Here is a 113,909-nt window from a genome sequence, read left to right on the forward strand (position 1 = left end):
AGAAGGGCAGAGAGAGAAGCAGGCTCCCTGCTGAGCAGGGAGCCTGACCTGAGCCAAAGGCAGATGCTTAACCGACTGAGCCACCCTGGCACCCCTAAAATTAAGTTATAAAAATTCCCACATCAGAAATAAAGCATAGGGCATCTCTATATTCATATAATTTTGATTAAAATAATGTATTTAAAGCATTCTCAGTCAAAATGGCAGGGTCACAATATCTTGTGACAGTAGTCAGATAGACTATGAAGTGAGCATAATCACAGAGAATGCATTGGAAATGTGATCATAATTACAAATATTCTGGTCATAAACATTATACAAATAACTTAAGGTACAACTACTTAATTTCTTAAAATGTAGTGGTCCTTGAGGAGGAGGACTTGGAATAATGTACAACACATGAATTTATCACAGTCAGCTTTGCAGTATAGCTATACAGAAAAACCCTTATTGTCCTTATTAGAATACATGGTTTCCTTAAGGAAAAGGCTGTTGCCTTGCTTCTGACTTTTCACATAAAACTAGCATGGTGCACTTGTACATATTATTACTCAGTAAATATTTGCTGAGCTAAATTAAACTGCTTGACTTTATAATAGGACTCAGGATACGATCCCTCTCAAATTTGATGCCAGTTGAAACTATGCCCATATAACTATAGCCAAGAAATAACTTTAAAGACCTACGATGAAAGAATTTGGATTCTGGACTCTGTCAGACCTATATTTAAATCTCAGTTTGGGGGAGCCTGGGTGGTTCAGTCGGTTAAGTGGCTGCCTTCGGCTCAGGTCATAATCCCAGGGTCCTGGGATTGAGCCCCATATTGGGCTCCCTGTTCAGTGGGGAGCCTGCTTCTCCCTCTGCCCCTCCCTCCTGCTTGTGCGCTCTCTCTCTCTCTTTCTCAAATAAATTAACAAAATCTTAAAAAAAAATAAATCTAAGTTTGGTCCCCTACTGACCAAGTATATCAATTTTGGTGAATTACCTAGCCTGTTTGAATTTTTCCTCTTTAGAGGCAAGTTTCCTCATTTGTAAAAGGGATGGTGATAATTTCCAGGGCATAGCATGTAAGGATGGTGATGATAAAAGCAGCAGCTAACACTTAATTGGGTACTTACACTTGCCCAGCATTCTGCATGGGCAAAATATGAAGAATATTCTCATCTAATCTTTTCACCAGTCCATCTATGTTACTGCTATTCTTTTTCCCCCCCAGGTTATTGCTACTCTTAATTTACAAATGAGAAAACCGACGATTAGAAATTTGTCCAAGGTCATGTGTGTGTAGCTGATGAGTAGGCCATGATGTGAAAAAGAGCCTGTGGTCTAACAACCATAGAACTTGACACATAATAAAGGTTCAATAAATGGAAGCTATTATAATTATTTTTCAACTACTAGATTGATCTAAATTATGAGTAGGAGAGAGGGACATCCATCATAGAGCTATTTTCTATTTGAAAAAAAGTAAAAGGAAAGAGAAATACACTCAAAATAGAAGTAGCAGTTAAGCAAAGAGAAATCTTCTGATTGGGAAATAGAGGTAAAACATGGTTAAAAGAAAAAAGACAGTATTTCATGATCAACCACCACATGGCCAGAGAGGCAGGAAAAGTGAGAACAGGAGCAGAAGTAAATCCAACAGCTTAGTTCATGGCTTGAGATGCAGAAAGGTATCTAGTGGGAATTTTTATTAAGCCCAAGGAGATTTTGGATATATATCTCTCCAAGGAAAACTTTGTCTTTGAAGCATTTAAAATCATCTGAAAAAATTTACTTTTAAAACTAAGAGAAAGGAAATATGGATTAAATTAAGCAGTGATTAATAATAGTTAAGTTTGGAAAAGTTGCCATTTTATTCCCTGGTGCTTTTAATTTGAAAAATCTGTCACTAATTACATATTTATAAATGTAGCTAATAATTTTAGTTTCTTCTCATGCTTGGTTGTTTTAAGGTTTTTTTGTTTTTTTTTTAAAATGATTTAGTTATGTTCTTAATTATCCTTATAAGAAATCTGGCTTTCTGGACCACAAAGCTATTTATGAAGTACTGCATTCCATCTGATAATGGCAGGAGGAAATAAACAACTTCCTGATTTCTGACTGTTCAATGATCACCTTATATAAGAACAAAACCACCAAGCATGAAAAAAAGCGTGTTGAATGATAACAGATTGGAAATGAAAAGAAGGGGCTGAAGACTGTTCAAGGGACATAGTCTACACTTGATAAATGTTTGCTGGCAGGGGGAGGGAGGAAGATAGGGTCGGAAGAGGAAGAGGGGAAAATAGGGGATTCCAAAAAGAGATATACAAAGTAATCCTGAGATGAGAAGGAGAAGCTAAGGAGCTTGGTGGGAGTGCAGATTTTATGCAAGTAGGGCAATACCTGCCAAGAGAAGTGTGGTCAAACTCTTACCTCAACCCATTGTGAAACAACCTCTTGTAGTCAACATTTATTCTACTGATATTTTCTTTTGTAAGACGTTCAATGGAAAATAACCGGCCCACTTGCTGAAAACCAGGAGCTGCGTTTCTGACATACTGCCTATCGAAATTTGGCAACCAAAAAATCTGTAAGGTGAAAAAGGAAGTCTTTCAGTGGATAATCAGCTCTCCAGGTACAAAGAGCCCCAGGTAGAATAAACGGAGCCTCATTCCAGCATTGGTAACAGTCTATAGGTAGTGGAGAGAGGTTCTAGTTCGTGGTGAAAGTGAACTTGGCTTAATACCGTCTAATGAACTCTTATAATGGGGCCATTCAGCAAGGTTGTTCTGGAGCTGAGATTTCTCAGAGTTAACATGCTGAGTCAAAGGCCCATTGTGTTCAGATAGCCTCACACTAGCCAAAGTGGATGAGGAGTTGGTAGGTGTGGATGAAAGGTGGGAATCATATTTCTTCTGGTTGATGACACTAAAAATCATCTTTGAAAGGGGTCATTTCCTGTCAATGGGGAATACTTTAATGATTCATCTGTGGAAGTAGTTCCGTTTGCAAGAAAACACATATTTGTTTCACTGAGCACTCTACCACATTCTGAGAACTTAAGAGATTTGAAATGATAGCTCAAGTGCAGAGAATTGCTTCTGAAAAACATGAACAAATCTCTGCTCAAATAAGAACCAGCTGTTTCTTCTGTATCATTAATTAAAGCCAAATCCTCAAAGCTTCAGTGTTGCCCAAGCCCCTTCTAATAGTTCTATGCTAGTGATGGTGCAGGTCACATCACATAATCATTACACTCATGCCTTTTTAACAGAGTGCTGTTACTTCATTTGGTTTGGAGTAGCAAACAGCTGCCATGTTTTCCCCCACTGGGGAAAATTTAACTGGGTCATTCTTAGATTGCCATATGTAGCTATCTAAGTAATAACCTCCATTTCTACAGATAGTAAAATTATTTGGGCATCTCAGGGAAGATCTACAGGGTAGGTCAAGGTCAACTGCTGTGCTCCTGGGACATGCTACCCACCTCCCAAACTCTACCATAAATAATGAGGTAGACATACCAGATGTTGCTCAATTTTAGAGTCAAGGATCACGCTTACTACATGACGAATAAATGTGTTTCTGAGAGGATGTTTTTGTGGAGGGGCATTAAGATCAAATATCACAAATTTTCTTTCCTTCTGTGCAAGTTCCAATAAATCGGTTAGTTTTGGAATCGTCTGATTTTCTGCTTTTTCACGATCAGCCTTTGATAGGGGTTTCATTTTGTAAAATGGTTTCGACTAAAAACAAATACATCAAAGAATACATTGGCTCCTATCAAAAGCAATTTCCAATTTTCCTGCTCTATAGCCCCACACCCAGACCTACCTCCCTTTTGCTCCATTATCATTCAACCCACCAGACCCTGTGAAATACTGGTCCTGAGATAAGAGTTGCCAAGGAGAGAAATTAAATGTAATCTTCATAGGTAATTATGGCATTTGGAATGATTTCTTCTACACTGTAGAACATGTGTTTGTACCAAAGGTCCTTCATATTTTTGTCTTGACCTTCCTTTTCAGCTTTTTTCCTACAACTTGAGGTAATAAAATCTCTTTTTATAAAAGTCACACTGGCTTCCCACATTTGTTCTCACTATTCTAGTTTTATGCAATGGAAAGAAAATAGGTTTTGGCTTCAGATTAAATTGGATTCAATCCCAGCTCTATCACTCATTGGCTTTCCTTGACGAATCCACCTGTTAAAATCTTTTTTTTTAAAGATTTATTTGAGAGAGAGAGAGAGAGAGAAAGCACAAGCAGAGGGAAGAGGCAGAGGGAGAGAGAGAAACAGACTCCCCACTGAGCAGGGAGTCAGACTTGAGACTCGATCCCAGGACCCTGGGATCATGACCTGAACCAAAGGCAGACGCTTAACTGACTGAGCCACCCAGGTGCCCCTCCACCTTCCTAAACCTACAAAGCCCAGCTTAAATGTTACCTCCTTCGTGAAGCCTTCCTTAAATATTCCTGAACTAAAGAGACTTTGATGGTATTAAACTGCAAAGGCTCATTTTTATGCCTCAGTTGTATGTTTCATTCTGCTTTCTACTTGTTTATGTCTTAGACCAGATTCAAGTCCTGGTTTCATATGTGTCTTGCTGTGTAACCTTGGTAAAACCATTTAAATTCTCAGAGTCTTCATTGCCCAAACTATAAAATGGGGGAGGAGAGAAGTAATCTATGTATTTCTCAGAATTATTTTGAATATTAAATACGATAAAATATTTACAGCGTCTACAAGCATGTCTAGTACATGGAAAAGTGCAGAATTCACAATAGTTCCCTCACTCCCTACTGCCTCTACTGGATTGTACCTCCCTTATGGCAGGAACTGTCATATTTTCTTTGCAATACACAGCATTTCATTTTACACATCAGTCCATATGTATACTAGCTATATTAAATTTAATAGAGGACTACTTTTATAATCATTTGCCCATTTTAGATCATTTGTAGGTGAAGTCAGTGATAAAAGGCTACTTCTAAGAAGGAAACAGGACATGGGTCCTTTTCTCAAGAGGCAAGTAATCTCTTTTTCCTACATAACTTTCTTTGTTCTCATTCTTACCCTATTTCCTCCCCTTCCCCTGACCTCCTTCTTCTCAGCAAAGAAATTATCATCTTGTACAGTATCCTCATGCTAGAACAGGAGTCAGGCCATAGAAGTCAAGTTAAACCATGGTCTAGATCTGAGTTGAGGTCTATTATTAAGGGTTTTCTTAATCCTCAGGAAAAGAGAACATGTGCTTCAAAATTTAATATACTGTTAGATTCTACCAAATCTAGACCAACTGATTCACTTAATTATTAGAACTTCATGTGGGGAAAATTATTAAAAGAATGGGAAAGACCAAGACAGAACTTAAATAACTCAGCTGTGCATAATTTTAAAAATGTCCCTGAATGGGCAAAAAGAATAGGAAATGCACTGTACAAGGACATTTATAAAGCCTTTCCTTTAAGGATAAATTAAACAAGAGGAGAATTTAAAACTAGATTCCAGTATTTGGGGTTTAAATAGTATTATGGGGTAGCTTTAAATAATATTATGGGATAGTTCTAACAGCAGAAGTACATTGAGCCTTTTCTGGGGGAGGGGTATATAAAATAGGGGACTTAGTGAGGAAAAAAAAAAAAAAACTGGAATGGGACACAGCCAGTTTAGACTATCTCCAACATATGGTTGAACATTTTCAAAAAAGCCCTAGGAAGTAACAAGCTAGAAATGAAAACAAACTTCTGGTTCTCCACATGAAACACCTGGTTCCTCAAATAAAAACAACACTAAAGAGTCCTTAGTTCTCTGTGTTTATGCTTACAGAAATTACAAGTAGGACCATCCAATGCACCATATTGGTAAGAAATACAACAATTTTCCAAAATCTGCCCAATAATGCCACTTAAAGGGAAACATTACCACTCAACACACAGTTCTGAAGAGAACTGTCTGTAAATATAGATGAACAACCACACAACTTCTTGTTGATACAGGTGCCACTACCTTTACTATTAATTCTACTACCATGAAAAATCAGATCGTTCAAAGTACTGAAACCACTGAAGTAGTGGGAGTTTCTAACAATCTTAAACCCTTTTCCACATCCCGACCTGTAACTGTTATTTTTGTCAGAAGAACACTCCTGCCTTCTCTATGGCACTTTCCTATAAATTGCATCATTAGGAATCTACTCTGCAAAAAAGATCCACCAAAAGAAATATACCACAGACAAAGTATTTTCAGGAGTTGCAGAAAATTCTACTACACATTACCAAATTATGGCTATGGACATTAGTACACTTGAGTCAAACAACAACCAAATAATTGGCCGTGGTACCAGAACCACTGGGAAAAGATAGAATAATTGGGAGTCAAACCCGTAAGGGTTCAGACTGACTCTGTTGACGCCATTGCCTAAAAACCTCTTAATGCTGAAGTTAAGGAAGATCTAAGCCAACTGTAACAGACTTTTGATACAAAAAGGATTAAGTATCCCTCACATTAGTCCACGCAAAATGTCTGTTTAAAAAAAAAAAACAACCCAAAACTGTGATGGTAGAGGATACCAATTCATCTAACATCTGTAAGCTATTTACCAAAGAGTTATATCTCGTTTTCTAGTATTGCCTAACCCAAATGTATTCTCTTTGGCCCTGTCTTTATTTCTTTCATGTTTTAGCTGATGAAGATAGCCAATATTCACTGCCTTCACCAAGGAACAATCAACAATTTACCTGGAAAGTTATGCTTCAGACATTTACTGAAGCCCCCATCCTACTTATCTCAAATCTTAAACCAAGATCATAAGGATATACAGTAACGCATCTTGAAATTGTAAGATCAACTATATATTCATAGAGCTTCTAAAAAGAAATTATAGTTCTACAAAATAACAACTCATTATCCAGGGTTCAGCAAACTTATTCTGTGAAGGGCCAGATACTAAATATTTTTGACTCTGTGAGACATACAGTCTCTGCCACAACTACTCAACTCTGCTATTATGCTGTAAAAACAGCAACAGACAATTCATAAGTGAATAAGCATGGCTATATACCAATAAAATTTTATTTATTGACCCAGAAATTTGAGTTTTATATCATTTTTACAGATCATGGTAGTATTTTTCTTTCGATTTTTTCAACCATGTAGGGATGTAAAAAACCACTTTTACTAGCTCACAGGCTGTGTAAAAATAGCCAATGGCTGGATTTGGACAGCAAGCCACCGTTTGCCGAAACTTGATCTAGGCCATGATATATTGGTTGTGGAAGGACATAATCTAATGAGAGATTACAAATTACCCAGAATTATCCAAGGCCCAACACTAAGGACAATGAAATAATTTCTGGAATTAGTTGGATGTTGTAGAGTATACACAGCAAGCTCTTTTGAAATAGGCCTCTGTATGATTTAACTTAATCAAACATCTTGGGAACCATTCTCACAGAACACAGAAACCAAACACACCTTCAGTAATCTCAAAATATTTCTTCAACAATCATCTTTGCTGATCTTCCAAATCATAATAAACCTTTCTTTGACTGAAAGTACACAAAAGGGGAGGCCGTGGTCTAAAAGTATTAACTCAACAACCTGGCACACATCAAAGACTCATTGCCTATTAATGCCTATTCCTTGATCCAGTAGCAAGGCTCTTTATCTTTGCCTCAGAAGTGCAAACTGATGCAGCCACTCTGGAGAACAGTTTGGAGGTTCCTCAGAAAGTTGAAAATAGAACTACCCTACAATCCAGCAACTGCACTACTAGGTATTTACCCAAAGGATCCAAAATACACATTCAAAGGGTTACATGCACCCAGATGTTTAAAGCAGCATTATCAACAATTGCCAAACTATGGAGCGAGCCCAAATGTCCATCGACTGATGAATGGATAAAAGAGGTCACACACACACACACACACACACACACACACTGGAATATTACTCAGCCATCAAAAGAATGAAATCTTGTCATTTGCAACAACATGGATGGAGCTAGAGTGTATTATGTTAAGCGAAGTAAGTCAGTCAGATAAAGACAAATACCATATGATCTCACTGATATGTGGAATTTAAGAAAGAAAACAGATGAACATACGGGAAGGGGAAAAGTAAAAAAGGAGAGAGGGAAACAAGCCATAAGAGACTTTTAACTATAGAGAACAAACTGAGGGTTGATGGAGGGAGGTGGGTGGAGGATGGGCTAGATGGATGATGGGTATTAAGGAGCGCACCTGTTATGATGAGCACTGGGTGTTGTATGTAAGTGATGAATTATTGAATTCTACTCCAGAAACCAATATTGCACTGTATGTTAACTAACAAAATTTTTTTAAAAAGAGGCGAAACATACCTAACCATTATGCAAAACCACCAATTTTAAAAGGTAGACAGAAACATAAGGAGAAAGAAATAACAGAGATACAAAATAACCAGAAAGCAAAAGATAAAATGGTAGTGGTAAGTCCTTACATATTAGTTATCACCCTAAATGTAAATGGATTGAACTCACCAATCAACAGAGAGAGGCTGGATGGATGAAAAAACAACACCCAAATATATGCTGCCTTTAGGAGACTCATTTCAGCTATAAAGACACAAATAGGCTTAAAGTGATGGGGTAGAAGATGATACTCCTAGCAAATAACCAAAAGAAAGCATGTGTAGCTATACCTATATCAGACAAAATAGACTTTAAGCCATAAATGTTAACAAGAGACAGAGAAGGTCATTATAGAACGTTAAAGGGGTCAATATATCAAGAACACAAAACAGGGGTTCCTGGATGGCTCAGTTGGTTAAGCATCTGCCTTCAGCTCAGGGTCCTGGGATCGAGCCCCACATCAGGCTCTGATATCTTGCTCTCTCTCTCCCTGTCAAATAAATAAATAAATAAATAAATAAATAAATAAATAAATCTTTAAAAAAAACCCACAAAACAATCATAAATATGTATGTTCCCAACACTTGAGCACTATTTTTTAAATTCTAGTATACTTAACATACAGTGTTATATTAGTGTCAGTCGTACAACATAGTGATGCAACAATTCTATATATTACTCAGTGCTCATCATGGTAAGTGTACTCTTAATCCCTATCACCGATTTCACCCATTCCCCCAACCAACCTCCCCTCTGGTAACCATCTGTTTGATCTCTATAGTTAAGAGGCTCTTTTTTTGGTCTCTTTTTCTCTTTGTTTGAAATCATATGGTATTTGTCTTTCTCTGACTGGTTGATTTCACTTAGCATTAAACCCTCTAGATCCATCATTGGCAAAATTTCATTCTTTTTTATAGCTGAGTAACATTCCATTGTGTGTGTGTGTGTGTGTGTGTACCCACACACCATGGCTTCTTTATCCAATTATCTATCAATGGACTTAGGTTGCATCCACAATTTGGCTGTTGTAAATAATGCTGCAATAAATATAAGGGTGCATATATCTTTTCACATTAGTGTTTCTGTATTCTTTGGGTAAATGCCTAGTAGTGGAATTACTGAATATGGCAATTCTATTGTTAAGTTTTTAAGGAACTTCCATGCTGTTTTCCACAATGGCTGTACCAGTTTGCATTCCCACCAACTGTGCATGGGGGTTCCTTCTTCTCTACATCCTCACCAACACTTGTATCTTGTGTTTTTTATTTTAGACATTCTGATAGGTGTGAGGTGATATCTCATGTGGTTTTGATTTGCATTTTCCTGATGATTAGTGATGTTGAGCATTTTTTCCTGTGTCTCTTGGCCATCTGGAGGTCTTCCTTGGAGAAGTATCTTCTGCCCATTTTTTAATTGGATTATTTGTGTAAGTGTTGAGTTGTATAAGTTCTTTATATATTTTGCATAGTAACCTTTTATCAGATATGTCACTTGTAAAGAACTTCTCCCATTCAGTAGGCTGCCTTTTAGTTTTGTTGACTGTTTCCTTTGCTGTGCAGAAGCTTTTTATTTTGATGTAGCCCCAATAGTTTATTTTTGCTTTTATTTTCCTTGCCTTAGGAGACTATCTAGAAAAATGTTGCTACGACCAACGTCTCTCTTCTAGGATTTTTATGTTTCAGGTCTCACATTTAGGTCCTTAATCCATTTTGAGTTCATTTTTATGTATGATGTAAGAATATGATCCAGTTTCATTCTTTTGCATGTAGCTGTCCAGTTTTCCCAACACCATTTGTTGAAGAGACTGTCTTCTTTCCCATTGCATACTTTTTCCTTTCTCAAAGATTAATTGACCATATAATTGTGGGTTTACTTCTGGGCTTGCTATTCTATTCCATTGATCTATGTGTCTATTTCTGTGCCAGTACCATACTGTTTTGATTACTATAGCTTTGTAGTATAACTTGAAATCTGGGATTCTGATATGTTGTTTTGTTTTTCTTTTTCAAGATTGCTTTGCTTATTTGTTTTTTTTTTGTGGTTGCATATAAGTTTTAGGATTGTTTGTTCTAGTTTTGTGAAAAACGCTATTGGTATTTTGATAGGGGTGCATTAAATGTGTAGATTGCTTTGGTTAGGATAGACATTTTAACAATGTATGTTCTTCCAATCCACGAGCATGGAATTCTTTCCATTTGTGTCATCTTCCATTTCTTTCATCAATGTTTTATAGTTTTCAGAGTATGAGTCTTTCACCTCCTTGGTTAAGTTTATTCCTAGGTATTTTATTCTTTTTGATGAATTATAAATAGGACTGTTTTCTTAATTTTTCTTTCTGCTACTTCATTATTAGTGTATAGAGATACAATGGATTTCTGTATATTGATTTTGTATCCTGCAACCTTACTGAATTCACTCAGTAGCTCTAGTAGCTTTTTGGTGGACTCTTTAGCATTTTCTGATATCTATTCTTTTTATAGCATTTTCTACATTCAGTATCATGTCATCTGCAAATTGTGACAGTTCTACTTCTTCCTTTCCTATTCTGATGTCTTTCTTTCAGATGTCTTCCTTCCTTCCTTCCTTCCTCTCTTTCCTCCCTCCCTCCCTTTCTTTTCTCTTTGTCCTTCCTTCCTTCCTCCCTCCCTCCAACCCTCCCTCCCTTTCTTCCTTCCTTCCTTGTCACTGAGGCTAGGACTTCTAGTACTACGTTGAATATAAGTGATGAGAATGGACATCCTTGTCTTGCTTCTGATCTTAGAGGAAAAACTCTGTTTTCCACCATTAAGTATGACGTTTGCTGTGGGTTTTCACAGATGACCTTTATTATGTTGAGGTATGTTCTCTCTAAACCTACTTTTGTTGAGGGCTTTTATCATGAATGGATGTTTTACTTTGTCAAATCCTTTTTCTGCACCTATTGAAATGATCATAGGGTTTTTATTCATTCTTTTGCTGATGTGATGTATCATGTTGATTGACTTGCAAATACTGAACCACCCTTGCATACCAAGAACAAATCAGACTTGATTGTGGTGAATTATTTTTTTTAACGTATTGTTGGATTCAGTTTGCTAACATTTTGTTGAGGAGTTTTGCATTTGTGTTCATCAGAGATATTGGCCGGTAGTTCTTTTTGTTTGTTTGTTTGTTTGTTTTGTAGTGTCCTCATCTGGTTTTGGTATGAGGGTAATGCTGGCATCACATAATGAATTTGGAAGCTTTCCTTCCTCTTCTATTTTTTGGAATATTTTGAGAAGAATAGGTATTAAGTCTTCTTTAAATGTTTGGTAGAATTCACCTGTGAAGCCATCTGGTCTTGGACTTCTGTTGTTGGAAATTTTTTGATTACTGATTCAATTTCATTCCTGGGAATTGATCTGTTCAAATTTTCTACTTCTTCCTGCTTCCGTTTTAGTAGGTGATATGTTTCTAGGAATTTATCCATTTCTTCTAGGTTGTCCAATTTGTTGGCATATAATTTTTTATAATATTCTCTTATAATTCTTTGTATTTTATGCTGTTGGTTATTTCTCCTTTTTAATTTCTGAGTTTGTTAATTCTTTTGTTTTTTGATGAGTCCAACAAAAGGTTTTTCAATTTTGTTGCTCTTTTCAAAGAACCAGCTCCTGGTTTCATTTATCTGTTCTACTATTTTTTAGTTTCTGTTTATTTCTGCTCTGATATCTATTCTTTTTTTCCTTCTACCGTTTTTAGGCTTTGTTCTTTTTTTCCTAGCTCCTTTAGGTATAAGGCTAGGTTGTTGATTGGAGATTTTTCTTCTTGCAGTAGGCTTGTATTGCTACAAACTTGTTAGAATCACTTTTGCTGCATCCCAAAGATTTTGGATTATTGTGTTTTCATTTTCATCTGTTTCCATGTATTTCTTGATTTCCTCTTTGATTTCTTTGTTGACCCTTTGTTTACTAGCATGTTATTTAACCTCCATGTATTTGTGTTCTTTCCAGATTTTTTTCTTATGGTTGATTTCTAGTTTTACAGTATTGTGGTCAGAAAAGATGCATGGTATGACTTCAATCTTTTTTACTTTGTTGGGGCTTTTTGGCCAAATATGTGATCTATTCTGGAGACTGTTCCATGTGCAATTGAGAAGAATGTGTATTCTCCTGTTCTGGGATGGAATGTTCTGAATATTATGTTAGATCCATCTGATCCAATATGTCATTCAAAGGCACTATTTCCTTGTCAATTTTACCTTGTTTAGATAATATATCCATTGATGTAAGTGGGTGTTAAAGTCCTCTACTATTACTGAATTACTATTGATTAGTTCCTTTATTTTGTTATTAGCAGCTTTATGTATTTCATTGCTCCCATGTTAAGTGCATAAATATTTACAATTGTTATATCTTCTTGTTGGATTGTTCCCTTTATGATTATATAGTGTCCTTCTTTGTCTCTTGTTATGATCTTGTTTTAAAGTCAGTTTTGTCTGATATAAGTACTGTGATTTTTTAAGATTTTTTTATTTATTGGGGGGGGAAGGGAGAGAGAGAGCACAGAGGGAGACGGAGAAGCAGACTCCCTGTTGAGCAGGGGGCCTGACATGGGGCTCAATCCCAGAAGCCTGAGATCATGACCTGAGCCGAAGGCAGCCACTTAACTGACTGAGCCACGCAGGCGCCCCTGATGTAAGTATTGTTAACCCAGCTATCTTTTCACATCCATTTGCATGGTAAATGTTTCTCCACCTCCTCACCTTCAATCTGCATGTGTCTTTAGGTCTGAAATGAGTCTCTTGTAGACAGCATATAGATGGGTCTTGCCTTTTTATCCATTCTGTCACACTGTCTTTTGATTGCAGCATTTAGTCCATTTACATTCAAAGTAATTATTGATAGGTATGTACTTACTGCTATTTTTTTAATATTTTTTTAAAATTTTATTTTTTTTTATTATGTTATGTTAGTCACCACACAGTAAATCATTAGTTTTTGATGTAGTGTTCCACGATTCATTGTTTTCGTATAACACCCAGTGCTCCATGCAATATGTGCCCCCCTTAATACCCATCACCGGGCTAACCCCCACCCCCCCGCAAAACCCTCAGTTTGTTTCTCAGAGTCCATAGTGTCTCATGGTTTGTCTCCCCCTCCGATTTCCCCCCCTTCATTTTTCTCTTCCTTCTCCTAATGTCCTCCATGCTATTCCTTATGTTCCACAAATAACTGAAACCATATGATAATTGACTTTCTCTGCTTGACTTATTTCACTTAGCATAATCTCCAGTCCCATCCACGTTGATGTAAAAGTTGGGTATTCATCCTTTCTGATGGCTGAGTAATATTCCATTGTATATATGGGCCACATCTTCTTTATCCATTCGTCTGTTGAAGGGCATCTCAGCTCTTTCCACAGTTTGGCTATTGCGGACATTCCTGCTATGAACATTGGGGTGCATATGGCTCTTCTTTTCATTACATCTGTGTCCTTGGGTAAATACCCAGTAGTACCTATTGCTATTTTAAAACCTATTCTCTTTTAACTTTTTCTCTGTTACACATGTGCAAAACATTCTTCGTATTTAGTATCTTGTTCTCACTGACCCCACAGAACTAAGGTAGAAATATTTTTTACTGAGTCTCTACTTTTCATGGCAATGCAGTCATTTGCATAAGTTGAATAAAAATCTGTCCTCCTTTTTACTGGGATATAATTTAACAAATTGTGTAATCAGGGCCAAATCTGGAGGATCATCTTTGAGAATACATTCCATTCACTCGATATGACAAGTCCCCAGTCTCCATTAAGGACACAGATATAATTGACATTTGAAAACCCATGCTTATAAGTCTTCCTCAGCAAACTGGTATCTGTTGTTGTACACTGTCCCAGCATCACAGGTAGTAAGAAAGATCACTGCCTAGCACGAAAAAAGAGGAATTTGCCCATGTTTGTAGGTATACAGGTGAAACCTGGTAGAGATTAATTTCTTATTTTGCAAATAATAGTGATAAAAAGAACTCTGGAGTGATAGGGACTACTAAAATTGAATTTTTTTTATTCTATACATAATCTCCAGACAGAATCTAATTTGACAGACTAAGAAGTTGTTTAACACAATCTGGCTCTGAATTTGCTGATTATACAACAAGGAACTTATGGAAATTAATAAAGCCAAAATAACACAACATTGCACTGAGATGAACCTCTAAATACTCTATAGAAGTTAATTATGACTACAAAAGGAGACTGTTAAACTATTCAAACTTACAAATAAGGCAAAAAGTTGATTGTTGGACCATACAGGATCATGGTAGCACATTCTTTTTTTTTTTTTTTTGAAGATTTTATTTATTTATTTAAAAGAGAGAGACACGGCGAGAGAGGAAACACAAGCAGGAGGAGTAAGAGAGGGAGAAGCGGGCTTCCCCGCAGAGCAGGGAGCCCGACGCGGGGTTTGATCCCAGGACTCTGGGATCATGACCTGAGCCAAAGGCAGATGCCCAACAACTGAGCAACCCAGGCATCCCATGGTAGCACATTCTTTAACAAAACTGTGTAAGGGTCATCTGACTCTTAGGGGAAGGTAACTTTGTTTGAATTACTATTTACTATTGATTAGGGCAAAACTATGTAAAGTTAGATGTTAAGTTGTAGAAAACTGATAAAAATGGAAATGATTTCTGACCAGTACAGATGCAAATGATATTTTCTGATAGAGAAGATAACTCCAAAGGTATAGCTTTATTGTCATATAGTATCATATAGTAATGTAGTATATCTTATATATCATATATATATAATATATAATAGTATCTTAACAAAGTTTGTATCTAATCTAGCAATCTAATTTCAGCATTTCTTTGTTGCACTGACTATACACATGTTGGTTTCTCACTTTTCTTTTGAGCGGGTTTTGTCATCCTGATTTGTTCTTTCATTAATGTGCTAAAAAAAATTTTTACTCATGCTCACTATCTAGTTGCAGGAGAATTATATATTTTTAAAAGATTTTCTTTATTTGGGAGAGAGAGAGCACAAGTGGGGGGGAGGAGCAGAGGGAGAGGGAGAAGCAGATTCTCCACTTAGCAGGGAACCTGATGTGGGGCTCGATCCCAGGACCCTGAGATCATGACCTGAGCCAAAGGCGGACGTTTAACAAACTGACCCACCCAGGTGCCCCTGCATGAGAATTATATTTTTATCATTTTGAGAATTACACTTTCACAAAAAGATATAAGAAATCTCTACAGAAATGTTGATTTTGCTGGAGAAACAGGAACTCAGCTGAACTTCCAGGAACAACTACCAGAACTCCTCTATTTTTATTTCATTATCAATCAGATTAACAATTTAATTTTCACCAATAATCTCAGGAATATATATACTAACAAATAATGATCAACTCACCATCATCAATTCATAATTTTACACATCCAGTGAAGAATGACCAGAATAATCCTCACAAACAAAAACAATTCCTTTGCTATGAAAGAGTATCCAAACTTCCAAATCTTTAAAATCACATGCCAACACCACTTCAGCCATCCCTGACTGCACAGCATGCAAGCAAAGAAAACTCCACAATTAAACCTGAAAATAAAGCCCCCTAGGTAGCCATATTTGGAACGCCAGGTTTCAGGATACTCTTCAAAAGCCATAGTAATAGTATTAACTAAATACTGCAAGCATGCCACCTAAATATGCTAAAATAAAACTATTAATCCTTAAAAAATCCACCAAAATGTATTACAATAACATATCTAACCCTATCACTTACAATAAGATTTTATGAGTCATACATGATACATCAGACACAATATCAGCCTTTTCATCCAGAAGGCACATTTGCCAAAACATTAACTATGGCTGACTAACCCAATATATACATTCTAATGGAGCATCTCTAGTTTGTATGTGTCTGTTTCTTCATGTATGATGAGACACAGAGAGAGCCTATGTATGCACAGAAACCTGGGATACCAGGTTTTCACAAATGGAAACAGTATTTATAGGCTATATACTCCTATAAGAACAAGTTTTCTAAGATACTGTAATTACAAATCTACTTTCAGCTATCTCTTATATTAACACTAGTTAATAGAATGAAATTAAAGCAGAGAAGTGCATTTTTTTTAAAGATTTTATTTATTTATTTGACAGAGAGAGATACACAGCGAGAGAGGGAACACAAGCAGGGGGAGAGGGAGAGGGAGAAGCAGGCCTCCCGCTGAGCAGGGAGCCCGACACGGGGCTCGATCCCAGGATCCTGGGACCACGACCCGAGCCGAAGGCAGACGCTTAACGACTGAGCCACCCAGGCACCCCGAGAAGTGCATTTTAACATAATGCTTTACTTAACACCATTTTTACACAAAAAAGGATCAAATAAGTTCTCAGGGTTAATATCAAAATATAAATAAAATTCCATTCCGGCCCAAGTATACAATTAAAAATACCTTAAGACTTATTTTCCTAATTATAATTACCTGATAAGAGAGCTGATACCCATACCACACTATCTCTGATGTTACAGGTGCTAGCAATGTGAATGCTTGCTGTCCTGTTGTGCTCAGATGTTTATTTTCAAAATTGAAGTCTCAAATGAGTGTATCTGATTGGTATAACCTAGGTCACGTGGATTCCCCCTAGACATATGATAAATTGGAATCTAAGTTGTTTTATTTTCTTTAATCTATCTTGGGAAGGCAGATTTAACTTTTATCGAATGCAAATGTGACCTTTGATTTTAGCCACTTTAAAATACTCAGGATAATTCTAAACTCTCTAACTTGTTATTTAAGCATTGCTATAATCTCCTCTCAACATGTTTTCCCAGGTTCTTCAAATCTATCTCCCATTTCCTCCCTACCCACCTTTCTCTCCTTCCTTCCCTCCATTCTTCTCTTCCTCTTTCACACATGCATGCATGCACACCATATCCATTCTTGCTCCAGTATACTATAATCTTTGAAATATACCACCATCATTGCCCATGGTTCCCATTACTAATGATCTTCCCTCAGCTCAAATGATACGTTTGCATCAAGTATTCAACTCTCTCAAGTAGAACCATTCACTCTTGCCTCTAAATTACACTGTACACAGCAATGCTTTATATTTTACCACACCTTCATTGTCTCCTTCCAGAATCCCCCATCTCCATCCCTGAGACTGAGTTAGAAGTTGCTCTTGTGTGCTCCTAAGCAACCTAAAATTAACTCTAGTTTAGCACTTATCACAGTGTATTGTAATTGTCTCTTCTAGCCTGTGAACTCCATTAGGGCTGAGTGTGTTTTATTCACCATTGTATTCCATGTGCCTAGTACCCAAGAGGTACTCAATAAATATTTATTGAATGATAAGAAGAGGAGGCTGGAATAAATATGTTTCCCAGTCTGCCTCATCTATGACTATCAGCTACTCAAAATGCCTAGGAAAATGCTGTCTACATGGTAGATACAATGAAAGTTAATGAAATGCTTCGATAAAAAGGAATTAAATGACAAAAGTAAGTTTACAAGTTCATCTTCAGAATTTCCACTGAATGTAGAAAGCAGCAATTAGACTGACTGCATTCCTAGAAAAGCCCTCCTGTCAGTGCTATAGTTCTGCTACCAAACTGGGATGAAATTCTGTGTATGCTTGCCTTTATTTCTAGGAGCAGCACATGACTTCATATAGAAGAGACATTTAATGCAGGTTTATTGAGTTGGGGAATGTGTCTTACCCGTGATTGTACAAACCATTTGCCTGCATTCAGAGTCGACAGGAAACTCCACTTGAAGAAGCTAGCATGTGTGAAGGAGGCATTTGGCAGGACCTCCCTAATATTGGTTGTTCTTCTCAGGTCATTGTCATGCATGAGAAAAGGCATCTTATCGTAACTGCAGGCAGAAGAGGAAAAGAAGAGGGAGAAAGGCTGAACTCAGCCACCTTGGCAGATAAGGTTCTCAGAAAGCCCATTAATGTCACAAGTCTTACTAGCGTTCCTTAATCCCTCCCAAATCTCAGAAATATACTAAGTACTAGTCACTTACACTTTGATTTCAATATTTTTATGCTCCAGAAGTCAGTATTTAGTGACATATAATAATCATATTAGTGATGGTGAAAAAGTAGCTTCCCTCTCTAAGGGCTTTCTGGCAGCAAGAAAACTGTAGGTACAGTAATAACCTGAGAGTAAGGTGAGTGGGGTAGGGATGGGGCAAAGCTCTGAGGTCCCAAAACCACACTAATCTTCCTGTTCTGACCCATTTCCCAGGTAGGTACCTGCCCTGAGTATTTCTGGCCCTAGACTCTTCATATCAGATGGTATCATTAGAAAAGTTCCTTGTTATCTGTTATTTGCCTTGAAGTATCTCCAGTTTTATGAAAATCTCTCTTCCTTTCTCATTAAAATACCTGTGAAGAGAACTCTGTAATGGCCATGAGGGTGTAACAGAACTAAGACTTTACCTCCTGCCCATAAACAACTAGAAAACTGAACAAAATAAGGAAGATAATTCTTTTCAGCCCAGTGGGGAACTGGGAGCACAATATGATTATCTCTGAGAAAAGGTAAACAGATGAAACTAGCTCTTCCATTACTCAGGCTTCCTTTTTGCAGGTGTATACTAGACTGTGGCACAGAGAGGGGGAACCTAAAATGGACCCAGCTAGCATGATGATTTGAGTAGAAAGAGAACAGATTAAAGAGAGGTCAATAAAAAAATAAAAAATAAAAAAAAAAAAAATAAAGAGAGGTCAAGATAGCTAGAATTTGTGGGATAGAGTCTCACCAAGAATGGAGCTCTGAAGAAAAAAAAAAAAAAAGAGGAGTTCCAGAGAAATATGCAGAGGTCCTTTGAGTGTATGGCTAAATATCAATTAGTATATGTGCAGAGTAAAACTATAAAGCTTGCAAAGAACAACTTGTAAGAAAAGAAAAATTACCAGAAAGTTCTAAGACAATGTGCAGAGCTCACACAGGGGTATGAATCTTTCAAGTTCCATGTAGCAAGAGCAGAGAGAGTTCAGTAATTACTAAGGCATTCTTCAGAGACTCCAGAGGGCCATGCCTTAGAATGGGGATAATTTAGAACTAGAATGACTTTAGAGCCTCTATTAAAGAACTTAAAAACATCCTTCAAAGGATCAAACTAACTTTAAGTAACTTAACTGCTTGCTAGAAAAGTCCAAAATTCTTTAAAGGAATACAATAAAACATATCACCTAGCCTAAAATCACAATGTCCAGCATGTAACCCAAATTTACCAGACATGTGAAGAAGCAGGAAAGTGTAACTAGAACCAGAAGAAATCACTCAATAAAGACAAACTCAGAAATGAAAGAGATGATAGAATGAATCAACAAGGGTATTAAATCATATAAAACAAAAATACAGGTGTGTATTTAAATAATGTCAAGAAAACATGAACATAATAAAAACATAACTGTAAGACACAAAAAACAATGGAAATTCTAGAGCTGAAAAAATATAATAAATGAAAATTTCACTGGATGAACTTAACATCAGATTAGATATTACAGATCATGTACAGATCAGAGAATTTGAAGATATAGGAACAGAATCTATCCAAATGACCTGTAACATACTATTAGACAAGTAATATTATATATATATATATATATATATATATATATATATATATGTATGTATGTATGTATGATTGGAGTCCTAAAAAGACAGGAGAAACAAAAAAAAAATCTGAGGAAATGAAAGTAAAATATCTTAAAAATTTGGTAATAATTACACATCAACAAATCCAAGAATCTTAATGAATACCAAGAAGGATAAATATAAGAGTACATATACACACACCACATTAAGGATTATTACATTCAAACTGGTGAAAAACACCCAAAAACTGATGAAGGAAAGGAAACTGTAAAGGTAGGCAGAGGGGGAAACAAAGGACATATTTAGAGAGAAATAAAGGTAAGCAAATAGCAGACTTCTCATCAAAAAATATGATAAAAGAGAAAAAGATAAAAGAGAAAAAAATCAGTGAAACAACATATTTAAATGGTGAAGGAAAATAACTATCAACTCAAAATCTTTGAAAAAAGGAAAGAAAAGAGGATTCTGGAAAAATGGCAAAGTAGGAAGCACCAGGAATCTGTCTCTCAACTTAAGACAACAACTGCACTGGCAGACTGTGTCTAATGTAATTATTTTGGAACTCTGGAGTATATTAAAAAGCTAGCAACTTCCAGAGGAAGACTTACATAAATTGGGGTTAATTTTGCTCATTTCAGCTCTTAGCACATTAGCAGCTATCAACCCCCCACCCCAGCCACATGGCAAACAACTGTGTACAGTTCCAAGAGTAGCTTACACAGCAGCTGGTGAGAGCCAGGGTAGCACAAACAACCCTGTACTCCAAATATAGGGAACGTGTGTTCTGGTCACTGTTTGCTGCTTTTTGCCACAGAAGGACAGACAGAAAGGCAAGCAACCATTGTTGCACCTACTCCCACTGTTGCAAAGTCCTTCCTTTCAGGCTAAAGTGACTGCCAGGAAATTTAAAGAACTAGCAACCTTTTTACCTCTCTTCATTCTTCTCCTTCTCCCAGACATTACAGGCTAGCACATTAGAAACAGCTGCATATATGGGGAAAATTAGAAAGTGACTGTGCATTCCCAAGGAAATGATCAGAAAAACCTAAGACCTTGATTTTATGCCTCAGATTGACCCAAAGCACAGACATCCTAAGTGATGTAAAAATAACGACAACAAAAAACACAGCAAACCCTGAGGAAGGGGGAGAATCTGATTTCTAGTGTTACCACATTATTAGATTCAAATTTCCAGTTTTCAGTTAAAAAAATCACAAAGAAACATCTCACTACATTTATAGATGTGAAAGATACATGAGCATTTAAGGTCTCTATAGTTACACATTTAATGTATTAAATTTATAAGAATTCCTTAAGTGTTCTGAAAATATTTCAGACAACTGCAGTACCAAAACAATATATTAAATGCATAAATTCAATTTAAAACATCTAGCTTAAATGGGATTAAGTATTATTCAAAGGCCCTCAAAAATGATGGTTAAAGAGGGCACGTGTTGTGATGAGCACTAGGTGTCATATGCAACTAATGAATCATTCAAAACGACATCAAAAACTAATGATGTACTGTATGGTGGCTAACTTAGCATTAAAAAAAGGAGGAAATTAGGACAACAGACACACACAGAGGGAGAAGACAGCCATCTGTAAGCCAAGAAGAGAGGCTTCAAAAGAAACCAACCCTACCCTCACCTTGATCTTGGACTTCTAGACTCTAGAATCATGAGAAAATGAATTTCTGTTGTTTAAGCAAAAAAAAAAAAAAAAAAAAAAATTATGGTTAAAACATTAGACTTATGGGGCGCCTGGGTGGCTGAGTCAGTTAAGCGTCTGACTCTTGATTTCAGCTCAGGTCATGATGTTGGGTCATAAGATTGAGCCTCTCATTGGGCTCCGTGCTGGGTGAGCAGCCTGATTAAGATTCTCTCTCCCCCCTGCCCCTCCCCCACCTCTCTAATTAAAAAAAATAAAAAAAAACCAGACTTATAGTTGCAGGATATAAAATCAATGTACAGAAATCCATTGTATCTCTATATACTAATAATGAAGTAGCAAAGAGAAGTTAAGAAAACAATCCCATTTACAATTGCACCAAAAAATATAAAATACCTAGGAATAAACTTAACCAAGGAGGTGAAAGACCCATACTTTGATAAAACACTGATGAAAGAAATGGAAGATGACACAAATGGAAAGAATTCCATGCTCATGGATTGGAAGAACAAATATTGTTAAAATGTCTATCCTACCCAAAGCAATCTACACATTTAATGCACCCCTATCAAAATACCAATAGCATTTTTCACAGAACTAGAACAATCCTAAAATTTATATGCAACCACAAAAGACTCTTGCTTTTTCTTACATGCATGCTCTATCAAATAAATCTTTTAAAAATTATATAAATTTATATATATATATAAATAACATATACACCATACATAAAATAGAGACATATCTAGAAAAATGTTGTTATGGCTGATGTCAGAGAAATTCCTCCCTGTGCTGTCTTCTAGGATTTTTATGGTTTCAGGTTTCACATTTAGGTCTTTAATCCATTTTAGATGTATTTTTTTTTTTTAATTCTTAAAGATTTTATGTATTTGACAGAGATAGCGAGAGAGGGAACACAAGCAGGGAGAGTGTGAGAGGGAGAAGCAGGCTTCCCACTGAGCAGAGAGCCCCATGCGGGGCTGGATCCCAGGACCCTGGGATCAGACCTGAGCCAAAGGCAGACACTTAACGGCTGAGCCATCCAGGCGCCCCTTTAAATGCATTTTTATGTATGGTGTAAGAAAGTGGTCCAGTTTCATTCTTTTGTTTGTAGCTGACCAGTTTTCCCAACAACACTATTTGTTGAAGAGACTTTTTCCCAGCAGATATTCTTTCCTGTTTTATTGAAGATTAATTTGATGTGGGAAATGTTAGGGTTCAAAGTCAATGACCAAGAAAGAGTTCTTGAGATGTCTTTGGTGCAAAAAGGTGATTTTATTAAAGCATGGGGACGGGACCCGTGGGTGGAAAGAGCTGCACTGGGGTCACGAGGAGTGGCCTGTTGTATACTTTCAAGTTGGAAGGGGGTAAAAAGTGATGGGGATTAAGAGTACACCTCTTATGGTGAACACTGAGTAATGTATAGAATTGCTGAATCATGACGTTGTACACCTGAAACTAATTTAACACTGTATGTCAACTATACTGGAATTAAAATTTTAAAACCTAATAAAAAAAGTTAGACTTATAAATGGAGTAAGTTTTTGTTTTGTTTTGTTTGGGTGCAAAATGGTAGTTTTATTAAAGCATCGGGACAGGACCTGTGGGCAGAAAGACCTGCTGCACCGGGGCTGTGAGGAGTGGCTGACTACATTCTTGGGAGTTGGGGGAGGTAAGGAAAAGGGAGGTTTCAAAAGGATTTTCATATGTTAAAGAAGACTCACAAGATACCCAGGCCTTGTTGTTGTCAAGTTAAGGTTATTTTTCCCTCTAGCAAGGCATTAATATTAAGATAGTTGGGAGCTTCCTGGAAGAATGTCACACATATCCCACCCAGGAGTGGGAATAAGGTTTATAAGCTAAATTTAAAAGCTTAAGAACAAGGGTTCTGAATTTAATAAACTGAATAATTATCTTGATTTCAATCAAAGTAAAATGTTTCTAGCACACAAACATCACCCTAAGGCACAAAATAAATTTATATTTAAAAAAATAAAAGGAAAATGAGAATGTTTTCATGGAAATAGAAGATAGGACTGTTTTTCCGACAGACCTGCACTCTAAGAAAAATTAAAAGATACTCTTAGGCAAAAACTAAATACTAACTGGAAACGTGAATCTAAACAAAAGAATGAAGAGTACCAGAAAAGATAAATACATGAGTGAATACTTAAAACTCTTTTCTCATTTTTAATCTTTAAAAAAGATTACTGACCATTTAAAACAAAAATTAGTAACAATGTATTGTGCGATTCATGACAGTAACAGGTCAAACGATGGGAGAGATGAGATGGAAGTATATTGTTAAAAGATTTGTATTTTACACACAAAAACTGTATAATAGGGGCACCTGGGTGGCTCAGTTGGTTAAGCGACTGCCTTCGGCTCAGGTCATGATCCCAAGGTCCTGGGATCGAGTCCCACGTCGGGCTCCCTGCTCAGCGGGAAGCCTGCTTCTCCCTCTCCCACTCCCCCTGCTTGTGTTCCCGCTCTCGCTGTGTCTCTCTCTGTCAAATAAATAAATAAAATCTTTAAAAAAAAAAAAAAAAAAAAAAAAAACACAAAAACTGTATAATATTTAAGTCAGAGGTGAGAGGTTAAACATCATATTGTAACTCTAGTGCAACCACTAAAAAAAAAAAAAAGTATAGCTAATAAGGGGAGATAAAGTCGTAAAAAGTACTCCATTAATCTAAAGTGAGATAAAAAATGAGAAAAATAGATAGCAAAATAGTAGTGCACCAGGTGTAAAAATGGAAGGAAGGTGCCAAATATTCAGTAATCAAGATAAATACTGTTTTAATGCAATATTTTTAAAAAATCTAAATTAATGATGGGGCACTTGGGTGGCTCAGTTGGTTGAGCATCCAACTCCTGATTTCAGCTCAGGTCATGATCTCAGGCTCCTGGAATCGAGCTCCCTATCCAGCTCGGCACTCAGCAGGGAGTGTGCTTGAGATTCTCTCTTTCTCTCTCTCCTTCTGCCCCACCCCTTGCTTGTTCTTGCATGCATGCTCTATCAAATAAATCTTTTAAAAATTATATAAATGAGGGGCGCCTGGGTGGCTCAGATGGTTAAGCATCTGCCTTCAGCTCAGGTCATGATCCCAGGGTCCTGGGATCGAGTCCCGCATCGGGCTCTCTGCTCCTTGGGAGCCTGCTTCTCCCTCTGCCTCTCTCTCTCTCTGTCTCTCATGAATAAATAAATAAAAATCTTTAAAAAAAATTATATAAATGAAAAAATCCATGACGAACAAAATAATTAAATTTCAAATACAGACAGAATTACAGACTTTACCTTTTGCCTCGGGCTCTGTTATGGTTTGGCATGGCACATCTGTACTAAAATATCTGACATTTTGTTCATCATGGATGTTAAAGGGTAGGCAATACTGAAAGAAATTACTGAACTCTCTCTCATACACACACAATGTGCGCACACACACACACACACACACACACTTGCTAAATACAACATTTACACTTATTTCCCCTAAAAAATTAAGTAAGAATTGAGTTGGTGGGGAAGGAATGGGGCAGTAAATCTCACCGAAGCTTACTGCAATCTTTCAGCCTCTGTGCCTCAGCTTCCTTTGACTCCCAGTGAGTCAACATTTCTTCTTTTGGCTCACATGAGGTCAATGCTGTTTCAGAAAACATGACTCAGTGTTCTCTAAGAGGTGTTGCTCCACGCTTAGTGAGGGTATCTAACTGGGCCTTTATGCTATAAATAAACCTTCAGGAGCCAAGAGTCTTTGCAATAGATTCTTATCAGGGTCTCCCATAGGCTTTCTCTCTTAGATGCTAAATACCACTTTATATTACTTGCTTTTGTCATATAGACACGCCTCCTTTTCAACTGTGTCTTAAAAATATCATATTCAAATGAAAGTTTCATATAAACAAATTTGACATATCATTAAAACAACATGTTTGCAATTTTACAAAATGGGGTGAACACTGTCAAAACAAGTTCACTTTGGGGGTAGGGATGAGACTTCCTTTTTAAATATTTTATCAAAAATTCCACAATTTTGAGAGTAAGAAGAGATGGCAGGACTGGTCAAAGAAAACCATTTAGGAAACAATCCAGAAAGGAAGAAAATCAGGACAGTATGATACTCTGGAAGCCATATTAAAACTGTTTTTCAAATGAGGGAGTAATTCAAATGCTAAGAGGTTGACTCCTCTCATTTTACTGAGATATAACTGACATGTCATTGTATTTGTTTAAGATGTATAACATAATGATTTGATATATATAAACAAGTTGACATTTTAAATCACTTTCTTTTCTCTAAAGAAATTTTATTTCCATAGGTTCTTCTTTATTCCGTTTCTTTGCTAATACATTCTACTTTTTTATTTGCTTAATGAGTGTCCACAATTTGTTTGAGATACATTATGACAGCTGATTTAAAACTTAGATGATTCCAACATCTGTTTCTCTTGGTGGTGATATCTGTTAATTGCCTTTTCTCATTCAAGCTGAGATTTTTGTAGGTTTTGGGATGATGAAAACTTTGGACTGTATCCTTGGCATTTTGATGAAATCCTCATTGCTATTTATATTTATTTTAGCAGTCAATGTATTAGGCACACATGTCCTGGCCCACGTTTGTAGACCATGGTTCCAAAGTCAGTTTAGTTTTCAAAGGCTTTGCAATGCTTTTCTGGCCTTTCCCATTATGTGCTACCCAGAAGTAAATCTAAAACCTGGATGGTATTCCGGACCAACATTCAGTTATCAAATCTGCTGTGTTGTTTCTGTAAGGTTTCATGCATGGGTTACACAAAGGTCTGCCCAGGATTTTATATACATGTTCTAAAAATCCCTTTCTCCAGCATAGCAGTTCCTCAGATAATTAAACACAGAATTACTGTATGTTTCAGCAATTCCACTTCTGAGTATATACCCAAAAGAATTTAAAGCAAGGTCTAGAAAATATATTTGTAGACTCCTGTTCATAGCAGCATTATTCAAAATAGCAAGACGTGCAAGCAATCCAAATGTCCATCAGCAAATGAATAGATAAGTAAAATGTATTATATACACACAATAGAGTATTATTCAGCCTGAAAAGGGAAGGAAATCCTGTCACATGCTTTAACGTGGATGAAACTTGAGAACATTATGCTAAGTGAAATAAGATAGTCACAAAAAAGACAAATACTGTATGATCCACTCATATGTGGTATCTACAGTAGTCAAAGTCATAGAAACAGAAACTGGAATGGTGGTTACCAGGGGCTGAGGGAAGGGAGAAAAGAGGAAAGGTGTTTTGTTTTGTTTTTTAATTCCAGTAGGGTTAACATACAGTGTAATATTAGTTTCAGGTGTGCAATATAGTGATTCAACACTTCCATACCCAGTGCTTATCACAGCAAGTGCCGTCCTTAATCCCCATCACCTGTTTCACCCATCCCTCTACCCATCTCCCCACTGGTAACCTCAGTCGATTCTCTATAGTTAAGAAGCTGTTTCTTGGTCTTTTTCCTCTTTGCTCATTTATTTTTTTTTCTCTAAATTCTACATATGAGTGCAATCATATGGTGTTTGTCTTTCTCTAACTTATTTCACATAGCATTATACTCTATAGCTCCATCCATACCGTTGTAAATGGCAAGATTTCATTTTTTTTTAAGGCTGAACAGTATTCCATTGTATACTTAAACCACATCTTCTTTATCCATTCATCTATCAATGGTGACTTGGGCTGATTCCATAAGCTGGCTATTGTAAATAATGCTGCTATAAACACAGGGGTGCATACATCCCATTGAATTAGTGGGTTTTTGTATTTTGGGGGTAAATACTCATTAGTGCAATTACTGGATCAGAGGGTAGTTCTATCTTTAACTTTTTGAGGAACCTCCATACTGTTTTCTGCAGTGGCTACACCACTTTGCATTCCAACTAACAGCGTACAAGTGTTTCTTTGTCTTCACATCCTCTCCAAAACCTGTTGTTTCTTCTGTTTTTTATTTTAGCCATTCTGACAGGTGTGAGGTGATAATCTCATTGTAGTTTTGATATGCATGTCCCTGATAATGAGCGATGTTGAGCATCTTTTCATGTGTCTCCTGGCCATCTGGATGTCTTCTTTGGAGAAATGTCTGTTCATGTCTTCCGCCCATTTTTCATTGGATTGTTTGTTTTTTGATGTTGAGTTGGTGGCATTTTATTGAGGATTTTTGCATCTAAGTTCATGAGAGATATTGGCCTGTAGTTTTTTTTGTTGTGCCTTTATCTGGTTTTGTTATCAGGGTGATACTGTCCTCATAGAATGAATTTAGAAGTTTTCCTTCTATTTTTTGGAATAGTTTGAGAAGAATAGGTATTAAGTCTTCTTAAAATGTTTGGTAGAATTCACCTGTGAAGTCATCTGGTCCTGGACTTTTGTTTTTTGGGAGTTTTTTATTACAGATGCAATCTCCTTAGTAATCAGTCTGTTTAAATTTTCTATTCCTGTTTCACTTTTGGTACAATGTATGTTTCTAGGAACTTATCAATTTTTGGGGGGTTGTCTTATTTGTTGGCATACAGTTTTTCATAATATTTACTTACAACTGTTTGTATTTCTGTGGTGTTGGTTACCATTTTCCCTCTTTCATTGGTGATTTTGTTGGAGTCTTTTCCCTTTTCTTTTTCTTTCTTTTTTTTATGAGTCTAGCTAGAGGTATATCAATTTTGTTGATCTTTTCAAAGAACCAGCTCCTGGTTTCATTTATCTGTTTGTTTTTTTTCAGTTTCTATATCATTATTTCTGCTCCAATCTTTACTATTTCCTTCCCTCTGCCGGTTTGGGGTTTTGTTTGTTGTTCTTCTAGCTCCTTTGGGTGTAAGGTTAGATTGTTTATTGGAAATTTTTCTTGCTTCTTGAGGTAGGCCTGTATTGCTATAAACATCTCTATTAGAACCACTTTTGCTGCATCCCAAAGATTTTGGACCACTGTGTTTTTGTTTTCATTTGTTTCCATGTAGTTTTTTAACTTCCTCTTTGATTTCTTGGTTGACCCATTCACTGTTTACCAGCATGTTATTTAACCCCCATGTATTTCTGTTCTCTTTAACTTTTTTCTTGTGGTTGATCTCTAGTTTTACAGTATTGTGGTCAGAAAAGATGCATGGTATGACTTAGATCTCTTTGAAATTTTGGGGGCTTGTTTTTTGCCGTAATACATGATCTATACTGGAAAATGTTCCATGTGCACTTGAAATGAATGTGTATTCTGCTGTTTTAGGATGGAATGTTCTGAATATATCTATGAAATCCATCTAGTCCAGTGTGTCATTCAAAGCCATTGTTTCCTTTTTGATTTTTTGTTTGCATGATCTATCCACCGATGTAAGTGGGGTGTTAATGTCCCCTACTGTTATTGTATTACTATCAATTAGTTTGTGTTTGTTATTAACTGTTTTATGTATCTGGGTGATCCCACGTCCGGTACATAAATACTTACAATTGTTACATCATCCTCTTGGATTGTCACCTTTATTATTATAGACTGTCCTTCTTTGTCTCTTGTTACACTCTTTGTTTTAAAGTTTATTTTGCCCAATATAAGTAACAAGCCATAAGAGACTTTAACGATAGAGAACAAACAGGGTGGGGGATGGGCTAGATGGGTGTTGGGTATTGAGGAAGGCACTTGTTATGATGAGCACTGGGTGTTGTATGTAAGTGATGAATCACTGAATACTACTCCAGAAACCAATATTGCACTGTATGTTAACTACTTAAAATTTAAATTATTTTAAAAAAAGAAACAAATGAACAAAGGAAAAAAAAGAGACAAACCAAGAATCAGACTCTTAACATAGAGAACAAATAGAAGATTACTAGAGGGGGGTGGGTAGGGAGGTGGGTGAAATAGGTGAAAGGGATTAAGAGTACACTTAACATGATAAGCACTGAGTAATGCATAGAACATTTTTTTTAAGGTTTTATTTATTTGACAGAGAATGAGAGACAGAGAGAGCAAGAGCATGCACAAGCAGGGGGAGCTGCAGAGGGAGAGGGAGAGGCAGGCTCCCCGCTGAGCAGGGAGCCCGATGCAGGGCTCGATCCCAGGACCCCGGGACCGTGACCTGAGCCAAAGGCAGCCGTTTAACTGACTGAGCCACCGAGGCACCCCTTGAACTTCTGATCACTATATTGTACACCTCAAACTACTATAACACCGTATATTAACTAGAATTAAAGAATTAAAATAAATTTAAATTTTTTTAAAACATGAAAAAAGTTTATTTTGTCCAATATAAGTATTGGGACTCTGGATTTCTTTGGACGTCCATCTGCATGATAAATGTTTTTCCAGTCCCTCACTTTCAATTTGCAGGCTTCTTGAGGTCTGAAAGTGTCCTGTGTAGGCAGCATATACATGGGTCTTTTTTTTTTTATCCACTTGGTCACCCTATGGCTTTTGATTGGAACATTTAGTCATTTACATTCAAAGTAATTACTGATAGATATGCTTGACTTTTTGTTACTGGTTGTTTTGTAGTTCTTCTCTGATCCTTTCTTCTCTCTCTTTTATGATTTGCTGGTTTTCTTAGTGATATACTTGGACTCCTTCCTCTTTATTCTTTGCATACCTATTAGTAGTTTTTAATTTGTGGTTACCATTAGGTTTGTATATAACATCTTCAGCATAAAGCAGTCTACACTAAGTTGACTATCATTTAAGTTCAAACCCATTCTTTACTCCTTTTTTCCCATTTTAAGTATATGGTGTCATATTTTACATCCTTTCATGAATCCCTTGACTGTTTTTTTTACAGAAATACTTTTTAAAAAATTTAATTTAATTTTACTGTGTTATGTTAGTCACCATACAATACATCATTAGTTTTTGATGTAGTGATCCACGATTCATTGTTTTCGTATAACACCCAGTGCTCCAAGCACTATGGGCCCTCAATACCCATCACCAGGCTAACCCATCCCCCCCACCCGCCTCCCCTCTAAAACCCTCAGTTTGTTTCTCAGACTCCACAGTCTCTCATGGTTTGTCTCCCGTCTGATTCCCCCCTCCTTCATTTTTCCCTTCATTCTCCTAATGTCCTCCATGCTATTCCTTATGTTCCACAAATAACTGAAACCATAGGATAATAGACTTTCTCTGCTTGACTTATTTCACTTAGCATAATCTCCTCTAGTCCCATTCATGTTGATGCAAAAGTTGGGTATTCATCCTTTCTGATGGCTGAGTAATATTCTATTGTATATATGGACCACATCTTCTTTATCCATTCGTCTGTTGAAGGGCATCTCAGCTCTTTCCACAGTTTGGCTATTGCGGACATTGCTGCTATGAACATTGGGGTGCATATGGCTCTTCTTTTCACTACATCTGTGTTTTGGGGGTAAATACCCAGTAGTGCAATTGCTGGGTCAATAGGGTAACTCTATTTTTAAATTTTGAGGAACCTCCACAATGTTTTCCAAAGTGGCTGTACCAACTTGCATTCCCACCAACAGTGTAAGAGGGTTCCCCTTTCTCCACAACCTCTCCATTTGTTGTTTCTTGCCTTGTCAATTTTTGCCATTCTAACTGGTGTAAGGTGGTATCTCAATGTGGTTTTGATTTGAATTTCCCTGATGGCTAATGATGACGAACATTTTTTCATGTGTCTGTTAGCCATTGTATGTCTTCTTCGGAGAAGTGTCTGTTCATGTCTTCTGCCCATTTTTTGATTTGATCATTTGTTTTTTGGGTGTTGAGTTTGAGAAGTTCTTTATAGATCTTGGAAATCAGTGCTTTATCTGTAGTGTCATTTGCAAATATCTTCTCCCATTCTCTGGGCTGCCTCTTTGTTTTGTTGACTGCTTCCTTTGCTGTGCAGAAGCTTTTTATCTTGATGAAGTCCCAAAAGTTCATTTTTGCTTTTGTTTCACTTGCCTTTGGAGATGTATCTTGAAAGAAGTTGCTGTGGCTGATGTCAAAGAGGTTACTGCCTATGTTCTCCTCTAGGATTTTGATGGATTCCCAACTCACATTGAGGTCTTTCATCCATTTTGAATTTATCTTTGTGTATGGTGTTAGAGAATGGTCGAGTTTCATTCTTCTGTATATAGCTGTCCAATTTTCCCAGCACCATTTATTGAAGAGACTGTCTTTTTTTCACTGCATATTTTTTCCTGCTTTGTCAAAAATTATTTGACCACAGAGTTGAGGGTCCATATCTGAGCTCTCTATTCTGTTCCATTGGTCTATATGTCTGTTTTTGTGCCAATGCCATGCTGTCTTGGTGATCACTGCTTTGTAATATAGCTTGAAATCAGCAACATGATGCCCCAGCTTTGTTTTTCTTTTTCAACATTTCCTTGGTGATTCGGGGTCTTTTCTGATTCCATACAAATTTTAGTATTGTTTGTTCCAGCACTTTGAAAAATGTCATTGGAATTTTAATTTTTTTATTTTGTTTTTTTTTAAAGATTTTATTTATTTATTTGAGAGAGCGAGAATGAGAGAGAGTACATGAGAGGGGGGAGGGTCAGAGAGAGAGAAGCAGGCTCCCCGCCGAGCAGGGAGCCCGATGCGGGACTCGATCCCGGGACTCCAGGATCATGACCTGAGCCGAAGGCAGTCGCTCAACCAACTGAGCCACCCAGGCGCCCCTGTCATTGGAATTTTGATCAGGATGGCATTGAAGGTATAGATTGCTCTGGGTAGCATAGAAATTTTAACAATATTTATTCTTCCGATCCTTGAGCATGGAATGTTTTTCCATCTTTTTGTGTCTTCTTCAGTTTCTTTCATGAGTGTTCTGTAGTTCCTACAGTACAGATCTTATACCTCTTTTGTTAAGTTTATTCCGAGGTATCTTATGGTTTTTGGTGCTACTGTAAATGGAATCATTTCTCTAATTTCTCTTTCTACAGTTGCATTGTTAGTGTATGAGAAAGCAACTGATTTCTGTGCACTGATTTTGTATCCTGCCACATTACTGAATTGCTGGATGAGTTCTAGTAATTTGGGGGTGGAGTCTTTTGGGTTTTCCACATAAAGTATCAAGACATCTGAGAAGAGAGAGAGTTTGACTTCTTTGCCAATTTGAATACCTTTTATTTCTTTTTGTTGTCTGACTGCTGTTGCTAGGACTTCTAGTACTATGTTGAACAATAGTGGCGAGAGTGGGCATCCTTATCGTGTTCCTGATCTTAAGGGAAAGGCTCTCAGCTTTTCCCCATTGAAGATGATATTGGCTGTGGGTTTTTCATAGATGGATTTTATGAACTTGAGGAATGTTCCCTCTATCCCTATATTCTGAAGAGTTTTAATCAGGAAAGGATGCTGTATTTTGTCAAATGCTTTTTCTGCATCAATTGAGAGGACCATATGGTTCTTCTTTCTCCTCTTATTAATGTGTTCTAGCACATTGATTGATTTGCAAATGTTGAACCACCCTTGCATCAGGGGAATAAATCCCACTTGGTTGTGGTGGATGATCCTTAATGTATTGTTGGATCCTATAGCTAGGATTTTGTTGAGAATTTTGGAATCTATATTCATCAGGGATATCGGTCTGAAATTCTCCTTTTTCATGGGGTCTTTGCCTGGTTTGGGGATTGAGGTAATGCTGGCCTCAGAGAATGAGTCTGGAAGCTTTCTTTCTGTTTCTAGTTCCTGAAACAGCTTCAGGAGAATAGGTATTATTTCTCCTTTGAATGTTTGGTAGAATTCCCCAGGGAATCCATCAGGCCCTGGACTCCCGAATTTTGGGAGGTTTTTGTTCACTACTTCAATCTCGTTACTGGTTACTGACCGATTCGGGTTGTCAGTTTCTTCCTGTTTCAGTCTTGGGAGTTTATACGTTTCCAGGAAGGCATCCTTTTATTCCAGGTTGCTCAACTTATTGGCATATAGTTGTTTATAATAATTTCTAATAATTGTTTCTATTTCTTTGGTGTTAGTCATGATCTCTCCCCTTTCATTTATAATTTTATTAATTTGGGTCCTTTCTCTTTTCTGTTGGATAAGTCCGGCCAGTGGTTTATTGATCTTATTAATTCTTTCAAAGAACCAGCTTCTAGTTCATTGATCTGATCTACTGTGTTTCTGGTTTCTAATTCATTGATCTCTGCTCTAATCTTTTTTTTTTTAAAGATTTTATTTATTTATTCATGAGAGACAGAGTGAGAGAGAAAGGCAGAGGGAGAAGTAGGCTCCCAAGGAGCAGGGAGCCCGATGCGGGACTCAATCCCAGGACCCTGAGATCATGACCTGAGCCGAAGGCAGACACTTAACCATCTGAGCCACCCAGGTGCCCTCTGCTCTAATCTCAATTATTTCTCTTCTAATGCATGGCTTAGGCATCGTTTGTTGCTTTTTCTCTAGTTCTTTAAGGTGTAAAGTTAGTTGGTGAATTCGGGATTTTTCTATTTTTTTGAGTGAGGCTCAGATGGCTATGTATTTCCCCCTTAGGACCGCCTTTGCAGTATCCCATAGGTTTTGGACTGATGTATTTTCATTCTCAGTGGTTTCCATGAATTGTTTAAGTTCTTCTTTGATTTCTTGGTTGGCCCAAACATTATGAGCAGAGGTCTTTAGCTTCCATGTGTTTGAATTTCTTCCAAATTTTTTCTTGTGATTGAGTTCCAATTTTAAAGCATTATGGTCTGAGAATATGCAGGGAATAATCTCAATCTTTTGGTATCAATTGAGACCTGATTTGTGACCCAGTATGTGGTCTATTCTGGAGAAAGTTCCGTGTGCGCTTGAGAAGAATCAGTATTCTGTTGTTTTAGGGTGGAATGTTCTGTATATATCTATGAGGTCCATCTGGTCCAGTGTGTCACTCAAAGATCTTGTTTCTTTGTTGATTTTCTGCTTAGATGATCTGTCTATTGCTGAGAGTGGAGTATTGAGGTCTCCTACAATTAACTTATTGTTATCAATATGACTCTTCATTTTGTTTAACAGTTGGCTTATGTAGATGGATGCTCCCATGTTGGGGGCATAGATATTTACAATTGTTAGGTCTTCTTGTTGGATAGACCCTTTAAGAATGATATAGTGTCCTTCTGTGTCTCTAACCACAGTCTTTAGCTTAAAATCTACTTTGTCTGATATAAGAATTGCTACCCCAGCTTTCTTTTGAGGTCCACTGGCATGGAAGATGGATCTCCATCCCTTCACTTTCAGTCTGGATGTATCTTTAGGTTCAAAATGAGTCTCTTGTAGACAACATATGGATGGATCCTGTCTTTTTAGCCAATCTGCAACCCTGTGCCATTTTATGGGAGCATTTAGGCCATTCACGTTGAGAGTGATTATTGAAAGATATGAATTTATTGTCGTCATGTTGCCTATGAACACCGTGTTTCTACAGATTGTCTCTATAAATTTCTGTTCTATATCACTCTTGGGGTCTTTCTCCTTTTATAGAAGCCCGCTTAATATTTCTTGCAGGGCTGGCTTAGTGGTCACATATTCTTTCAGTTTCTTCCAGTCTTGGAAGTTCTGCATCTATCCATCTATTCTAAATGACAGCCTTGCTGGATAAAGTATTCTTGGCTGCATGTTCTTCTCGTTTAGTACCCTGAATATATCTTGCCAGCCGTTTCTGGCTTGCCAGGTCTCTGTGGATAGGTCTGATGTTATTCTGATGTTCCTCCCTCTGTACTTAAGGAATCTCTTCCCCCTAATTGCCCTTAAGATGGTTTCCTTGGTTCTAAGATTTGCGAGTTTTACTATTACATGTTGGGGCACTGGCCTGTTTTCTTTGATCTTGGGAAGGGTCCTCTCTGCCTCTAGGACACAAATATTTGTTTCATTCCCCAGAGTAGAGAAGTTCTCAGCTACAATTTGCTCAAATATATCTTCTAGTCCTTTCCCTCCACCCGTCAGGGATCCCAATAATTCTGACATTGGAATGTTTCATGGTGTCACTAATTTCTCTGATTCTATTTTCACGGATTTTGAGTTGTTTTTCCCCGGCCTCCTGTTTTTTCTTCTTTTCTATTAATTGGTCTTCTACTAGATCACTAATTCGGTCTTCTGCCTCGCTTACCCTAGCCGTTTTATCTAGATTGAATTGGATCTCATTGATAGCATTTTTAAGTTCTGCCAGTTCAGCTTTCATTTCTGCCGAGACTTTATGTTGCCATTAATCAATTTCTCCATTCTAGCTATTGTCTTCACAAGTGCTACCCTGAATTCCATCTCCAACATCTTGGTTATATCTGTATCCATCTGTAAATCTGTGGCAGAAGTCACAGTCTCTGAGTCTTTCCTATTTTGGGGGTTCCTCCTCCTAGTCATTCTGTTGAGGGATGGCTGAGGGAATGTACAGAGTCCAAATTATTGACCAAAACCCAAGCAAGATGCACCTGTTTTATAGCGACCTTACGGTTGCCAGCCTCTTGTTCTCCCAGCCTGTCTTCTGGGGAGGGCCCTGCCGCACTGTTACTCAGGCAACCCTGTTTGGGCAGAGTTGCCCTGCCCCCTGTGGCGGGGGATGGGCTCAGTGAAAACCAGTTTTGGGGAGGCTTTTATTCTCTGGCGGCTTTCCCTGGCAGCTTTCTGCGTCTCTTCTGAGAGTCTGAGCAGAAGAGATCATTTCCAACCCTCTGCCTCAGAGCAGAGAGATCACAGTCAGTTCTTCAGTGAGCTCTCCAGGCCACAGTACCTCTGTTTCTGTCTATGCTGCTATAAACTGCAGCATCCTGGGTTGTGCACCCCTCAGCAGTTCTCCTAGTCCTCACCTTGAGGTCAGGGCACGTCTCTGCCCTTTGTCCTTCTAAAACTGCCAGCCGTCCCCAGTTTGCACGAGCAGCTCTGCCGCTCCAGGTTTCAGTCTGGGGAGATGCCCTAAAGTCCTTTCCCCACTGCTACCGGTCTGCGAGTCTGTGCCCTGTCCCCAGCGTGGGAGGCTTTATCACACTGGTGGTGTAGGATCCCTCCCCCTTCCGTTTATCTTCGGATACGTGCCCACGGAATCACGGCTCCCAGCTTCATACCTCGAAACCAACCGCCTGCGATATTCTGTTTGTAGAGATCCAGATATGTCTTCTTACATCTCAGGCTGATTTTGTGCGTGTTCAGAGTGGTCTGGTAGATATCCAGCTCAATTCCAGGGACTGGTTGGAATAGGGTCCCTACTCCTCCACCATCTTTTCCTGAACCAGAAATACTTATTTTTACTGTTCTTGTGTTTCCTACTTTTCATACTCTCACTTATGGTCTTTCCTTTCCACTCAAAGGGTCCCCTTTAATATTTCATGAAGGGCTGGTTTAGTGGTCATGAACTTTAGTTTTTGTTTGAGAAACTCTTTATCTCTCCTCCTATTCTGAATGATAGCCTTGCTGGAAAGAGTATTCTTGGCCGTTGATTATTCCGTTTCGGCACTTGGACTATATTATATCACTCGCTTCTGGCTTGCAGTTTCTGCTGAAACATCTGACACTTACAGGGTTTCTCTTGTATATAGCTGTGTTTCCTCTTGCTGTTTTCACAATTTTTTTTGCTTTATCACTACGTTATGCGATTTTGATTACTATGTGTCTTAGTGTGGACTTACTTTGGCTGATTTTTGGGGGGGGATCTCTGTGCCTCCTGGATCTTGCTACCTGTTTCTTTGCCAGATTAGGGAAGTTTTCAGCTCTTAATTCTTCAAATAAATTTTCTGCCCCCTTTTCTCTCTCTTCTTTTGGGAACCCTATAATGTGAATGTTATTACGCTTGATGGACTCACTGAGTTCCCTAAGTCTATTCTCATGTTCATAAATCTTTTTTCCTCATTTGTTCAGTTTGATTGTTTTCCATTACTCTGTCTTCTAGTTCATTAAATTGTTCCTCTGCTTTCAGCCTGCTATTTATTTCATCAAGTATATTTTTATTGATTGTGTTCTTCAACTCTGAATGGTTCTTTATGTTTTCTATCTCTCTCAGGCATATTACTTGTATCTGTTTTGCTTAGTTCTCTTCCTGTGTTTTTGTCCTGTTCTTTCATTTGTGACATATTCCTCTGTCTCATTTTGCCTAGCTCTCTGTGTCTGTTTCTTTGTGTTAGGAAAGTCAGTTACATCTCTTATTCTTGATAGTGGGCAGGATGTGCACTTTTAAGTAGGTGAATTTTGTCCATTTTTGTTTGTTTTGTTTTTTGGTAACTCTTTGAAAAAATAGGGTGGAACGTGCTTACTGCATTTCATCTGGAACAGAAGTTTCAGTAGCTGTACTTGATACTTTTGTACTCCCCAGGATCCTCTTACCTCTTTTGGTAGTTAGCCACATTTTAATACTTATTAATTCTTGATATTACATTTTTCCTGTTCAAGTTACTGGTGTGCTATTCATGTCCTGACTGGACTCTGGCTGATATGCAATTTTTGGTAATCATAAAGCTTAGGGTATGACCATGAATGTGGATGGTGCAGGGACAATGAGCAAAGAAACTGAGGGGTTGGAAGGATCACCTACATCAAAGTTGAAGTCACAGACGTAACAGGAGAGAGAAAGACGCCAGGATTCACTGACTCAGCACCTTTACCACATTTTGCCATGGACAAGAGGCATTTCAACAAATGAACCCAGCTCTGATAGACTATCCATTTTCAATCCTGAGTCAAACATTCTGCATGAAACAGCTGTCATTGTTGGGTAACATCAAGAACCCCACTCAGGGGTCAGGAAATCTAGTTCTAATTCCAGATTTATTATGTACATTCTAGCCTTATGACTTCAGTAATATATTTCCCTTATTTGAATCTAGGTTCAAAATACATTTCCTCATCTGTGAAATAGAAGGTTCATTTCTCTTCTGTTTCCGCCTTAGAAGGGCTGTAAAGGCAGTTTATACACACCACATTATCTAAAATACCCATGCTAGAGATGAAGCCTTTCCACTTCCAGCTGCTCAGGTACATAGGTTCTACAGCAAAGCATGTCTTTTGTCCTCGCCCCTGCTCTGATCCAAGTCTTCTTTTGTTTCCCTTTGGACAATGCTACAGCCTACCATCCATCTCCCTGACAATTCTCCCTCATATACTTCCCAATGAGTCTTTCTAAAACAATAAATATATCCTCTAAAATCTACCATAGCTACCCATTACACATTTAGGGATCTCTACGATCCAGCCTCAGTGAGCCTTACAGCCATACCTGCTCCTCACATAGCCCTCTCCTGTCCCCAAAGCATATCACTTTAGGAATCCATAAGGTTAGCTTGCTGATCTACAAACTTGTTATTTCTCATTTAGATTCCTTTGAATAAACTGTTGCATTTATCCAGAATACCTTCTTTCCCCACCTTTGATTGGTAAAATAATATTTTTTCCTCAAGATAACATAAACACAATTCTAAGGACACAGACCTTCTTCACACAATAGGCAGTGGCCTTTCCCTTCACTGAGGTTCCACTGCATTTGACTTATTCTTCTCTGGAAGGAACTCACCACAATTGTTTTATACTCTGTTTTTAAACATGCTATGTCTCTTTCACTGGCTAGAAACATCTCTTAGGCAGGGCTACATATTATTTGCCCCTCTCTAGCACCCAGAAGAAGGCCTGGAATACAGTAGGTGCCCAGGGAACGTTAAGTAGATTGCTAAGGCAGTGCATGGGGTTAAAATGTCAGCGTGGTTTGCAATGAGGACAAATTTGAATTATATATGGAGACTATATAGTGTGTGTATGATTTATGAGACTATGTTTGAGAATGTAGGGGTACAGATATATGGTTTGTAAGGAAGAAGTGGTTTGTGTGTGTGCTCTGTGCATATGTGCCATACGAACACAGGAGAAACTTCCTAGGGCTTGCCCTCTCTAAAACTTGGGTCCCTACTTGTCTTCCATGGCATTGGCCTTAACTCCTCCCAACCCCAGCCCCTGCTTTCCTACCTTAATTGTACATCACTCTCCAGCCCATAGGCCCCTTGTTCAACAGCTTTCTCAAAGGACATCATGGTATTCTCAGGCCCCAGCTGTGGAAGAAAATAACATCAGTCATCATGCCTCAGGGTCTTTCCCCTCAATATCCCTTTTATGGCTGGGAGGGGGCCCAGTAATGAAAGGGCTTTAGGAAAATGAGTTTGGATCCCTTGGATCTTTTTTCAAAGAGCCTGCCTATATTCTCCTCTACCAAGATTCTGGGACTTTGCTCATCTGAGGTAATGTCACTGGGCACAGTACAGAAAAATAAGTTAGGTGATGGGGTTCATATTCAACCTCTACAATTAACTCCTTCTTGTCATTTCAAGCCAACCCCTTTTCCTTTCCAGGGGTGACCATGCTTCTGAGGTCCCATTCTCTCACCCACACACCCCATGTATACCTCTACCCACCCATGGTCAGACCTACCATGGGTGCACCTCTATGTCCAAAGAAGTCTGGCTTGGGTCCCAATTTACCCTCCTCCTGAATGCAGGGAGAATGAATCCCCAGTGGCATAACATAGAGACATAAAAGGATAAGGAAAAAAGGCAGTCCAATAGCCACCTGTAGAGCTGAAAAAGTCGGAAGAGAGAGAAGTAAGAACAAAGCAGAAGCGGAATGGAGAACCATCTCAAGCAACTAACTACCCAACAGTAAATACCCAGTCTATTGGTTTCATTGACTCTGTGGACTGGCTGATTTAGTCTCTATTTCTGTCACATCCCTGCTTATTTTCAGTGATTTTAAAGTATAGGGATATCCAAACATCAGCAATACCATTAAGAAAAAATTACTGGAACTCTAAATTTATAAAGGAATGAACTGTGAAGGACAAAGGATGGAGAAAATGTTAAGGAATACCTTCTCAGAAGGAAGAGTAGTTTGGCTGGTTCTGAGAAAGCCCTGAAGCCTGTAAAGATAAGCCTAAAATGCCCATATTTAAGACACTGCAAAATAGTGGAAGGAGCACTAGTTGACAGAAATCTTAGTTCAAAGCCACAGTCTACCAATTTCTAATTGTGTGACTAAGGACATGTTGCTTAACCTCTCTGCATCTTCATTTTCTTCATTCTGAAAAATGGAGGTTTCTTGCTACTAAAATCTACCTCATAGAATTGATATAACAGTAATGAGTCATAATAGGTAATCAATAAATATTAGGTATTTGCTCCTCTTTCTCTCTCTCCTACACACCCACCCACAGACATAGCCTGTCCACAATATCTGTTATCACTGGTCATTCCCCCAACACTTACTATTTTAGACCTCTGAGAATTTTACACATTTGCATATTTTTAAGTTACCACTTATGCTCCAATCACTTGCAAATCTAGATATCCAGCTCTAACCTCTCAACTTTGTGAGTATATTACATCTCTTGGTTCTTTCTCTGTCATAATATGTCATCTTGTATCTTCTGATTCTAGCTAAAATTTAGGAAATGAAAAAGAGTTCATTACTATCTCTTTTAAGATCCTGCCCCAGAAATATTGCCTAAAATTTACTTCCACTTACTCATACACGCATGTACAAGCACACAATAGCAAAAGTATCAATCCAGTCTTTCTTTTGCCTGCATCCTCCCACAAGTCAGGAAGCAAACACTACTTATTTAACCAAGAGTAAAAAGAGAGACAGTAAAGAAAGGAAGATCCTACTTTTTTAGTAAAGGTGCTGCGAGAAAATTTTATTCTCAAAACGACTTAGTATACAGCTCTGATTCTCTTTTGTTTCCATATTAGGAATGGAGAGGCAATCAGTGGCTGAGGCAGACATTTCTGCTTCTGCTGTGAGTCAGGGACTCACGGGAGACTGCTTTGAATTACTAGGATGGAACAAGGGATATCTGGACCTATCATAAGTTCATTAGTTGAAACTAGTAATATCTGATACAAACTAAACTTAATGTGACTTGTACAATCACTCTGGTCAAATAAAATTAAAATGTACCTCTATTCTCACCCCACCCTTAATCCATTCCCAGACAATCTATAACAACATAGAAAAAATTCTTATTTTTCTAGAAGAAGAATCCCTCTTAAGAAATGGCTAGGGAAATGCTATGACAAGCCACATATGGTTGTGAGTTCGACCACAAAGAGCATGTAGGAGTAAAAAGCTAAATGAATTTCAAAGAGGTGTACTGGTGGCAATCTACCAAACTCGCATTTTGCTAATAGAGAATACAAGCTAAAGTCAAAGCTCAAAGAAAAAGGTAAGATTCTACCACATGACATACCTTCTTGTTCTAAATGGATCAAGTAGAAGCCTACAGGCCAGGAAAGGATAACCATCACAGTTATGCTGCTCAGGTGCACGTAGGGAGCAAAGATCTGGGAGAAAGCCAAAAGTTAGGCTGAATACATCTAGACAGACAGCGCTACACCTATAGGATGATGCTTACCTGCAGTGACAGCCCAGCTGTCAGCCACTTTTCTTGCCAGTACTTGCATAAAATCCACAAAAAAAATGAGCATATCAGAATCACTAGCAGAACCAGGATCTGGGGAAACAGAAAGAATCTCCTGACTTCTAGGCACTAGGACTGAATCAGAACTGTTCTTGGGAATTGTATATGTGTCCCAACGATGTCAGCAACCTCATTTCCTCATCCTTTTACTCTAACCATCTTGCAAATCTTCAATATGGAATGGATCTAACCACTTAGCTTTTCCGTGCATAAATAAGTCTTTGCTGGACAGCATGGCTGGGAAAAAAGTGACCCAGCTATGTGGTCTGATGCCTTTACTAATTTATAATCTCCAGGCTCAACTGTGCCCTTAACATTGCTTAGCACCTTTCACCCAGCTTCAACAGTGGCCATTACAAACGTTCACTACTTTTCTATATGACTCAATACAATCACAAATAAATAGTATTTTGTAATTGCCTTTTCAGTGTATGCCTTCCCCAACAGACTATAATGTTCATGATATCAAGGATGATGCTTATGATTATATCCTTACTGCCTTGCAGAATGTTTGGCACATAGTAGGCGGCCAATAAATATTTGTTGAACAAAGGGAAACAAAAATCTGCCTGCCAGAATACTACACACTTCACAGAGAAAAAAACATTGAGACAAAGAAAACACAACTTTATCTCCTTAAATGTATAGTTTTTTTACATCTGTACTGCCCTCTAAAGAGTGTTTAGTTACCTCCTTTCCATAATCTATTTATTAAAGTAATTGAATCCATAATTAAACCTTCTCATAAAATACCTCCAAGCTTTGCTGGCTTAAATGGCTAATTTACCAAACACTTAAGGAATAAATATTTCCAATCCTTAACAAACTCTTCCAGAGAATAGACAAAGAGGGAACATATTCTGACTTGTCTTACACAGCCAACAAAACATTCACGCCCAAATTCAACAAGGACATTACAAAAAAGAAGAAGTACAGGTACACTTCAGACATGACTGCAGATTCAGTTCCAGATCACCACAATAAAGCCATTATTACAATAAAGCAACACAGATGAATTTTTTGCTTTCCAGTGCATATAAAAGTTATGCTTACACTATACTATAGTCAATTAAGTGTACAATAGCATTATATCTTAAAAAACAACATATAGGGAGGAGGAGCAAGATGGTGGAGGAGTAGGAGACCTAAATTTCTTCTGCTCCCAGGAATTCAGCTAGATAGTTACCAAACCATTCTGAACACCTACAAACTGAACAGGAGATTGAAGAAAAGAATAGCAGCAATTCTATGAACAGAAAAGCAACCACTTTCTGGAAGGCAGGACATGCAGAGGAGTGAATCCGAGGTGATATTCAGGAAGATACACCGCAGGGGGAGGGAGCCTCCGTCAGCCGGCTACCAGTAAGTGATAGAGCAGCAGAGCACAAAATTGGAACTTTTCGAAGTCTGCTCCACTGACGGACATTGCTCCAGTGGCTAAGCGGGGTATGGAACCCTCACTGGGACAGTGTGGTCTCAGGACCCTTGGGGTCACATGAAGACCAAGGGTGCCTGAGTGCAGCAGAACTCCCATGTATCAAAGCAGGGAAGCCAACTAAAAAGACGGAGCTGAGGAGTGGGCTCTCAGCTCGGAGTTGTCATAAACCGTGACCTGCGGCCCATTCGGGACGCTGTTCATCGAGCCGGGACCCAACAAGCGGCAGATCTGGGGAGACTCCCCTTCTTCCCCCAGGAGGAGTGGCACGGGAAAACACTGCAGGAATCTGCTGGGTTTGGAGACTCCAAACGGGGTCATGTGCCAGAGACAGAAATGCTCAGTCACAAGCCGGGTGAGCTCGGAGAGCGGCCAGAGACTGGGGAGACAGGAGTGATGGACTGCTTTTCTCTGAGGGCTCACTGAGGAGTGGGGCCCTGAGTTCTAGGCTCCTCCCAAGATGTTGGTTGAAAAAGGAAAGAAGAAAAATTCAATGTAAGTTTTTCTTTCTTTAAAATTTTGAGATACAGTTTCTTTTAACAGACCAAAATATACCCTAAATCTAGTGTATGGCTTTGTTCTAGTCTCCCACCTGATCACATTTTCTCCTTTTTTTAAAAATTTTTTTCTTTCTTTTTTCAACCAACTTCTTATCTTATTGATTCCTTTTTTAAAATCTTTTTTCCTTTTATTCCCCCTGGTTTTGGGTCTCTTCTGATTTGTTTAGTGTATATTTTTCTGGGGTCGTTGTTACCCTTTTAGCATTTTGTTCTCTCATTCATCTATTCTCCTCTGGACAAAATGACAAGATGAAAAAACTCACCTCAAAAACAAGAACAAGAGGCAGTTCCAACTGCCAGGGACCTAATCAATATGGACATTAGTAAGATGTCGGAACTAGAGTTCAGAATGACGATTATAAAGATACTAGCTGGGCTTCAAAAAAGCATGGAAGATACTAGAGAATCCCTTTATGGAGAAATAAAAGAACTAAAATCTAACCAAGTTGAAATCAAAAGGGATATTAATGAGGTGCAATCAAAAATGAAGGCTCTACCAAGATGTCCATCGACAGATGAATGAATAAAGAAGATGTGGTATATATATACAATGGAATATTATGCAGCCATCAAAACGAATGACATCTTGCCATTTGCAATGACATGGATGGAACTGGAGGATGTTATGCTGAGCGAAATAATTCAATCAGAGAAAGACATGTATTCTATGACCTCACTGATATGAGGAATTCTTAATCTCAGGAAACAAACTGAGGGTTGCTGGAGTGGTGGGGGGTGGAAGGGTTGGGGTGGCTGGGTGATAGACATTGGGGAGGGTATGTGCTATGGTGAGCGCTGTGAAGTGTGCAAGACTGTTGAATCACAGATCTGTACCTCTGAAGCAAATAATACATTATATGTTAAAAAAAAAAAAAGAAGAAGATAGCAGGAGGGGATGATTGAAGGGGGGGAAATCAGAGGAGATGAACCATGAGAGACGATGGACTCTGAAAAACAAACTGAGGGTTCTAGAGGGGAGGGGGGTGGGAGGATCGGTTAGCCTGGTAATGGGTATTTAAGAGGGCATATTCTGTATGGAGTACTAGGTGTTATATGCAAACAATGAATCATGGAACACTACATCAAAAACTAATGATGTAATGTATGGTGATTAACATAACATAGTAAAAAAAAAATGGAGGCTCTAACTGCTAGGATAAATGAGGCAGAAGAGAGAATTAGTGATATAGAAGACCAAATGATGGAGAATAAAGAAGCTGAGAAAAAGAGACAAACACAACTACTGGATCACGAGGGGAGAATTCAAGAGATAAGTGATACCATAAGATAAAACAATATTAGAATAATTGGGATCCCAGAAGAAGAAAGAGAGAGAGGGGCAGAAGGTATATTGGAGCAAATTATAGCTGAGAACTTCCCTAATATGAGGAAGGAAACAGGCATCAAAATCCAGGAGGCATAGAGAACCCCCCTCAAAATCAATAAAAATAGGTCAACATCCCAACATCTAATAGTAAAACTTGTAAGTCTCACAGACAAAAATTATGAAAGCAGCTCGGGACAAGAGGTCTGTAACCTACAACAGCAGAAACATTAGATTGGCAGCAGACCTATCCACAGAGACCTGGCAGGCCAGAAAGGACTAGCATGATATATTCAGAGCACTAAATGAGAAAAATATGCAGCCAAGAATACTATAACCAGCTAGGCTGTCACTGAAAATAGGAGAGATAAAAAGCTTCCAGGACAAAAACTGAAAGAATTTGCAAATACCAAACCAGCCCTACAAGAAATATTGAAAGGGGTCCTCTAAGCAAAGAGGGAGCCTAAAAGTAACATAAACCAGAAAAGAACAGAGACAATATACAGTAACAGTCACATTACAGGCAATATGATGGCACTGAATTCATATCCTTCAATGGTTACCCTGGGGGCACCTGGGTAGCTCAGTCATTAAGCGTCTGCCTTTGGTTCAGGTGATGATCCCAGGGTCCTGGGATCGAGCCCTGCACTGGGCTCTCTGCTCTGCGGGAAGCCTGTTCTCCCTCTCCCACTCCCTCTGCTTCTGTTCCCTCTCTTGCTGTGTCTCTGTCAGAAACTAAATAAAATTAAAAAAAAAAGTTACCCTGAATGTAAACGGGCTAAATGCCCCAATCAAAAGACAGACGGTATCAGATTGGATAAAAAAACAAGACCCATTGATATGCTGTCTGCAAGAGACTCATTTTAGACCCAAAGACACCTCCAGATTGAAAGTGAGGGGGTGGAAAACCATTTACCATGTTAATGGACATCAAAAGAAAAGCTGGGGTGACAATCCTTACATCAGACAAATTAGATTTTAAACCAAAGACTATAATAAGAGATGAGGAAGGACACTATATCATACTTAAAGTGTCTATCCAACAAGAAGATCTAACAAGTTTAAACATCTATGCCCCTAACATGGGAGCAATTATATAAGCCAATTAATAACAAAATCAAAGAAACACATTGAGAAAAATACAATAATAGTTGGGGAATTTAACACCTCCCTCACTGAAATGGACAGATCATCTAAGCAAAAGATCAACAAGGAAATAAAGGTTTTAAATGACACACTGGACCAGATGGACTTCACAGATATAATCAGAACATTCCATCCCAAAGAATACACATTCTTCTCTAGTGCACATGGAATATTCTCCAGAATAGATCACATCCTGGGTCACAAATCAGGTCTCCACTGGTACCAAAAGATTGGGATCATTCCCCGCATATTTTTGGACCACAATGCTTTGAAACTAGAACTCAATCACAAGAGGAAAGTTGGAAAGAACTCAAACACATGGAAGCTAAAGAGCATCCCACTAAAGAATGAATGGGTCAACCAGGAAATTAAAGAAGAATTTAAAAATATTCATGGAAACAAATGAAAATCACTACTGTTCAAAATCTTTGGGATGCAGCAAAGGCAGTCCTAAGAGGAAAGTATATAGCAATACAAGCCTTTCGCAAGAAACAAGAAAGGTCTCAAATACAAAACCTAACCCTACACCTAAAGGAGCTGGAGAAAGAACAGCAAATAAAGCCTAAACCCAGCAGGAGAAGAGAAATAGTAAAGATCAGAGCAGAAATCAATGAAATAGAAACCAAAAAACAGTAGACAGATAAACAAAACTAGGAGCTGGTTCTTTGAAAGAATTAATAAGATTGGGCGCCTGGGTGGCTCAGTTGGTTAAGCGACTGCCTTCGGCTCAGGTCATGATCCTGGAGTCCCGGGATCGAGTCCCGCATCGGGCTCCCTGCTCGGCGGGGAGCCTGCTTCTCCCTCTGACCCTCCTCCCTCTCATGCTCTCTGTCTCTCATTCTCTCTCTCTCAAATAAATAAATAAAATCTTTAAAAAAAAAAAAAAAAAGAATTAATAAGATTGATAAACCCCTGGCCAGACTTATCAAAAAGAAAAGAGAAAGGATCCAAATAAATAAAATCATGAATGAAAGAGGAGATATCATAACCAACACCAAAGAAATACAATTATAAGAACATATTATGAGCAACTATATGCCAGCAAATTAGACAATTTGGAAGAAATGGATGCTTTCTTAGAGATGTATAAACTACCAAAACTGAAACAGGAAGGAACAAAAAACCTGAACAGACCCATAACCACTAAGGAAATTGAAGCAGTAATCAAAAATCTCCCAACAAACAAGAGCCCAGGGCCAGATGGCTTCCCAGGGGAATTCTACCAAACATTAAAGAAGAATTAATACCTAACTCTTCTGAAACTATTCCAAAAAATAGAAATGGAAGTAAAACTTCCAAACTCATTTTATAAGACCAGCATTACTGTGATCCCAAAAATGGAGAATTACAGACCAATGGCCCTGATGAACATGGATGCAAAAATTCTCACCAAAACACTAACCAATAGGATCCAACAGTACATTAAAAGGATTACTGACCACGACCAAGTCGGGTTTATTCCTGGGCTGCAAGGTTGGCTCAACATCCGCAAATCAATCAATGTGATACATTAATAAAAGAAAGAACAGGGGCGCCTGGTTGGCTCAGTTGGTTAAGCGGCTGTCTTTGGCTCAGGTCATGATCCCAGGGTCCTGGGATCGAACTCCGCACTGGGCTCTCTGCTCAGCAGAGAGTCTGCTTCTCCCTTTCCCTCTGCCTGCCACTCTGCCTACTTGTGCTATCTCTCTGTCAAATAAATAATTTTTTAAAAAATCTTTAAAAAAATAAATAAATAAAAATAAATATAAAAGAAAGAACAAGAATCATATGATCTTCTCAATAGATGCAGAAAAAGCATTTGACAAAGTACAGCATCCTTTCTTGATAAAAAACTCTTCAGAGTATAGGCATAGAGGGTACATAACTCAATATCATAAAAGCCATCTATGAAAAATCCACAGCGAATATCATTCTCAGTGAGGATAAACAGAACTTTTCCCCTAAGGTCAGGAACACGGCAGGGATGTCCACTATCACTGCTATTCAACACAGTACTAGAAGTCCTTGCCTCAGCAATCAGACAACAAAAAGAAATAAAAGGCATCCAAACCAGCAAGGAAGAAGTCAAACTCTCACTGTTTGCAGATGATATAATGCTTTATGTGGAAAGCCCAAAAGACTCCACCCCAAAACTGCTAGAACTCATACAGGAATTCAGTAAAGTGGCAGGATATAAAATCAATGCACAGAAATCAATGGCATTAAACTGTGAAAAGAGCCAAGATGTCCATCGACAGATGAATGGATAAAGAAGATGTGGTATATATATGCAATGGAATACTATACAGCCATTAAAAGGAATGAGATCTTGCCATCTGCAACGATGTGGATGGAACTGCAGGATGTTATGTTGAGCGAAATAAGTCAATGAGACAAAGACATGTATGATATGACCTCACTGATATGAGGAATTCTTTTTTTTTAATTAATTTATTTATTTGAGAGAGCGAGAATGAGAGAGAGAGAGAGTACATGAGAGGGGGGAGGGTCAGAGGGAGAAGCAGGCTCCTCGCCAAGCAGGGAGCCCGAAGTGGGACTCGATCCAGGGACTCCAGGATCATGACCTGAGCCGAAGGCAGTCGCTCAACCAACTGAGCCACCCAGGCGCCCGAGGATTTCTTAATCTCAGGAAACAAACTGAGGGTTGCTGGAGTGGTGGGGGGTGGGAGGGATGGGGTGGCTTGGTGATAGACATTGGGGAGGGTATGTGCTATGGTTAGCACTGTGAAGTGTGCAAGACTTGAATCACAGACCTGTACCTCTGAAACAAATAATACAATATATGTTTAAAAAAATAAAAGAAGAAAAAGATAGCAGGAGGGGAAGGGTGAAGGGGGGGAATCGGAGGGGAGACGAACCATGAGAGACAATGGACTCTGAAAAACAAACTGAGGGTTCTAGAGGGGAGGAGGGTGGGAGGATGGGTTAGCCTGGTGATGGGTATTAAAGAGGGCACATTCTGCATGGAGCACTGGGTGTTATACACAAACAATGAATCATGGAACACTACATCAAAAACTAATGATGTAATGTATGGTGATTAACCTAACAATAAAAAATTTCAAAAAAAGTAAAAGCAATCAATGGCATTTCTATACACCAACAAGACAGAAGAAAGAGAAATTAAGGAGTCAATCCCATTTACAACTGAACCCAAAACCGTAAGATACCTAGGAATAAATCTAACCAAAGAGGCAAAGAATGTGTACTCCAAAAAACCACAGAATACTCATGAAAGAAATTGAGGAAGACACAAAGAAATAGAAAATGTTCTATGCTCATGGATTGGAAGAACAAATATTTTGAAAATGTCTAAGCTACCTAGAGCAATCTACACATTTAATGCAATCCCTATCAAAATACCATCAACTTTTTTCAAAGAAATGGAAATTTGTATGGAACCAGAAAAGACACCAAATAGCCAGAGGAATGTTGAAAAAGAAAAAGAAAGCTGGTGGCATCACAATTCTGGACTTCAAGCTCTATTACAAAGCTATAATCATCAAGACAGTCTGATACTGGCACAAAAACAGACACATAGATCAATGGAACAGAATAGAGAGCCCAGAAATGGACCCTCAACTCTATGGTCAACTCATCTTCGACAAAGCAGGAAAGAATGTCCAATGGAAAAAAGACAATTCTCTTCAACAAATGGTGTTGGGAATATTGGACAGCCACATGCAGAATGAAACTGGACCATTTCCTTACAACACACACAAAAACAGACTCAAAATGGATGAAAGACCCCAATGTGAGACAGGAATCCATCAAAATCCTTGCAGAGAACACAGGTAGCAACCTCTTCAACCTCAGCCACAGCAACTTTTTCCTAGAAACATCCCACAGGCAAGGGAAGCAAGAGCAAAAAATGAACTAGTGGGACTTCATCAAGATAAAAAGCTTTTGCACAGCAAAGGAAACAGTCAACAAAACCAAAAGACAACCAACAGAATGGGAGAAGATATTTGCAAATGACATATCAGATAAAGGGCTAGTATCCAAAATCTATAAAGGACTTACCAAACTCAACACCCAAAGAACAAATGATCCAATCAAGAAATGGGCAGAAGACATGAACAGACATTTTTCCAAAGAAGACATCCAAATGGCCAACAGACACATGAAAAAGTGCTCAACATTGCTCGGCATCAGGGAAATCCAAATCAAAACCTCAATGAGATACCACCTCACGCCAGTCAGAATGGCTAAAATTAACAAGTCAGGAAATGACAGATGTTGGCGAGGATGCGGAGAAAGGGGAACCCTCCTACACTGTTGGTGGGAATGCAAGCTGGTGCAGCCACTCTGGAAAACAGTACGGAGGCTCCTCAAAAAGTTGAAAATAGAGCTACCCTATAACCCAGCAATGGCACTACTGGGTATTTACCCCAATGATACAAATGTAATGATCCAAAGGGGCACCTGCACCCCAATGTTTACAGCAATGTTCACAATAGCCAAACTATGGAAATAGCCTAGATGTCCATCAACAGATGAACAGATAAAGAAGACGTCATATATATACACATACATATACATACACACACACACACACAGGAATATTATGCAGCCATCAAAAAATTGAAATCTTGCCATTTGCAACGACGTGGATGGAACTAGAGGGTATTATGCTAAGTGAAATAAGCCAATCAAAGAAAGACAATTATCTTATGATCTCACTGATATGAGGAATTTGAGAAACAAGACAGAGGATCATAGGGGAAGGGAGGGAAAAATGAAACAGGATGAAACCGGAGGGGGAGACAAACCATAAGAGACTCTTAATCTCAGGAAACAAACTGAGGGTTGCTGGAGTGGAGGGGGGTGGGAGGGATGGGGTGGCTGGGTGATAGACATTGGGGAGGGTATGTGCTATGGTGAGTGCTGTGAATTGTGTAAGACTGATGAATCACGGACCTGAACCCCTGAAACAAATAATACATTATGTTAATAAAAAAAAGAAGAAAAAACAATGTATATACCTCAATTCTAAAATACTTTATTGCTGGGCGCCTGGGTGGCTCAGTTGGTTAAGCGACTGCCTTCAGCTCAGGTCATGATCCCAGGGTCCTGGGATCGAGTCCCGCATCGGGCTCCCTGCTCTGCGGGGAGCCTGCTTCTCCCTCTCCCATTCCCCCTGCTTGTGTTCCCTCTCTCGCTGTGTCTCTCTCTGTCAAATAAATAAATAAAATCTTTAAAAAAAAAAAAAAAAATAAAATACTTTATTGCTAAAAATGTTAACCATCATCTGAGCTTTCAGTGAGTCATAATGTTTTTGCCAGTGGATGGTCTTGCCTCAGTGATGATGGCTGCTGATTCATCAGGTGGTGGTTGCTGAAGGCTGGGGTGGCTGTGGCAATTTCTTAAAATAAGACTACAATGAAGTTTGCTGCATTGATTGACTCTTCCTTTCACGAATGATTTCTCTATAGCATGTGATGCTGTTTGACAGTGTTTTACTCACAGTAAAACTTCCTTCAAAATTGAAGTCAATATTCTCAAACCCTGCCACTGCTTTACCAACTGAGTTTATGTAATATTCTAAATCTTTTGTGTAATTTCAACCATCTTCACAGCATCTTCACCATCTTCTTGAATATCCATTTCAAGAAACCACTTTCTTTGCTCATCTATAACAAGTAACTGCTCATCCATCCACGTTTTATCATAAGACCATGGCAGTTCAGTCACATCCTCGAGCTCCACTTCTAATTCTAGTTCTTTTGCTATTTCCACCATGTCTGCAGTTACTCCCTCAAGTCCTGATCCCCTCACAGTCATCCATGAGAGTTGGAATCCACTTTTTCCAAACTCCTGTTCATGTTGATATTTTGACCTCTTCCCATGAATCACAAATGTTCTTCAGGAAATCTTGAATACTGAATCCTTCCAGAAGGTTTTCAATTTACTTTGCCCAGGTCCATCAGACTCACATGAATCGCATAGGATTCTATGATCTACCCAACACCAAACTTATTTATGATTCAAAGGATACAGGCAATTAGAAGGTACATATAAAACATTTTCTCTTGGAGAAATGTGAATCTGTTAAATGCAGCTACTCATAAAAATGTCTTTCCTCTTCTATATTAGGATACATTCTGCTCTTGGGACTTAAAATGTGGAGTGTGTTTTTTTTAATTGAAATATAGTTGACACACAATGTTCCAAAAGTCTCAGGTGTACAACATAGTGATTGCATAAATCTATATATTATGTTATGCTCACCTCAAGCTACCATCTATCACCATACAACACTATTACAATACCACTGACTATATTCCCTATGCTATACCATCTTTCATCTCTGTAACTTATTCATTCTATAACTGGAAGCTATACCGTCCACTCCCCACTTAATTACCCCCTTTTTGCTTATCCCCTTCCCCCTCCCCTCTGGCAACCACCAGTTTGTTCTCTGTGTTTATAGGTCTGTTTCTGCTTTTTGTTTGTTCATTTGTTTTGTTTTTTAGAATCCACATACAAGTGAAATCATATGGTATTTGTCTTTCTCTGATTTATTTCACTTAGCATAATATCCTTTAGGCCCATCCACATTGTTGCAAATATCAAGATCTCATTTTTTATGGCTGAGTAATATTCCATTAGGTATGTATACCACATCTTCTTTATCCATTCATCTATTGATGGACACGAGCTGCTTCCATATGTTAGCTACTGTAAATAATGCTACGATAAACACAGGGGTTCATATATCTTTTCAAATCAGCATTTTCATTTTCTACAATTCTCTATGTTACACTATGCTCACCCCAAGTGTAACTACCATCTGTCACCATGCAACACTATTAGAATACCGTGGACTATATTCCCTATGCTGTACCTTTTATTCCTGTGACTTCTTCATTCCTCAAGTGGAAGCCTGTATCTCGTGCTCCCTTTCACCCATTTTGCCCAACACCCCCTACCCCTGCTCCCCTGCAACCATCAGTTTGTTCTTTGTATTTATCGGTCTGATTTTGCTTTTTGTCTATTCATCTGGGTTTTTTAGATTTCACATGACTCTTGGTAGTGACCATATGATCATGGTGTCCCAACTCCAAAACAGATGGTGATCTCAATAAGGCCTATTTTTTCACTTCTCAATCTATATTCTTTCCCTGTAAGATCTCATTATTTCAATTTCGATCTATTCTAATAACTCTTAAATTTACATTTCCAGTTCATACTTTTCATTTGAGAAAGAAGAAATTTAAGGGGACCACTCAGAGTTTGATATGTTCCTGGGTTTAAGGAAAAACAAAATATTGTATCAAACCATGCCTGAAAAAAGTCTACAGAAAGGCAAGAGGCTGTGGCTGGAGGTGCTCAAGCCCATGGCAGAACAAAATGAGGGAGGCTATCTTGGAAATGCGCTGCATGTCCACAGATGGGGCAAAGATGTTGTTTTCTGTGGAACAGATTCAGATCTTTTGAGAGACACCATTCTGGAGTCATTTTAAAGGGCTCCAAACTAGGGGCGCCTGGGTGGCTCAGTCGTTAAGCGTCTGCCTTCGGCTCAGGTCATGATCCCAGGGTCCTGGGATCGAGCCCCACATCGGGCTCCCTGCTCGGCGGGAAGCCTGCTTCTCCCTCTCCCACTCCTGCTTGTGTTCCCTCTCTTGCTGTCTCTCTCTCTGTGAAATAAATAAATAACATCTTAAAAAAAAGGGGGGGGGGGGCTCCAAACTAAGGGAAGGTTAAAAAGACCTCAAGAAATTTCCGGGTATATAGGAAGACAGACACTGACTCCACCAAGAAAGGTGTAGTCAAGGTTCTCAGCAGAAGGGTCTCTGAAAATACACACAGAAAAAGCCTATTGGATAAAAAGCCAACAATTGTACATTTATCTGGTCCTGACAGCATCAACCCCAGATGACCCTCTTACCCCTCTTTGTGCAACTGTGTTCGTTTATTCTATCTCCTTTTCCCCTGTGCCCTATTCTGGTGAAAAGAGAGGTAAAAGGACCATCATGCTCTCGCTATCATTGCAGGTTTCCAGGCCTGGGTTAAGTGCAAATAAGGAGAGGAAAAAATCTTATAATGTTGAAGTTTGGGTTATTACAATGAACTGAAATTTTTAATGACTGAAATGAGAATGTTCTTATGACTATAAAGGACTGAGAAAGTAATGGAGTTTGCCTAAGATGTGATGGGAAGAACAGTCACAGCGTGAGTTTAACAAGGAGGGGTGAAAAAAAAAAGGTTGCGTTCAGTTCCTTCAGTAAATGTTATATCTGTTAGAAATTTAATTATTTCCGTTAAAACAGTGTAAACAGATCTCTTCTTTCTAAGGGGAACAATGAAAGAAAGGGTGACTCTACTTAACACTGAGTGCCTAAGAGGCACATTCAGTCCTGGCCCAAAAGCTCCTACAAAGGTTCAGTGTCCTACCTTATGACACCAGTGCAGGTTTGGTTCATACCCTTCCCAAACCAACAAAAATGCAAGTACCTGGAAAAGCAAAGAAGAAAAAGGAGGTTATTTTGAAATAACCAAGTTGCTAGGCAAAGCACTGTTCTGTAGCTCAAAATTCCTTTCACAGTCTAGCACTACATTCACTTCTTGCTATACCTGCACTTTGCAGCCTCTGGTAGTTTGCCATGATGCTCCCCTGCCTGAGAAGCTCTCCCTCCCCATGCCACTGATGCTTCTTCAAAGGCAGTTCAAATGTCATCTTCTATTTGTAACGTTCACCAGCACCCCCAGGAAGAATTATTCTCATCTCTGGAGTCTCATGACAATCACCACACTGATATCCTTCCTGAGTTCCTACCAATTTCTTTTCCCCATGATGAACTGTATTCATGGTATTACTTAGACACACTTGTGAGAGAAAAGAGGGCAGAGGCCAGCCCTTCCAATGGGTTATTTAAAAGCTCTTTCTTGAGAAATCGGTGCCATTGTTACAACTGTTAACTACTGCTGTTAACCTGATATTTAGTCAATAAATCTTAATCAGATTTGAATCTAATCTAAACAAAATTAGAACCCTTAGATGCTCAGGATATTAATGAGAGTTGGAATGTATAAAGCTCTTAATCTTTTTATCAAAATAATTTTATGTATCTGATTTCATTTGTTCTTTATCCAGCCCCATAAAATACCATTTTATTAAATATTATCATTCGCATTTGAAAGAAAAGAAATGGAGGCTCAAAGGGTTATATGACTTGACCAAGGTTATGAAGTAACCTAACAACAGAAATAGAACTCAGGTCTTCCTCTTTGTGCACTGTTGTTGCCACTGTATGTACCCAAAAAGAAGTAGGATAGAGTAGAAACTTTGTTGTAGTTATAATATATTGCCTTGTTGGACACTAGAACTCATTCCCACCTTAGAAGCTAGCTATACCATTTCATGTTCACTGTGTATAAAAGCAGTACAAGTCAGTGGCCAGAGTTTGGCCAAGAGCACATCCTTCATCTGCATTTTCCCCATTAAAAAGAAGTTTCTAACCAGCCTCCCTGCCTACAGCCACCCTCCACACCACAATTTCCAGGATGGTTTTCCTAAAATAGAAATCTGATGTATGCCAAATGTCTTAGCCTTATTTCCAGACCTTCCAAAATCTGTCACAAGCCTATCTTTTTAGCTATGTTCCCCATTATTCTTCATTATGCCCTACATGCTAACAGAACTGACCCTGCCCTGTTATCTAGCCACACTCCGTATTTTTGTCTCTCCACCTTTGTCATAATGTTCCCACAGCCTGGAATGTTCTTCCCCCATCCCCATATACACATGTCCAAATCTACCACCCCTTCAAGATCATACATCAGTGCCACCTCTTCCAAGAAGTCTTACTTAATCCTCTTGGCTGAAAGTCACTTCTTCCTTCTCAGAACCCATACAGAACTTTTTTAAGGCTTCTCTAATGACAAATGTAATGTTCTGCTTGTGTTAGTTATTTTTGTCTATGAGTTAGTTGTCCTATTAGAGTTAACATTCATTGAATTAAGACACTTTTATAACTATACATCTCATACCTATCTCTTTGAAGTGCCCTGCATGAAAATGAAAACTGCATGTTTTGTTGATCACTGTATACTCAGTACTTAGCACTCATACAGTGATTAATAAATTTTGTTGAAAAAATGCAAATGGCAATGGATTTGGTGGGTTGGGGTTTTCTTACCAGAAAGGAAATCAGTAAGGACAGGGAACTGTGAAATCAGAGAAAGATATATACGTCCTATGGATAAGTGGGCACTGAAAAACTCCCATTACCTGAAAGTTATCCTCCCATAGCTTTCCACTTCTACAGACTTCTCTTGCTTGGCCTGAATTTCTCATACCACACTACACTAGTATGTCAGGCAACAGAGACAGGGTCACTATTTGCCAAAAGACTTGATAAAATGTACTCTGCACCTGGACTAGAGGACTAATGTGCATTTGCACATTAGAATAGGTTTAAAAAACTAGCTAATTTAATTTGTAAGGCCCAGAAAGACTGATTCTCTCGAGACAGGATATGAAATGAGGTAGTTCAATATGTAAAGGTACTGCTAATGTGAATCTGGAGTGTTGAAAATAACAACATTGAACCATAAAATAGGCTATGAAACAAGATTAAAAAAAGGATGTTCTGCCACCCTTTAAAAGGGAAGGTTGTAAGACAGATCCTCTAATAGCACAAGCCTTTCTTTCCTTCATCCATCCTTTGTGCCTAAGATTCAAGTAGCTGATGTAAACCCCAACTCTGCCAAGACAAGAGTGATCTTATTTTATGAAGGTTCTCAGCACCTATTGGATACTATCCCAGACAGGAGCACTTCACGAGGCTACTCAGAAAGGAGTAAGAGAAATGCAAAATATTACTCACCAACTGCAATGAAATATTACTCACCACCAGCAATGTACAGTAGGCAGCCAGGATCCCAAATAAACTCAGCAAAACAATGGACCAAAAGAACCAGTATCCTGTACCTAGAAAAATGACCCTGCAAAAATGTGTTTCAATCCTTAAAACATAGCAGAAATTAGTAGTGTCTGCGTCAAGGGTGGGGAACAAGACTGGACTAAATGAAGCATAAGAAAATGGAAGGAGGTAAGAGAAGCAATCTGAGAACAGATCTGTGAAGAGCTTTGGAGATATTTAGTTGAGAAGTTTTAACTTTATCCTAGAGGCAACTGGGTACTTTACTGGGGGTCTGTATTAGTGGTAGGATTTTTTTAAGTTATTTAGAATATAAACTCAAAAATTATGTCCTCTTTAAAAAAAATAATATAATAATACAGAAATTCTGGAAAGTCAAAAGAGAAAAAGTCATCCATAAGTTCACCACCTTAAAAAAATTAGTATTTTCCATTTTGGCAGGTTCTTTGTCCATTTGCATGTATATTTTCTAAAGTAATTGTAATTAGCTACCATATTAAATGCTCTATGCTAGAACTAGGAGATTTGGGTCTTTTAAAAACAGTTCAGGGGTGCCTGGGTGGCTCAGTCCTTAAGTGTCTGCCTTTGGCTCAGGTCATGATCCCAGGGTCCTGGGATCGAGCCCCGTATCGGGCTCCCTGCTCAGCAGGAAGCCTGCTTCTCCCTCTCCTACTCCCCTTGCTTGTGTTCCCTCTCTCGCTATGTCTCTCTCTGTCAAATAAATAAATAAAATCTTTAAAAAAATAAAAATAAAATAAAAACAGTTCAAATGTGTTCTGTTCTGAAAGTAGGTTATGAGAGAAACCTGCTGATTTGCTAAGAGAAACAGTGTTATACTTGGTCTAGATATTATATGTCAAATAATTTACACTCATTTCCAGATAATAGAAATTAATTTCTCTCAATATAAAACCTGGAGAAATCATATTTTAATAATATAAAATATAGAATAATGAACATATAACCACATTAAAAATAATAAAGGAAATTCTCTTTGGTCAGGGGCTGTAAGACACACCCAGAAGAAACAAACAGACAAGAAGTCACCATATCGAGAACTATCACAAATCAAGACACTGGGAACAGTATTCTGTAGATGAGCTTACAACCAGAAATCAGAAATCATCCAATGTCAACAAATGAATCCAATAAAGCTGACAAATAGAATAACTTGCATCCAAGAAAACAGAGCAACAGAACAATCAGAAAAGAATCACAAAACAAATATATTTCAGAATTTTAGAGAAATAAAGGGAGGACTAATATCCATGTAACAAGAATATGTTTTTGCCTTTTTTTAAAGATTTTATTTTAAGTAATCTCTACACCCAACATGGGAATTGAATTGAAAACCCCGAGATCAAGAGTCGCATGTTCTACTGACTAAGCCAGCCAGGGGCCCCAAGAATATGATGTTTTAATACAAGAACAGGGATAATCAAAACAATCAAATAAAGTTCTTGAAAGAAAATGAAAGATGGACTTAATATCAGTCTAGATACAGCCAAAGGATTAATAGAACAATTTAACCAAGAAATGATATTGGCTTTGCTTTCAAGTGAGAATGGAAAGCTAAAGTTTGCCATTTAATGGTGCCTCTATCTTTTCTAATCATTTCTCTAGCCACATTAGATTTTTTCCCCACTTCCTTTCAACCTTCTTTTGTATATTCAATCACATGTAAATATTATTATTAGTTTAGTTCAGCTCAAAACTCTCTCACCAAACTCAAGTGAAGTTCTCATCCACCTGCTATGAACTTCAGGCAAAGGAAGAGCTGTGATTTTTTTTTTTTTCTCTCTCCCTTTTCTACTTCTTCCTGTCCCATTCATCTGTATGTACTCTTGGTGGTGGTTTGGGGCAGGGGGTAGATAACAAAAGGGAGTGAGAAGAATGAAAAGGAGTTAGCTTAAGTGACTGACTACACATCTGTGGGAATTAAAAAAGCAAGTCTTTCTTGGCCATCACTCCTTTAATCTGGGAATATACAGTTGTTGATGAATATGCAGTAGGCTCACTCTACATGGATTGTCCAATTTAGGCTTCTTATGACTTAGTATTTTCAAGCAGCTTTCTCTCTGCTCCAGGTCATTTGTTTTATATCCCAGCACCATAATCACATCCCCCTTTTCTCTATCATTCTATAGAGAAAGCCTGTTAGGAAGCCTAGTCAATGCAACTTTGTCTAAATCCACATTCACTGCACTAATGCTTAAAGAAATCTTCCAGGACCCCATCCCTGCTTTCCCATAGCTGCACAACAGCTTTCTTGCCTCTTCCCGAATACATATCTTATATACCTCAATTATATTAGTACCACCAATTGTCAGCTGACAGTAATTCTGAGGAAACAAAAAAAAGGCACATCATGGTGAGCAACTGAGAACTTTCACATAACATAAGGAAGGGGGAGACAAGTTTAACCCCACAATACACACAGGGTTGCAGGGGTGGAGAAGAAGGAAAGTGACAGCTACCCCATCAAAAATTCTGCTCTACCTCTCTCTAGCTAAAGGTAACAACAACTAAAAAAGCTGGATATGTTCTTTAAAATCTAAATGAAGGCATCAGGGAGCCAATAAACAGTGAAGAAGTATGGAACCAAGATCCAAATAAGAGAGGAAATCAACAGACATAACTTGGCATTTGAATGATTTTTCTCTAGAAGTGACTGGGATAAAAAGGAGGGCTTCCTGTATCTTGCAGGGTTAGGAGGACAAAAAAGTGAGAAGGGTAATCTGATAAACACTATACACTTTGATTTGGGACCTTCCAAGGCTACATCCTAGGAATAAACACAATCCAGAAATATACTGCTTTTGGGGAACTGAATCCTAGCTTTGAACCATTTAAGTACATCAAACTAAATTAAGGTGAATAGGATTTGCTAATACACCTAGTTACTTGTCAGAGTAACTGAGAGGACATAATGTAATTCAAGGCCTCAAACTACCTATACAAACTTTTTATAAACAATGTCTGGCACTCAAGCAAAACAACTGGGCACACCAGGAGAGGAGACCACATTAGTGAATGCCTAAAGAAAGAAGGACAACAGAGGCACCTGGGTGGCTCAGTCAGTTAAGTGTCCAACTCTTGATCTCAGCTCAGGTGTTAATCTCAGGGTAGTGAGTTCAAGCCCTGTGTTGGGCTCTATGCTGGGCATGGAACCTACTTAAAAGAGGAAGGAAGAAGGGAGGGAGGGAGGACAACATAAAAAGATCTTCAGCAAATATAGGTAAGAAAAATATCAGACACAGACTTCTAAATAAATATCCTTAAAATGTTTAGACTAGAATTTCAGTAGAGAACTATTTAAAAGGAGATCAATTAAAAAAATAAAAAAATATGTTAAACAAAAGATAGGTCAGAAAAAAATACCAAGAATGAAACAGACACATGAACAAATACACGAAAAATACAGAAGATTAAGGCACCTGGGGGTAAAGAAGTTCTAATACACATAAAATTAAAGTTCCAAAAGTAGAGATGATAAAAGATGGGGTACAAACAGTATTTGAAAAGACAGTGGCTGAGAACTTTTCCAAAATGATATTTTATTGCTCTGGGATCAGTCAGGAAATAATTTATTGTAGGGATTAGACCTTATGCTATTATAGAAGCTATTAGAGAAGGCTATATAAGGCTGTTACATCGGTTCTGACATTTGGCCTAAAGCTGCTAGAAGTCAGGCCAGCAGTTGGGAAGGAAAACTGGACATGACATATGAGAGAACTAAAAACCATAATGAGCAATTGGAACCCACAAAGACAAACTGAAACACATGAGGACAGACTGGAACCCGTGAGGAGACACACAGACAATGGAACATGTGTCTGTCTATCACCATGTCAAGCATTTAGCTAAGCTAGTCCATGGTATTGCTGCCTCAACATCCATTTTGTTTGGCCAAGTGGCCTGCAGGGACCTTAAACTGACACAGGCTCCCTTAGGGAAGTACAATGCCCTATACAGCATCCCACAAAGTCACAAGCAAATGTAAGTTCCTGATAGGTCTCTCCCAACAGCCCTTGGGATCAAGTCCTCTGCTTCCTAGTGCCTGTATGCCTTATATGCCCCTTAGATAAGACTCATGGCGCTTACCAAATTCCTGCTCTTTTAGTTTGAACTGATCAATTTGGCCCTAGCCCAGGAACCCTAAAACACTCCACTCAAGGACCCTAAAAAAGGCATGTACCCCAGGTCCTGTCTCTCTTTCTGCCTTGACCTTCTGTGTGCCCCTCTGAAGTGTGCCATGAACTTCCTCCCGTACTTATAAGTAAACTTCTCTTTTGATTTCTCTGGTGGTCTGCTGCTGAACCACCACTCACCACTATTGTTGCCTTGACTCATCATCCAGTACTCTGTGCTCCACGTAATAAATGTTAAGTTTAACAACTGCCTCCAACCTTGATGAAAAGAGTGACATGTAGAAAAGTTGGCGCCTTTCATTACTGTGGCCTAGGACATGAAGAAACTAAAAAAGATCTGGCAAGGTCAGGGAGTATGTGGGCTGAGGTGCCACCCCATGCCATCTAATGAACTATCAGATACTGACATTGCATGAAGGCTGCCATAATGCCTGGGCACATCGCTGACCTTCAGAGTATAAAACAGTGGCTGCTGATTCACTTCCCACAACCAAATTTTATGCAAATTTCTCTTGTGACTAATCCTAACTCAATCTTATATTGGGAATGGAATTCTCAGAAATGTAGTTATAGTTTAGCTGGGCCAGAAAGTACACTATCCCAGTCCACTCAAGGTCAACTTGGTATCCATGCACACCTCTACAAACTACCCTTATTTTCTGTCTAACATGACGCAATTATCTCTCATACAACTAAAAATACACCAATCTTCTCTCCAAAAGAGGTTAGAGTTCTCACCAATGGGTGATGGTTATACCTCTAATTTAAGTACCGATATATATGGTTAACTACTATTAACATATACTATTTTGAATGGTAGAAGAATGGAAGAAGAGAAAAAATATATATATATGGGGGGAAGAAATAAGGGAGGGAGGGAGGGATGGACAAGCAGAATTCTGGCACCCATGACCTTTGTCCTCTGGTGTCACACCAGTAATAATGGTATTTTAGATAAAAGGAACTTTGCAGATGTAATTAAGGTTACTAATCAGCTGACTTTAAAATAGGGAGATTAACCTGGATTATCTGGGTCAATCCAGTGTAATCACATGAACTCTTAAAATCAGAAGAGGGGGGCGTAAGAGGAAGTCAGAGAGATGAAAAAGAACTCAGAGAAATTTGCAGTGTGAGAAGGACCTGACACCCAGTTGCTAGCTTTGAAGACAGAGAAGGCCACAAGCTAAAGAATGCACTGGCTTCTAGCAGGTAAGAACAACTTTCATCTGACAACCACCAAAGGAAGGGCTCTTCACTCCTACAACCAGAAATACATGGATTCTGCCAACAACTGAATAAACCTAGAAGTGCATTCTCACCCAGAGACTACAGATAAAAGATCAGGGCACCTGGCACCTTGATTTCAGCATTATGAGATCCTAAGCAGAGTACCCAGCTGAGTATACCTGACTTCTGACCTATAGAACTGTGAGATAATAAATGCGTATTGTTTTAGGCCACCCAATTTGTAGTAATTTGCTATAGCAGCAATGGAAAACTGCCCATGAAACTTACTTATGGCATTAGAACCTGTGGGAATGCACTCATACATACAACTTCTATTTGATGATGGGAGTATTTAGTGAGAATTCTGCTTGCTGCTGAGTATGTTTATTCCAACTATACATTCCAGAACTAGAGAAATAACCACAAAGTGTGTTTGGGGACCCACTAGACCCATTGTAGAGATGGACCTGAGCCAAAGTGCCATCCATTACCTATCATCTGAAAGCCTTATTCTGACTAGTGAGTCACAGTGGTGTTTTCAACATCTCCAGAAATTCCTATCAGTTCAGTGGAATTAGTGTACACTAATTCCCCCAAAAGTACAACCCCATGCACAACCACCTTGGTAAACGACCAGAGATTCTTTGCGGGGGAGGGGGCGGACTAGGAGGAAGACTGACAGTATATACTTTTGGTTGTGTAGCAAGGTCCTTCTGCAAGGCCTTCCCTTCATTCATGGGCCAATTTATTTGGTAAATGAGTAAAATAGAGAGCAGGAAAACAGCAAAAAAGATTAACAAAATTAAAAGTTGACTCTTTGAAAAGGTAAACAAAATCAACAAACCTGTAGCAAGACTAACCAAGGAAGAAAGAGAGACCCAAATAAATAAAATTACAAATGAAAGGGGGACACTCCAACTGATACCACAGAAATAAAAAGGATCATAAGCAACTGCTATGACCAACTATATGCCAACAAACTAGACAACCTACAAGAAATATATAAATTCCTAGAAACATACAACATGAATCATGAAGAAATAGAAAATCTGAACAGACTGATACTGAGTGAGGAGACTAAATCAGTAATCAAAAACTTTCCAACAAAGAAAATTCTGGGACCAGATTGTTTCACTGGTGAATCTTACCAAATATTTAAAGAATTAACACTAGCCCTTCTCAAACTCTTCCAAAAACTGAAGAGGAAAGAATACTCCCAAACTCATTTTACAAAACCAGAATTACCCTGATACCAAAGCTGGATAAGGACACTACAAGAAAACTGCAGGCCCTGGGTGTTATATGCAACTGAAGAATCATTAATTTCTACCCCTGAAACTAATAATACAGCATATGCTCACTAAATAGAATTTAAATAAAGAATTTTTAAAAAATTAAAGAAAACTATAGCCCAATATCCCTGATGAACATAGATGCAGAAATTCACAACAAAAAATTAGCAAGCCAAATTCAATAGCACATTAAAAAGATCATACACCATGATCAAGTGGGATTCATCCCAGTGATGCAAGGATGGTTCAAGATACATAAACCAATAAATGTGATACACTACATTAATAGGATGAAAAACAAAAATCATATGATCATCTCCATAGATGAAAAAAGAGCATTTAACAAAATTCAACACCTATTCATGATAAAAACTCTCAAGAGGAAAACCAAGAAACAGACTCTTAACTATAGAGGACAAACTGATGGTTACCAGAGAGGAGGTGGGAGGACAATGGGTTAAATGGGTGATGGGAATTAAGGAGGGCACTTGTGATGAACACCAGTATTGCATGTAAGTGTTAAATCACTAAATTCTACACCTGAAACTAAATTTACACTATGTTAACTGGAATTTAAATAAAAACTTGGAAAGAAAAAAACTCTCAACAAATGAAATATAGGATTATACCTCAACATAAAAAAGGACACATATGACAAGTCTACAGTGAATATCTTACTCAACTGTGAAAGGTTGAAAGCTCTTCCTCTAAGATCAAGAACAAGACAAGGCTGCACACTCTCACCACTCCTATTTAACATAGTATTGGAAGTCCTAGCCAGAGCAATCAGGCAAGAAAAAATAAATAAATAAAAGGCATCAGAATTGGAAAAGAAGTAGTATGATTGCCTCCATTTGCAGATTACATGATTTTATATACAGAAAATCCTAAAGACACCACCAAAAAACAGTTAAATCTAATCAGCAAATTCAGTTAAGTTGCAGGAGACAAAATCAACACACAAAAATCAATAGCATTACTGTACACTAATAATGAATTATCTGAAAAAGAAATAAGAAAAAAATTCTACTTACATTAGCATCAATAGCAATAAAATACCTAGGAATAAATTTAACCAAGGAGGTGAAAGATCTATAACTGAAAAATATAAGACATTGAGGAAAGAAACTGAAGACACAAATAAATGGAAAGATATCCCACATTCATGAAGAATATTAAAGAATATTATTAAAATTTCCATATTACACAAAGCCATCTGTAGATTCAGTTCAATTTTGATAGGGATCAAAATTCCAAAAGCATTTTTCACAGAAATAGAACAAATAATCTTAAAATTTTTATAGAACTACAAAAGACCTTGAATAGCCAAAGCAATATGGAAAAAGAACAAAGCTGGAGGCATCACACTCCCTGATTTCAGATTGTTTACAAATCCATAGTAATCAAATCAGTATGGTACTAGCATTAAAAACAGACATACAGGGTGCCTGGGTGGCTCAGTTGGTCAAGCATCTGCCTTCGGCTCAGGTCACGATCCCAGAGTCCTGGGATTGAGCCCCACCTCCAGCTCCCTGCTCAGCAGGAAGTCTGCTTCTCCCTCTCCCTCTGCTCCTCACCCCCACAACCCCGCTCGTGTGTGCTCTCTTGCACTCTGCTCTCTCTCTCAAATAAATAAATAAATAAATCCTTAAAAATAAATAAATAAATAAAAATAAAATAAAAACAGACACATAGATCAATGAAACAGAATAAAGAGCCCATGTGTATATATGGTCAATTAATTTATGGCAAAGAAATCAAAAACCAAGAATATACAATGGGGAAAGGGCAGTCTCTTCAATAAACTGGATAGCCACATGCAAAAGAATGAAACTGTACCACTATGTTATACCATATACAAAAATCAACTCAAAATGGATTATGACAGATTTGAATGTAAAACGTGAAATCATAAACTCCTGGAAGAAAACATAAGCAGTAAGTTCCTTGACATCCCTCTCGTTGACAATTTTTTTGGATGTGACACCAAAAGCAAAGGCAACAAAACAAATAAGTGGGACTACCTTAAACTAAAAGCTTCTGCCCAGCAAAGGAAACCATCAACAAAATGAAAAGGAAACCTACCAAAAGGGAAAAAATATTTGCAAAACATATATCTGAGTAAGCAGTTAATATCCAATATACATAAAGAACTCATACAATTCAATAGCAAATAAATAAACCAATTAGAAATGGGCAGAGGATCTAAACAGACATGTTTCCAAAAAAGACATACAGACCAACAGGTACATGATAAGGTACATAAAAGTTATAGCATAGGGAATACAGTCAATGGTATTGCAATAGCATTGTATGGTGACAGATGGTAGCTATGCTTGTGATGAGCACAGCATACAGAGCTGTTGAATCACATGAAACTAATGTGTGTCAACTACACATCAATAAAACAAACAAAAAAACCCCTCAATGGATAGAAAAAAAAAAAAAAGGAATATGAGGCAAGATGAGGGAAAATGTGTTAATATGAGCATAGGGGCTATTAATACAAGTATTATATACAGACATGGAAGGGGATTGGTCCAGTTCACATCCCATTATGCTCCAATCCTGGTTCCATTCTTGTGAAGAACAATAAGCTCACCCAGAGATGAACAGTCTTGTATATGATGAACATGTTAAATGCTTGAGTTGTTTAGGATAGAGAAGAGAATATTTAGGGGAATGATGGCTGTCTTCAGTAGTCCTGCTCTGGGTGAGGTTCCAGATGGCCAAACCAAGACCAGTAAAAGTCAGAGGGAAAGCAGACTTCAGCTTATTATAATAAAGAGCTCTTAAACATTTAGAGCTCTCTAAGTATGGAAAGACTGAAACATAAAACAGTATGTGCCCACCACTTGAAGTTTTAATCAGAGATTAGAATCAAGACCACCTGGAAAGAATATTTTAAAATACGTGTACAGTGTAGAGAATTGGAACAGCTGGCTCCAAGATCCCTCTGACTTTGTGATTCTACGTCTTTGGATGTGACTTTGCTGAGACTGCTATATACTAACCCCCCCCCAACACATGCACCCCTCCTTTTACAGTTAAGTATGCTCCTCTTATTTTCTGTGTACACTACTGAGACATTAGAAGTCTACTACAATATAATACTTTTTATTATTTTATAGTTTATGAACGGTACTTACATGAGATTCTCCCATTTGTTCCTCAAAACAGTCTCACGAAATGGGTAGAGCCAGAGTTTTTTCTCTCTTTCTCTCTCTCACACACACACATGCACATGATGGCTGTCTTCAGTTGTCCTGCACTGGGTGAGGTGCCAGATGGCCAAACTAAGACCAGTAAAAGTCATGTCTGTGTACTCATGTCTGTGTGTGTACACATGAATATACACAAATGCCTACCAGACCCATGCCAAAATACACACACAAGGTGAATTTCAACCTTTACTGTGATCATAACTGTTGCTTATCAAATGTAATAATTCGCTATTTTATAAGTCAATCCAATGAAATCTGAATAAGCTCCACGTGTTTTGCCAATGTCAATTTTCTGGTTTTAACATTACGCAATAGTTTTATAAGATGTTACTATCGTGTGAAGCTGGGTAAAGTGTGCATGGGACCTCCCTGTACATTTGTCTTCCACTTCCTGGGAATCTATAATCATTTCCTAATAATTTTTTTTAAATACAGAAAGCCCAAGAAAATCAAACTAAAATATGATATCCCACTGGTACTCATGGGAGAGAGGACAAGTAGGAAGGAGGAAGGCAGAAGACAGGAAGATAAAATAAAAGCACAAGAACTTTAAAAATAAGTCATAGTGAAAAAATAAATTAGTAAAATAAAATAAAAATAAAAATAAAAACAAAAATAAATCATAGTGAAAACAGGCCTAAAAGATTTTAAAAATAAACAAGTGGGACTACATCAAAATAAAAAGCTTCTGCAAAGCAAAGGAAACCATCAACAAAATGAAAAGGCAAACTACCAAAATAAAGAAAATATCTGCAAATCATATATCTGATTAATACTCAAAATACATAAAGAACTCTTACGATTCAACAGCAAATAAAGAATCCAGTTAAAAAATGGGCAGAGGATCTGAGCAGACATTTTTCCAGAGAAGACATTCAGGCCAACAGGTACATGAAAAGGTGCTCAGTATCACTAATCATCAGGCACATACAAATCAAAACCACAATGAGATATCACCTGACACCTGTTAGAATGGCTATCATCAAAAGCCAAGAAATTAACAAATGTTGGTGAGGATGTGGAGAAAAGGGAACCTCTGTGCACTGTTGGTGGGAATGCAAACTGGGGCAGCCACTCTGGAAAACAGTACGGAGGTTCCTCAAAAAATTAAAAATGGAACAACCATGTGACCTACTAATTCCACTTTGGGGTATTTATCCAAAGAAAATAAAAACACCAACTCAAGAAGATACATACACCCCCATCTTCAGTGCAGCATTACTCATAATAGCCAAAATACAGAAACAATCTAAGTGTACATCGATGGATCAATAAAGAAAACTGTGGTATATATACACAATGGAATATTATTCAGCCATAAAAAAGAATGAAATCTTGCTATGTGCAACAACATGGATGGACCCTCAGAGTATTATGCTAAATGAAGTAAGTCAGAGAAACACAGATACCACATAATCTCACATATATGTGGAATCTTAAAGAACAAGAGAAAACAAAACAAAAATCAAGCTCACAGATACAAAGAACAGACTGGTGGTTGCCAGAGGCAGGGGGTGGTAGGTAGGCAAAATGGGTGAAGGGAGTCAAAAGGTACAAACGTCCAGTTAAAAAATAAATACGTCATGGGGATATAATGTACAGCATGGTAACTATAATTAATAATATTGTATTGTATATTTGAAAGTTGCTAAGAGAGTAAATCTTAAACGTTCTCATCATAAGAAAAAAAAATTTGCAACTATGCATGGTGACGGACTTTTTTTTTTTTTAAGATTTTATTTATTTATTTGACACAGAGAGAGAGAGAGAACAGCAGGGGGAGCAACAGAAGGAGGGGGAGAAGCAGGCTCCCCACTGAGCAGGGAGCCCAATGTGGGGCTCGATCCCAGGACCCTGGGATCATGACCTGAGCGGAAGGCAGACGCTTAACCGACTGAGCCACCCAGGCGCCCCGGTGATGAATGTCAACTGACTTATGTGATGATTATTTTGCAATATATACAAATATGAAACAATTATGTTGTACAACTAAATATAATGTTGCATGTCAATTAAACCTCAATTTAAAAACAAAGTGCCCCAACACTTTGTTTTTAAATTGAGGTTTAAGTGACATACATTATGCATATATGTATACACACACACACACACACACATGCACGCACACACACACAAAGGAATATTATTTAGCCATAAAAAGAAGAAATCCTGCCATATGTGACAACATGGATGGGCCGTGAGGGCATTATGCTGAGTGAGTAAGTCAGACAGAGAAAGACAAATACCGTATGTTCTCACTTAGAGGAAATCTTAAAAAAAAAACTAAAACTAAACTCATAGGTACAGAAAACAGATAGGTGGTTTTCAGGAGCAGGGAGTGAGGGGTGGGTGAGTACAATGGGTGAAGGTGGAAAAAAAGGTACAAACTTCCAGTTATAAAGTAAGTCAGTCCTGGGGATGTAATGTAAAGCATAGTGACTGTAATTAATATATTTCTAAAGTTGCTAAGAGAGTAGATCTTAAAAGTTGCCATCACAAAAAAAAAAAAAAAAAGGAATTTTTAAAAATGAGTGGTGATGAATGTTACCTAATTTATTATGGTGATCATTTTGCAATATATACAACATCAAATTATTATGTTGTACACCTGAAACTAATGCAACGTTGTATGTCAATTATATCTCAATAAAAAGTTTTTTAAAATTGGGGGAAATTTTCTAAATATAAGAAATGAAATATTTTTGTATTTCAAGTGCTTTGTAATAAAACTTAGAACTGATCCATAAAGACTGCATATAAACTGATGAGAAAACTCACTAAAAATCCCATAAGGTAAGGGGCAAAGAAGAAAACTAAAAAGAAAATGAATTAAACAAGTTTTAACACTTAATCAATGATTAAAACAAAACAAATTCTCTCTAGAAAATTAATAAAAATTATTCATATTAAGAATGGTTAATGCTGTCAATGACAGGTTAAAACAGAAACTCTCAGGGTGCCTGGGTGGCTCAGTTGATTGAGCATCCAACTCTTAATCTCGGCTCAGGTCATGATCTCAGGGTGGTAACATCGAGCCCCAAATCGGCTCTGCAATGGGCGTCGAGCCTGCTTAAGATTCTCTCTCCTTCCCTCTCCCTTTGCCCCTCCCCCATCCCCACTCAGGTAAACACGCGCACATGCTCTCTCTCTCTTGCTAAAAAAAAAAATAGAAACTCTCATATACCTCTGTCATGAATGAAAATCACTACAATCTTCTGAGAAAGTACTTCAGCAACAGGCATAATGAATATTACAAATATTTATTCTTCTTGACTCAATAACTCAATAGGTCATTCTAAGACCTAAGTCAGAATACAAAGCTTTCTCTGCACTCTTATTTCATAAAAACAAAAAAATTGGAAACATAATGCATAACAATAAAAAGTGGTTAAGTATATTACAGCATCCTGTCATGAAATATTTTGAAACCATTTAAAATGATGTTCAGTTTTTAATAATTTGTCAAAATGTTATTATTTTAAGTGAAAAGGAAAAACAAAATTATATATATGTATGGTATGAGTGCAATAATATAAAAACAAGCGTAGAAAAAAAGGCTGGGAAATATACCAACAAGTGATAGTCACTCAAGAATAGACAAAGCAAATTTTTATATTTTCCAATTTTTTCATATTTAAAATAACAAACAGGGGTGCTTGGGTGGCTCAGTTGGTTAAATGTCCAAATCTTGATTTTGGCTCAGGACCTGATCTCAGGGTCATGAGATCGAGTCCCACGCTGTGTGTGTGGAGCCTGCTTATGATTTTTTCTCTCCTTCTCCACTCCCCGACTCTTAAAACAAAATACATTTTACTTCTATAAAAGTAAAACTTAACTGTATTCCATTTTTTTAAAAAAGCCTCATATCCAAACATACCCCTTTCTCCCCCAAATACCAAATAATGGGTAAGATCTGCAACCATCAGGCCAGAGAAACTGGAATTGCTGGGAGCAGTCCAGGTTGAAGAGTCTGGCCATGAAAGGATGCCGAGAAGGACACCCATCTCTGTGTTCAGAGTCCTAGGAAGCTCCCTGGGGACAGAAGGAAGAGGCAGAGGACGGAGGTGAGGCAGAGACATGAGGGTTCGTGGACAGAGAACATGAAGACCAACTAATGTAGACATAAGTAGCCCAGACAAAAAGACTGAGGAACAAGGTTTCAGGGAGTTATCTGAATAGCTTCCCAATGAGCCAGATTCAGTCTACATGTGGAAGGTAAGCATCACAGGTGAGGGTGCCAAGCATCCTTCCTCCACGCCAGAGTCAGGCCTCTCATCCACCCACTGTGGAAAGACCAATTTTGTGACCCTCCCTCTTATGCCACCAGATCTTTTCAGCCTGAGGTGGCCCGCAAACCAAAGAGCCACTATATAAATGAAAATACAAAATGTGAAACTCACCAGTCAAAGCCAAAGTATTCATTTGAAGTTTCTATCCACACGAACAGCAAAACCACAGACAATAAAAATGAAAAAATCAGAAATGGATAAAATAACTGCTCTCTCTGGGAAGAGAAAAAGAAGTATAAATTAGTTCCATGTATCCACGTCACCTCGGCAGTATCTGTCTACACTTGTCAAAGTTGTGCAGAGTTGCAATGCCACGCATTACCCTCCAGAGGCTGGAGTGACCACTGTAGTCTCTTTACCCCTATGGAATTTTGTATAAGCCTATTTATAACATTTATTACACTTAAATGCAATTACATGTTTATCCGTTTGTATTTGGTGAGACAGTTTCTTCTCTGAGGAAACGGAACTTCGGTTACACATCACCATCCTGCCAATATCTAGCACAGTTCCTTAAATGCAGCTGGCTCTTAACAGTCATCTGTTGCATTCATCCACCTCTCCATCTACCAAACTTTGTTTGCTGACTCATTCATTGAGTAATTCATTCAATCATCACTCAATGGTTCATTTAGTCACTGACCTACCCAAATTTGGGGGATGGGGGACAGGTTAGGGAATAAAGCTTTTTTTTTTTTTTTTTAAGATTTTCTGTATTTGACAGAGAGAGACACAGCGAGAGAGGGAACACAAGCAGGGGAAGTGGGAGAGGGAGAAGCAGGCTTCCCACCGAGCAGGGAGACTGATGCGGGGCTCGATCCCAGAACCCTGGGATCATGACCTGAGCCGAAGGCAGATGCTTAACGACTGAGCCACCCAGGCACCGAATAAAGCCTTTTTTTGTTGAGTAGCTACCTCGTGCCACTACAATTCTAGAAATTTCACAAACTCTACTTTCATTTAATTTATTTTTCAATATGGCCATATAAGCTAGGTATTGTTACTTTGCAAAAGAACTAAAGCTCGGAGAGGTAAAGTAATTGACTCAAGTTCACACAGCCAAGAACTGGCAGGGACACTGTCCAGACCTGAGCCTAAAGCCAGGATGGAGGATATCTTTACAGAGGAGGTGTTCAAACAGCCTTGAAGGCAACCCCATTCACTGAAAGTCACATCACAAACCAGTCATGCCAGAGGTTGCCAAATCCTTCCCGGGAACATTAGGTTTGGGTTGTTACCTGAGTTATAATCTTAACACTTCTGTATCACCTGAATAAGAATTCTGCCTCTTTGGGACACTGCATTTAATCGTTTAACACTGGAAAGAATAATCCCTGCCCTGTCTAAATTATGGCATTATCGTGAAAAGCAAAAATAAAGAAATAAAATGGAAAATATAGAAACTGAATTCCAAAAAGATGAGAGAGATTACAGCTATCAAGATGTACTTTCTGAGTGTAGGAGGATGAAGAGCACAGGATCTTTGACTCAGATCTTATGCTCATACTCTACTAAATCTTATGTGGACTTTTAAAAATTTATCAGATTATGTCATTACCCTGCTCAAAACCCTGCCAGAGCTTCCTATTGTAGTAACGTACCATCAAACTGCCTGCCATGGCAACAAGGTCCTCCATGATCAACCCCTGTCCATCCGTGACCTCATCCCATTCTACACACTCCATTTCTGAACTCCAGCCACACTGGCCTTCTTTCTGTTTCTAGAATATAACCGAATTTGTTTCCACCTCAAAAGCTTTGTACTGTCTGGTTCCTCTGCCTGGAATACTTTTGCCCCCAGATGTACACATGGCTGACTCTACCTCTCCATTTAGGAGACAGTTCACATGACACTTTTTCAAAGAGGTCTTCTCCAACCACTCTCCCATCCCAGGTTCTAACACATTTTCCTGTTTATTATATTCAAAGCTCTTATCACGATCTGAAATGATCTTTCTTCATTTATTGTCTATTAACTAACTCATCTCACTAGATTGTAAACTGCAGGAGGGCTGAGGCTTTAGTTGTCTTATTCACTGTGGCACATAGTTAAGTGTTCCACTAACTTGTTTTTGTTGAATAAATCCATTTCCTTATTTTGATTCTCATTGTTGCCACTCTTGCTCATTTTCAAAGATTCCCCGCTGTTTACGAGAGAAAGTTCAAATACTTTAGCTTGACACAAAGATGCTTCATAATTTGATCAAATATTCCTTTCCAACCCTACTACTTGCCATTGTTTTATATGCCCCTAATACAACAGCGGAAATTTGTTTTTCCTAAACACACCACTGTGCTTCCTCTATCCCTTGACTTCTGACCTCATTCCCTCTACCCACAATTCCTTATACCAATATTTCTGTATGTGAAAGATCACTTCCACAAGTCAGTGACTCCATGAAGAGTTTATTGGGGCCTACTTGTGTGACAAGCCCAATTCTAAGGGTCTTCCACATTACCTCTTCCATCCCCACAACAAATCCTATTGGTGGGTACTACTATTACCATCTCCATTATTCTAATGAGGACTCTAAAGCACCAGAAGTTAAGTAACTTGCCCAAGGTAACACAGTGGTAAAGCTCTAATTTGGAGATAGTCAGTGGTAAAGCCATAAATTGAATCCAGGCAGTCTTTTCCCAAAACACAAGATCTTAGTTCTTATGCTGTATGCTATACTCCTTCCCCTGAGCAGAAATGGGGCCTTGAGAATTATCTAGGAACTTAGGAATTATCTAGTTAAATTTCCTAGCTATAGAGAGGCTCAGAGATCTCACATAGCCAGCCCAAGGGCAGGGTGGGAAATAGTACCCAAACATTCTCCCAGGCTCTAGTTTAGGGATTTTTCCATAATACCACACTGCCTCAAATGTCACCCTGCCCACGAAGCCTTCCTTTTCCTTCCCTCACTACATAATAACTCTCATGTAACTTACTGCCTCATCCCTAATAATCATCTGTTGAATCAATTCACTCTTCTCCACCTTTACCATCACTACTCTAATCCAGGCCACCAACATCTCTTACCTTAAATAATACTATCACTTTCTCTTTGAAGGCAAAGACATCTCCCTCCCTGTTTTGTACCTTCCAATGCATCCTCCACATGATCAAATAATCCTTCCAAAACAGATCAGGCAACATCAGCTTGAACTCTTTAGGGACTCTTTATCCCCTACATGGCAGAGATCAAATTCTTAAAACCAAACAACACCGGTCCCATCTCCCTCTCTAGCTTCATTTCACTTCTCCGTTTTTATCCTCTGTCCCACCTAAGATAAACCTTATACCAATGCTCCTTGACTCCTCCAATACAGTTTCTTCTGCCATCCCCTAATCTTTACTTAACCGATTCTTAATCACCTTTCACCTTCTATATGAAGTTGTTTTCAGCCCCTCCCTTGGCACATGGAGGCATGTATGCATATACACAAACACACAAATACTCTCAGTATTTTGAGACTGTATTGTGCTCGTCTCTTCCACCAGTAGACTATGAATTGTTTGAGAGAAGCAATGATATCTAAGGCATTTCTGTTATTCCCAGTCACTAGTATATAAACTAGTCCTTATAAACTATAAGCTAGTAGAATATCTAGGAAGGTAAGATATAGGAGACAGAAGAATACTTCTAATCTAGGCAAGCTTCCCATTTCTACCCCTTTCCTTGTGTTCCTCATCTTAGGCGTAAGAAACTAGTGATCCAACTGGTCAGAACCTCAGACCCTGGTTGGAGTGTGTTTATAAGTACATGAAGGTACAGGACATGGCCCTCCTCTTATCGCTTCAGTGTGCTCATGATTTGGTCTCTTATATCAAATGGCCCACCATAGGATCCCCACATATGGCTGAGAGTTTAAAGTAAGAGGCCCTCAATGAGGCTAGGCCACATGCTACCACTTAGCCTTACTAAAGTTTTTCATTACGGAAAATCAGGCATTAGCCTGACCAATAATAAAGGAATACCTTGTTTCCCACTTGCTATTATTTTTCTCATAAACATAGCTCCTTTGGGAAACTCACAATGAAGAGAGAAATAAAGATTCAGGCATTCATGTAATTCTGAGTCAAAAACATCTAATTATACCTAAACTTCACTTTTTCAAGACTCACTAAATGAATAAGAGCAAAAGTAAATCAATGAGTAAATGAATGACATAAAAGAGGTATTAAAAAAAAAAGAAGTAAAGAATAAAAGTGAAAGAAGATGAAGAAATCAAGCATGTGTTTCTGTAAGGTTAACTTTGGCTCCAGAACTGCAGCAGGCTTTTCATCGAACAACTAGAGCCCTACCATGCCCAGTCCTGGAGACTCTAATAAGCCCTCACAGGGGCAGGGACCAGCCCATGTTCCCCACATCTGAGAAAGTATGGTCCAACTCCTTCCCCTCTCTCTCTACCCAAGAGCAGCAGCAGGGTCCGGGTCTAGACTTTTTCTCCTGCTTGATTTGCCACTCGCAGTTGTAGCAACCAGTAATGAGAGTGATATAGCACTGTCGGTTGCAGCTGCATAGGATCCACGGATTATGCCTTTTCAGATTTCTTCTCCTCTGGCTCCCAGGCTCAATCCTGTTGGCCTTAGGCATGGTTCACCCTCTTGCTGAAAAGAAAAATAAAACGATTAGGATCTAATAGCTCCTTCAAATGTTTCCTACCTCACTGTTCTACAGAAAATTCCATTAAAAAAAGATAGATTTTAAAAGTTATAATCTAGGATAATGCACTGGATTTGGTGGAGATGAGCAGAGCTTCACCCTACCTTTTCCACTAACTTGTTTAGTATTTACTGCAGTCATGCACCATTCGAGGTTTAGTTTTCTTACCTCTAAAGTAGGACCATATTCTCTGCCCTAGTCAACAAATAAATGCTGAGAGCATCTAATTAGATAATATATACATACTATAGAAATGATACAAATGTGTTTTTTCAACTGTAATATGCTCTTGAAATAATTTGAGATCTTAAGAGGCATGGGTGAGATATGTGAAAAATATAATCATTGACTAATAAGTGACTCAGATATATAGCTGCCTGCCCCATCCCTTTCATTCCTCTCCCATCTGGAATTAGTTAGGGTTAGCCTCAATTTAAATGATGGAATTTTCGGGGCACCTGGGTGGCTTAGTCAGTTGGGCGACTGCCTTCAGCTCAGGTAATGGTCTCAGGGTCCTGGGATCGAGCCCCGCATCGAGCTCCCTGCTCGGCAGGAAGCCTGCTTCTCCTTTTCCCACTCCCGCTGCTTGTGTTCCCTCTCTCGCTGTCTCTCTCTGTGTCAAATAAATAAATAAATGAAATCTTTAAAATAAATAAATAAATAAATGATGGAATTTTCAAAATAGCAATGGCTGAAAAAAGACAAGTTTGTTTTTTTCTTTTGCTAACAAAAATATTTCAAAAATGTGGTATGGGGGGCCTGGGTGGCTCAGTCGTTAAGCATCTGCCTTCAGCTCAGGTCATGATCCCAGGGTCCTGGGATCAAGCCCCGCATCGGGCTCCCTGCTTAGTGGGAAGCCTGCTTTTCCCTCTCCCACTCCCCCTGCTTGTGTACCTGCTCTCACTATCTGTCAAATAAATAAATAAAATCTTAAAAAAAGAAATGTAGTATGTGGCTTCACAATGTCATTAAGAACCCAGACATCTTCCATCTTGCTGTTCCTCTGCAGCACAGGGCTTCCTTCTCAGGGTCCAAAATGGCTCCTCGAGCTATTCTAAATTCCAACCAGGAGAAAGGAAGAACTAAGAAGGATGTTCCCCTTACTTTAAGGATACTTACAGAAGTTGAACATGACATTTCACTGACAGGGGTTTTTCTTACTAGGGAAGGAAGGAAGGAAAGAAGGAAGCAAGCAGGAAAGAGAGAGAAAGAAAGAGGGAGAGAAAGGAAGATACTGAGCTATGTCTAGCTGCCACTACTGAATTTTCTCGCCCTACTGTGAGAGGACACTTCCAGATAATGTATGGAATTAGGGGCAAAAAAAAAAAGATAACCAAGAACCGAAATTATTTACAAATAAACAAACAAGAAGTCTTAAAGGGCCTGATCCCAGGCAACAGTCTCTGCCCCTAAAAACTTTCTGTTGTACTCCACTCTGTTTTTCTGTGAAAGGCAGTGTTGTAGTTCAGAGTGCACAGTCTCAATGTACACTTCTGGCAAAAAATGGGAGTAACAGGGACTGGAGTAACCTTCCCAGCTTAAGTGACTAAAAAACTGGAGAAAATATGAAAGAAAATTTTTCATACAGTGGACAATAGGCAGTGAGGGATAGCAATCCTTGAAAGAGAAGAAACAAAGGAAGTGAGTATTTGTAAAAGCAATCTGGATTGTTTCCAGGATGAAACCCTGGGATTGAGAATATAGGTGGATCCTGGCAGTATCCCTGAACTGAGCAGACAGAAATGGAAGTTTGGGGAAGGAGAAATACCTCCCTCTGTGTCTTCCCAAGTCTCCAATTGAATAATAATCGGTACATGCTTATGAAGAAATTACCAGATGCTAGAAAAAGAATCACATAAAATGAGGTGGTTAGACAATCTTTAGAGCTCATAAAAGGCTGGGAATAGTTGGTGTTTCCTCCAAAGCAGAAAAACCTTATAATACATGAGGCACTAGGAAGCATACTCAGAAGGGTATTGCTTCAATAGTGGGAAAAAAATTAGGCCTTCATTAAAGGTTACTAAGGACTACAGCCTGGCCAAACAAAGCTTAAAAATGAGTTTCAAATTAGTCAAAATGTTTCCAAATAACTTGGCTCTGTTCTGAAACAAATCTCAGAATAAAAAAAAAAATACAAGAAGTAGCCAACAAAACAAAATTCTCAATGCCTAGCATCCAATCAAAAATTACCAGGAACATAAAAAAGTAAGAGAGTGCACCCATATGGAAGAAAAAACTATCAATCAACAACTCAGAAATGTCTCAGATGATAGAATTAGTAGGGAAGGACACCAAACATTTTTACAACTGTATTCAATATGTTGAAGATAGTAGAAGAAAATAAGCATGTTAAGGAGAGACATGGAAGGTATTTTTAAAAGATGTAAACTGAACTTTTAGAGATGAAAGACATAAATGTCTTAGATGAAAAATACACTGCAAGGATTAATAGCAGATTAGACACTATGAAAGAAAGGATTAGAGAATTTGAGAATTTTTTTTTTAAATAAAGAGATCAACTGTGAGCTGCAGAACAACTATAAGCAGTTTAATATAAACATGCCTGGAGTCCCTAAAAGAGGGAGAGAGAGAAAGGGATAAACACAATATTTGAAAAATTAATGGCCAAAATGTTTCCAAATATGATGAAAACTATAAACCTAGAGACCCAAAAAGCACAACAAGCCCCAAGGAAAAGGCACACACAGCAAACTACAAGACACATCATAATCAAGATGCTTAAAAACACTAGTAAAGAGAAAATCTCACCACCAGCCAGAGGAAAGGCATATTACATGTAGAGAAACAAAGAAGACTTCTTGACATTTTTTCAACAAAAATAATTTGTTGAAAACAATACAAGCCAAAAGACAGTGGAGCAACATCTTTAAAGAACTGAGCAAAACATGTTAAGCTCACCATAAACTGTCTTAAAAAATGAAAGTTCATCAGGGATACTGGCTTATAGCTTACTGGTGTCTGTATCTGGTTTTGGTATCAGGGTCATGCTGGACTCATAGAATGAATTTGGGAGTTTTCATTTCTCTTCTATTTTACTGGAATAGTTTGAGAAGAATAGGTATTAAGTCTTCTCTAAATGTTTGGTAGAGGGAGGCCTGGGTGGCTCAGTCGGTTAGCATCTGCCTTTGGCTCAGGTCATGATCCCAGAGTCTGGGGATTGAGTCTCAAGTCAGTCTCCTTGCTCAGCAGGGAGTCTGCTTCTCCCTCTCCCTCTCTGCCCCTCCCCCTGCTCGTGCTTTCTCTTTCTCTCTCTCTCTCTCTCACTCACTCTCTCAAATAAAAAATTGGTTTTATTTATTTGAGAGAGAGAGCAAGCATACAAGCAAGGCAGATTAAGCAGATGATCAATCAACTGAGCCACACAGGTGCCCCAATAAATAAAATCTTAAAAAAAAATTTTTTTTTTGGGCGCCTGGGTGGCTCAGTTGGTTGGGCTACTGCCTTCGGCTCAGGTCATGATCCTGGAGTCCCGGGATCGAGTCCCGCATCGGGCTCCCTGCTCGGCGGGGAGTCTGCTTCTCCCTCTGACCCTCCTCCCTCTCATGCTCTCTGTCTCTCATTCTCTCTCTCTCAAATAAATAAATAAAATCTTTAAAAAAAAAATTTTTTTTAATGAAAGTGAAATAAAGACCTTTCAGATATTCAAAACTAGAAGAATTAATCACCAGCTGACTTACACTACAAGAAATGTTAAGATCATTCAATATGAAGGAAAAAGGTACCAGGTGGAAATGCACATTTACATAAAGAAATGAGGTGCACCAGAAATATTAAATATATGGGTGGATATAAAATAATGTTTTTCTTATTTATAAAATTATTTCAGAAGATAATTGAAGCAAAAACAGTAACAATGAATACTGCAGCCTATAACAATTATAAAAGTAAAATGTATGACAACAGTAGTTCAAAGGCCAGGAGCAGGGAAATGAAAGTGTAGTGTTATTCAGTTCTCATATGATATATTAAGTGGTATAATATAACTTGAAAGTAGACTCTGATAAGTTAAAGATGTATACTGTACACCACAAAGTAACCTCTGGGAAAATGTGTATGTATATAATAAGCCAACAAAGAAAATAAAATGAAATCATAAACATTATTCAATCAAAAAGAAAGCAAGAAAAAAGTGAAAAAGGAACACAGGAGAACAAATAGAAAGCAAGTAGTAAATCAAATTTAAACTTAAATATACCAGTAATTCCTTTAAATATAAACAGTCTAAATGTTCCAAGTTTAAAAACACATTAAAAATTGTCTAAGTGGATTAAAATAACAAAGCCGAACAATATGCTCTTTTCAAGAATTTGGTTTGTTGTTACAGAAGGTAAAAGAATGGAAAAATTAGTGTCCATTGCCAGGACAATGCCATGTACCAATCAAAGATGAAACCTGAGTCATATGTAACAATAAGCATTTACACTGCTCATACTCTGCTGATCTAGACTGGCCTCAGCTAGTAAGACTGGGGTGACCTGGCTCTGCTCCATGGGTGGCTCAACCAGGTTGGCCTGAGTATATTCTCATGGTGGTGGAAGTTGTCCAAAAGAGTAAGTCGTAACATGCAAATCCATCTCAAGGCTCTGCTTCAAAGGATGTCTTCAAGTCAAAGTCAGAAGCAGAGTAAGTCAACTCATGATAGGAGGGCAATATAAGTTACAAGGCAAAAAGAGTGTGAAGCCAAATGATACAATCTACCTCACTAGTTACCAGCAGATCAAAAGACCTTGCTTTGTGCTTAAGGCAAAAAGCATTAGTAAAGACAAAGAAGGACATTTCATAATGATGCAAAATGACTCAAAAAATAATTTTCGATTTATAGGCACCCAATCACATGGCTTCTACAGAAGAAACAGACAAATCCACAATCATGGTGGGAGATTCAGCATACTTCTCTCAATAAATGATATAATAAGCAGACAAAAAAGTCTAAAAGGATACAGAAGATTTTAACAACTCGATTAACAAACTAATCTTAATTAACATTTATAGAACACTATACTCAATGATTGCAGAATGTACATTCTTTTCAATTGCAACATTTATCAAAAGTTATATATTGAACCATACAACTGGTTTTAATAAACTTATAAGAATTGAAATCTTAAGAGTATATTTTCTGACTACAGTGCAGTTCAGCTAGAAATCAGTAAGAAAAAGGTAACTACAAAAATACACATTGGGAACTATACAAAAACTATATAAAAACCCATGGGTCTAAGGAAAATAATCACAATGGAAATGTGAAAAAGTCTGAATTGGCTGATGATGAAACTACATGAATTCGGTGTGAGCAGCTACAAATATTGGTACATCCAACAACAAATCTTTGTGACTGGAATGGTGGTAAACTGCTTGAATGCTGAATAAAAGGCCCCATTTTAAAGAGAATCATTACCACAATTTCCCAGGTACCTACAGATCCTTGAAGTTCAATAATATTTAGGGAAAGATATAAACAGAGTTTCCCTTCCAAACCTCCAGCAGCCTGCCGAAATCTCCACCTGGATTTCTCACAGACATCTCAAAATTAATATATCCCAAACTGAACCCCTGCCTTCCCCTCCCAAACCTATTCCTTCTGAAGTCTGTCGCATCTCAGCAAAGGGCACCACCGTGCACCCGGTGCTTGAGTCAAACACCAGGGTGTGCTTGCCAGGATTGAGAAACTAGAGCAAGAATTACGCTCCGTCCATGAATAACTCGGAAACTGGGCAAGAAGCAACATTTTCACACGCTCAACACGGGCAGCGTTGGGCTCTGACCGCCGAGAGGGGAGAAACAAACGAGCTGAGCCCTTCACACCTGTAGGGACGTACGGACCAGACTACCGCAGCCCAGCCCTGGACGCCAGCCAAGCCACTGGGCCTGCCCGGCTTGATGCCCCTGTCGCCCACCGACCGGCAAAGGGACAGGCGGAAGCGCTTTGGTCTCAGCTTCCTCGCCTGAGCACAGGGGTAATGGCAGCTCCCGGTTCACCACACCTAGTGAGCCGCCTGGGTACAAGTGCCTCAGGTCTGGCTGCCAACTTGATAATATTTATGTAGCTTCCTACTCCTGGAGATGCTTAAGGAGGGGGAAGCAGAGAGCTGGACACGTTACTTACGACGACTTCAAGGCCTCAAAGGCAAACGCGAACTCCCCACTGGAGAAGACCAGCGTCTCTCAAGATGGTCGCCTGGTTCAACGAGGCTGTGGCGGCCGCGGCGCGGGGGGCGTGGCCAGGGGCGTGGCCTCCGGTGCTCCATCCGGCCGCGAGGCTGAGTTGCCGGTGGACCCTCAAGCTTAGCTCAGAGCACCGCGTCTTAAATGTGTATTTTAAGGTGTGCTCTCTTTATTTTGCTTCTTATAAAAATAATTTCAGGGCGCCTGGGTGGCTCAGTCGGTTAAGCGACTGCCTTCGGCTCAGGTCATGATCCTGGAGTCCCGGGATCGAGTCCCGCATCGGGCCCCCTGCTCGGCGGGGAGTCTGCTTCTCCCTCTGACCCTCCCCCCTCTCATGTGCTCTCTCTCATTCTCTCTCTCTCAAATAAATAAATAAAATCTTTAAAAAATAATAATAATAATTTCAGCATAAGCTTAATTCTCGCTAATCATTTAGTTCGGGCATTAGCTTTTTTGTAGCCGAGTTATTTATAGATTCTCATTTTTTATTATTTTTTTCTTGTCTTTTTTTTGCCCCCTCCCCCCCACCCCCCCACCCTACTTCAACAATGGGCCTTAGTTTTGTTTGTTTAATCTTTGATTCCTCTGGCTATTTCTGTAGCTCTGACCTCACTTCTGAGCTCTTAGACCATTATATCCAGTTGCCTGCTGGTCCTCTTTATCTGAATTGTCCCGCTGTTTAGACACTCAAACTCAGTATACCCTACACTGAATTATTTCCCGTCAAAACGGCTCCACCTCCTGTGGCTCCAAATTGTTAAATGGCAAGACCTCAAACCAAAGCTCCATTCTTGACTCCTCCCTTTCCTTTGCAGCGTCCCTCCCCGCTCCTGCCCTCACACTTCCTGTCCATTTCTGCTAGCGCTTGCCTTGTGGTATCTCAATGCCCACTAGGCCCCTAACCATCTCAGTAGGTACCAGCGGCTTAGTACTGCTGTGGTAAGGGCTAAGATAGTTACTTCAGTAGGCTCCCAAAGAATCTCGCTACTTCCACTTTACCGTTTCCCAAATTTACCTTTTTTTTTTTCCCCAAAGATGTTATTTGTCAGAGAGAGAGAGCACGCGCACACAGTGCAGGGGCACAAAGCAGGGGGAGCGGCAGGCAGAGGGAGAAGCCGGCTCCCCGCTGAGCAAGGAGCCCCATGTGGGGCTCCGGGGATCATGACCTGAGCAGAAGGCAGATGCTAAACCGACTGAGCTGCTCCCCAAATTTACCTTTCAAAGAGCAGCTAGTGATCTTTTAAAAATGCAAGTCTCACCATGTTTAAAATTCATTCCTAAGGTAAAGCTCAAGACCCTTAAATTGGATCCTGCCTTTCTCTCCAGCTTCTTTCCCCCTGTTCTCCTTCACCCCTGCTCATATTGAAACTCCAGCAAAACCAAACCTCTTGTACTACTGCCCTACACCATTATGTATCTTTATTCATGATGTCCCTACAGTCAGGCTTTCCCACTTCCCACCCCTAACTTTTACCTGACTTACTCTTTTTGTTGGTGTAAGACTCAGGTCAGGAAGCCTTCTTTGATCATCACAACCTGTTCCTTACCACCAGGCTCAGTTAAGTACTTCCTCCTCTGTCCTATATGTCTGTCCAAGTTAACTTCTTAGTACTATATTAGCCACATTGATTATAATTACTTATTTTGTTTTGCTGAGGTTTCAATTTCTGCTTCCCTCTTCTAATTTTAATCTACTTGAAGGTGAGACCATACCTCATACCTCATCACTTATTCCCAGTGCTTACTATAAAGCTTGGCACAATTGGTCACATAAATAGAAGCTACAGATCCATCAACCTTTAAGCTGAGTAAGACAGGCTGCATTTTTTTTTTTTTGCCCTGACCTAGCTGATGTCCCTAGAGTATACCTCCAATAACAAGTTGGGAGGGCTTGACCAGAATAAAGAATGGTAGCTTGGATCAGGATGGTAATAGTGTAGAGTAGAAAAGTAGTTTGATCCTTTAATGTTTACCCTCTTCCTCCTAAGTTCCATTCTGGGACCCTAGCTTAACCCTTGACATAGCACTACTAAACTGGTTGGCACCCACTGAGATTAGGTAACAATCAAGGGATTAAGCAATTTTTTTGTGTGATCTGAAGATTTTCTGAAACTCCATTCTGACTTCTTCTTTAGAGACCTTTTCCTTTTATCAATAGAGAATGAACAAAGCTATGGAGGTTGGACCCATGTTTGAGCAAATACAGGCCTGATTCTGTCTCTGGTTTTAAAGCAGAAGTAAGACAAAACGAAAGCATGCAAAACAGAGTATAAAAAGGGTACCAAACAACTTATCAAATAAGTCATAACATTCTTGTTTCAAAGAACAAAAGTATTCAATTAATCTCTGTGGGGGGCTTCATATTTACCAGTTAAAAATCAGAAATGAGGGCGCCTGGGTGGCTCAGTTGGTTGAGCGACTGCCTTCGGCTCAGGTCATGATCCCAGGGTCCTGGGATCGAGTCCCACATCGGGCTCCCGGCTCAGCAGGGAGCCTGCTTCTCCCTCTCCCACTCCCCCTGCTTGTGTTCCTGCTCTCGCTGTCTCTGTCTCTGTCAAATAAATAAATAAAAAAAAATTAAAAAAATTAAAAAAAAATCTTTAAAAATCAGAAATGATAGTAAACTGAGGGATATGATGTGGCTTTAAGAAACCACAGATTCCCATCAATATCTAAAGGACATTTTTTTCCTGGCTTTGTTATCCCAACAGAACGGACTCAATTTTGTAGACTCATTTTTCATCTAATTAAATTGTTCTTTTGCAATGAATATTGTTCAAAGTCTGGTAGCCTTGTCTGATCTTAGACAAAAAGTGTGAACTCAAAAGAGATTGTGTTGGAGGAACTCAATTCTGTTTTTTTAAGATTTTCAAAACTGCAAACTGAAGGTTTGCTCATCATTTTTTCAGAACTCTACCTTTTCTTCGTAGTGTAGTGGCTCTTAGTCCAATAGTTTCCATAAGGAATAAGCTGACCTGAGATAAAGTTTTTTCTCATGATTGTTGTCACACTATGGTTTTACAGAGATTGCTGCTAAAAACAATGTAAGAGAGTTTGCAGATTGCTGTAGTCCATAAAGTCAACTTCGTATAGTTTGCAAACATGCATTCTCACACACACACACACACACACACACACACACACACGTGCATGTGCATTTAAAACATCTAGCAATAGCTATTCCAGCATTTTTGTAGCTTTCCTATTATTGTAAGAGCAATTTTATCACTCACTGTTTGGACTAAAGAATGAGTAAACAATCAAATGTTGTTTTGAGTACTCATTATATAAATCAGCAAAATGATAAAACTGACACAAATAAAAGGATAAACTGGAGACCTGTGGCAACATACACCTAAGTGGTCTAATGCAGCCTCCGATTTCTCTCTTGGCAGCATGCCAGGGCTTGAGTCCAGACTCTGGTCAACTGTACAACAGTGTATCAAGCCCAAAGCTTGGACATTATCTTTGCTAAATGCATATAGCACTCCTGTTTTAACAAGTGTCCTTTTTATTAAAAGTAATGAATCTCCTCTTAAGTAAAAGATCATTGAAATTAGTACTTTTGCTTTTAATACACCTATAATGAAGAAATAATTGAACTACAAATCTGAGAGAGATATTAAATACTAATATTAGGGCTTAGCAATTTGGTAGGGAAATTAGCAATTCGGTAGGGAAAAAAGGGGGGCCCTGGGCTTTTAAACAGGGCATCCTCAAGCAGCTTCAAATGGACAAAAGTTTTTATCCATGTTTGATTTATCTTTTGGTTCTATAACCAGAAACCAGTTATTGGCTAAGATGCTTAAGCAAACCTAGACTCCTAGTTATTATAAAACCTTCATTTTGGTGCCAGTAAAAGAGTCTCCTGACAAACCAGGTAATTTCAAACATTGTAAAACGGGACTGAATGTGCTGGGTGTCAGGGATTGTGTTAAATGCTTTATATACATTATTTTGTTTGCTTGGAATCTTAAGGTAGATACTATTTTTTTAAATTTCAAGTTTCTATTTAAATTCTAGTTGGTTAACATATATGGTAAAATTGGTTTCAGGTGTAGAATTTAGTGATTCATCACGTACATATAACACCTAGTACTCTTCATAACAAGTGCCTTCCTTAATACCCATCACCCATTTAGCCCATCCTCTGCCCACCTCCCTCCATCAACCCTCTGTTTGTTCTCTATAGTTAAGAGTCTCTTATGGTTTGCTTCCCTCTCCTTTTATTTTCCTTTCCCATATGTTCATCTGTTTTGTGTCTTAAATTCCACATATGAGTGAAATCGTATGATATTTGTCTTTCTCTGATTGACTTATTTCGCTTAGCATAATACTCTCTAGCTCCAGCCATGTCAGTGCAAATGGCAAGATTTCATTCTTTTTGATGGCTGAAAAATGTTCCATTGTGTATATATACCACATCTTCTTTATCCATTCATCTGTCCGTGAACATCTGGGCTCTTTCCATATTTTGGCTATTGTAGATGATGCTGCTATAAATATTGGGGTGCATGTGCCCCTTTGAATCAGTATTTTTGTATCCTTTGGGTAAATACCTAGTAATGCGATTGCTGGGTCATAGGGTAATTCTATTTTTAACTATTTGAGGAAACTCCATACTGTTTTCCAGGGTGGCTGCACCACTTTGCATTCCCACCAACAGTATAAGAGGGTTCCCCGTTCTCCACATCCTCACCAACATCTGTTGTTTCCTGTGTTTTTAATTTTAGCCATTCTGATGGGGATGAGATGGTATCTCATCATGGTTTTGACTTGTATTTCCCTGCTGATAAGTGATGTTGAGCATCTTTTCATGCATCTATTAACCATTTGGATGTCTTCTTTGGAGAAATGTCTGTTTATGTCTTGTGTCCATTTCTTAACTGGATTATTTGTTTTGGGGGTGTTGAGTTTGATAAGTTCTTTATAGATTTTGGATACTAACCCTTTATCAGATATATCATTTGCAAATATCTTCTCCCATTCTGAAGTGTTAGTTTTGTTGATTGTTTCCTTTGCTGTGCAGAAGCTTTTTATCTTGATGAAGTCCCAATAGTTCATTTTTGCTTTCATTTCACTTGTCTCTGGCGATGTGTCTAGTAAGAAGTTGCTGTGGCCAAGGTCAAAAAGGTTGCTGCCTGTGTTCTCCTCTAGGATTTTGATGGATTCCTGTCTCACATTTAGGTCTTTCATCCATTTTAATTTATTTTTGTGTATGGTGTGAGAAAGTAGTTCAGTTTCATTCTTCTGCATGTGGCTGCCCAGTTTTCCCAACACCATTTTTTCCCATTGGATATTCTTTCCTGCTTTGTTGAAGATTAGTTAATTATATTGTTGTGGGTCCATTTCTGGATTTTCTGTTCTGTTCCATTGATCTATATGTCTGTTTTTGTGCCAGTACCATACTGTCTTGATTACTACAACTTTGTAATATAGCTTGAAGTCTGGAATTGTGATACCTCCAGCTTTGCTTTTCTTTTTCAGGATTGCTTTGGCTATTCAGGATCTTTTCTGGTTCCACACAAATTTTAGGATTGTTTGTTCTAGCTCTGTGAAAAATGCTGTTGATGTTTTGATAGGGATTGCATTGAATGTATAGATTGCTTTGGGTAGTATAATATTTTAACAATATTTGTTCTTCCAATCCATGAGCATGGCATATTTTTCCATTTCATTGTGTCCTCTTCAACTTCTTTCATAAGTGTTCTATAGTTTTCAGAGTATAGATCTTTCACCTCTTTGGTTAGGTTTATTCCTAGGTATCTTATAGTTTTTGGTGCAATTGTAAATAGGATCGATCCCTTGATTTCTCTTTCTGCTGCTTTATTATTGGTGTATAGAAATACAATAGATTTCTCTATGTTGATTTTATATTATCTTACAACTTTGCTGAATTCATGTATCAGTTCTAGCAATTTTTTGGTGGAGTCTTTCACGTTTTCTACATAGAGTATCATGTCTTCTGCAAATAGTGAAAGAGTCACTTCTTCTTTGCCAATTTGGATGCCTTTTATTTCTTTTTGTTGTTCTGATTGCTGAGGCTGGGACTTCCAGTACTATGTTAAATAACAGTGGAGAGAGTGGACACCTCCGTCTTGTTCCTGACCATAGAGGAAAAGCTCAGTTTTTCCCCACTGAGGATGATATTGGCTGTGGGTCTTTCATATATGGCCTTTATGATGTGGAGGTATTTTCCATCTATCCCTACTTTGTTGAGGGTTTTTATCAAGAAGGGCTGCTGTATTTTGTCAAATGCTTTTTCTGCATCTACTGATAAGATCTCATGGTTCTTGTCCTTTCTTTTATTAATGTGGCATATCACATTGATTGATTTGTGACTATTGAACCACCCCTGCAGCCCAGGAATAAATCCCACTTGATCATGGTGAATAATTCTTTTAATGTACTGTTGGATTCGGTTTGTTAGTATCTTGTTGAAAATTTTTACATCCGTGTTGATCAGGAATATTGGCCTGTAATTCTCTTTTTTAGTGGGGTTTTTGGTTTTGGAATCAAGGTAATGCTGGCTTCATAGAATGAGTTTGGAAGTTTTCCTTCCATTTCTATTTTTTTGGAACAGTTTGAGAAGAATAGGTATTAACTCTCCTTTAAATGTCTGGTAGAATTCCCCTGGAAAGCCATCTGGCCCTGGACTTCTGTTTGTGGGGAGATTTTTGATTACCGGTCCAATTTCTTTGCTGTTTATAGGTCTGTTCAAATTTCCTATTTCTTCCTGTTTCAATTTTGGCAGTTTGTATGTTTCTAGGAATTTATCCACTTCTTCCAGATTGCCCAATTTGTTGGCATATAATTTTTCATAATAGTCTCTTATAGTTATTTGTATTGCTGTGGTGTTTGTTGTGATCTTTCCTCTTTCATTTGTGATTTTATTTATTTGGGTCCTTACTCTTTTCTTTTTTTATAAGTCTGGCTAGGGGTTTATCAATTTTATTAATTCTTTCAAAGAGCCAGCTCTTAGTTTCGTTGATCTGTTCTACTGGGGGTTTGTTTGTTTGTTTGTTTCTATATCATTTATTTCTGCTCTAATCTTTATTATTTTCTTTCTTCTGCTGACTTTAGGCTTTTTTAGGCTTTATTTCCTTTTCTAACTCCTTTAGGTGTAAGGTTAGGTTGTGTATTTGAGACTTTTCTTGCTTCTTGAGATAGGCCTGTATTACTATATACTTCCCTCTTAGGGACCGCCTTTGCTGCATCATAAAGGCTTTGGACTGTCGTGTTTTCATTTTCATTTGCTTCCATGTATTTTTTTAAAATTTCTTCTTTAATTTCCTGGTTAACCCATTCATTGTTTAGGAGGATGTTCTTTAGCCTCCATGTATTTGTGCTCTTTCCAAATCTTTAATTGTGGAAATTTGAGGAAAAAAATTTTTTGTTTTTTATTAGGACTTCAAGTTTCATAACGTTGTGGTCTGAAAATATGCATGGTATGATCTCAGTCTTATTGTACTTGTTAAGGGATGATTTGTGACCCAGGATGTTATCTGTTCTGAAGAATGTCCCATGTACACTTGAAAAGAATGTGTATTCTGCTGCTTTAGGATGAAATGCTCGGAATATATCTGTTAAATCCATCTGGTCCAGTGTGTCATTCAAAGCCATTGTTTCCTTGTTGATCTTCTGTTTAGATGATCTATCCATTGCTATGAGTGGGGTATTAAAGTCCCCTACTATTATGGTATTATTATCAATGAGTTTCTTTAAGTTTGTTATTAATTGATCTATATATTTGGCTGCTCCCACACAGGTGGCTTAAATATTTACAATTGTTAGCTCTTCTTATTGGATAGACCCCTTAATTATAATATAGTGCCCTTCTTCATCTCTTGTTACAATCTTTGGCTTAAAATCAGTTTGTCTGGGGTGCCTGGGTGGCTCAGTCATTTAAGCGTCTCCCTTCGGATCAGGTCATGATCCCGGGGTCCTGGGATCGAGTCCCACATTGGGCTCCCTGCTCAGCGGGAACCTGCTTCTCCCTCTCCCTCTGCCTCCCACTCCCCCTACTTATGCACTCTCTCTATCAAATAAATGAATAAAATATAAAAAAAAATCTAGTTTGTCTGGAAAAAGTATGGCCACTCTGTTTTTCTTTTGATGTCTATTAGCATGATAAATTGACCTCCATCCCCTCACTTTCAATCTGGAGGTGTCTTTAGGTCTAAAATGGGTCTCTTGTAAGCAGCATATAGTTATGTCTTGTTTTTTTTTTTTTTGTTTTTTTTTTTTTTTAGTCCATTCTGTCTTTTGATTGGAGCATTTAGTCCATTTACATTCAGAGTAATTATTGATAGATAAGAATTTAGTGCCATTGTATTACCTGTAAAGTTGCTGCCTGGAGATTTTCTCTGTTCCTTTCTAGTCTTTGTTGCTTTTGGTGTTTCTTTCTCACTCAAAGGGTCCCCTTTAATATTTTTGGCGGGGCTGGTTTAGTGGTCATGAACTCCTTTAATTTTTGTCTGGGAAACTCTTTATCTTTCCTTCCATTCTGAATGACAGCCTTGCTGGATAAAGTATTCTTGGCTGCATATTTTTCCCCTTCAGCACATTGAATAAATCATGTCATTGCCTTCTGGCCTGCCAGGTCTCTGTGGAGAGATCTACTGCTCACCTGATTTGTCTTTCCTTATAGGTTAGGGAAGGTAGATACCTTATTGTACTCACTTTACAGATCTAGAAACTGAGGCTCAGACAGGCTAAGTAGCTTTTCCAAGGTCATACGTACCAGTGACAGAGCCAAAAATTAAATACAGCCCATTTGACTCCAATTACACTATTTTGTTTCCCCTAGACCTCTGCTGTCCAATAAGATAGCTACCAACCATATATGGCTATTTGGAATTAAATTAATAAAAATTAAAATGGGAAGTCAGTTCCTCAGTCACTAACCACATTTCAAGTGCTTAACAGCTACATGTAGCTAGTGGCCACCACACTGGACAATGCAAGTGTAGAATCCATTATTGTAGGAAGTTTATTGGATAATGCTGGTCTAGAGCCCCCAGTAACTGGCATGCCTTCTGCCTTTCTGATAATGGAAATTATACACATTACCTTGTTACTTTAACTTCCAATAAGTTCAATTCAAAATTTTAAGCTCAAGTATAGCAATACTTTAGCCCTGGTAACCAACGTGTTTGTGCTCACCTTTTCCTGGGTCCTGATTCTGTATCTATTTATTAATTTTTGTTTCATTGAAAATGTTATTGTTGCAGGTATTCTTAAATCATTTGTTGAAAAGGCAGGATATAAATATAAATAAACAAAAATAAGGACATATGCTCTGATTTTTCATGACCTCCACGTGTATAAGGTGCAGAATAGGATTCATGAACCAGCTATATGCTGTCTGTAAGAAACTCACTTCCAATAAAACAATGTAGGCACGATGAAGGTAAATGGATGGAAAAAGTTATATCATGCAAACATTAATCAAAGGAATGCAGAAGAGGCTGCATTGATATCAGATAAATTAAATTTCAGAGCAAAGATAATTACTAGAAACACAAAAAGACATTATACAATGATAAAAGGGTCAGTCCACCAAAAAGAGATAGCAGTCCTAAATATGTATGCAGGAAACAACAGAATTGCAACATATGTGAAGGAAAAACTAATAGAAATGAAAGGAGAAATAAACCCACAATAAAAGTTCAAGTCCTCAACACCTATCCTTCCACAATTCACAGGAAAATTAGACTGAAAATCAGCAGGTATTTAGAAGATTTCAACAACATCGAGCAACAGGATCTAATTGATATTTATAGAACATTCTGCCCAACAACATCATTATACATTATACATTCATTTCAAATGCTTATTTCCATAACATATACAAAATAGACCATATTCTGGGCATTAAAACAAACCTCAGCAAATTTTAAAGGATTTAAATCATACAGAGTATGTTCTGTGATACACTAGAATCAAACCAGAAATCATAACTGAAAGATAACATGAAAATCTACAAATATTTGGAAACCAAACAACCCCCTTCTAAATAATCTATGGGTCAAAGAGCAAGTCTCCAGGTAAATTTTAAAAATACACTGGAAGTGTATAAATACGTTCAAAAAATACATGTAAAATTTTTGGGTCACACCTAAGGCTGTGCTGAAAGGGAAATTTACAGCACTAAATATATAAATTAGAAAAGAGGAAGTCTTAAATCAGAGCATATTAAGTTCCTACCTCAGGAACCTAGAAAAAGAAGGGCAAAATGAACCCAAAGCCAGCAGAGAGAAGGAAATTATTATAAAGAGGAAGTGGGGGCAGGAGGGAAGTGGGTGTGATTGTCAAAGAGCAGCATAAGGAATCCTTGTGGGGATGGAAATGTTCTGCATCTTTATTAATGTCAATATTCTGGTTGTGATAGTGCACTATGGTTTTGCGAGGGGGTACCATTAGAGGAACCCGGGTAAAGAGTATGTGGGCTATCTCTCTATTATTTCTCACTTTGCATGTGTATCTACAATGATCTCAAAATAGAAAGTTAAAATTTTTTTAAATTTTTTAAAATTTAAATTCAATTTATCAACATATAATGTATTATTGGTTTCAGAGGTAGAGGTCAGTGATTCATCAGTCTTTTAGAATACCCAGTGCTTACATCAGGTATCCTCCTTAATGCCCATCACCCAGTTACCCCATCCCCTGAACACCCCTCCCCTCCAGCAACCCTGTTTGTTTTCTATGGTTAAGAGTCTCTTATGGTTTGTCTCCCTTTCTGTTTTCTTCGTTTCATTTTTTTCCTCTCTTCCCCTATGATCCTCTGTTTTGTTTCTTAAATTCCACATATGAGTGGGATCATATGATAATTGTCTTTCTCTGATGACTTATTTCGCTTAGTATAATACCCTCTAGTTCCATTCATGTCGTTGCAAATGGCAAGATTTCATTTTTTTGATGGCTGAGTATTCCAGTGTGTGTGTGTGTGTGTGTGTGTGTGTATGTGTGTATATTTATATACATACATACCACATCTTCTTTATCCATTCATCTGTCGATGGACATCTGGGCTCTTTCCATAGTTTGGCTATTGTGGACATTGCTGCTATAAACATCGGGGTGCATGTACCCCTTCGGATCACTACATTTGTATCTTTGCGGTAAATACCCGGTAGTGCAATTGCTGGGTCATAGGGTAGCTCTATTTTCAACTTTTTGAGGAACCTCCATACTGTTTTCCAGAGTGGCTACACCAGCTTGCATTCCCACCAACAGTGTAAGAAGGTTCCCAGAAAGTTTAATTTTAAAAAGACAACCAACGAAAAGATTTTATGACACAAAAATGAGAAAGAAAAATTATCCAGCACACACAAAGAATTTCAATAGAAAATATTTAAAAGATGACAAAAAAGAAAAAAATGAGGGAAAGATTTGAAAAAACACTTCACAAAAGACTAAAAACACAATGAAATGCACTATACACACAGACTGGTTACAATGAAGTAGTTGAAAATATTAAATGTTAGCAAGGATTGGCTGGGCAATGTGAGCAAGGTTGAGCAATGTGTATGAACTCCCACATTAGTGGGGGATGTCAATTTGTATATCTCCTTTGGAAAACTTGTAGGTATTAAGAAGTTGAAGATATATACGCCCTGTGATCCAACAATTCCACACCTAAGATATCTAGTAGATAAATTTGTGCTTATGGGACAATGGCAAGCAATGTCCCAAACAGCAAATAACCCAAATGCTTAGCAACAGAAGAATGAATAAATAATGTCAGCATATTCATACAGCTGAATAACATGGAGCAAAGCCAAATGACCACACAGAACACATACCAGGCCTTTAGAATAGCATTTATTGGAGGAAATCAGTGAGTATAGAAGCAGCAGCAGGTTTGGAAGTCCCTTGTTGCTCATTCCATTTGAAGTCAGCACACAGGAATGAGACCCTGATCCTTGCATGAATGTGACTGTGTAGTATCTCCTACTCATCTCCCTTCCTCATGACTACCAGTGAGGAAGATCGTTTCTTCACAGAGGTAGAGGTCTGAAAAGCCATAGAATAGCTGGCCTGATGAGGGTTATGATCCAATAGCTGCATGACATGGCAGAACCATGGCTTCTAGCTCTGTTCCACCACTTCATTCATACATACATATCAAACATACAGAAGAGAATGCACAGGCTGTCTTCTGTCAAGACCAGGGACAAAAAACCATGTCTTGGTATGGCAGAGAAGTGATCTGATCAGCATTCTTCTAGAATGATTTCTCTAAGCATTTGGCTGTAGCTAGTTTCCATGGAGCTCAAAGGCCAACTCCTTTCCTGGGAGGCCAGCCAGTAGAGAATATTGGGCAAGTTAGCCCTTATTTCTCAACCACAACAGTTCTTCACCTCCACTCTCTATGTGGCCTCTATACATCATACCCCATTACATCAGTAATATATGCCATTACAATCTATAGGCAACTCTGGAGAATGGTTAATACAACAACTAGGCAGTAGTTCTCACACTTGAGCTGTTTCAGAATCATCTGGAGGATTTATCTGCAGATTTCAGATCCATGAAGGACCCTGAGAACTTGCATTTCTGAAGAGTTCTCCTGTCATGCTAATGCTGCTTGTATAGGAACCACACTTTGAAAATCACTGGAATAGGGCAAGCCTATTGAATAGCTGTTCCCTAAACCAGGGGCTGAAGGAGCTCACACTCAGACAAGAAAAAGGGGTACCAGATTGGGATACACTAAATAACCCTACTGCCTTTTCCCATATGCAGAATACTGATTATTCTACTTGCCACTAATCATGATCCATAAACAATAGGAATTGTTGATTAGGGCACAGAAAGCCCTTTGGCTATAGGATTATGAAGATCAGTTTTGTAGTCTAAATCCACTCTGGTTAAAATAACAACAATAATAATAAATGAAAATAAAACTACCCTGGCTAAGGAGTCCAGGCTAATCTGCTAGACAGTTAGAGTGATCTCATTAGCTATTTAGCCTAGCTTAACTGCTAGATTTCCTATTGTTGTCTTCAGCTTCAATTATCCCCACTCAGGAATAAGACTACAGTGTCCTCTCTCCTCACTACCTGCTGGCAGGTTTTCTCCTCTACATCTAGGCCAGGTGGTGGCTACGCGAGGGCCTGAGAATCCCAGAAAACATCAAATAGCTGGATTATCACCTCAGGGTTATAGGTCATGGTTACTGGAGGCAAACAGGTGAAGGCCATTTGACCACACAGGAAAACAGCCTAGGCAGAACATATTATCCAGTCCAGAGTTGTGTATGTGTGTGTGCTCGCCCACACATTGTACTGGAGTTAAGGCCAATATTCATAGTCACAGGGTTTGAATAAAGCCTAACCAAGGCCTATAGGATTACTCCCAAGCCTTTTCCAATGACCAAGAATTCTGTGTCATCCCAACAAGTAGAGGAAGAGCGAGACATGGAACCTAAGAGTCCATTATGGATAGTTTTATAGGCAGGTAGTGGGTAGTGTGATTCAGTGGAGTAGGATAGGAAACTCATAGTAGGTAAATGTTAGAAAACACTGAAGTGCTTCCAGCTGTCCCTTGCTGCATCTGGTAACTGATGACTGATCCAGCATTGTGACAGATTAGCCAAGGACCCATGGTAAGACATGCCTAGAAGAACGGGATAGCCTGGGTGATGGTTCTCTTGAAAGGACCCAAGTAGAAGAAGATAGGATGTACTTCCTCCAAATGTCTCCCGTGGTGTTGGGTATACCCTTATTTCTGGTGAAAGGCTTCTCCTGAAAAGATCTATAACATCTGAGCCAGCACAATTACCTTACCCCATCACTACCGATCTCCTTCCTCCATGGTTCCACAGTAGCTGCACTGCACTTACTTATACCCAAGGGTGAGGACACCTTGCATGGGGCCTACGTAGCACTTATACAATAACATCAAATGCAGGATAAAGGTATTAGTGTGACTTCAGTTGAATTGGTCACCACCAGCCAGCCTCATGGCTCTAGCAGTGTCTTCAGGTTCGTATCCGCCCAGTCTTGATACAGCGTATTGTTCAGACTTCCAACTGCCAAAGAGAATCAGGATAGGAGAAAAGGTACAGAGGTATGGAAAGGAATACCTGGGTTCAGGTCCCTGCACTACAATTATACTACTCCAGTTATTTCCCCATCCCCTAATTCTGTGTCCTTAACAGATGGCTGAGAGCAGATAGCCCCTTCCAGAATATGCTGGGCAGAACTCTAAGATGATCCCTGCTATGATCTGAATGTATTTCCCCCTCCTTCAAATTCATATGTTGAAATCCTAATGCTCAAAGTGATGGTATAAAGATGGGGAGGTTTGGAGGTACTTAGGTCATGAGAGTGGAGCCCTCATGAATTGGATTAGTGCTTTTAGAAAAGAGAGCCCATAGAACCCCCTAATCCCTTCTGCCATGTGAGGACACAGCAAGAAGTTAGCAGTCTGCAACCTGGAAGAGGGCCTTCACCAGGACCTGACCATGCTGACACCATGATTTTGGACATCACAGCCTCTAGAACTCTGGGAAATAAATTTCTGTTGTTTATAAGCCATCCAGTCTATTGTATTTTGTTAATAGCAGCCCAAATGGACTGAGCCCTCCAAGATGCCCAGGCTTTGGTGTACGTAACTTCTCCGTTTTTCCAAAAAAACAGTTATCTAAGTACTGGGGTGAAGGGGTTTTGCAGATGTAATTAAGTTCCCAATTAGTTGACCTTAAGACTGGTTGATTATCTAACTACGCCTGACCTAATCACAGGAGCCCTTCAAAAGCAGAGTTTTCTCTGGCTGTTGCCAAAGTGAAAGAGAGATGTGCTCTGGCTAATCTGGAATAAAGCAAACATTCATTTTGTGAATTGCCTGTGAGGGCCGGCGGTGGGGGGGGGGGGGGGGCAAAAAACCGCTGGCAGCCTCTAGTTCCTGAGAGTGGTCCTTGGCTGACAGCTGGAAAGAAAATGAGGACCTCAGTCCTACAACTACAAGGAAATGAATTCTGCCAACAACTAGTGAGCCTAAAAGAGGACTTCAAGGCCCTGATGAACTATAGCCCTGGCCAATATCTTAATTTCAGCCTCATGAGACTCTGAGCAGAATATCCAGCCATGCCGTGCTCAGACATTTGACCTATAGAAACTGTGAGATAATTTATGTTGTGTTAAGCCACACTTGTGGTAATTTGTTATGTAGCAATAGAAAACTAACACATGGGATAGATGTGTACAGTACTCATAGAATTAAGCAAGCAGCAATTGTCTATGAGTAGAGAGTTTCAGAGTTCTCTTGCCTCCACACTCCGCAGACAATAAAAGGCATGGAAATATGCTGTGTTAAGCTGGCTGGGCAGGAAAAATGTTCCGATATCTGAGTAGATGCCTAGATATCCCAGTAGTAAACAGTCATCCCTATAATGCTTAAACAGAGTGTTGGCAAGTTCACAGGAGAGGCAATGCTTCTGTTTTAATGCCCAACTATCAGAAAATTCCAAGATTCTAAGATTCCAGAGGGATAGGCAGCTAAGAATTCCTCAGGCCTCATCAGACCAACCAGTTTACCACTGCAATCTAAAGTGAGGAGGTGTAACATTCCTGTCTTCTGATGGGCTATACCATCATCTAACATTCCTTCTGTGTTACATGTAAGCAATGCCATTGTCCTTGTCCTTTCAGTAACTGCATGCAAGATCTCCTGTACCTTTGTATTTTTTTTCCGTAAGACAAGATTGGGGGTCACCAACCTTTTCACTTTTGCCCCCTGGATCTAAAGGTCATAACCACATAGCACTGTAAAAGGTGTCAGCTCAGTTAGTCCCTGCTGGAGTTATCTCCTTCACCTGGAGGTGGGGATGGAGTGTGTGATGGTTAACTTTCTGTGTCAATTTCACTGGGCCATGGGATGCCCAGTATCTGGTTAAACATTCTTTCTGGGTGTGGTTGGGGGGCGGGGGTAGGGGGGAAACGCATGTTTCCAGAAGAGATTAGCATATGAATTGGTGGACAGAGTCCTGCTTGGGTGGGCATCATCAAATTAACTGAAGGCCTGAATAGAACAAAAAGGTGGAGTGCGTTGCTGGGACATCATCAATCTTCTGCCCTGGGTGCTCCTGGTTCTTACACATCAGACTTTGACTGGAATCTACACCACTGGCCCTCTGGCTCTCAGGCCTTTGAACTACACCGCTGGCCTTCCTGGGCTCCAACCTGTAGATGTAGATCATGGGACTTCTCAGTTTCCATACTCGCCTGAGCCAATACCTTATAATATATAACCATTTTTGGCCCTTTTCTCTTAGTTTATAATTAAAAGTGTTAAGAAAAAGAATACACACTGAAGTACATAGTGGTAAAGGGGCATCTCACTGCAACTTAATCTCAAATCGTTCAGGAAGAAAAATTTATATATACATTTTTATTTTATATATATATGTGTATATATATATTTAAGTTTCCTTAAGTTTGAAATTATTTCAAAATGAAAAATTAGAAAAGGGGAGAAGGAAAAGAAGAGAGGCATACTCCAAGTAGAATATTTTCATCTCCTTTTATTGAAGGAAATAAAACTTGTGCTGCAAGAGGCAGTGGTACCTCAGAGCATGACAAGGTAGCCAATGGGACTGACATGACAAGCCACAATGCTGGCCAGGGGTCCTATTGTAGAGGGAGGACCAAAACCACAAAGATAGCAGGAGGTAGCAAACATCCCCAACACCCAGCGCAAGCATTTCCATTTGCAGAGAGCTTGGCCATGCATCGTAAAAACAGGGTCCCCTCACAGCTGGCAGAGTATCTTATCAGGTCGCCGAATCCATTCAAAGCTAACACGTAGTTTCAGAGTTGGGAGATCCTTCCCTCTGACCCAAAGACTCAGGCCATCAGATCTTTCAGCTCCTTATCCCAGATGGAAAAAGAGGCTGAGTTCTTGAAACAACACATAGTACAGGCTGGACACATGCTGATACCCAACTTTGTTCTAAAAGCAGCTAAATTTTTTTCCCTGACTTCTCACACTGCTCTCACCCAGCATGTGCCCTAGGAAACCTCTCAAAAAGTTCTAAACAAAGACAGAATTGGGGCAGCAGCCTAGGGGATGTAGGGAGTCAAAAGCTGCTACATAGCCAAGACCATTTCACAAGAAATAGCATGGGGAACACTACTGGGTGAAGATCCTCCCAAATAGCTGCTAGAAGCACACACAAAGAAAAAACATGGTAGCTTTCTCTCCCATATCAAGATCAGCTGCGCCAAAGCCATGGTCCAGGAAGATGAGCCATTTCATGTCCCTGGCAAATTATCAATGCTCACAGCACTCCTCCTGCTGTTCCAATTTTCAAGTACAATAGGAGTTTGGGCAGTTCAGCCTCGGAAAAGCAAGCTCTAAAGAAATCTCAACTGATTACAAATTGATAATGTTATAAAGCCAAAATATAGAGTCAAGAACTGACTGGCAGGTGTAAGATTGGGGTGGAGGGAGAAGATTTTGCTGTGTAGAAATAGGAGTCCAAGGGTTTATTCCTTAAGCCCTTGATCATAAACTACTCTCACAACCACAAATTGGGAGGAAATTCCTTATTTAGAAATGGCCATCATCTGATTAGTTAGTTGCAGTTCTCTTCAATGCTGGACACATGGTTTTCAAGGATCAAAGTCATGAGAGCGCTAGACCAGGAAATGGGAGGAGCAAGGCAAGGAAGAGAGGGCATCAGGGGTTGGAATTTCTAAAATAAGCATTTATTTCACAGAAGTCTTGGCACAATGAGGCTGGGGTAAGCATGGTTTTAGTGATTGTTCTTGGTTGCCTCCTTTGCTGCAGCAATCAGTGGAGTGAGGCTGGAGAGGGGCTTGGCAATCTTCAGGAACTGATGCTAGAAAGGAAAAAAAGCAAAGACACATGACTATTTACCATTCTTCCTCAGTAACCATCATAAGATGTTAAGGGCATCCATATTTGCACAAGGTGCTGCCTGGAAAGCTTCAGATCATCCCCAAGTTGAAGAACATCTTTAAAAGATAACAAACCATTTTGGAAAACTGTTTGGCACTATCTACTTACAACTTAAACACACATCTATGCTGTATCCCAGCATTTCCACTTGTAGGTATATTTCCAAGAGAAGTAAGTTTGTGTATCCACCAAAAGACACAAACAAGAACGTTCATAGCAGTTTTACTTAACAATAGTCATAACTAAAAGAACCCAAATGTCTAAGAGAAAGAATGAATGTTATATTTTATAATACTACACAGAAAATTACACAGCAATTTACAAGAATGAATGACTGATACACTGACAACAGGATGAATCCCACAGACATTATGTTGAGTGAAAGAAGCCAGACACAGGAGATTTCATATCGTATGATTCCACTTTATATTAGGTAAAACTAAACTATGGTGATAATCAGAATAATAATTATCTCTGAGGGAAAGTATTGACTGATCATGACCCAGTGGTATATTGCAATACTGCAGTTCAGGAGCACTGACCTAGGAATTTATTGTTCTATCTTTGAATTCAATAAAGCCTTCAAGAGCTTGGTCCTTTCCCAAATCACTGTCACTGGGCTATACTTTGGGCCACACCCACAACTATTAAAGAAGACCATTTTGGAGAAAACACTGTATGAAAACTGCATCTACATTTTCAGCAAGACTGTTATGGAGAACAATTCTTTATGTAACTCAGAGCCTCTTAACTAAAAATGATTTTTCTTACATTTAGTAGTAAAAAGGCTTTGTGTCTTGATGTGATGTTTTTCCATTTGATAAGAAATATAGGAACTATCACATTTCTTTTTCTGTCCTGGCCACCAGGAAACTGAGAACCAAATTTAATGTTTAAACAAAACTAACTCAGATGATTAGCATATTTGATCCTTCTGCCATCCTTATGAGTCCTTTTTACTAATCATACTATATACTGTATAGGCACATACACATTTAGGCATATATACACCTTTTCATTGCTGGAAGTTGCTTCATCTTCTTTTTGGGCAGAGATAGGATATAAAAAGGCACTGAAGACAAGAAGTTACCATGAAAAAAATAAAAGACCTTGGCTAAATCATGAAGATACAAATTTCAACATAATACCCCATGTATTTTTATCCATATATGTGTTCTCACAGGAGAAAGAGATGTGAAGCTTTTGTGATTTAAGATTCCAAAAGTCATAGTTTTGAATATTTACAACGTACAGTAAAAGTTAAAGAGCCATTGTTATAAAATCACAGGTTTTTACAACTCCCCTCTGAGTTGAGAAAGCAGCATGATCCAATACCGATCTGGGAGGCTTCAGTTTCCTCCTCTGTATAATGAACAAAGTATCATAGATAAGCCCTAAAGCCCTTCCAGTTTTAGCACTCGTTGAGACAAAAGAGCAGTAGCCAAGAGCATACACACTTGAGAGCCAAGCAGACATAGGTTAAAACCTGGGTCTACCACATATTAGCTATATAATCATGGAAAAGTTACTAAACACTTGAAACCTCACTTGCTCACCTATAAAAATGGGAATAATAGAACCTATAAATCACAGGGTTGTTATAAAGAATAAACGAAAAGAACATATAAAGCACTTAGTGCCTATAGTGTGGTAAAGATTCAATATAATGCATTTATTGTTTCTTATGGTATCAGGAAGAAAACTCTAGAGGGCACTAATCTTTCAATAATTATAATTTGGTACCTAATTAACAATATCTTCACCAATCACAGGCTTAGAGTAGAATTTGAACATTTTTCCATGTCTAGGGTTTCCAGAGCAAACCTCATATGGAAGGCAAAAGGATCCTATATGGTACTGCCTGTTATAAGGGGTTTTCAGTTTCAAAGGATCCGAGACACTAATGGGTTACATTTGGGAGAGCCGAAATCTCATATCTAACAGACCAGTGCTCTGTAAATCCATAACCCTGGTTACAAAGAGATGCTAAATATGTTCTAGAGGGTAGCATTTCAAGGAAGGTAAATACTTTAAGCAATTTCATTCAATTCAATAAATGTTTTCCGAATAACTATGTTCTAGAGGGTAGCATCTCAAGGAAGGTAAATACTTTAAGCAATTTCATTCAATTCAATGAATATTTTCCGAATACCTTTTCCAAGTCAGGTCCTAGGTATAAGAGGAGACCAAGAAATTAAAAAGATAGAAGTTACAATTTAGTGGGAAAGAGAGGGTTGTTCATAACTAACTTTAACGCAGGAGGTCTGGCCTGCCTTGCTCAGTTGCTCTTGGTCCTCATAATAAAGAAGTAACTGTGCACGCCTACAGATTAATCACCACCATAAAGTTTAATGTGATACTTATGTGGTAGCCTGCTAAAAGCAGTTTTTGCAACCATACGAAATAATTATGTAATTTCAGGATTAAACAGGTGGAAGTATAAAAGCTTGGCAAACCTTCGACTCCAGGCTTCCCCACAATTGGCAGAATCTCACTCTAATTCAGGCAAAACAAAAGAAGTGCTGATGAAAGTTACAGGCAAAGTTCAGCAGAAGCTCAGAAAGTAGATTTTTAAGCTGAGCATATGAATGTGTACAGAGTTTTAACAGACTGAGGAATAGCCTCAGGGAATAACATGAACAAAGGCCCAGAGATGAAGGAGGTTAGCGAACTAGGAATATAAATTGAGTGTGGGAAGTTGTAGGTGAGAAGCCTAGTAGTGCTTCACAGACAAAAATGAAGCAAAAAAGGCTTGGTTTAGTTATCCCTTGAATTCAGAGCTTCCCTGCATAGGGACAATTACCTGCAGCAGCTCTTTAGCTGAACCTCTCTTCTCCACATCCATCTCAAGACAGCGGTTCAGAAAGTCCCGGAAGAAAGCTGACAGCTTCTCTGGGTTCTGAAGCTCTGGGGTCCCATTGGTGGCAATGAGGTACAAGGCCTGGCAATACAAATGGAGAATCACCTTAGGCTCTAGCTGGAGTTCTCTCTTAGTGCCCAGACCTGCCCTCTAGAAATATGGTTAGCTGCTTTATGCCTCCAGGACACAAAGAGGCAGCTTTGGTATACTGGAAAGAATATGACCTAAGGATCAGATTTAACATTTAAAGGCCATGTGACCATGTGCAAGCCAGTGACCTCCCAAATTCCTCATCTGGAAAATAGGGATGACAACGGTGCCTATCTCACATGTCTGTAAAAACCAAGATAGTATATTGGAAAGCACTTTATAAACTTATGAAATGTGTTCCAGACCCATGGGTTGATTATTATTCTTGATTATGTATCTAAAGGGTTTATTACTCACTTAGCCTGATGATGAGTTAAACATCTATCTGCCCATTTGCTGGAGGAAATTACTCCTGATGCCCTCACCTTAATCACCTAAGAACTGATTTCTTCTAGCAAGAGAGCAATATAAAAAGCAAGTGTTCTGTAAAGCAACAATCTGTTTCCTTGTTGCCTCCCCTGGTCCCCTAACATGAGCCATCTTATGGGATAGGTTAAAAAAAAAAAAGTCCTGGGGTGCCTGGGTGGCTCAGTCATTAAGCGTCTGCCTTGGGCTTGGGTCATGATCCTGGGGTCCTGGGATCGAGCCCCACATCGGGCTCCCTGCTCAGTGGGAAGCCTGCTTCTCTCTCTCCCACTCCCCCTGCTTGTGTTCCCTCTCTCACTGTGTCTCTCTCTGTCAAATAAAGAAAATCTTTTTTAAAAAAAAAAGTCCTTTTCAAGCACTCAGAACTTCAATTCACAAAGTATTAAAGTATTTACACAAATACTATCTCATTGAATGACCACAATAAATCTGGATAATAGGCTAGGCAAGAATTATCATCCCCATTTCACAGAGAAAGTCCAGAAACATAAAGACATATGCCTGGGATCAAGCTATTCATGTGAATTTATGTCCTCTGACTCTAATCCCAGTCTTATTTCCATCCACACCATACTGATCATCTCTTAAAGGCCACTGTAAGATGGGGGAAGATGAGTGGTATGTGCAATCAGAGGGCAAAGCTGGGACCTTCAGGCAGTTTCGGCTGGTATACTGAAGCACTTTCCAGTAATCAGCTATCCAAGAGGTAACCAGTTAAGATGAGATGACCACCTATCAACAACAACACACACATATTTCCTGCACTGGATGGGAGGTTGAGAAATGAGAAAATAAAAGCAATCAGACTAATTCTCTTATTTGCCCATGACCAAAATTACCAACCTACTTGCATTTGTATTCATATACTCTGCTTTTCCTCTTTTTTTACAATGGATAAATTGTCCACCTTCTAATCTAATACTCTTTCAATATTTGATCCAACCCCTCTCATCTACTTCAGGACAGCACTCCAACAGATGTCACTTCTCTCTTGTACATGACCACATTCCTCCTTTCCACTACATCATTCCTATCAGCACACAAACATGCTAAAATAATATCATCTTAAAAAAAAAAAAACAACCAAAGTCCTCCCTCAACTCCACTTCAGGTTCCTGCTCCATTTTTCTGTTCCCTTAAGAGCAAAACTGCTTAAAGAACAACAACTGCTTTCACATGCCATCTCAACCTCTTCTCCCATTCTGGTAGATGTCCTCTAATCAGGCTTTCATTTCATTACCATAAACTCCACATTGGCAAATCTAATGTTTATTTCTCAATCTTATCTCATACGATCTATCAGTGACATCTGACACAGTGGTCCATCCTCCTTCTCCAAACACTTTGCTGTCTTGGCCTCCAGGACACACTTCTCTCAGTTCTCCTCCTACTTGGAAGGCCACTCCTTGGTCTAATTTGCTAGTTCCTCCAACCTGTAAGCGTGAGAGTACCCCAGGGCTCAGTACTCAAACCTTACTCCCTAGGTGAGTGATCACATCAACCATCTAGTTCCAATGCTTTAAATAAACCAACTATATACTACCTCCTGATAAATTCATATTTATAGCCCTGACCTCTTACCCTTGAACTCCAGACTCATATGCCCAACTCTATTCAGTATCTCCACTTGGATATCTAATAAACATTTCAAATCACCACATTCAAAACCAACTCTATTATCCCATTTTACTTGCCCTTCAACCTCAGTAAATGGCAAATGAACTTTTTCAGCAATTAGGGCCCAAAATCTTATAGGTATTGTTGATTCATCTTTCTCTGATATCCATTTCATCTTGTCAGCAGTATGTTCAAGGTATTTCCTGAGTCTAACCACTCTTCATTACTACTGCCACCAATATAGTCCAAACCACCACTCTTACCTGAACGATTCTAACAGTATTTCAATCTGTTTTCTATAACAGCAGTCAAAATGGTTGGTTAATATTTATAACATAAATTAAGTCATACTACTACTCAGCTCAGAATCCTTTGATGGCTTCCAATCTCTTACAGAATAAAAGCCAAGTTCTCACAATGGTCACAAGGTCTTACCTGATTCGGCTCCCTGCTAGTTCTCTGACCTTGTCTACTCATCTCCACCCTGCTCACTCACTTAGGGACACTGGTCTCTTTGGTCTTCTCGGGATACAACGAGTTGTGTTCTCAAATCAAGTCCTTTGTATACTTGATACCTAGGAAACTCTTGCATCAGATTAATCTCATGGCTTGCTCCTTTCTTCAGATTTCTGCTCAAATAACTTAGAACAGAGGACTTCCTTCTCTACTCTAAATAAAAGAGCACATTTCTCCCTCCTTCCCCATTGCTCTCTTAAGCCCCTTACTCAGCTTTTTCTCACAGCACTTACCTTCTGTTACTATATATTAATCTTTTTCATCACCATTAGAAGTTTCTTTTACATTAGAGGAACTCAAAAAATTGTTGAATAAATGATTGAGTGACTGCTAATATCTCTTTTTTTGAGCATTTATACTTTAAACCCAACAGTGCCAAGTTTTATCCAGAAAAGACAAATCCAGGTTGGAAACTGTAAGGAACCGCCTGAGTCCCATTTCCTGGGACTAAAGACAACAGCCCGAACATCTTAAAATGGGACTAGTAACACTCACTCTCAGAGGATTTTCATTGAGGTATGGGGGCTCCCCTTCAATCATTTCGATGGCCATGATGCCCAGGGACCAGATGTCAACCTTGGGTCCATAGGCCTTCCGCGTCACAACCTCTGGTGCCATCCAGTATGGAGTTCCCACCATGGTGCTCCGTTTGCTCTGCTCTGGGGTGATCTGGGCGCAGAATCCAAAATCGGCTAGAAAAAGAAAAGAAAAGAAGGAATGGACTTATATTCAGGGTATTCCTTCCGTATGTACTGACTATGGTGCCTATCCCCAGGTGTCAAGCTCTGCCTGGCTCCCAGCCACTGCAATCCCTTGTCTTTGCACAGCTAGAATCACATGACTGCTACTTTCACGACTGGCTCTTAGCCTGTCCTCTATTTAACCTTTTGAAAAGAAGGAGGAACAAAAGAAACATCATTTCTGGCCCCCTATCGCTCCTCAAACCAGAAGAACTAGGCATTAAAGTCCAAGCTGCCCGCTTTGGCCTTGACTACTTGCCCCGCTTCTGCTTTCTTCTTAAAAACCATTCCCATGCCTCAGAATTTGGCAGTCTAGGTCCTTGCTTTGTTTCCTGGGCATGAGTCCCTGACTTAAACCCTAATCACCTACGAGTAGGAATGGCCCTGCTTTTATCAGTTTCTTACCCTGTGTCCCCAGACAAAGACTGCTAACAATCTTCCCACAGCTGCCCGTCTACCTGTAACACACCTGTTTGTCTGGACTACTGGTCCTTACACTTTTGAACAAGATGTTCTGCTTACAGTTCATTCACATTAAATTGCAATTATATGTTTATTTAAATTATGAGGCCTTTGATAGGAAGGACTATGTCTTCTTATTCATTTTTTTTAATCCCAGAGGGCCCAAGTATAATACACATTTGATAAAAGTTTGCTGAATGAATGAATCAAAGAAATTACACTAAACTCTATTTTCTAATTATGTATTTTATGACTCCACTACTAGACTGAGAGCTACTTGAAGAATGGCAAAAGTATCCTTGTGCCCATCATAGCACATAGGGGGCATTCAGTAAACTTTTTTTTGGCTAAACGTATAAATGAATGGAAAAAAAAGGAAATGACACCTTGTATAGTGCTGAGTAATATAAAGAGCCTGCACCTCATTTTATCACACTTTGCTTTGTTGCACATCACAGATATTACGATTTTTATAAATTGAAGGTTTGTGGCAACTCTGTGATGAGCAAGTCTATCGGTGCCATTTTTCCAACAACTTCCACTTCATGTCTCTGTGTTACATTTTGGTAATTCTCATAATATCTCTAGATTTTTATTATTATTATATGTGTAATGGTGATCTATGACCAGTGATCTTTGATGTTACTAATGTAATTGTTTTGGGACACCACGAACTGTACCCATATAGGATGGTGAATTTAAGTTGATAAATGTGTATGTTCTGACTGCAGACATGGTGAAAATAACGTAAGAACTAGAATTACAAGTGGAGCTTGAAGACATGACTGAACTGCTGTAATCTCATGATAAAACTTGAACAGACGAGGAGTGGGTTCTTATGGATGAGCAAAGAAAGTGGTTTCTTGAGAAGGAATCTAATCCTGGTGAAGATGCTGTGAAGATGGTTGAAATGACACAAAGGATTTAAAATATTACATAAACTTAGTTGATAAAGCAGTAGCAGGGTTTGAGAGGATTGACCCCCATTTTGAAAGCAGTTCTCCTGTGGGTAAAATGTTATCAAACAGCATTGCATACTACAGAGGAATCGTTTGTGAAATGGAAGACAGTTGATGCAGCAAGCCTCATTACTGTTTTATTTTAAGAAACTGCCACAGCCACCAAAGCCTTCCGCAACCACTACCTGATGAGTCAGCATCCATCAACACTGAGGCAAGACCCTCCACCAGCACAATTATGACTCACTGAAAGCTCAGATGATTAGCATTTTTTAGCAATAAAGTATTTTTTAATTAAGGTATGTACATTTTTTTAGACATAATGCTATTACACACTTAATCGACTATAGTACAGTGTAAACAACTTTTATATGCACTAGGAAAAATTCATTTGATTTGCTTTATTGCAATGTTTGTTTTACTGCAGTGGCCTGGAACCGAACCCGCAGTATCTCCAAGGTGAGCCTGTAAGAAAGACCCTATGCTGAGTCTTGTAGCTACTATTATGTGATTAACCTCCCCCCAGGAGACAGGGTCCCATCAGGAAGAGAAGTATCATCACTCCTACTCACTTAGCTTGACAGAGCCATCCATTCCCAACAGGATGTTGTCGCTCTTGATGTCTCTGTGAATGACCTGGTTCGAATGCAGAAACTCCAAAGCCTGCAGGCACTATTGAAATGGATGGGCAAAGAGAGAGAGAAAGGACTTATAATATGAAGACTTACAGAAAATCAACTAATCCGACCTCCTCATTTTGTGACAATGAAAATGAGGTCCCAGTGAGTGAAAGAACTAGTACCAAATCTGTGGCAGAGGCAGGTCTACTGACTAGTCTCCTATCTCCTGGCTAAGCACTCTTCTAACTTGGTGCTGCTTTATGCCTTTCATATAATAAACCTTATTATAATACACCTTACAGTAGTTTTCTTACAGGAGTTCCTCCTATGTATTTTGGAGTTTTTTACCAAACATCAGATCCTTAACAAAGAACCTGAGGCCCAAGCTAAACTACTGAGGAGAAATGGAAATGATTTTATAAAGATAAAACTGGAGGAAAGTGACAAAAAAAGAGTCATATCTGAGACATATGGAAGTGATATTAGAAACAGTGAAGTTAGGAGAAATATTTTTGGTGAGGAGATAATTTGTACTGTTTTGGGTATGTTCAATTTTATATACCTACAAACATTTGCAGACAAATGTTCAGTAGAGTCTTAAGTTCTATAGAGAGATCTGGACTTAAGATAAGTATTTATGAGTCATTTTTGATTGGTGATTTTCTTTAAGTTATCGGAATGGTTGGAACTGGCAAATGTTATAGAAGAGGAGAAAGAAAAGTACCTTGGAAAACACCTATAATTAGCAGGCAGAATGAGTAACATAGAGACTGAATGGAACAATGAAGATGCTTGGTTCTTCCACTACCTAACTAACAATATCATTCTAAACAAATCACTTACTCTCTCTAGGCTACTGTTTTCCCATCTGTAAAATGTGGGGATTAGAAAAGATAATCTCAGGTTTGCTACTAAATGTACTAGTTTAAGTCCATAACCCAAAGCTAAAATTTTAGAAGCTTCTACCAACTAAAAAACACAAAAGATGCAAACCAACTGGAAAAAACTATTTAAATGTTCTCAAATTAATACTCCATTTTTTAAGAACATTCCAATGGCTAAATTAAGAACAAACCAATATTCAGAAGCAGCTTTTCCCTGAAAAAGTAAGAGCTGCTTTCCTTAGGAAGCTGGAGAGACCCTGGCCTCTGGGTGTCAAAAATTATGATAAAAAAAATGATTTTAAGAAATTAGAACCCTCATACATTGTTTGTGGGAATATAAAATGGTACAGCCACTTTGGAAAACAGTTTGGTCATTTCTCAAAAAAGCACAGAGTTTCTATATGACCAAAAGTTCCACTCCTAGGCATATACCCAAGAGAAATGAAAACAGATACCCAACTAAAAATTTGTACAAGTACATAGCATTGTTCATAATAACCAAAAAGTAGAAATGACCCAAATGTCCATCAACTGATGAATGATAAATAAATGCAATATTATCTGTTAATAAAAAGAATGAAGTACTAATGTATACTTTAACATGGATGAATTTTCAAAACATTATACTAAGGAAAAGAAGCCAGTCACAAACAAGCATATATCATATGATTCTGTTTATCAGAAATGTCCAGAACAAGTAAATCTATAGAGACAGAAAATAGGTTAGTGGTTGCACAGGGTTGAAAAGGCCAAGAAGTGAGGTGGGTGGGGCAGTGCCTGCTAATGGGTAAGGAGTTTTTTGGGGGGGGTGATGAAAATGTTCTAAAATTGATTATGGTGATGGTTGTACAACTCAATATACCAAAAAACCATTAAATTATATACCTTAAATGGGTGAATTATATGGTATATGAATTATACCTCAATAAAACTAATTTTTTAAAGGGGGATGATCTCTCTTAGAACTTGTATATAGAGCATGAATTCCCATTGTTAATAAATAAGTTGGGGAAAATTGATTTCCCTAAGTCCACATATGCAAGTATCCTCAACCAGTGAAAGCCAGATCCTGGAGTGAGTGAAAAATATTTTAGATATTACTGTGGTCTGTGGCTTTCCAAAGGGCCACAGTACATAAAAAGATATGCAGTATATCTATGGTATTAATACTTCATGGCGGGGGGGGGCGCGCCTGGGTGGCTCAGTCGTTAAGCGTCTGCCTTCGGCTCAGGTCATGATCCCAGGGTCCTGGGATCGAGCCCCGCATTGGGCTGCCTGCTCCGCAGGAAGCCTGCTTCTCCCTCTCCCCCTCCCCCTGCTTGTGTTCCCTCTCTCACTGTCTCTCTCTCTGTTGAAAAATGGATAAAATCTTAAAAAAAAAAAAAAAAATACTTCATGGGGGGAATGTGATTAGGAAAAAATGTGTTAAAAGCCTCCTTAAGGGAGAGATAATAAAAAAAAAAATTGAAAAACACTGCATTAGGAGTACAGCAAAGTAGACGTAGCTCCTAAGAGTCCTGGGCCTGTGTTAATTCCATTAACCTATGTGGGTATGTTCTAGATCCCAGGGTTTTTTTGTTTTGTTTTGTTTAAGATTTTATTTATTTATTTGACAGAGAGAGACACAGCAAGAGAGGGAACACAAGCAGGGAGAGTGGGAGAGGAAGAAGCAGGCTTCCTACCGAGCAGGGAGCCTGATGCGGGGCTCCATACCAGGACCCTGGGATCATGACCTGAGCCGAAGGCAGTGGCTTAATGACTGAGCCTCCCAGGCACCCTGATCCCAGGGTTTTTAATGCAAAGGTGATAATATTTTCTAGGATGAAATTGACTTCATATGATTTTATTTTTTCTAATATTAAATACACAACTCCATTATTTCATCTGAATGCCTCCAGATCTTACATCATCAAACCCCAATCACACTATCAAACTTAACCCCATAATGCTCTGAACCTAATCTACTCTTTCCCTAACTCTCAGACTTTTCTATTATTGGGCTATTGGAAAGTTCCAGTCTCTTACCAGCAAAACACCCAATATTCTCAACTTCCCTGAATAATCCCTTCATCTTCTTGTTCTAATAAAAATAGGGCCGGGGTGCCTGGGTGGCTCAGTTGGTTGAGCATCTGACTCTGGATCTCAGCTCAGGTCTTGATCTCAGGATCCCACTGGGTGTGGAGCCTACTTAAAAAAATATATATGGCTATCCACAGCAGTCAGATAACAAAAAGAAATAAAAGGAATCCAAATCAGCAAGGAAGAGATCAAACTTTCACTATTTGCAGATGACATGATACTCTATAAAGAAAACCTAAAGACCCCACCAAAAGTTGTTAGAACTGATACATGAATTCAATAAAGTTGCAGGATACAAAATCAACATACAGAAATCTGTTGCATTTCTATCTACTAAAAATGAAGCAGAAAGAGAAATTAAGGAATCCCATTTACAATTCCACCAAAATCCCTAAGATACCTAGGAATAAACTTAACCAAGAGGTGAAAGACCTATACTCTGAAAACTATAATACACTGATGAAAGAAATTGAAGATGACACAAAGAAATGGAAATATATTCAATGCTCATGGATTGGAATCATAAATACTGTTAAAATGTCTGTACTACCCAAAGCAATCTACACATTCAATGCAATCCCTATCAAAATACTGATAGCATTTTTCACAGAGCTAGAACAAACAACCCTAAAATTTGTATGGAACCACAAAAGACTCCTAATAGCCAAAGCAACCTTGAAAAAGAAAAGCAAAGCTGAAGGCATCACAATTCCAGATTTCAAGTTATATAACAAACATGTAGTAATCAAAACAGTATGGTACTGGCACAAAAAACAGATACATAGATCATGGAACAGAATGGAAAATCCAGAAATGAACCCACAACTATATGGTCAATGATCTTCAATAAAGTAGGAAAGAATATCCAAAGGAAAAAAAGACAGTCTCTTCAAAAAAATGGTGTTGGGAAAACTGGACAACATGCAGATGGATGAAAGTGGACCACTTTCTTACACCATACATAATAAATTCAAAATTGATTAAAGACCTAAATGTGAGACATGAATCCTAAAAATCCTAGAGGAGAACATAGGCAGTAACCTCTTTGGTATCAGCCATCCATCCTTCTCACAGAGGCTTGGTAAAGAGGTTTTTTCCCCATTATACCAGCATATTACAGACCTTAGACATTCAATAGCAACGAGGAGAAAAGATAGCATACCTACTTGTGTTTAATTTTCTATTTCTTTTGCCTGAAAATATTTTACCCTAGATTTTTGCATGACTTGCTTTTATGTATATTCAGATCTTTATTCAAATCTATGGCAAAACCATCCCTGACTACTCTAAAATAGTACCTCCTCTGTCACTACTTTCTTACTGTTTTATTTCCTTCACAGCACATGATGAAAATAGGAAAGTAAAATAAAATTATGATTAAAATATATATCCATATAAAAGAGAAAAATATTACAAAGTATTTATAGCAGTCACCTTTAAGATTGAAAGAGTGACTTTACATATACATGTAATATCTGATTTTTCTACAATGGGTATATCCTTTTGTAATCAGAATAAAGTTATCTTTAAAGAACAGATCATAGTGATAGAAATTTCAAAACAGATAAACAGAGAATAATGGGAGAGGTTCAGCTACTTTCTCCCACCTCCAATGCCCAGGCTGAGATCCCATCAGGTGCAGAACTTTTGAGAGACATTGATATGAAGGCCACTTCCTGCTCAAGGCTAGTTGGCCATTGGCCTTACCTCACGGCAGACAGCTGCAATCTGGCCTTCATCCATGCAAGTTTCTGTCACGACATCTGTCAAAGAACCTCCAGCCAGGTATTCCATGACAACCCACAGCTCATCTCCCACGAGGTAACTGTAGGAGTACAGATAAAGGGTAAGAAGGAACAGAGTACATTGAGCCATAGCACTGGGTTTCAAAGGCTAGGCATATACACAGAGTGAACCTGCATCTCCAACAGCTGTGGAAAAGTCTAGGGTTCTTTACTCTGGGGAGAAGCAGAATCTGGGGAACAGAAATACTAACTTGATTACCTCTTAAGGATTCTCCTGGAGAAAACAAAGTAGACTGTTCTTTGAAGCCCCAAATGGCAGAACTAAGATCACTAGGTTGAAGATATAATAAAATTATATTTCATCACAACACAAAGTAATGCTTCTCAAAATTAGGCACAATTCCCACACCTCTAGAAGCATCAAGGCAGAGAGCACACAAACAGTTGACAAAGGTGGGATTTGGAATCCATGTTTCCAACATTAGGGAAAGGCACTAAACGTCCTTGAGAGTTCTACTAAATCTGAGCTCCATGAGAGCAAATACTGGGTCTTGTTCAAGACTCTCTATATGTTAAAAAAAAAAAAAGAAGAAGATAGCAGGAGGGGAAGAATGAAG

At 38.6% G+C, this 113,909-nt stretch overlaps 2 protein-coding genes across 3 annotated transcripts in view; both read right to left on the reverse strand.

Annotated features, from left to right (window-relative positions):
• Positions 1–2,414: 2,414 nt before the first annotated feature.
• GDPD4 (glycerophosphodiester phosphodiesterase domain containing 4) lies at positions 2,415–73,207 on the reverse strand. The gene is made up of 12 exons (XM_044919776.1): positions 73,124–73,207; positions 71,845–71,903; positions 57,310–57,403; positions 54,851–54,910; positions 41,923–42,021; positions 41,758–41,851; positions 40,868–40,945; positions 39,945–40,090; positions 39,486–39,568; positions 18,072–18,228; positions 3,510–3,731; positions 2,415–2,573 (listed from the first exon to the last, which is right to left on the reverse strand). Exons 1-12 carry the CDS (start codon positions 73,205–73,207, stop codon positions 2,415–2,417), a joined length of 1,335 nt encoding a protein of 444 aa, XP_044775711.1.
• A 25,672-nt stretch (positions 73,208–98,879) lies between these two features.
• PAK1 (p21 (RAC1) activated kinase 1) overlaps positions 98,880–113,909 on the reverse strand; it is a 139,969-nt gene continuing 124,939 nt past the window's right edge. For both annotated transcript variants that reach the window (XM_021704727.1, XM_021704728.1), the window contains exons 11-15: positions 113,255–113,372; positions 108,537–108,636; positions 106,299–106,495; positions 103,098–103,235; positions 98,880–100,214 (exon numbers count right to left, since the gene is read on the reverse strand). In XM_021704727.1, the coding sequence (XP_021560402.1) occupies positions 100,128–100,214; positions 103,098–103,235; positions 106,299–106,495; positions 108,537–108,636; positions 113,255–113,372 (640 nt within the window). In that variant the 3' untranslated portion in view covers positions 98,880–100,127. The remainder of the gene's footprint in view (positions 100,215–103,097; positions 103,236–106,298; positions 106,496–108,536; positions 108,637–113,254; positions 113,373–113,909) is intronic.

The sequence above is a fragment of the Neomonachus schauinslandi genome, chromosome 11 (genome assembly GCF_002201575.2).
Source record: "Neomonachus schauinslandi chromosome 11, ASM220157v2, whole genome shotgun sequence".
NCBI lineage: Eukaryota > Metazoa > Chordata > Mammalia > Carnivora > Phocidae > Neomonachus > Neomonachus schauinslandi.

Excerpts from the sequence above, each read along its gene's own strand:
- GDPD4 (XM_044919776.1), bottom strand. The coding sequence starts at position 73,207 with ATGGAGTGTGTAGAATGGGATGAGGTCACGGATGGACAGGGGTTGATC. Across the intron at positions 71,904-73,123 it reads CCATGGCAGGCAGTTTGATG|GCTTATACAAAATTCCATAG; the intron begins GTACGTTACTAC and ends TGTTATAAATAG. Across the intron at positions 40,946-41,757 it reads GATCCATTTAGAACAAGAAG|CTAGAATCAGAAGATACAAG; the intron begins GTATGTCATGTG and ends CCTAAATTTTAG.